The 110,413-nt window shown below is 37.0% G+C and overlaps 6 protein-coding genes across 12 annotated transcripts; 3 read left to right on the forward strand and 3 right to left on the reverse strand.

Moving 5' to 3' along the window:
• Positions 1 to 6,228: 6,228 nt before the first annotated feature.
• On the forward strand, positions 6,229 to 20,611 carry LOC102805855 (prostaglandin reductase 2-like). 5 transcript variants are annotated; one of them, XM_085497906.1, is made up of 8 exons: positions 6,229 to 6,399; positions 6,730 to 6,795; positions 9,653 to 9,783; positions 10,330 to 10,536; positions 11,810 to 11,980; positions 16,310 to 16,519; positions 17,340 to 17,549; positions 18,083 to 20,611. In XM_085497906.1, exons 1-8 carry the CDS (start codon positions 6,357 to 6,359, stop codon positions 18,188 to 18,190), a joined length of 1,146 nt encoding a protein of 381 aa, XP_085354032.1. In that variant the 5' UTR covers positions 6,229 to 6,356; the 3' UTR covers positions 18,191 to 20,611. The 5 variants fall into 5 exon arrangements, with proteins under 5 accessions (XP_085354032.1, XP_085354035.1, XP_085354031.1 ...); XM_085497909.1 differs by lacking the exon at positions 6,730 to 6,795 and having other exon boundaries at positions 9,668 to 9,783; XM_085497905.1 differs by having other exon boundaries at positions 17,340 to 18,197.
• A 2,008-nt stretch (positions 20,612 to 22,619) lies between these two features.
• On the forward strand, positions 22,620 to 30,525 carry LOC100370118 (replication factor C subunit 3-like). Its single transcript, XM_085497910.1, has 8 exons — positions 22,620 to 22,836; positions 24,950 to 25,087; positions 25,831 to 25,898; positions 26,454 to 26,551; positions 27,546 to 27,727; positions 28,240 to 28,376; positions 28,937 to 29,035; positions 30,101 to 30,525. The coding sequence occupies exons 1-8, from the start codon at positions 22,750 to 22,752 to the stop codon at positions 30,360 to 30,362; spliced, it is 1,071 nt and encodes a 356-aa protein (XP_085354036.1). The 5' UTR covers positions 22,620 to 22,749; the 3' UTR covers positions 30,363 to 30,525.
• Positions 30,526 to 31,099: 574 nt separating this feature from the next.
• Positions 31,100 to 41,203, reverse strand: LOC100370268 (uncharacterized). Its single transcript, XM_002737849.4, has 10 exons — positions 41,073 to 41,203; positions 40,298 to 40,433; positions 38,961 to 39,096; positions 37,084 to 37,287; positions 36,284 to 36,508; positions 35,190 to 35,345; positions 34,112 to 34,204; positions 33,409 to 33,568; positions 32,960 to 33,070; positions 31,100 to 32,375 (listed from the first exon to the last, which is right to left on the reverse strand). The coding sequence occupies exons 1-10, from the start codon at positions 41,101 to 41,103 to the stop codon at positions 31,969 to 31,971; spliced, it is 1,659 nt and encodes a 552-aa protein (XP_002737895.1). The 5' UTR covers positions 41,104 to 41,203; the 3' UTR covers positions 31,100 to 31,968.
• A 3,666-nt stretch (positions 41,204 to 44,869) lies between these two features.
• Positions 44,870 to 63,688, forward strand: LOC102806102 (uncharacterized). The gene is made up of 6 exons (XM_078011896.2): positions 44,870 to 45,026; positions 47,668 to 47,821; positions 52,876 to 53,044; positions 55,549 to 59,614; positions 60,955 to 61,044; positions 62,588 to 63,688. Exons 1-6 carry the CDS (start codon positions 44,879 to 44,881, stop codon positions 62,809 to 62,811), a joined length of 4,851 nt encoding a protein of 1,616 aa, XP_077868022.2. The 5' UTR covers positions 44,870 to 44,878; the 3' UTR covers positions 62,812 to 63,688.
• A 1,195-nt stretch (positions 63,689 to 64,883) lies between these two features.
• Positions 64,884 to 78,830, reverse strand: LOC144341608 (thyroxine 5-deiodinase-like). Of its 2 annotated transcripts, XM_085498530.1 has the most exons (4): positions 78,705 to 78,830; positions 76,647 to 76,938; positions 76,254 to 76,463; positions 73,493 to 73,640 (listed from the first exon to the last, which is right to left on the reverse strand). In XM_085498530.1, the coding sequence occupies exons 2-3, from the start codon at positions 76,914 to 76,916 to the stop codon at positions 76,266 to 76,268; spliced, it is 468 nt and encodes a 155-aa protein (XP_085354656.1). In that variant the 5' UTR covers positions 76,917 to 76,938; positions 78,705 to 78,830; the 3' UTR covers positions 73,493 to 73,640; positions 76,254 to 76,265. The 2 variants fall into 2 exon arrangements, with proteins under 2 accessions (XP_085354657.1, XP_085354656.1); XM_085498531.1 differs by lacking the exons at positions 76,254 to 76,463; positions 76,647 to 76,938; positions 78,705 to 78,830 and adding exons at positions 64,884 to 65,509; positions 74,768 to 74,822 and having other exon boundaries at positions 73,468 to 73,640.
• Positions 78,831 to 83,219: 4,389 nt separating this feature from the next.
• LOC100370421 (type I iodothyronine deiodinase-like) lies at positions 83,220 to 97,418 on the reverse strand. 2 transcript variants are annotated; one of them, XM_002737850.4, is made up of 4 exons: positions 97,339 to 97,418; positions 86,850 to 87,141; positions 86,177 to 86,386; positions 84,483 to 84,624 (listed from the first exon to the last, which is right to left on the reverse strand). In XM_002737850.4, exons 2-3 carry the CDS (start codon positions 87,117 to 87,119, stop codon positions 86,189 to 86,191), a joined length of 468 nt encoding a protein of 155 aa, XP_002737896.1. In that variant the 5' UTR covers positions 87,120 to 87,141; positions 97,339 to 97,418; the 3' UTR covers positions 84,483 to 84,624; positions 86,177 to 86,188. The 2 variants fall into 2 exon arrangements, with proteins under 2 accessions (XP_077868023.2, XP_002737896.1); XM_078011897.2 differs by lacking the exons at positions 86,850 to 87,141; positions 97,339 to 97,418 and adding an exon at positions 83,220 to 83,810 and having other exon boundaries at positions 84,452 to 84,624; positions 86,177 to 86,316.
• Between the last annotated feature and the right edge of the window lie 12,995 nt (positions 97,419 to 110,413).

A 110,413-nucleotide genomic window follows, 5' to 3' on the forward strand; every position in this document is an offset into this window, starting at 1 on the left:
AGTTGCAATCGGCTATGGCAATATTTGTTAGGTCTTTTTCTAGATTTTCATGGTTGGGTAAGCCAATTTGTTAATTAATTATATTTCAAATCGGATTGCATGGTCAGGTTGAAAATCCAAGATGGCCACCAAGGCGGTTCGGGCCACTAATGATTATTTTACAGTCGAGTAAGAGATTTTAGTTTATGTAGATGTATTTCTTCACTTGCTATTTTTTGTAGACATTGAAGTTGGAAAATGTCCATCTTTCATGAAGATTAACTGAGATTACTTGCTAATGCAATCCGTTCGTAATCGTGACGTGGCATGGTGACCGGCATTGACATACAATAGACTACTAGTACATAAAGCAGAGTCATACAATTGTAGCAACAAAACATATTGAGCCGGGGAATCTGTATTCTTTGCAACAAACACATTGAAGACAATGAAGACATTCTGTGCCATTTAGAATCTCTGCAGCAAAGACAGATTTTTCTGTTTTGTTTGCAATATGGTGAATCAAATGACAGAAATGCTTCTAAGGATAGCATATAATTGGCAGATGCTCAAATATATGTAGAACACAAATATTGTGCTGCAGCGTCCTTCTAGGGTTTTGCAGGTTTGTTACCACAATTTCATTTACATCTATGATAAAAAAATCCAGCTCCAGATGCTGAAGAAAATGAGAGATTGGGTGCAGATATCATGGATAGAATTTTTCACATTTTTTGAAAGATATAAAAGATGAAATGGTCCCACTGTCCAATCATTCTTCTTGAAAGTGACCAACCCCTTCAGTGTCTTTAGAATACTATATGCTGGTTAATAAATCTCGTGAGGCAAATTAATGCAAAAGGCTATGCATGCCTTAAACAAGTATGACGCAGTTGGGATAAGATGGTCACTGGTGAGCGATTGCTTTTAGGTCCCACAATTCACAGAATCACTGCAAAGTAGCTACTACACTGCTGAATAGATGTGGAGTTGGAATCACCTACACAGATGCTCGTGAGCTGAATCACAAATGTGCCAACTCTATAGAACACAAGAAGATGCTGCCCCAAGTTTCATTCATGGCTGTAGTGTTCACATTATGTTTTATGTTTAACTCAGATGTAAATAACAGACCCGTTCGCAAGAAAAATAGAACACACACTACCAATCACAGTCATCATAAAGATATCACAGCCAAAGCCAGAACACTACAGAATAACACTATATAACTTTCAAAATCTCCCCTAAAGCTTCCCTCCACCATATCTGGAATTCTGTAATGGCTACAGGGAATCCAAGCTGTCTCAGAAGTTACTAGACCAATGCTTTCCTGGAGCAGACAACGATCAGAGAGGGCCTATTGGTTCTTTGACTACATTTATCATGAATGTCACAAAGTGCATAACTACCAATTACAAGCTGAAGTACCTTCTTGTAGTTTCCTTGCCTCTATGGGACAAGGTAGTCCAATGGTATATGGATATGATAGAACAGACTGCAGATGTTTGAGGATTTCATGCCTTAACCAAGAAACGTATGTTATCATACCACACATATATTTATCACTGATTAAATCTAAAAAGACCCAAGTTCAAATGATGGTGAAATATCTTTAAAATATATGTATCAGTAATGATGCGCCTCATTGTAGCTATGGGGAAAAAGTGTTTGGCAGCAGAGTACAATCTTTTTTTGAAGCATTTGGGCAAATCAACTATGCCAGGTACCTGACATTTCAGAATGTCAGCCTTCGAAATCTAAAGGTACATGACAAAGATGCCTGGAATAATCTGTTGCGAAATTTATTTGAAGGCTCATTGTCTGGGAAGCCTTTCTCCACAATCTATGGGGATTTGATAATGGAGATGACAATCAACCACAAAGTGAAAGTCCATGGTGGACCAATGAAAGGTAGCTACTACACAGGTGAACTTTATTCATTAAAACCAGTCGTTTAATATCAAAACAACATGGAACATTAGATGCATTAAAGCTTTAGATAATACAGAGACCAGTGTTCATTCAATCAACACGAAAACGTCAATACTGCACTCGTCATTTAATTGGATAAATATTCCAATCTTTTCCTGGTAGGGGCTGTTCGTCCCATGAACACTGTTGTGGAAATAGAAAAAAAGTGTTATTGATGGAATATTGTCATCAACTAAAGCTAGTGTGAAACAGTGCCAAGACTTTGTATACCTCAGACTCGATGCTATAAGGCAGAATTAGTTTCTTTGACATAAACAATTTGAAGATGGGGACAGGGCTAGAGAGGGTCAAGAACATATTCTCATCCCGTCACATCTATTCCACTTGCTTTGGCCACCCAATAACGAGACTTGTGCCAGTTTTCAAAAGCAATACTAGGGAACTTCTTCCAGATGGAAGAATCATCCTATATAGGGTATGAACTACCAGACAGAGGCAACTGTCAATGTTACCCAAACGGACCTAGAGAAAATACAGATACCTTGCTCAAGTTCTGCTTGCCACCAAGTCAGTCAAAGCATATGCTTGTCGGAATAATATTTGATTCCCATAGCACAGCTACAACGAAGGAGTTGACATAACGTCATCAAGGAACACCAGGACAAAAATTCCATATCGCTTACTCCAAACAGAGTATGCCTACAGGCACAATGCTGAAAATAAGACTGTGTTGATCAGATTTTTGGTCAGTAACTTTGGACTCCCCTCAAATACATGGTTGACAAAAAGTACAAAGATTGAACAGCTTGAATCATACAACCACTATGAAGCTGACACAAGGTTTGTCCTACGTGATTTCTGGTTGAATGCTTATCAGAGTCTTGTGCTACACAGCTATGCTTACTCAGTGTGTAAATCAGAACAGGATTGGTTGATAAAAATTGATGATAGGTATGTCAGTGTGAACAAACTGTCCACTGACATTGGAGATGGAGTATGTATGTCAAAGATTCCCCCTATCACCTTTCATCTTCTTTCAAATCTTGGCAGATCCATCAGCTCTTTTAAAGACATGGTAGATGCCACTAATCGTGTCTTGCAAACTTGTATGTACCCAGGAACTGATGTGCATACTAGAATCTGAATGTACAACAAGCAAAAAGTAAAATCAAGTTCAAGCAGCTTTTCAGATAAAAGAAGCTCATATAAGCATCAAGCAACGTAACCTACAGGTTATATTATGGTACCAGTGTCTTCAGCCGAATATCGAGTATCCGTCAAAAACAGAGGTTGGGAAAAAAGTTTCAACATTCAACATAAACTTTTTTCTAATAAGATAAATATGACGCAGACCAAGAGATAGTGGATTAGTGGACCACGTTAAAACTCGAAAAGAACCAGCAAAGAAGCAGCAGTTTGTTTACTCCAGGAAAAGACATCAGCAGGGCATGCCTCATAATCCAGAGCTATGTAAGACATACATGTTTTTTTCATTCTTAGACACAAATAAGAAACAAATTAGACAAAAAGTTATGAATACATTTACATTGAGAAAGCTTAAAGCGGGGGAGTCGTAATCTGCGCATGCATCAGATGGCCATAGCGTGTCATTGTTTACAAACAAGCATCTGCCCATGAGCCTTTGCGATTTTAGCGTGTGTTGTTGTCGTCGCTTGGGACTCAATTCCTGTGCGTGCGCAGGTGACGGCCCTCCCGCTTTAATACGGACGTTTGTGAAATATCTTCAGATTCAGAAAGTGACAGTAATTACAGTAATCTGGATATTGGTGATCAAATAAAGTGATTAGGACCACCGCTTTGGCTGCTGAAATCAACATTAATTTCACCTCTATGGCCATATTCTATCAGTCGTTTAAACGGCCTTAGTAGAAATCTGGAATGTTCAGCATGACCAAATTGTCCGATTTGAAATATAATTGATGAAATGGTTTCCGTTTACTATGAAAACCTAGTGATAGACTCAATTAGATATATCCCAATCAAAACTTGATTTACGGCGTGCCATCTTGGAATTACGGGACAAAGATGTGTGATTGTGATTCCTTGGCAACTACATCTTATTCGTCTATAAATTACCAAATTAGGTGGAAAAAAATATTGTTATGCTAATTCATGGCAAATATTGTTCATTGGCGACCTTTTCTATTTTTGGTGGTTGTCTTAGAATCTGGTCAACATTCCAAGCAACCAACGGCATCAGATGTTTCTCCGTTGACATCTGACGCTGTGTCACATGTGGTCACGAGATTACGGTGGGAAAAAATGGATATTGAACAATTATACTGCCCAATTGTTATTGACAGTGAAACACGACATAATTGTATCCACTCATTGTAATAACGTTGCATGGATTGGCGCTCCATTAACATAGTTTAATAAAATGATATTCCAATTAGTATAATTAATATAATATAATTACAAAGGTAAAAATTAATTATCGTTATCATCATTGATGCGGAATTACTCAGGAGCATATCAGGTATTCAACGGTAACTCAATGCTTACTAGCTGTATTTTTATCAGAAAATAAAGGGAGATAAAAATGCATGTCAACAAACACATTCCATTCTGCAGCGACAATGAGCGGTGTCCCACGTCTCATCCAATTATCCGTCATATAGCCATCAAATGAAAGCGGGGTGGAAGAAAAGCGGCATCTTCTAACAAGTTAACTTCACAAAATGTATCACTCCTGCAAAACCTACCAGTCGTCTATCACGAGTTATCACATAATTTTACATTGCTTAACATTGTCCATTTATGGGAAAAAAACTGTTTACTTCCGCACCTCGACGCGATGGTAAGATATGCTGTCAAAAAGGCGCTAATAGCCCCGGGCACATCCAACATAAATTATAGGATATGCCATGCTTGGCTAGGTGAAGATATACGGGTGTTCTATTATAAGTCAGGTCGATGCAGACAGGCTGAATCATACAAATTTGAGTGATCAAACTGCATGGTGTTGTATCAGAGTTCGTCGGTGAGGGCGCTTTAACCGCACTGGAGAGTCTCAAATGGGTAAAGGATGAATTCTGTGATATGCGTAGTATTGATAATTCTGTCACATAGACCCTCTTCCCCTGTTGTGTGCATAATTTATGGACAAAGAACTTTATGTAACAGATAAAACTGATTATTTGCAATATCCCAATTCTGAACGATATTTCGTATCGTTTTACTGATATTCTAAACACTAGAAAGAATAAATTGCGGTTCTTATATAATAATATTTGTTTGTGGTTGTCCTTATATGCAACAAAACAGTACACAACAACAAAATAAGGAACATGTATTCTTAGACAACATCGGAAATAATATTGTCTCTTTATTTGAAACCATAGAATATATACTGTACGCCCGAAACTTCTCGATGCTCAATCCATGACTAGAAACACAACATCTGCATGGGGTACTTACGAAGAAAATCTTTATGAATGAAGCACAGCTATTTTTTGTAAAACCGGATTATTTTTATGGAGATGATAATTGTCAAGCTCGGAAAACGATTGCATGACCTTTGACCTTTGTTTCGCAGTTGAACAAATAAACAACAGCTTTTTTACATCACATGTCTAGAACCTGTAACCTTTGTTGGTCGTTTCAAATTGGTAATTACAACAAATTTTCTTTTAATAATACGAGGCAACCCAAAAGTTCGCATCGAAAATCTGCCAAGTTCGCCTGGTTATAGGTGTTATAATTAACATTTAAAATTGTATTAATGGCCATTTAAAACTATACACTGCATTGAAACGGTTCAAAATGAAAACACAAAATGTTTTCAAGTAAAATATGACGAATGCTTAAATAAATAATGGAAACAACAAATCTAGACGATAATAGGGAGTAATGTGATGCCTCTGTAAGGAGTTGATTTCGTCTAATGTATATGTCCGGTTCAAATATTGATACAATATTCTTCATAATTGACATTGATATTAGGTTTACTTAAAGCGGGGGGGGGGTGTCATTATAACAAGTGGATTTTTCATCATATTTAGAACAGATATAGCATAGTGCACCCGTTATACACTGACAAATGTGAATATTGGCACAGCATAACTTGTCAAACATATAAAAAAGCGTAGAAAGGTAAGAACTAAAACTGTTTCAGATGTATAGGTATATGTATTAATGGGATTATCCATACAGGGGATTATAACCCACGTTGCACACAGGAAACTGGATTTTCTTTTGTCTTAGACAGAAGTTGCATGTCCCTGTTTTCTAAGGTCTATGGTAAAAGTGAAAGCCGTAGTTACAGCGCCCTCTCTGCCATTCCTCACATACACTTCCGGAGCATTTGCGGAGTAAACATGATGGCGGCGAGGGGCAATCAAACGTAGATTTTACAATCTTATTTTAAATTTAGAGAAAGAGTAATGTCTTCCCGCGTTCTTTAGGATGTCTGGTCGTCTAAAATGACTGCTGCGAACCAAAAAATAATACTACGGTCAAGGCCAGGTAAGTATTAAATCCGAGTTTCAATCCGACAATGTTCATGCACTAAACTAAAAGTCAAGTCGAAAGTCGTTTTTCGTGTCAGATTTGAGTACCTACCCCGGTAACGTACCCGGACCGGCAGCTACGGTCAGCTTTTTAACTCACGCCCCAATTACGTTATCTTGATCTCACTTTGTTATTAATTTATTTATTTAATATATATTTTACTAGCTGACCCTCGGCTAACCGCAGAACAGCACTACTTTGAGTACACATTACACCGCTTGTTTGCATGTATGCTTGTTTTTTTTTTATGTTGCATGTTATCAACAATTGACTCTCCATACACAGATTGTGTTCGACTTAACCCTGATTTGACTGTGAATTTAACCGACAATCAAGAAAATGACCATCCCAGTAAGTTTTGTTTGTTTTGCTCGATTTTTGTTTTGCCTTTTTTTTGTCACTCGTGTGTTTACAATCAATTTCATAAAGGCGTGAACATTTTTTTTACATAAAACAAAATATTCGTAAAGCTTTTATAAAAATGAAACTAGAAAAACATCACAATGATTCAGGTAGGAATAGCATCATTAAAGTGGTCAGTTACCAATTTTGACAATCTTCCCAATCAGAAAATGAATCTGTTTTACAATTGAAATGTTCTGTGCCAACTTGCATTGACAATACTAATACTCTTGGTGCAACAAAAGTATTCCTTCGTCTTTATAAATATTTATAAAGTTCAGTTGAATCAAACTTGCCAATCAACGAGCACAATGAGGGTGATCGAAAACATTCCAATATTATTCAACCAATAGTACCCCCTGTGTCAATTTGAATTGCGAAATTTATAAATATTTTTAAGGGTGAAGGAAATACCTTTGTTGCGCTGAGAGTATTTACATCAAACATTGCATGCATCAATATATTATACCTTGTATATGCTTTGCCTTCTAACAGCGTGTACACAAGCATATTGGTTTCAGTTGTATTGTTATTTAACATATAAACATCAACATACAACATTAAAAATATATTAAGAAAATAATGTTAATTCAAAACTGTTACAACTTATGTACTACTCATTTAAAATAAATTACACCCATTGCTCAGTAAGTAAATAACGATTGATATGTAATGCAGGGTTTGCACTAGTGTCTCGGCAAGACGAGTCCCATTTACCAAATTTAAAAAAATTTAAATTTGACCCTGGATAACTTTACTAGAGATTGGACCCCAACTTGCCTGAAATACTGGGTCAATAATTGGAGCCCTGGAAGCAAAATATTGAGTTAACACAATTCCTGTGATGTGCTTAAAATAAAATATACCGATAATATAGCTACTTTGTTTCAAATTATTGTTGACTACCTGCAGATATTTGTCCACAGTCTAGATATATTTACATTATTTGTATGTGTGTGTAAATATGTCTAGGCTGTAGATAAAGTCTGTCGGTACTCAACAATGTTTTGAAGCAAAGTCGGTAATCAGTTGTCTAATCTTACAACAAGAAGAACATTTAAAACAAAATCTCAGTGGTTTTTCACTGTAACATATCTTGTAGTCTTCACTATATAATGTATAAGTCAAATGTAAGAGAAAGCACCAAATTACCTTTAACTGTATCTAACCAAATATTTGGTTGGGTTTTAAATTCATAGATCTTTCAGTGAATTTACATATTTTTTTTTTTTAAATGTTTTTTGTGCCAGGCGACAGGCCTGGACATTGAGTGTTCATGTTGTCTCTCCTGACTTTTTTGTATGTGCAAATTGCAAGTGCTTGTGCTGACACATTAGTCATATTCATGTTTGGGACTACATGACAAGGCTGTGTGGCCATCTCTCTATCAAATGGCAATTTTAATGCGCTATCCTGGCGTCAACCAGTCTCGGTTGAACGCAAGCACCTGCGGACCTTAACCAAGGTTTTCCCAAAGTTGCATTCATTAGTGAATGAATCTCGGCCAGTAGAATTGGTCTTCCCATTGATCTGTGGCACACTCACCCAGTGTAGGGGTCGACCCTTTTGATGTTCAGCCTAAGGTAGGAAATGAACTTGGGTCTATCGTTCATGAGCCTCATGCGACATCTACTATGCTACCAGCGACTAGCAAATTTACCGTACATATTTACCTAAGATTCAATTTAGTGGATTTTACAGTTGATGCAATTGATGTCATCGGTCTTTATGTTGCAGTGCAAGTGATGTCACCATTGTGATGCCATTATTTTAATTTCGGGTATGAATGATTGGGTCTTGCCGACCAGCCATTGCACATATGATTAAAACATAAACAAGTGTCATGATCTATATCATTCATCATAATAATTACCCACATTGAAGATGCCACATTGAACACGCAACGTAATCTGTTTCTGAATACTGAATGTTTTATTTCACAAATACATAAACTAGTTAATAGATACAATTCAAAATGACAGTATCATAGTTATCGGGAAATGATAAAATAGAAAAAGAAATAGTCCAGTAGTACTGAATAAGTCTGTGATCCTGTTACTCAAAATTGTTACTTTGGTCATATTCGTTGGGTTTTAAATTTATAGATAAGCATATGCTTGGACAAATATACTTGTAATATTTATTTAATAAGTAAATAAATTAAAAGATAATTCAAAATTAAGACTAAGTTTAAAGCGGGAGGGTCGTCACCTGTGCACAAGTCCCAAGCAACGATAACAACACACGCTAAAAACCCAAAGGCTCATGGGTAGGCGCTTGTTTGTAAACAATGACACGCTATGGCCATCTGACACATGCGCAGGTGACAACTCATCCGCTTTAATACATTAATATTTTAATTTACAAAGTGATTTTGTGTGGGATACAGGAAATTCAACTTGTTCAAGTTTTTTTTGACAAAACATGAGACAAAACTTGAAAGATAAAAGCACACTCAATTATCAATCCAGTGAAGTTGGACACGGGATATTTCCACAGTCATTCCTTATTTGGTTATATCGACTGTCTTCTATACTGTGAGAATCTTGGAGCTTGGTTAGAAACAAAGAAATTTACAAAACGCAACATTGTAATGCTCTTATGTAGTACTGCGCTTGACTACACGCTGTTGTAATCTGAGTTCACCTCTATTTTTCCTCTATGTGGTTTTTTTGTTTTTTATGATCTAGAATTTCTTAATGATCTACAGGACATATTAGCACATGGTTGTACGACAATGATGTTGATATGCATAGATCAATTGATTCTCTTATTTTAATTGCATTGTTTTATATTCCCATAAAAGTATCTTCTCATGCAGGTGAGAATAATGCACCATCTGAAGACAACTTTGCATTACGAGACTGTTCATATCCAGAACTAGAGGACGGTCAGATATTGGTAAAAACACTGTACTTGTCAGCTGATCCTTACATGGTATGTCTTAGTGTAAATGCACAAACAGTTCATGATAGTTATTGAATAAATAATTAATTGTACAAAATTATGTCTTTGTGTAAATTAAAAGTTTATCTTTAGATTTATATATAGGCGCTTTTCATAGGTCTGGTGAACTCAGAAAGAGGCTTCTGAAGGTCTCTGCCACTTAAAACTGTGAGGGCGCCAGACTTATAAAAAGGGTTTGTGAGTAAATTTTCAACTGAAAATAGTAATAATAATAAATAATCATGACTCAAATATTAATTATTATGAGACACATTCGTTTCTCATTTCTATTAGCATTAATGATGATTTTTGCGTATCAATTTAGAGTATGAACTTTTAATAAGCGGATACAATTTTTTAAGCCACAATAGCAAATCATGAATTAAAAAATAAATGCAAAATTTAAGGATTACAACGTAAATCAGTGTTTTAAGTATACATGTATGGTTATTTTGGATTCTTTGAAGCAAGATTGACCATCTACTATAATTGTTGCCATAAGCTGTATAGTACGCTGGTTATCTTTTCTCTCACCAGAGGTGTCAGATGAATGCGTATACCGGCACTGACTACCTGCATTCCTTTGAGATTGGTCAAACTATTGAAGGTAATGGAGTGGGCGTAGTACTTAAAAGTAACACAGAAGACTTCAATCGCGGCGATATTGTAGAGAGTTATCACTGGCCGTGGCAATTATACGCTACTCTCAATGTGGGAGGTCTCAATTGTCTCACAGCTAACAAGGTAAGAAACTATGTAGCTCCTCGAAATGGACAGTACCTGCCTTCATCCATTCAATATGCAGACATACAAAGACTTTAAACATGAGAACAGTGTTGTGGTATTCTATTCCTGCATGAATTTGCATTTTATTACACTTGTCTGTTGCATACAGAAATATACATACAGAAAATCTCCAAAAATTCCTATAAACTCATAAAAAACATGAAAATCTTAAGCGTCTACAAAGTTGAATTCATTTTCTATCATCAACAGACAGATAGATAACTGGCGATGCATCTCATTTAGAGGTCACCATCTACCCACTGACTATGTGCTGTAACACTTTAGTCTCATAATGCATAAAAGAATAGTGAATTATAAACTGACTGGTATTGTATTTGCATATTGTTTTGCAGTATTTTTAGCTCCGCTGTCCACTTTGTCGAGCGGAGCTTATCATATGAGTGATTGTCCGTGTCAATGTTTTACTTTTTCAACTTCTTCTTGAAAACTACAAGCCTCAATGCTTTGATACCTGATGTATATGTACCTTGGGTAGACCTCTCTAGATTTGTTCATTTCATGATGATATCTTCAATTCTCTAATTTTGATAATATTTTTGGTAAAAAGTGATATTTTCAACTTTTTGTTAGAAACCGCAAGTCCAATTGCTTTGATATTACATACATAGATACTACAAGTGGACCTCTCTCAAATTTGTTCATTTTGTAATGATATCTTTAATTCTCTAATTTTGGTGAATATTTTTGTAATTTTTGATAAAAAATTATATATGTCCCGTTGCTTTGGTACTTTGCATATTGTTCATTTTCTAATGATATCTTCTGTTCTTTAATTGAAATGTGCATTGCTAACAGCGGAGATATCTCAGCCGACAGGCTGCTTGTTATTGTTCAAAAAAGTAAAACAATAATCAAAATAGATGATTGATGATCAGGTTTCATGACTAGTCATTCAAATTTGGCAAATTTCAAACAAACAAATTTCAAACCCAAAATGTACAAATTTACAAAAGTATTTAGAGAGTGGGCACTTAATCAGACATTAAGTTAGGTTGAATACAATAGTGCATTGTACACAAAAACCATCTTCCATATCTTGGACTACATAACTAGACTATGTGACTGACTTCCTATCATAATGACACTGTAATTGGCAAGTTATTTCAACATCCAGCCATCAAGCGGCTTGGTAACAACCAACAATGCTTTCAGTGATTGTTTCGGTATGTCTGTGCTTATTTAGTAATATGTGTATACATGTTTTGTACAGGTTGACAGGAGACTAGTTGGCACTCATTACTCTCTAATGCTTGGTTTATATGGACCACCTGGATTAGCCGCACTTATTGGTATTAGGGAGAAAGGTCATCTCGTCCCGGATGCAAATCAGACGTTTGTTGTAAGCGCGGCCGCTGGTGCATGTGGATCGCTGGCTGGACAGGTAATATAATGGTTGATCCTTGGAATTTAATGAGCTTGTTATTTATAATGCGAATCAGACGTTTGTTGTTAGTACAGATGCTGTTACGTGTTGATTGATGACTGTGCAAATGGAAAATTCATAAATTTGTTATTTGTGATGCAAATCAGATGTTTGTATTTAGTGCCACTGCTAGTGCTTAATATTTTGTCATGGTCCAAAGTAGATGTATATGCTCTTTCAACTCATTGAAGGGAGACTCCGCTTTCCTATTGCACCAGTGCATCATGGAACATGTAATTTGAGTGACTCAACCATTATTTATTATGTATACAAATATAAATTATACATCTTAGTTAAAAATGTTGAAAAACAATAACAAGGTAAATTCAAAAAGTGCAGATTGCAGAGTAAATACATGTAGAAGGAAACAGAGTCTATTTTTTCGTGCGAATAATGTCTAAATTTGCTCACATTGTCGAGAATGGTATAGAAGTATCTTCGGAATAAATATTGAATGCATTGGTGTTTTGGGTGCTTACCATGAGCTAAGCGCTCGAACACACTTTGTTAGCCTGTGCTAAGAATCTAAACTAGTCAAATTTTTCATACTTATGCTGTACTAAACGTTTTCTTAGCACAGGCATTTTAATCTCTTAGCCCATGCATGGAGGTAATCTCTTTTTACCTCCATGGCCCATGTTAAGGAGCTGTGCACAAAGGCAACTATAGTCACTGACAGTTGGATTAATGCTTTGATTTAAACAAATCTGTCATTGAAAGATCAAAGTCATTTTAAAAATCCAATTTTCTTCAACTTATCGGTAAGAACTGTGCTTAAATCTTGTCTAACTAGTAAACTAACTAACATAATGGCCATGATTATATATGACAGAATATTTTATAAAAAGGTGCACTTTGACCAGATACATCCCTCTAGTGTGTGATTTGCATACTGAAATCAGGGTGCCATCTTTTTAGCTCTGCTGTCGACTTTGTCGAGCGGAGCTTATCATATGAGTGATTGTCCATCGTCCGTGTCAATGTTTTACTTTTTCGACTTCTTCTTGAAAACTACAAGCCTGAATGCTTTGATACTTGGGGTAGACCTCTTAGATTTGTTCATTTCATGATGATATCTTCAATTCTCTAATTTTGGTGAATATTTTTGTAATTTTTGGTAAAAAGTGATATTTTCGACTTCTTGTTAAAAACCGCAAATCCAATTGCTTTGATATTACATACATGTGGACCTTTCTCAGATTTGTTCTTTTCGTGATGATATCTTCAATTCTCTAATTTTGGTGAATATTTTTGTAATTTTTGGTAAAAAGTGATATTTTCAACTTCTTGTTAAAAACCGCAAATCCAATTGCTTTGATATTACATACATGTGGACCTTTCTCAGATTTGTTCATTTCGTGATGATATCTTCAATTCTCTAATTTTGGTGAATATTTTTGTCATTTTTGGTAAAAAGTGATATTTTCAACTTCTTGTTAAAAACCAAAAGGCCAATTGCTTTGATATTACATATATAGGTACTGCATGTGGACCACTCTCAAATTTGTTCATTTCATGATGATATCTTCAATTCTCTAATTTTGATGAATATTTTTGTCATTTTTGGTAAAAAGTGATATTTTCGACTTCTTGTTAAAAACCGCAAGTCCAATTGCTTTGATATTACAAATATAGGTACTACATGTTAACCTCTCCCAGATTTGTTCATTTCATGATGATATCTTTAATTCTCTAATTTTGATGAATATTTTTGTCATTTTTGGTAAAAAGTGATATTTTCGACTTCTTGTGAAAAATTCTGATTGTTTTAAGGTAGAGATGCAGTTTATTTGGCTTGCTTTTTAATTGAGTAATTAGACAATGAAGATGGTATTATATATCCAACATGTTATATATTTTCTAAAAGCTTATTATACAAACTTTGTAAAATTTGTTTTTATTTCAAATATCCAGAATGCGTTTTTGATTTTGGATCAAAAATGTGCTTTTTTGGACAAAAGTGGTTTAAAAAAAATTAGCTTAAAAACTTCAAGTCCGTTTGTGGGTAAAATTACATCACTGGATACCTTGGTATACTACTAATTCAAATGCGTCCATTCATCTCTCTAACGGCTTTCAAAGTCGCACAGCATGACCTCAAAGTTCACTCTTTTCTATTTTTGCATAATTTATATATCCATGTTAATTGCGGACTTGTTATTTTTGTTCCACTCGCCGTAATAAACTGTCCGGACGCATTTTGAAGGGGGAACACCTTGTCAATAATGTGTGAAAATTTCGAGGCAAATGGCCAAAGCGTCTATCAGCTATTTTAATTTAAAACCCAAGAATTCACCAAAAATAGAAGACGAGAAAAAGGCTAATTTGCATATTTGCGCGTTAAACCGGGAATTACTGCTTTGTCATACTTTCTAGACTATTGAAGTTGAAAGTTAACGTATAGACATAGACATTTTATGTAAAATCGTTGGACCAGAACAACTGCTTTTGAATATATAAATCAGAAACACGTCATTCATACCAGTGTTTTGATGGGGTCGGTAAAAACACATGTCAATGCCCAGTAAATATGACGTCATCTCATGAATTATTAAACAGGGGGCGATCCTAGGAAGGTGACCTTTTATCACGATCAAAACATCATGGCTTCTCTTTGATGTATTTTCAATAAAAAATGGTTTATCGTGAAGAGTACAAAGTGGGACGGTCGCCTGCAAGAAGAGAGCTCCAGCTCCTAACGTAAAAGTTTTAAAATTTCGACCGGTTTTAAATAATTAGTGTTGGAAATCTGACATGTTTTAAAAGTGCAAAATTAAGGTGCATTTTCGGGCGGTCGAATTTTTCTGAATAGAAATCAGAAAATGAAAAAAATAGGAGTGCTAAACAGTGTGTTAGTTAGTTTAAAAAAAATGGAATGTCCGTCAAATTGACGTAAACTTCCCCATTTTTCACGGGAAAAAGCAAAGGTCGTGGCCGAGTTGCAGGCTAAAAAACTCAAAAATCAAAACAAAATCATCAATCAGTAAGTATTATGACAAGGAAAACAAAACATCAGACGCGGAGAAGCGGTCAGCGCGTCAAAAGAGTTGTTAATGTATCAAGTTACCTCTCTCTGTGATTTATTTTTCATTGAAATTATTTGCTTGTTTTCAATTAATTTTAGCGTACCTCTGTAATTTATTTTAGCATTGTCAGTTGTTTGCTTCATTGAATTAAATTGAGTTCGTCCAGTTGCAAACAAAGCTGTCTCGCACCACCTAGCAAAACTTGCGAATGATCGAAGTACAGGTACCCATTGGACAAAAGATACACGAAAGTTTGTATCTCCCCGACCCAGTGCAATATATCCGGTTAGAATCAAAGCTCACGTGTCCCTTATTTGAGGGACCAGATTCTGCCGTAAATTCGGGATGGGATTTAGAAAAAAATAAAATAGGACTTTTAAGGTGTATTTTGTCGCCATTTTCGGACATTTCAATCATTCCTGAAGCCTAAAATAGAGTCTAAGTTTTACCGTAGTCATTGACGCCTATTCAAGAGTATGATGTTTATTGTGACTAGCGTGAATGGGTAAGCTTCGTTTCGACAATGAGCTGTTATCACTGTAAACAATGTTAATTATTCTTCACATGCTCAGTTTATTTTTTGAGAACAATTATTTAAAAATAAAATCTCTCAATCAGAAACTCGGGTTCACGCCTTCAGGGAAAGTCACGTTTGGACGCTCACATCGATTTTGTTTTTCGTTCGGCGGGCTGATGCCTTCAGTGTAGCTTTTGCCTTTTCCGACATAGAAATCATCTGAATCTTCTTTCTACCTCTCTTTCTTTTCACACCACGCATAATGTAATGATAAAAATTAGGAAAAATCGCTGAGGAAATATAATGTTTGATTCGCTAGCGAGCGATAACTGATTTGAGAATAATTGCATGTGAATTGAATGAACTATGACCCGTACAATCTCGATTTGCTCATTGTCAATCAAAAGTCCTGTTATTTGATTACTCATGCAAATTAGGCAATTGGACATAAACATTGCAACGTGTGAGTGTTTTTTATTTTTAACCAGAAAATAAACAGCAATTTTAACGGTGTTCCAATAAGAATTCGTTGGTCAAATTTTCACAGAATGTTCTTTAGATAAAAATCTATATAAAAAACGAAAAAAACTATTTTTGATTGAAATTTACAAATAAACTGCATCTCTATCTTAATACTATACATATTGCTCATTTTCTAATGATATCTTCAGTTCCTAATTGAAATGTGCATTGCTAACAGCGGAGCTATCTCAGCTGACAGGCTACTTGTTTGTTTTTTCACAGGTTGCCAGACTAGAAGGATGCAATAACGTTGTTGGTATCTGCGGCTCCGATGAGAAGTGTGACTACATTACTAACGAGTTAGGATTCAATCACGCCATTAACTATAAGACACAAGATGTACCCGAGAGGTTGCAGGAGACTTGTCCAGCTGGTATTGATATATACTTTGATAATGTTGGTGGAACAATTACAGATGAGGTTATCAAACAGGTGAGATATATGTATTAAAACCTTTTCAGCTGCATTGTTTTTCCGCCATAATATTGGTGCCATGTTGTTCCTATTTTTGCGTATTTTTTTTATCAATTCTTTTATAATGGCTTCAGGCCCTACAAAAATTTGATTTTTTTTTATTATTTTGTGAAATAAGACAAGAGTTAACTTTGGTGCTCAAAGGGTTAAACATTTACAGTGAGTCTTAGAAGTACTGGGGCTGCAATTTGGCAAACTAGTATGCCTTGGATTTGAATAAATATTTTGGTTATTCCAGACTTGACGTTGCAAATTGATTGTCCTTTGCTTTGCCATATCAATGATTATTAAGGGTGTAACAATTCATTATCATTAACTTTAAGTCACATTACCATGATAGTTATTTTCAACCTATCATTGTTAAATTTGCAGAATATATACAGACAACATTGTGATAAAAATTAAATATATTTACATGCATGTAAAGAAAAAACTAGTTTTGACTTTTGAAACTTAGCATTAAATACCTTTTGTTTTGAGGTGGGTCCAGTTATGAATGTCATTTCCTATGCACTACTTTTAATGATCGTAAACCCATTACAATATTTCATACATGCAAGTCCCTCAGAAAATACTAATCCACAGATGGCTGTCACAGGCAGTAAATGCATAATATCTTGTTTAGCATATTCTAGTCATTATCCCTATTTCTGTGGAAATGTATCCATTTAAGTGAATAATCAGCCATGACGATGTCATGAAACTCATTAGTATTCAGAATGCTGGAATCACCATAATACTGGTAGTCCTAACTTATTGAGTTTCTCTTTTCCTATAGATGAACTCTAATTCCCATATAATACTATGTGGAACAATAGCAACCTATAATACTGATCTTCCATATCCGCCACCGTTATCCGATGATATTCAAGACATCGTCGAAGACCAGAATATTACAAGAGATCGATTCCTTGTCATCAATTATATTAGTAGGTTTCCTAAAAGCATTAAGCAGCTTGCACAGTGGTATAAGCAAGGAAAACTCAAGGCAAGTATACTGACAAATGTTTGCAACAAGCAGGGTTTCAACTTGAACTTTGCAGTTAAGAGGGCACCAGATTTCAAGGTCAAATCTACCAATAATAAAAAATTGTCCTAGCATACAGGCATCAGGACAAATGCCTTGGGTATCAAGGCTATATTACCATTTATGTTTCAGTGAAGTTCATGCTGTGAACTAGAATATTACGTGAAGTTAAAATTTGATGTTGACTATGCAATTATTTTTTTTCGTCATTGTGTCGATCAGTTTGAAACCACCTCACTTTTTTGCAATTTTGCATACTAGTTAAGTGCGCCACCTATGGCAGAAGGGGAAATGTTTGTTTTCCATTTCAGCGGGATGTTTTGTTGATTAAAATCAACCTTTAATGCGTGTATATGGTAATTTTTAATAATTACTTCTGTATTTACAGGTAGATCCAATTTCCCAAATATACATCTACACCACTATTGTAGTTTCTTATGAGACATTCAGAAATTCTTGCATTTGACTCGCACCTGATATTGTCTCTCTTGCAGGTTCGTGAGACAATTTCCGGCGGAATTTCAAGTTCACCAAAAGCGTTCATATCCATGATGACTGGAGGCAACATAGGAAAACAAGTTGTACATATCGCTTATCTTTGATAATTCATACTGGACTTGAGAAAGGAGTATCCAGGCACCTGCTTGAAAAGTAACCTCATATGTGATTGGCTAAGAAGGAGATCATTGTTAGGAATTTCAATGTGGAAGCCAATAACACAAACTGTTGTCTGAAGTTTATACTGCTATCTAAAAATACTTGACATGTATGTTATCTTGTTCCTGATTGGTTGAATACCACATTTTGCTGAATTTGTAATCCTGAGGACCAATGATATCATTTCTCTAAAGATGATAAATCATCTGGGTTGCATGCTGCATTCTTAATGTTGGTAAATAGCTGTGACACTTATTAAGGTGGTTTTTAATGAAAGTGTGCTATTGTTACAAATCAAAGCATTTTTTTTAATGTGGCATGTGATAGGAGTAGAATTCATTTGTACTTGACAAGTGTATTGTGGGTATATTGATATAATTTTTGTCTTGAGGGCAGTTGGGTCTCATTTTATTATGATACGCACATTGGTGAAATGCGAATTAAATGTTAATAATGTAGCGAGCACTGCCATTTAAAGAATCAAGGTCATCGTAATGGATTGCATTTTTTTTTTACCCAATACCTGATGTTTTTGTTATCCATTTAGACTTTTAGCAGGTGAGGTGCTAAATAAACTAACACATCATATATGTTGCTACTGTGGGTATATTAAGTATGAGACCCATCCTGAATGCATGTGATTTAGACAACTACCAACTTTTATAGTAGCCTTGCTTTGTTTTGGCTTTTATACAGTTGGCAGATATTTGAATGTTATTATCAAGCCTGGCAGTGAATATATCACAGATCGTTGCTGTATTTGCTCAATTTGTGAATGCACTTACAAATGACAGATTTGTGTTAAAATCCTATTTAAAGTATTGTGTTTTGTTAGTTCACTTTTATCAGAGATGCACGTCAATGTTTTCTGTATGTGTATGCCCATGTGAGTTTGACTAATGACCAATAATTTCTAACTGAATGATGAAAAAAACATGACTGCATATTAAAAATACATTTTGTAATTGATACATTTCACTCATGTTCAACACATGTCCATTTTGAGTGTTGTTTGTCCAGTTGAGATGGGAGATCCACATTTTTGAGCTCTGGTGATTCACTGTTATATTCATCACTTTACCTCATAAGTTTTTCTATGCACCATTGTGGATTATGTTAAATCCGATTTACACTTAATATTTTTTTGCTGCATGATAGTTCCAGGTTGATAGCATCTTTGCCACCTTATACTAAATGTGAAGCCACAACAATTTTGTTTGTTTTTTACTCTATAAAATGTTTTCTAGAGGCTCCATTCCCTAGTCATTCGAAGTGCACCATGAATGCAATGCATTTTGAAATCTGTATTTGTATTTGAGACATTCCAACAGATCATGTTGTATGGCAATTGTCTGCTATTGCTTGTATGTTCTTCACCATTGAAGCTAACTGCATTAAATTCTGTATACTTCATTGTAACTATATTTATTTGTGTTCATTAAACTATGCACATTGAACAGTTCTCTTAGAAATTGTATTTCACATTGTGAAATAATGACTCAACTAACTGATCACTAAAGCAATGTTGTCATTGTTTGAAATAAAAGTAATGATATAATGTTCAAGAGGCATACAACTTCAACATCCATATAAACTGGAAAATAGCTTCTTCGTACACTAGTGCTTCCGAGTTTACACAAAAAATCAAATGACTTGGAATAATATTTTTAGTGTTGCAGTCATCATGCATCTTCAAATTTTGTGTAAACAAAGAATGTATTTAACTTGCGTTGTATATGCCACATGCGACCCATAGTGAACATGACATGGCGCGATGACTATGGCACTTTAAGAAGGAATTTCAAAACTGTGTTTTGCATGCAATGTTGTCAATGTTTTATAACCTTATTAAAATTAATACCATACTACTCAATTTAATAACCAAATCTCCGTTCTGACCTCAAGTATTGTATTAAACGTTTTTTTAGTTGTTGAGTTGGTGTTAAATTGTTTTTCAGTTTGTGTTATTCTATTCTCAATATGCTACTTCAGCCTAGATAGAATCTATGATATTTCACTCACTATATGCCCTGCAATCTAACATGCTCTATGGTGCTAATGGTACATCATTATTAATTCAGATAGGCATATAGCCAGTGGAACATTGCGTAGATTTTAGGCTGGAGTGGTGTATAGGGAATGGAATACCACATATGTTCTAGGCTAGCTACATATTTGCCCTCACGAATTTGTCTATAGGTTTCCCATGGATTCTTCTATAGCAATTTTTTCACGCCTCATAGCAGGGCTCATAAGTTATTATTTTTATGTAAATTTCAATTTTTTTTCACAAGTTATGATTTAAAGAAAAGAAATATAGATTGTTGAAGTAAATAGTTGGAAAATAAATTCAAATTAAAAATTAATTGTGTACTATTTTATGACTGCTGTATGTAATTTACACCCATGTGCGTTTCACTCTTCACATTTCCACTAGAATTTCCAGACAATTTATTTCAAATCAGGATTTTCAACTTTTCAGAATATCCAAACAATATTACTGACTTCCCATTCAACAATAATGATTTTCTAGGTCATGTGATCAACTTTATGTTAATTTTTTTTTAGGAACTTTTCTATCATTCCATGCTATTTTTCCCATGTAACTTTATCTACTTTCTATGCAACTTAGACTTTCCATGGAACTGCAGGCAACTTTATTCACTTTCCATGAACTTCACCTACTTTTGAAGCAACTTTTCGGACTGTTCATACTTTCCATGCAAATTTTCCTGCATTGGAGTTAATTTTATCGACTTCCTAATGCAACTCGAGTGACTTTTCAGGCAACATTACCAATTTTACATTCAATATTACTGACTATTTCAGGCACCTTTTCCAGATAACATAATCGATTATCAACTTTCCATGCAACTTTTCCTTCACCGACTTTTCAGTCAACTTTATGATTTTTTAGCTCCACTGTCGACTTTGTCGAGCGGAGCTTATCATATGAGTGATTGTCCATTGTCGTCAGTCGTTCGTAATCCTTGTCAATGTTTTACTTTTTTGACTTCTTCCTGTGAACTACATGTACATGCTTGAATGCTTTGATACTTGGTGTATATGTACTTTCGGTAGACCTCTCTCAGATTTGTTCATTTCATGATGATATCTTCAATTCTCTAATTTTGGTGAATATTTTTGGTAAAAAGTGATATTTTTGATTTCTTGTTAAAAACCGCAAGTCCAATTTCTTTGATATTACATATATAGGTACTACATGTGGACCTCTCCCAGATTTGTTCATTTTGTAGTGATATCTTCAATTCTCTAATTTTGGTGAATATTTTTGTCATTTTTGGTGAAAAGTGATATTTTTGACTTCTTGTTAAAAACCGCAAATCCAATTACTTTGATATTACATATATAGGTACTACATGTGGACCTCTCTCAGATTTGTTCATTTTTTAATGATATCTTCAATTCTCTAATTTTGGTGAATATTTTTGTCATTTTTGGTAAAATTGATATTTTTGACTTCTTGTTAAAAACCGTAAGTGCAATTGCTTTGATATTACATATATAGGTACTACATGTGGTCCTCTCTCGGATTTGTTCATTTTCTGATGATATCTTTTATTCTCTAATTTTAGTGAATATTTTTTCAATTTTTGGTAAAAAGTGATATTTTTGACTTCTTGTTGAAAACCGCAAGTCCAATTGCTTTGATACTATACATATAGGTACTACATGTGGACCTCTCTCAGATTTGTTCATTTTCTAATGATATCTTCTGTTCTTTAATTGTAATGTGCATTGCTAACAGCAGAGCTATCTCAGCCGACAGGCTGCTTGTTCAGAAATGTTAACGCTTTCCATGCAAAGTTTCTGACACTGTACTCAACTTTACCAACTTTCCACGAACTGTACCGACTTTGCTGGCAACTTTTCCGACTCTCCATAAAACTTTATTGATGTTCCATGCAAATTTTTCTGATGTTTCATGTAACTTTACTGACTTTTTATGCAACTACACAGACTTTCCGTGATTTTACCAACTTTGCAGGCAACTTTATCGACTTTGCACGAAAAGGTTCCGACTTTCCAAGATGTTTGGTTTTTTATTGTGCTCTCCCGAATTCAATTCATTCCAACTGTTCTGACGCTACATGCAAGATTTCTGACTTTTCAGTCAATTCTTCTGAACAGGTATCAACGATTTTTTTTACCCTTCCCCATATTTAGCAATATATAATCCACTATCATAAAATCCTTTGTTTGATGGCTGATATGGGTGCTATGGACATCAGCGTATTACGTTATTTCTCGAATAAACATAGCCCATCACCATATGTATAATCACAAGTAAGCCACGTTGAAATCTCGCGCCATTTCAAATTTATCAATGTGTGCATGCGCAGTGACACGGACAAATTTACATACCGTGCCTGACATGCGCAGAAAAGAACCGCGAAGTTTCATCGTTTGACCTCATCTCAACTTGTCAGTTGTTTTTGCGTGTCGTGTCTACAGAGTGAAGATCCAACTATTAATAGGTAATATGAGTCTGTGGGTTGATAAATACCGGCCAACATCGCTGGCAAAGCTGGATTACCACAAGGAGCAAGCAGCCAACATAAAACAATTGGTAAGTGACCCAGTGGCCACTGTTTGTAGTTGTCACTCTCCCATTCGTTTGACCATGGAGCTAAAAAAAGATTTTTTAGCTCCATGGTTTGACGAATGAAGCCGCTAAAACCGACTATTTACAAAAGTTGTTGAAAACGATGCATTGTACGGTTCAGTATACAGTGTTGTGGTGTCCGGAGACGCGGTTTATTCTGCCACATTTCGCCGAATCTGCGCAACACACAGTGATTGTTATCTAACTTGGGGTAACCATTTGTAATCGAGGGAGGGGGCTATTATTATTCACATCCGCAGTGCAAGATACAGTATGTATAAATATTATCCTTCACCTTGCGATGAAAAGTTTCCCACAGCGAAACCAAGACAGCTAGCTAGTCTTTTTCCGATCGCCTCCCAGTTACAGCCACAGATGGTTTTCTACAATCGACAGAAATATTACTATTCTTCTATTTTTTCAAAATAAACTTTCAGTCATTATTGTTATTGTCCTTGAACAATGCAAGTAATTGTTGTTATCCAGTCTGAACTTCTCATATAACTTAGATAAAAATTGTACTGAGTCATGATTTTTTATTCTCCACCAAATGTAGGTGATATTTCACACTAAATGTCATAACTGAGAATGTGAACCATGGTCATGTGATCAAATGTAATACTGTAAAATACTTTTGTTTTCGCTATTTTCGCTGAAGGAAGGATTCGGTTAAAATAAAATACAGTGAATATACCCGTTTTTCAATATTTTACATTCAACTTTTCAAAAATCAGTGAAAATAAATTTCATACAAAACACCCAAAGTCTTTTCAGCGAATATTAATTCCAGCTGAAATAAAGTATTTTACAGTACTGTTTTAATTATGCAAGACAAGGAAAATAAGTGTACAATGTAGCTATGTGTTTAGTTACTTCAACCACTTCCCCACCCCCACCCCCAATGTCTTATTTTCAATGGTACAAGATTTTTTTTCTGCCCCTAGGGCATTCATAGATTCTTTTGCATAATTTTGTCGATGGGAATGTTTGTGAATTACCAATCATGTAAAAATCCAGGGTTTTACATAATTTTTTAGATGTGGGGGTCATTGGGATCTCTTGTCTGAAAATGTGGGGGTCATAATTACAAATTTAAGGGTCATACACAAATCAAGAAATTGATATCTGTTAAATAGGGAAAACAATACAATAGAGAGATAATGAGATGATTTGAGTTCAATGGAGGAGTACCGGTATGAAAAAAACATCTTTATTCATACAACGAATTCTGAACATGCATGAAATCAGTAAAAGCATCGCAATAACATAAACAGTTCGCAGCTGAGCTGCGTATGATTTCAGATTGTCACTTGTACCTTGATATTTCCTCTCGTTTGCTACCTGACGAGCAGCCGTAAAGTCTGACTTTTTGGACAACACACGGACACTGATGTGACTTCTAGAGTTTCGAAAATTTGAACACTCGTCAGTAAAAGGGTTTTTGGCTTTCGCTCTCACCCAAACTTCACATTCCATAACGTATCGGTCTGATATGTAACGAAGCCATTTTATACGATTTAGTCACCCATCGTTGAAAGAACGATCCTTCTTTGGTAAAACGTGGGGCTTTTCACTGGACGTAGCTGGTGAAGCTTCAACAGGAGAATTAGTAGACTGGCTGGACAGCCTGCCGCAAAAGAAAGACGGAGGTTGGCCTGCCTTGGCACTGTTGCCATGTTTAAATGTTGAGGACCATTTGAAGTTTAGAGCCAATCAGAAACAAGCTAACACCTTGAAAAAGTATAAATACAAAGCGTCTACGTAGAACATTTTTTGTGATTGGTGTAAATAGCAACGCACATACGAATGACCATTTGGAGTGTTCCATTTGAAATCGAGGGACGTTCTAGTATTACAGAGCCCATTTAGCAACTTACTGCAGATCAAATGGAGGGGTGGATTACTGACGACTTGACGCCAAATTTCCTGCGTCCCGTAGGACGCACTGCTGATTTTTATAAGGGTCATACGGTCATAATTATGCGTCAATATATTGCGTCATGTAAAACCCTGAATATCTGGAACTCAAAATTGTACGTTTTACTGTAGATTATCTGTACTGACTTCTTGAATGCAGGTACACAGTGGTGATTTTCCACATCTACTTGTCTATGGGCCGTCAGGTGCTGGCAAAAAGACGCGTATAATGTGTCTGCTTAGAGAGCTCTATGGATCAGGAGTCGAAAAGTTACGACTTGAACATAATAATTTTACGGTGAGTGTAAATAAAATGTCAAAGTAATTTATGTTTTTTGAACTACAAATTAGTTCTTGCATGATAATTTTAGATGACTTTTTCCAGCATGTAAAAATCTTCTGTAATCTTGTGATTTCACATCAGTGCGAGTCCTAATAGTATCGTTTTTATAAGCAAAGCTTATATCTATATCAACAATCCTCAGATTGACGATCCACTGAGGGACACAAACAATCATTTTCCTGGCCATGGCAATGGTAGGACATGATTTAGATTTGATGCGCATGATTTGTGCGCACTGTGATATAAGTGTAAAACAGTAATTAACTGTGCATGTCTCATTGCCATGGTATGATTTTTTTGTCAAATTATTCACCTAACTAGTGTTCAGGTGTGACCGGCCTATCAAGTTTGAACGAAGTTTGTCACTTACTTTAATTGCATTCTTTTGTTTACATCGTACTGAATACAGCCTCACAAGTTTCATTTTTCACTAAAGAATATTTTTCACTGGGCTGTCTCTCTAAATTATTGCTATAAGCAGGAAAAAGAAGTATAATATTCAGTTTTATATCGTGAGAATACCGCAAAGTATGCATTCAGGCAGTAAGGGATTGCATCAGCCCTGAAAATGCTCAGTCAATACAAGCGCTGTATTGCCTTTGTGCCTACTTGGTGTGGTTCTCTTGATAACATCATTGAGTTCATGACATTACACTGTGTTTTATATTATCATTTATTTATTCTGTTTTGTTTTTTAGACACCGTCAAATCGTAAAATTGAGATAACTACTATAGCCAGTAATTATCATATTGAAGTAAACCCAAGGTGAGCAGAAATATTTAAATATTCCAATGTTTTTCTTTGTTTAAAGAAAACAATATTATTTTGGTATCCCTTACCTTACCAAAACTTTTGCTGAAATTTGTATTTATGCAAATTATCCATGTTTGAACCATTTATCCATATGCTCATTTGCTTGAACATTTTATGCAGTGGAAGGCCAGAATTTGACTACAAGGAATTAACATTAGTCCACTGAAGAAAATAAAAAGTAAAATAAAATGATCTATCCAGTACGTTTTTTGCCCATTATTTTGTATGGTCTTATTTTCGTCTATTCCTATGGTATAGTGTATGTGTATCCAAGTATAGGAGCCTGTGTGTTGCTCATACCTGAATTAGGAGTAGACAGATCGGTGTTCATCGACTCCTTGGCTCTAGTTTTCTGCTGTAAAATGAACACTACAATGTACTTCTTGTACATGCATGTAAAAATTTTTTTGTTATGATGCACAAGATTTTTAACATACTCCAAATTTACAACTGTCTTCCTGTATTGCTATAATTACTAGTACTCCTCTGTCCTTCTTCCATCAACAGTGATGCAGGCTTCCAGGACAGAGTTGTCATTCAAGAATTATTAAAAACAGTAGCACAGTCCAATCAGCTGGAGACTTCATCACAGAAGGAATTCAAAGGTATTTTTCACTTAGAGTAATATTGGTCCAGTGTTTGTGTACGTGTTTATAACAGTGTTCTTACGATCCTGGAATGTACTGAAAAGCCCTGGAATTTGAAAGGTGTCCTCTAAAATGAACAATCATGATATTTTATAACTTTCAGCATATAAAGCCACAATCAAATTTCAGGTCGCTATAATTCTCATTTTGAAAAAAAACACAGAGAAATTAGGATGACTTAGTCTTGAAAAACTAACACCTGTAAACTGATAAAAAATTGTTGAATTTTATTTAATTTCAGGTGCATGAATATTGTATTAGAGATGTTATTAAAATATTTATAAAATACCCAGAAAACATAGCCATGAAAAATCCAAAATGAGATTATATGTTGTGATTATTTATGTTGATTGGGAATGAGTAATGTTGTTACCGGTCTTAATCCAACTTTGTCTAATGCAAAATACAGTTGTTTTCCCACAATGCAAAATGAAGACATGTTGCAACTTGCCATTAACATTTATTTAATGTAAAGTACCGTAAAATCTGTATTAGAAGCAGCACAAATTTTTTCTGAACAATTGAACCAAAAATTTACCATTTCTCATGTGCGTTTATGCTCAAATAGAAGCCATATCCCCTCTGCTGCATTGTCCTTTTTTAATAGAAGCCATATCCCCTCTGTTGCATTGTCCTTTTTTAATAGAAGCCATATCCCCTCTGCTGCATTGTCCTGTTTTAATAGAAGCCATATCCCCTCTGTTGCATTGTCCTTTTTTAATAGAAGCCCCAGTTTCTAATACAGATTTTATAGTATTTTATTTTTGCTTGGAATTTATTTTCGCTGAAAGGATGATTCGGTAAAATACAATCCAGCAATTGTACCATTTTTCCTATATTTTACCTTCAACTCATCAAAAATAAGTGAAAATAAACTTCATTCAAACACCCTTTAAACGAAAAGTAGTTCCAGCTAAAATAAAGTATTTTACTTCTCATAATTTTACTTCAGTTGTAATACTCACAGAAGTAGATCACCTGACAAAAGATGCCCAGCATGCATTGCGTCGTACTATGGAAAAATACATGGCAACATGTCGTATTATATTATGCTGTAATTCCACCAGTAAAGTCATCCCCGCTATCCGGAGTCGTTGTCTCGGTATTAGAGTAGCGGCACCCTCGATTGAAGAGGTACAGTGTTTTTTTAAACAGTTTTACTAGTGTCATCTTTGTCAACTAAATTATCTACCTTCACAAGTCAGTACAGCTAGTGTTAAAAAACAGTACTCATATAGCAAATTGGAATGTGCTACTTATTTTATTAATAGCAAGATCTTTCTGTGGATGATTTTTCTTTCTATAGCAAATGAGAACTCCACTCATCTATCACTTGCCAAATCAAGGCCAAGTACATTGTATAACTAATTATCACTGTTCCAATTTATACCATTTTGAAGAGATTTCTATAGTGTTGCCTCATTAATCGCTCACTTCAGCTTGTTCTGTGATGCCATTTTAAGCCACTTTCAAACAGCAAAATTTTGAAATTTAAGTCTTATCCCTTGGTGCCTGAAATGACATAATTTATTGTAGCCACTCTCAATGTAATTTCACCATTGGTGACTAGTGAAGGATTAGTGTAAGTCCAGTTGTCTTGCACAAGATAATTTTAATAACAACATGTTGTATTATTTGCTCTCTAGATTTGTCAGATATTACACAATGTGTGCAGAAAAGAGGGGCTCAATCTGCCCAGTGAGCTGGCCAAGAGACTAGCTGAGAAATCTGAGCGCAATCTACGGAAAGCATTACTCATGTGTGAAGCCTGTAAAGTACAGCAGTAAGTTGTCAACATATAATAGCGCAACAAACTCATATTGTATATTTTAACCAGCGTATCGAATTTGCACTATCAGTGGTGTATGTGCTTACGTAAATGATGAATATTTGTCTGTGTTCAAAACAAGTTATATTTCAATGATTCAGCATACAATAAATTTACATTGACATACAAACCACATGCAAACTGTACTGAAAACCATGCCATTGGTAATGTGCACTAAAACTGATGAGTGAGTGGGTGGGTGGGTGGTTGGGTTTGTGTTTGGGGGTTGGTGGGAGGCTGGGTCGTTGGGTTGGGTTGGTTAGGTTTTTTGAGTGGGTGGGTGGGTGATCTTTGATCCTAGGGTCTTGTCGAGGTCTTTTGGATACCAGCCATTGATTCTAGATGTATACATAATAATAATGTTATCCTGAGAATACCGCAAAGTTATGCACTTTAATAGGCAGTATGGGATGGCATTGAACTCTGCTACTCGTCATTTTGTATGATCGGCATATGGTCTTCAAGGATAATTGGTGGTGTTCTTTTAAAACCTTAAAATATGATTCATACTCTAGATATCCATTCAGTCCAGACCAAGAAGTGGCAGAAGCCGACTGGGAAATATATCTAAGGGAGACTGCCAGTGCTATAGTACAGCAGCAGAGCCCTAAAAGGTGAATTCAACATTAACTACAAGTTTGATATTACAGCTAGATGAATCTACATGAGGGTATAAAGACTATCACTATATATTTCTACAGTAGCACCAATACTTGTGACAGATACACAGACAGAAAGTAGTAAACTTAAAGGAAAAAAAAAACGAAAATCATAATGAATTATGATCATTTTCCATTGTCAACGAACTAGGTTTGGGTAACTGGTGATCTCACAGTTTACCTTATTTAGAGACGTCCATCCACCATCTGTCCTTAGCCCTGTTACAGTAACGGTTTAGTACTTTATAGGGGAATAATGTATTCTTGGTTTATCTGTATCAAATGTGATAAAACAAATTAACCATGGAGCCTTTTTTAAATTTGGTTTTTTTTTGAAAAGGAATGGGTGCTTAAATGTATTTCACCCTAGGTAACGAAATCACGATGTGTGATTGGATATGGGCACTAAGTCGATCATAACTAAATCGGTGCACAGTGATTGGATTTATCCTGTCCCCTCCCAACCTCTCCAAAAAAACTACACTTGTCAAGGGTTTTTCTAGAAAAAAAATTGCAAGAGAGGGGGGGGGCACTGCAATCCAGCGGAGCCAGAAAGTGGGGGAGATACGGTTCTCCCTACCAGGGTATGGAGTTTTTGATAATTCCAAGTTAAAATCGAGCATTGTATGACTTCCTTGGGGCCAAAATGCTATCAGGCAGGTCACAGTTGAGGACTGTTGCTACATGTGATCCCTGGTCAATCAGAATTTTATAGTTGCCCGATAATCTACTCCCCAGGGTAAGGGAGTGCATGGCCATGGCATGAGGGCGCTGCGCCCCTTGTTTAAAAAAAATCCCTGCTTGTGATGCACATCTTGTAATTATCCACAGCGCATGTGTGAAATTTACTCATCTCATCTCGTGCAAATACCTGTACTGTACTGTAGCCATTGACTTGTCTCATAAATTAAAAAGATTAAATAATTAATAATTTGACAACAGCCCTAAGTACCTAGTATGATGCTATTGGCACCATGGCTGACGATGTGTTAACGTTAATTACATGTATTTTTTTATCAGATTGCTGGAAGTGAGAGGTCGACTGTATGAGTTGCTGACGCACTGCATTCCACCTGAGGTGATCATGAAAGGACTGTTAGCAGAGTTGGTCACCAATTGTGACGGTCAATTAAAGGCTGAAGTTACACAGATGGCCGCTTTTTATGAACATCGTTTACAATTGGGATCAAAGTCAATTTATCATCTAGAAGCGTTTGTTGCCAAGTTCATGAGTATTTATAAACGATTTCTTGAAGATGGAATGGCCGCCATGGATTTCTGAGAAATGTTTTGCTTTTTCATGTTTTGTCCCGTCATTGAAGAAAACCTAACAATGGATTCCTAACACTTCTGTTCTTATGTGACATTCTTTGTATTTATACATCATATTAATGTACTAAGGCTAGTTTGCTTATGGAAAATAAACCACTTAGTGTGAAAGCAAATGTGCATTTTATTTGTAAAATAGGATTTCACCTCGAACTAGATACACTTTTGCATCAATTGACCACTTTAGTAGAATGGATCTCCAGGGGAAAGTTTTTCTAAAAGTTGTCTAGAGGGCACATGCATGTGTTGTTTGTATGGAAGTTGGATTAACTTGAAAATGCCTTTCAAATTAATATCTGTAAATTTATATAGCAGACAATCATAAACTAGGAAATATGTCTGCTTAAATTAACTCCAATAAATTTTTTTTCCCATTCAGTTTTTCAGTCACTCTTGAGTCAATGTTAATTACCCTTCTTGATACACCCATGGATCTAATCAGATCTTGTATACCCACTCAATTCTTAGATTGGTAAAAGGTAGACGTGTCAATGTATTACCTGACTGATGCGCTTTATACGTCAATTTGTGTTGCAAGTTTTCGAAAATTACTATTTAAGTTAAATTTTATTGGGGGGTAAACAGTAAATTTTATTAGGTGTACACAACACATGACAATATCCATATTTTCACGACTGCTGTTCATTTCAATTCAAGCACGCATGAAATAATCAACTCGTACTAAGAAAAGAAGTTTATGCAAAGTGCAGTTTAATACAAAATTGACAAAAGTTGTACAAAAGTTTAGCACACCCACTGGTGTAAGGCATGCATACATACATGTATATTATTTATACCCATTAATAAGTTAAAATAATCTCCATTTTGTATCCTGCATTCGGTGAGCAAACCTGGATAATATCCAGTGACCCTGTATTGAACATTATTGGCCAGTTGCAAATTACGCGACACTATTCTAATGTTTGTGTTGTAGGAAGAACAAAAGATAATTTGTACATGTTAAGATTATATCACTAAGGCATTTGACTACTGAAATTAGAGTAGTCAGTTACCATTAAAACTTGTCTCCATATTTCCTAGACTTTTACCATACGGTATGGATAACCAACTACTTTTCAGACAAAAAAAAAAAGTGTTAAACACCAATGAAAATGGTGATTTTTGAACCACTTACCGGTACTATTGGTTCTTATGGCAAAATAGTTTCCTTATATCTTAAAAATTTGTGCAGTTATCAGATATGATGGATGTCCTGAATTGTTAGAAAATTCAGATAAGTTTTAGGTGTACAACAACTGGAGAGATCTTTAAATGAAGTAACATAATCACTATCTATCCGGCTTCAGTGTATTTCACTGAATATGATAAGGAGTCAAACTCGTCCTATACAAAACATACAAAAATGGTGGTCATCATTATTCCCAATTGTTCAAAAACATTAATTGACAAAGTCAAGCATACCCTTGCATATAAATGCCAACGTGTCTTTGTAGCTTATTAATAAAAGACATGGTTGTCAATCTGCATTCTCTTTATATACATATATATACTTCATATAGCACCAATTACAAACGGATTGTAGCAATATCCGCAATTATTCAAGACCCACTCTGTATGATACTGCTGAAACCGAAATGCCCTGTATGTAAATTATTGTTGGTGTTTGATATTCCAAGTCCAAATTGTGATAGCCAATCGTTGCCATCAAAGTCAATGCTTATCCCGTACATGTCATCCTGGCTTCCCTTTATATCGGCTTCACACACCGGGTAGTCTTCAAACTGGAACAGGCTTGGTAAACACAAGTTGAGAACCGATTGAGATTGTTTACGCATTCCTAAAATCTCTTGTTTGTTGTTATTTGGAGTCTCTGCTAGACTTGTCAATGCAGGTGACGATACAGACGCATGTAACGATTTGGGCTTTGAGATTGGTTTCGTGTTTTCAAAATTTGGCACACTGTGTTGCGATGGCAATGGTTTATTCACTGCTGACTCCAGTAAAGCTGAGGAAATGTAATTAAAAAAAAAAAGAGCAAATTGAAATTCCAGACACAACTGTCATCGATGAGAAAGTACGGTAGGTATAACATCAACATAAACATTGCTGATGGCCAGGGCTCCTGGTCATAGCAATACTTTATAATCACAGTATATCGTAAGTGAATTGTTTGAAGATACAACTGTGTTTCAAGCAATGTTGCTTTCAGGGAGCCAGTAGATTGTTATCAGTTTTATGGGAAACATAGCTTGCAACACAATCGCTGATGATATTGGTGGTAAGGTGCACCAAACTAATTCATGATCACAGTTAAGTATGACAATTTTTTGAATTTACGAGCTTGCCTGTTATGGGTTTTATCAATGCATATGCATATCAGTATAGATACATTCATCGTTTTATATGTACCTCCACTACATGCATGCACAGTTCTGACAACATTGAAACCTGTTAGACTTCTTTTTATGATATTATCTGTTACGATATACTACATGTACGTAGTAACATTACAACAAATTACTGTACAAAAATGGTTTTAAATCAACTGAACTGAATTATGTCAACTGCAACATAAGAAATGGTACTAACCTATTTTCTCATCCTTTTCTATTCTTGCAATACCTTGAGCTGCCAGCTGTGAGCCTGACTCACTGGCTAATTTATACAGGTCCTTTGCATATGATTTGTCTATGGGAAGACCTGGTAATACAATAAATAATAGATGTCGAGTTTGCTTTATTAAGGATTAGACATGTGAAGATAACTGTAAAATAGTTAATAGTTAATAGCCATATCAACCAGCAGAGGTCAAAGGTCGTGCTCATAACATGAAGCATTTCCTGCAACAATGTCAAACACACAAAATACAAATGACGACTCCACTGATGATTGAAAAATAATGTGATGAACAAACATTTCTAGAAATAGTAAAGCAAGTGGCATAAGAAACATTTTTTTCTAGTGTCTCCAACATACAATGTTTATGTAAGTTGCCCGTCCTTATTTATTATTGTACCCTTGGTCTGATCAACACTTACCGCCTAGCCCCATTTCATAGAAGACAGCCAAGTTATACTGTGCACCAGCATGGCCTTGGTGAGCTGCCTTGGCGTAGAGATCAGCGGCTTTTGCTGTATTTTTACCATTACCCCAGCCTTGTTCGTAGCATATACCAAGGTAATACTGACTTTCAGCATCCTAGAGAATTAGAGATGATTTTATGAACTGTCAAGCATTTTTAAAATAGTGATCTTTAAAACACCAAAGCCATTGACGAATTTCATTTAAAGAAATCAATATATTTAAATATGCATTGAACAAGTCACATGGGAACCGTCTTGAACATGATGCGATATTGAGGACTATTGCGCTTTAATATTAACAACTGACTTCATTGTAGCGCCATAGTGAATATTATAATACACTACATCCAGCTTATGTAATGTAATGGGGCAATCTATGTTCAAATTAAGTTACACATTTTATGCTATTACATGAGCAAGAAAACCAGCCAGAAGTTTTTTTGAAAATGTATTCTCTGGCCTTTTTCAGACAACAGCATACAGCTATAAGTATGTACATGACCACTATACCACCAGGCATCTAATCCACTATTACAGTATCTCTGTCTATTAATATTACACCATGCTGGCCATGGCTAATGAAATTTCATGTGAAAAAAACGATAATTACAGGGATCCTGCAGGGTTTTCAAAACATTACATTTTGTGAAATCCTTACCTCACTGGCAGCGGCACCTTGAAATAGTTCAAAGGCTTTCTCCAGATTCCTATGTGGTGCTTCAGTGTAATACACACCAAGGTAGGACTGCGCCTGTATTTAAAAACAGGTTATGTGAAACTATTGGTGATAATGATATGTTTAATGTTAATTAAATCATGTCATGTGATGATTATGGCATATAAACCATTAGTGTGATGTGGGAGTGGTTTATGTGCTGTAATCATCAAATGATTCAACTAATACAGTTGTATGTATGACATCTACCGCAAATTCGTACAATTTCAACAAATCGAGTTGCTTATAGTCAATTTGTTGCATATTTTAAACCGTTCAATTTTCACTCTAGTAATTCACACTATTTGGGCATTTTATGGCATGAAATGAAGATACAGTCTCTGCAATTTTCAATGACTCTTCAATTTGTCTCTTGCGAAAGTTAAAAAGTTTAAAGTACAGGTAATCAGTGTTGACATTAGTTTGATCTCATTGCCATGCCATAGCAAGGTTACAAAATATAACCGCAGAAATTCTAGAACACTCATTGACCAATTCAAGACAGCCATGGTACAAGTACTAATCGGGTCACCATACTAAGACATGAATCTGGACTGACAATAATAAATTATGTGGAAACACACTGATTTCCTGAGCAGAAACTTTTGTTACATTTTAAAAGATAGTTATAATGTTTTTAAAGCAAAACGCTTACCACTTACATTGCCTAGAACTCCTAACCCAACCTTTTTCAAGGATCTGGGTACTAGTGAACTAAACCCGGAATTATTCGATGACTAATTACACCACCAATAATTACACTGTGGTGTGAGTAAGAATTTTGCAGTAGAGTCAAAGCATATATACAAGGCAGAATTTGATACATCGAGAAAAACCTGACAACAAACAAGCTGCTCCCTGATTGGACCGACTGTTAGGTGTTACGGTTGGATAGCCAATCAGGCACAATCTTGTAAGGATCATTGCTTGTATTTCCATTACAGGGAGAGTTCAATATCATCAAGGGAGGGTGTAGCTGCCATAAAACAGTGTGTAACTTACTGCGGTATTTCAGTCTTACCTGTAATAGTCCTTGTTCAGCTGCATTTTCCATCAGGTCTATTGCTTTCTGGGTGTCCTTCTTCAAACCAGCTAGACCCATCAAGTGAAAGACAGCTAGATTGTAAAGTGCCATAGGATGTCCCTTATCAGCTGCCTGCTTATAGTATTCAGCAGCCTGCAAGGCATGGATGTATTGTAACTTAAGATGTCCATATCAAAGATGTGGAACCCACATGCACCCTCAGCAAAGCAGTATAAGACAATATTCATGGGAATTAATTCCTTTTAATTATCTTGTGAATAATTAATTCACAATATTAATTATGAATTGATCTCCTAACTTTGACAAATGCTATACTGAGCAAAAATGAACTTTGCAGTACCAAATAAACCCACATGAGTTCAAATGTTAAAATATTCATACAACTGACGGCGTAGAAAGTCTGTGTAGTTGGATACAATGAAAATTTCCCCCCAAAATATTTGATAATTATTTTTTTAAATTTTGAACCCCAAATAAGCGCCCATCACCCGTGAAATCCCCAGGGCGAATTTACGACAGAATCCGGTATTATATAAAGAAAGTATTGTTATGGACATCTCGCGCAGATTGTCGATGTTTTATACTGTTTGTAGTTTGCATATGAAAGTGGTTGTTGATGCCCCTCCTATTATTCGACGTCGTTGACAATGTGATAACAATGCCACTCGCACTGTGCACATTTTAGCACTAGATCTAGTGCCATTTTAGCGCTAGATCTAGTGCCATTTTAGCGCTAGATCTAGTGCCATTTTAGCACTAGATCTAGTGGCATTTTAGCACTAGATCTAGTGCCATTTTAGCACTAGATCTAGTGCCATTTTAGCGCTAGATCTAGTGCCATTTTAGCGCTAGATCTAGTGCCATTTTAGCGCTAGATCTAGTGCCATTTTAGCACTAGATCTAGTGGCATTTTAGCACTAGATCTAGTGCCATTTTAGCACTAGATCTAGTACTTTTTCGGATTAGTGCTACTAGCACTAGCCACTCGCACTACGCCCATTTCGACACATTTACATACATGTGACCAGAGGTAAATTTCAACACAGTAAAAGTACATTTCATTTTATTACCTTTGCAAGACTTTGACTAACACCCATTCCCTGTTCATAACATATACCAAGATTATACATTGCTTTACCATGTCCCATATCACTGGCTTGTCGGAATTCTTCAGCGGCTTTAACAAAATTTCTTTTCTCCACGTAATTTAAACCCACTGCATTCAGGACAGTTCCTGTACTCTCATCGGCTAACGATTCAAACTTACTTCTAACTTCCAATAAAAGTTGTTCTGGCTGGAAAAAACAACGGAAATGTCTAGTTAGACAAGATCATCAATCTCCTGATGCCTCTAAAAATAGTCATAAATATTCTTGACAATTTCAATCAGCCCAAAGCAATTAAAGTTTTTAGCGTTTTCAGAATATCAAAGTTCAAGCCTTGGATTGTTCAAAGATAATAATTTTAGAATCTAAATAATTAATTATTAATATTCATAGGAATATCAGAATTACAAAACTTAAAAAACTTCTTTTATAAACATATTTATAGTAATTAATAATGTTCACCAATTCTGCAATTAGTCAATTCAACATTGGTGTCAACTGTTAGCTGAATTTTTAACTTATTTTGGTCGGTGCATTGTCCCAGAGCATCTATGTACCAAGTTTCATCAAAATCCAATGAGTGATTCTTTAGGTATCTGTGGAACAGGAGGACACACACACACATACATATTGCCATATGTGTTGCGTGACTCCATTGAATTAACTTTCAAAAATCAGGATAAAAAGCTTCTAGTTTAGAAAAAAGGTTGGTAACAGTACTGGCTTATCATTATGAAATGCATCATACCACAGGATGTACTTACTGTCTGCTCGGTTGAATCTTGTTGTTTTGTACCTTCAGTTACGACTGACATCCGAGTTGTAGCGAGGCGATCTTTGAATGTTCTTGGCATTGCCAGCGCAAACCTACCCAGCGCACGCTGAAATCTTGTTTTGTCATCATCCGTAACCCAGTCGATTCTGCCGATATTCCTACATAGATGCAAACCCACAGCGATTGCAGTGCCCTGGAATTAAGTCAAAATACATGTACAGGATAATGAAATAGTCAGTTCATAAAGGCCACTTTCATGATTATGCCCATTAATAACACTGTAACAGGGCAAATATTTTTAAGTGTGCTGTTCAAAAATTATCTATTTTTCATTGCCATTTTGGGTTGTTATCATTCATTGTATTATTTTAACAAGCAGGCTATCTCAAGGACACACTGAAAATGATTCACGCAGGCATAAACCTCCACTACACATGTTGGCTGATACGATCAAAATATGCGTACTGTACTCATTACATGCATACCCTGTGATATTCTCTAATATACCTTATACCGTACTTATCTGGGTAAGAGCCCATGCCTGGACAAACGCCCACCCCCTACTTTTGACACAATAAAGAAGTTGAGGTCATATCCGTGCACACGCCCAGGGGGGTCTTTTACTACACAAAACAAAAAAACTATTTTCCATTCGTTGACTGTGGTTGTATTAACAGTTAGTTGACTTTTTTGAAGTCTGTCGTGATACTTCTCTTTTTGAAATATGCCGTGGCCCTAAAAAGGGCCGGCCGTTTTGTTCGTGCTTCCTTAGAAACGATTCAAGCAAATCGTATAAGGAGAGCCGCTAAGCAAGTGTCGTACTCGTTCGGCTTTAGCATCGTCGACAATGAAAACAATGTTGCAATATTGTAGCAACCCGTACCTGGGAGAATGGTTGAAATCACGTTATTTTGGCTTTATAAATATTTTGTAGCAGCTTGCGAATCCATAACTTGGGCCAGCAATTTTGCAATGTCACGCCGAAGACTGCCAACTTTTTTACCATCTTTTATCACCGCTATTGCATTTCTGTCATGAAAACTATTCTTCTGTCTTTGGATAAAAAAAACACTTTGTATTTCAAGTCCCCTGCGATATCCATATAGTGAGACATTCCTACCGACGGAACTTGCTGAATGATAACTTTCACCGTGATTAATAAGCGTCGAGTCTGATAAGAAAGCAATGTCACGATTTGACCTTTATGATGAAATACTAGTAGTGATGTTATTCTTAGCCAATCAGTAAAGCAGATGCATAAAGGTCAAAGATGATTGCTAGACTGTAAACAAAAGCATCGTGTGCCATCGCAGCAGAGCGACCCCATTTTTCTTGTCTCTTTATTATGATTAGACATGAATGAAAAATGCCAAGCTGACAGACTGCAAATTCCGTGGATTAAAAGTGCTAAGTCCAAATTGTGTTGGACGATATCGACGAACTTCAGGAATAAGTTGTAGGGATTTTGTTCGACGGCTACAGTCGACTTGGACATTTGTTGCATATTGTTCATTTATTTCCGTTGCACGTTTTCATTTGCCGTTCTATTCCCTGCCGCAGTTCAATCTGCGTGTTGTCAATTTTCGTGTTTTTTTGCCGGGGATCTCCTGGCAAACGCCCACCCCTTCTTTTTGGCAATTTTCCATGTTCAGGACCCTGGTCTTATACCTGGATAAATACGGTACTATGCCTATCAGGACCACACCTAGTTTGAGCCAAACAATTACTGTACTTGCTCTATTATTAGCGCATACACTTAGGTAAACCATAGAGGTGTGTCTATGGTCAAAATAAGTGAATTTTTGGTTTGAGTGTGCTTTGATATTTATTTATAAGAATATCAGGTTATGCAGTGATGGCACTTACCCAGCCCATAGCTTCACACACCGTGGACGATCCATGACACGTGGACCAGGAAAACCTCTGCTTAAAACTGTTCCAATCCTCTCTCTGTCTGTTGCCATCTCCACCGCCATGGTCAGAACTCACACCGCAATGTATTCTAGAATTTGTAATAAGAAAACACTTCAGTTCATCGTGAGTTAATAATAACAAGCCATGCATGGCACAGTCCCTGTTAGTTATCAAATTTAAGATATATAGTTTTGTTTATAGTTATATAGTTGGAACATAAACATGTAAGAAGTATGGATCCAGAAGATGATGCTTGATTGTGATGATTTTTTAACATTAAAATGACTGACATCTTGTATCTGATCGTCAAACGAGTACTTGTCTATATTGAGGAATATTGCTCTGAAACAGCATTAATTAAAACAAAATGGCAACCAGTCGGCCATTTTGAATACATCTATATATCTATAACATGATGTAAAACGAATATATAAAATTTGAATATAATCAGTCAAAGCATATCAGAGATATGGCACTAGAACTGCATTCATTAAAACAAAATGGTCGCCAATCAGCCATTTTAAATTGGATCTGAAAAATAAAATGATATGCATCAGGGTTCCATAATGTATGTACCAAGTTTAAACAAAATCCATCTATAAATGCTTGATTTTGATGATTTTTTAGCACAAAGATGGCCACCATTCGGCCATCTTGAATCAGATAGTGAAACAGATGTGCAGATGTATAATATTATGTAGGGTGTATGTGTGAAGTTTGATTGTGATTGGTCCAGGCATGTCTAAGATACAGGTCCACATGCACGGGAGCATGCATGCACGCACAAAGGTCAAAACATAAGTCCTTGTTTTCGGACTGCGTCAAAGTAGTAATTTAATGTCAAAATTAGATTCTAAAAATATTTATGATTTTATTATAGAAAGGAGCGATTCATAAAATTAGTCCCATTTATAGTCTGCACTTTTCTTCAAAAGAGACAAAAATAACCAAATTGACTCAAATTTTGTCTGTTGGCTCCAAGTAGAAATATTGAAGAATATAAGAAAAAAGTGAAAACAATTTTGGCGAGAAAGTCTGGTGGTGAAAAAGTTAAGGCCCCCTCATCCTGAACCTTAACCCTAACAATCCAGCCCCTAATGTTATTCAATGTGCCCTTTCGAAATAACTATAATTGACTTGAATATACTATTGAAATAGGGAAGAAGCACTGGAGGGGCATGGTTAGGTTTAGAGTTATGAGTGAGGAGGCCTATTAAGGAACTCTTGCCGTATACAGTAGTGACAGATGTATAAAGATAACTGATATAAAACTACTAAAGATTGTTTACCTTGCTACCTGTCTGTCTGGTGGCACTAACCCATTGTGATAGTGGTAAGAACTTGTCTTATCCTCGTCTTGGTTTTTATTTTGTTGGGATAGGTTAGTTGTCCGCAATGGTTGATTGTAAGTGAACTGCCTGAAACCTGTTTTACAGTACAAAAATTAAACAGTATATTATTAAAGGTCACCTTGAGACACTGACCTATTTATCAGTTGTTGTACTCGTATGACCTTTTGTACACAATCATGAAGGTGACGTCACGGAAATGGGGTCATCAGGGCCGCTGAAACCCAAAACAAGTACCGTAATACTATGACATTGGAAGTCATAATAAAGTAATTTTAAATGTATGTTACGTGTTTCACTATTTGGGGGGGGGGGGTGAAAGATGTATGATACGATGTGCGATCGTCACGGGGCGAGTAGGAGTGTCTTGTTTGGATTTCTGGTTTGATTTATGCCGGGGATTTATGTATGCATGCCGCGGCGCCGGCCGGTGTACCTTGCCGACGACGTATGTGGGTTGAATCAAAACTTTACTGTAGCTCTTGGGTTCACTAAACGCTCAGGGGTTGAGTTTATTGTCATCGGTTGTGGTTTACGTTGCATTACGAATCTCCATGGCGGGCGAAACACATCCCCGATCAAAAAAACAACAACTGGCTACTACAACGATACGAAACCAGGAGATGCGATAAAACAGCCGAAACTAGTGCGGCACTACGCCGCGTCAATTCTGAAAAAACCGAGGCCGAGGACTGTGACTGAAAATATAACTCACCTCTCTGGACATTATGGACTATCCTCCACATAGTTAAATGTCTACATCGAGCAAAACAGCGAATTTTCAGGGGTTTTCAGAACAACTCACTGCAAAACAACACGCTGAAGGTACGGTACAAAGTCGGTAGTTGATGAGGCAATCCTTCGTCATGTGATTGTGCTATTTTTAACACGCTGTACGTCAACGACCAGCGCCCTCTATGCGGATTTATAATTAATAACACACTGAAAATAAAAATAAAAGCGATACTTTTTAAATAATAATAAGTAGGGTGGCTCAATACAGTTTCACGAAAGTCTTCGATTTTTTATATTTTGCCAATAGATTGCTTATCGCCATACAATGTTATATGTGAAAAAAGGGGTACGGATTTGTTTAGATAAACGTGATATTAATGTGGAAAGTTAATGATATATGGGACTCATTAGAAAGAAAGGTAAAAAACGAGTTTAGAAACATCCTACTATACTGTCTATGATTACAACTAGTAAAGAATAAAGGATATCAAAAAAAAATGCATTATACACTGATTCGAAGGCTAAACCAACTGAATGAGGGAGATAAGCTGATAATAAAATAATATCGGGGGGGGGTATTTCAAGCTGATTGAAAGTTTCAGTTTTTGGCAACCACCACAATAAAAAAACAACGGCAACAACAACTTGAATTAACTTCTTTTATTTATTATACTAGCCTGATAATGCAACCACGGCTTTGATTGACGGTGTTACCATAACCACCAAAATAAATACTCTTTGAAACACGTTGCAAGGAGGCGTGAACTTTGAGAAATTCGCAGTATTGATCTTGCCGACGAGACAATATTCCGTCGGGCGTTAGTGGAGTCTGATGCCATTCAGCCGACGATGGCGCCACTCACGCCTACATGTCAGGCTAATATGATACCTTCCCTGTCATTTCTTGAAGGCAAGGAAAATACAGTATTTAAACAAGGGTTCCGTAATTAATTATATCACATATCTGTTCCACATTTGTGAGAAGAAAATCGTGTGAAAAAATCAAAATGAAAGAAAATTAGATAACAGTTCAGGCTAAAATTCTCTAGTAATCCCTACTGCGTTTATGTGAGGTTTGGGTGACATTTAACGTTCAACATTTCTGAGAAAATGCTTGTAATAAGGTAACTTGTTCCCTTCCATGTGTTTTCACTTCAAGTTCACATTCCTATATAACGCCATTTTCTACTTTATTTGGGCACAGTGGGTGTAACTAGATCGCATTATTTATCATTTCACAGTAAGATAGTGATAACCCAATTTTAGCAGTGTACTATGCGTTGGGATGTTGACAGAAAGTTAAATAAAATGACATTTCACTTTGCTTTCAAACAAAAAATTACAACCATGCTGAATACAATATTGTAATCATTGAACGATGACATTTAGAAAATGGTTTGTTTTTATTTGACGCGCTGTTATAATATAAGTGTCTGGTTTTTTTTTATAATACCAGAGTCGAATTGCAGAATTGAATGTCGTTTTCCTATTTTATTACAACAAGATGCTTTGATGATACACCGAGAAGAAGTTGACACAGTTTCTGGTACGTTAGATTACATAATGGTATATTGAAAATAACTAACACAACCATAAATTATTGAACGAAAATCGCATAGAAAAAATACAAATTTACATTCCGTTCCACGTGTGAGCTGACTATGCAGCTGTAGTAGGACGCATCAAAAACAGTTCAATAATACCCATAATGCTACTGATACCGATTAAGCTATAGAAATAAGAGATACTTTTTGACTATTTGGGGTTGTTAGTATTTGTATACCATTATATATTTCTCATCTAAAATAAACAGTTGGCGGACGAAAAATACATGATTCTCCCTTTTGCGTTCCAAGTAGGCCCACCACCAATCACTAGTGAATATTTGAATTTGAATGAAAGCTGATGATCGTTTTTTTACAAATTTATCATCATCATCAGTCGGGCGCACCCGCTTCCATGATCATCTTTCTCCACAATTACCTGTCCCTCATCGGAACTTTTAGTTCTTCAGTGCTTAGGCCAGTATCCTTTGAAGCACAGGTACATAGTCATCAAAAGGCCTGCCAGGTCTTATCTGTCCATGGGTTGGTTTCTACAGTAGCACCAAGGACGCTGGTTCGTTGTGTCTGAAGCAGTGTCCCACTAGTCTGAGTCTACGTTTTCTGATTGTTTTAGATACTTTTGGTAGATTACCATAGCGGTCTTTATTTGTGACATTTTGTCTCCAGCTGATGTTTTGAGCATGACGCAAGAGATATGTGTATGTTCCATCAAGGTCTTTTTCCATTGCTTTTGTGAGTGTCCAAGTCTCAGCTCCGTAAAGCAGTATGCTTTCAGCTGTAGCTCGAAAGAACTGAGTCTTGAAACTTCTCGACATATTTGACCTCCAGATGTTATCCATCTTTCTCATGGCTGACCATGCCTTGGCTTTCCTGATATTTATATGAATACGTATATAAGCAAAACCCTAACTGTGTACATTTCACTGTACTTGGATGCTCCTTATAAGTATACAGGTTCTATAAAGGTACTAGTGATACAACAAGGTATTCAATAAAGATACTTTGGGTGGTCACTATACACAGGTTTGGCTGTATCTTGGTGGTCACTATACACAGGTTTGGCTGTATCTTGAATGGTTACTATACACAGGTTTGGCTGAACCTTTGTTAGTCTTAATGCACAGGTTGACTCACGTTCAGTGGTCGCTATAAACAGGTTTGTGCCTTTTGTGGTCGTTTTATACAGGTTTGTCACGTTTTAATTCTATCCCATTGGGCCTCTTGCTCTTAAACCAGTAACTAAATCTCCTTGTCAACTGTTTAATTCATGTTTATGGTATGGATTATAATTAGCTCTATTTCAATAGAGGTCATTCACTCACCATGTGTAAGTCAGCGACTAGATTTGCTGATACTTGTAAACCTTTAGAACCTAGAAAACTGAAGAGGTCTCTGTTCTGTATAAGGAAAAGAGAAATATGTTTTTTTTGGTTAAAATTTCACTCAAGTTATTCCAATTTTCTGGGTCTCTATTAAACTATTTTGATTGGATAACGTTTTTTTTCTTTTTAATTGCATGCACAATTTAGTCGTTATTACTGATTCAGACTTTGAAGTCAAAATTCCTCCCCACCTATTAGTCAAATTAGTAAGATGCAACCTGTACATTACGCCAATTCCAGCATATTTTGTCTGCCTTATAGAACGTTTTACCATACCCAAACTTCACTATTTCAAAATGTTAGCCATTGATTGAAGTCGAAAAAAAATACTACAAAATTATGCACGATGAAATCTTTTGTCGTTGTGGGTTATGTAAACCACTGATAAATTGCCATTTCATGCATATTATTTAACAGATTGCATGCTTTCTATGTAAGATTTTGAGTGTACTTGATTTCAGCCTAACCAGTTGACAGTCCCCTCCCCCAAATATATTGCCAGTGAGCACAAAAAGGCCGCACATTTTTCGCTAATACTAAAACGATTGCGAAATGAGTGTTTCCTGCGAAAGTACAATAGGTGGCGTTATTACACACATAGCAGCTTGAACCAAGATGAGTGTAATAACTCAAATGCCTTTATAACCGAGTACCGGGGGATGTACTCAATACTTTTCAAACTTGTTCTACTCCCTGGGATCGGTTTAAACGGTTTAAATCTTTGTGGCAAATGAATTTGTGTTCGTTTACAACTCTGTCCGTAACCGCGCCATTCCTTTCAACGAACCTGGCGTCAGCTGAACATAGCGTCAAATAAACCTGTGGCACCCCCGGACAAAATGGCGGATGGCAAACATTTGAGCTTGCGTTCGTCTGAGCGGCTGTGTGATAAACGTGTCTGTGTGAGCCAACATCGGATTGCACAGCATTACATACAAACACAGTCTGACCAAGAAGGGTTTTATGTGCACATCATTTTTCGGAAAGGTAACGTACATTTTTTCAATCGTCGCGCATTCTCTATGTTTCAGTTTTGATTATTCAATATATTATTGGCAACATGATATCACTGTTTATGGCGCTGTGTCCTCTGTGTGTCTGATACATATGGGCTCGATTAAACTGGCTACAGTCGTGGAGTTCAAATTTGTCTTGTCTCAAGTGATTTAAATACATATTTCCGCAGATGATTTCGCGTGGGGCTCGAGTATCTAGCAGACAAATATATAATATACATGGTAATTGCTGTATAACCTGTATACATGTGTGTGTCAAAAATACAACACAACAACAACATGATGATTGTCATTTATAATCGTGAGACTATTATAGAGAAATACATAGGATTTGTTGCATATATTCTCATTTTACCCAAAATGAAAGACTGTTACAATTTGATTTATATCAATATAGATGATTTAAATGGATGTCAGAATGTTTGTGAACATTTTAAAACATATATGGATATATCCCTTTAGATTTCAAATGTCCATATTGGTGATTTAAATTCACATTAGGCTGACCACGAATATTTTCATTTTTTTTTATATATTTGATTTAAATCATTAATATTGACTAGTTAAATTCTAAATCACATATATGAGACATATATTTTCTACATACATGAATTTCTTTAAAATGTTCATGGACAGATCAACATTGATTTAAATTGCCAATCTTTAAATTCATCTTTTCTAATGAATATGACACATTACCCAAAAATTAATATTAATTTTGACTCTTATACTGCTTGTGTCAAAATACTAGTTTACCATGAAATAATAGAAAATCTTCCTAAATTCATTTTCGATTTAAATCATCAATAACGACAATCTAAATTTAGTTAAAATTTAATACATCCATGTATTTTAAAGAAAAAAAAATCATGGTTACCTTGATGTTGAAATTGTCACTAGTGATGATTTTAATCACTGTCAAAATATCAGTGTAAATTTCTAAAAATCATGGATATATCTGATTAAAATCTACTTGAATTTCAATCATCAATATTGATGATTTAAATCTGGAATGGAATATAAATAAATTTTAATGATTTATTGAATTAAACACCTTCCGCACCATAGTGGATTTCGCATATCGCATTTACCGATTGTCAAAATGTGACTCTGGTGCTGCAAAACCATGGCTACCAATTAGTGATGACACAGAATTTTGTGCTGAAGACATGTACGTAGTTATAGTTATTCAATGAAATGGTTTTCAACATTGTGCTGTTCATGCGCCACAGACACTTGCAAAAGGCCTCTAGGGTTGTGTTACACAGTATAAGCCATGGAAAATATCAATAGGTATGCAACTTCCATATGGTGGATCGCTTTACACCTAACAAATAAGGCTGTTTTTTTTAATAAAATCACACAATACACTCACTTAAAATAGCAACCCATTTAATTGTTAGACTCTTATTTATCCAATTATGTGAAGTTTTTGTGATAGAAAATTGAACGTCTCCATTGAGCAACTCAGCTTGAAAAACACAGTTTCTCCCTGACAAGTTTCGAATATTGATAGAAAGCGCTCTAGACAAAATATCATGCTAAATATAAAAACCAGAGTATAGTTATAACTACCAATAAATACTGTAAAACACTTCTTTTTAGCTAGCATGTCATTTTAGCTAATTTAGCTAACCTGTAATTTTGCTAATTCAAGATGTCGCTAATTTATATTTTCGCAATGAGATTATTGGCATTTTAGCTAAAATAACATTTTGTTAATTCATGTATTGTGTCAGATTAGCTAAAATGGCATGTAGCTATTTCAATGTGTTTTACAGTACCGGTATGTCATCTTGCAGTCTGCAAATGACTTCTTGTTGTGTCTGGCTCTCGTTACTGTGATCCGAAACTACTGTGAAATCAATTTCCATTAACCAATCACCATCAATATCATAAAACTTGGTACATAAGTGCCTTACATTGCTAAAGACCTTATTAGTTTTAGATTTAGTTTTAAATTTAAGCATACATTACCATTTACCTAATTTGCATAATATGCATATTCTTCACATTTCAATGAAACTTGGTACATACATGATTAGTGTAATGTTGAAAACCATTCTTCCGTTTGCAAAACTGTGTTATAAACAAAAAACTATATAATAAGCATGTAATTCGTTCTTTCCCCATTCAGAACAGTCCAACACAGACATCTTCGCTAGCCAATTGGTTCTTACTGCTTAAGATATGCAATTACCTATGCGATCTCGCACAGTATCGTGTAGAGGCCTATTGGTCAAAGACACAGGTCGTGCGATTCGAACGATGAACACAGACTACTTTCTTGTTTTCTACTTGTACATGTAAATGGCAAATGGTTAATCGCGGGTGTTGAGATCAAAGCAAAAATTGCGACTTATTAAGGGTCATGACTTATCGAGGGTTGTGACTCACCGAGTGGTCCTGTGAAAGGGGGGTGGGGGTGGGTTATTGATTGATAAATTGATAAAAGCCCCGTACACACATGAGAATTGTCCATAAAACAACATCAAGGCACATGACAAAATGGATGTGAACTGGAACTAAACTGTCCTTGTTACAAGACTTGTTTTATTATAGCATTAACGAAATAGTGACACATGTCCACATGTTTGTTTTATTCTTTGCAGGAAAAGGTGTATTTGCTGGAAAGAATTTTTTCAAGGGAGACTTTCTTGTACAGTATGATGGGGAACTCTGTGATGCCAGAGAGGGTTATATACGTGAATATACAATGCCAAGTGTATTTAGATATTTCTTTCACTACAAGAAGAAGGAATATTGGTAAGTGCTGTAACATTTAATAAATTTGATAATATTAGGCCTTAAAAAACTATATATCTGGTCAGATTGTGAACTACCCAAAAAAATACACGTTATTTTATTTCTCCCTTATTTCACCACTGGACAGCACCCTCTGTTGATTAAATTGATTACACCTACAATAGCATGTGTTATTTTTGTTTTTTGTTTGCCACGTCCTGGAATGCCATTGGTTGAAAAATGCATTTGATTGACCCGACATGCAACTCATCTCAAAGTTGCATATCCCATATTTTATAAATCTTTGATAATATGATATTATTACAAGTATATTTATGAGGTTATTACAAGTATTCATAACGAAGGTGAAGCTGTGACCAATGAGTTACAAAGGGCATTGTGACTGCATAATGTCTTGAGAGCATAGTTTGCGGTATCCTTGTGCACTGTGACCTTGTTGATATGTTTACTATTATAATAATGAAGCACATAATACACAGGATTTGTTTTGATTGGGAGACATTCATTCATTATAAAAGTGTTCATATTAAGGAGGTACAGTGTATATTATTAATAATTGTTTTGTTATGTGTCCGTCATGTATCAGAAATCATTCCTTATTTAGAATTGGCATTCCCTAATAAGGTAGGATCAAATATGGCATGTGATACTGGTCATAAAATAATGGAATGCTGTAATTTATATAAATATGATGACAGATGTACTACCGGTATATTGACAGCATCATGCAAGACCACTATTGTGACCACATTTCAACAATAAGCCGTGTTATGGTAATGTGGTGTATAAAAAGATTCTTCCACTCTCGACAGTTAAATAAATAGGTGATTTTCCGAACAATTGCGAGATCTTGCGAGATGCATGAAAGACGCGCGTCGAACGTCTGCCGCAAAAATCGAACGATTTGATTTTGAACTAGAATTTCTTTATTTCGCAGCTTACATTGACCGGCCGATCTTCAACAGAGGAATATTGCTTCCGAATACCCTCACTTAATCGAAATTGCCTATCATCAAATGTGAACAGCACATTATTAAGCATAGAAATGTCCCCGAAATACTTTCGCATTTGTCGAATCCCACGCGATGTTTGACGCGACTACGACGCTATGACCTTTGTTTGTCCTGCTTTTACGTTCGATTTCACGCGTAACGCGTGATTCTCGCAGTGTACGAAAAATGGTCTATTAAATATATTGTTTTTGTCCTGATTGTACTTTGAACATTGCTATAATACTTTTGCATTGCTTTCATCATTTAGGAATGCCAATGAACTATGCCCACAAAACAATTAACATTTGTTAACAAAAAACAAGAAATAAATAAGAAAACTGTGTTTTCTGTTTCATTTTCTTTATCCAAAAACCAGCGATAAGCAGCATTGTTCTAAGCAATTGTTATTGTGTAATCCTTCAATCTGCTTTTCCGGCCGACAAATGTATTGATTTTCAAAAGTAGAAAAAAAAAATGCTAACAATAATTTTCATGAACAGCTATATTTAAAACTTTTTTTTTTATGTCAAGTATCAGCCGTGTAAACCCTGCAATGAAATCAATGTCAATGATCTGATGTCAATTTTGAGCCCTATTGAACAGCTATTGCTTCAAACCAAAGATACAACTTTTTTTATAGCATCATTATCACAGTTATTGGCCTAGACTGAGGCTGACATAAGAAACTATGAGGCTAATAAGACCCTTGGTGGACAATAACTGATCGGCTGAAGTGAAAGCCAATATCTTTTTAGCTCCGCTGTCGACTTTGTCGAGCGGAGCTTATCATAAGAGTGATTGTCCGTTGTCGTCCGTGTCAATGTTTTACTTTTTCGACTTCTTCTTGAAAACAACAAGCCTGAATGCTTTGATACTTGGTGTATATGTACCTTGGGTAGACCTCTCTCAGATTTGATATCTTCAATTCTCTAATTTTGGTGAATATTTTTCTCATTTTTGGTAAAAAGTGATATTTTCAACTTCTTGTTAAAAAACGCAAGTCCAATTGCTTTGATATTCCATATATAGGTACTACATGTGGACCACTCTCAGATTTGTTCATTTTGTAATGATAGCTTCAATTTTCTAATTTTGGTGAATATTTTTGGTAAAAAGTGATTTTTTTGACTTCTTGTTAAAAACCTCAAGTCCAATTGCTTTAATATTACATATATAGGTACTAAATGTGGAGCTCTCTCAGATTTGTTCATTTTGTAATGATATTTTTAATTTTCTAATTTTGGTGAATATTTTTGTCATTTTTGGTAAAAAGTGATATTTTCGACTTCTTGTTGAAAACCGCAAGTCCAATTGCTTTGATATTCCATATATAGGTACTACATGTGGACCTCTCTCAGATTTGTTCATTTTGTAATGATAGCTTCAATTTTCTAATTTTGGTGAATATTTTTGGTAAAAAGTGATTTTTTCGACTTCTTGTTAAAAACCTCAAGTCCAATTGCTTTAATATTACATATATAGGTACTACATGTAGACCTCTCTCAGATTTGTTCATTTCATGATGATATCTTTAATTCTCTAATTTTGATGAATATTTTTGTAATTTTTGGTAAAAGGTGATATTTTCGACTTCTTGTTGAAAACCGCAAGTCTAATTGCTTTGATATATTATACATATAGGTACTACCGGATTCGGCTGATACCCCGCCCATTCTAAACTCCGCCCATGGGCGATGTTTCAAATAGTGGGCGATGTTTTGGTCCACACATTGCCTGACTGAACCAACAAACATTTTTACAGACCCCAATTTTCCCGTCCGACATCTTGTATCGAGCGCGCTATTTCAAATATGACGCTAAAATAATTCACTGTGAAGCCGAAAAGCATTAAAAACTTCAATAAAACCAAAGCTGTCAACGAATTGTTGTTGCGTATTATTACACTCGAACAAAGTCTACGCTTGAAAAGAATGTTATTTACGAAGTTTAAAATACTCAAGCCTTCCTGGTTCGAGCCTCTTGGTTGTTATCAGTAATGTTTAATCTTTGTCTGTATCGCATTCCAGACAAAATGTCGGTAAACAAGAAATGGGCGAACTAAAATGTCTCCTGCGTTTCACATGCGACATGATTATTAAAAAACACAGAGTTAAGCGATCATGTACGTTCTATAAAGCTAACCTTGTACACATAATCTTGTACTGACGTGTTTTTTCTCCAAAAAAGACGTTCTCTTTCAGTTAACCCCCAGTTAATAGCTCTTCCTGTTCATGGTATTTGTGAGAGTTGAAAGATTTTTTGAACACATGACAAGTAACTATATTGATTTACGCATGTTACGTCATGTACGTTCTATAAAGCTAACCTTGTACACATAATCTTGTACTGACGTGTTCTTTCTCCAAAAAAGACGTTCTCTTTCAGTTAACCCCCAGTTAGCTCTTCGCGTTCATGATATTAGTGAAAGTTGAAGGATTTTTTGAACACATGACAAGTAACTATATTGATTTACGTACGTTACGTCATGTACGTTCTATAAAGCTAACCTTGTACACATAATCTTGTACTGACGTGTTTTTTCTCCAAAACAGACGTTCTCTTTCAGTTAACCCCCAGTTAGCTCTTTGCGTTCATGGTATTTGTGAGAGTTGAAATATTTTTTGAACACATGACAAGTAACTATATTGATTTGCGTCAAGCTGGGTGGCTCGAATTTAAATATCAGTGCGTGAACTCAAACGCGTGGTTATTAGAGTTCAGTCGAAATGTACGTGAATATTTCGATCGAAGTGCGCTGTCCAGAGTTTATTATATTATAGTAAAATTTAACTTGACGCATGGTATGGTTTATATTCACTTCATTTCGAATAAAAAAAATCACCATTGGAACATTGGTGAATCACAAGTATTTAAAATATGTTCTCGACTTTCCGTAGATACCCGACTATTTTTAATGATTTAAATGCGCCAATGTTTATGTTTGCGTAATTATTACGAATGCAACGCATTATCAAGTCGGTAATATTGAAATATTCACAGACGCAATACCCCGGGTCAGTGCCCTAACAATAGTAAAAATTAACTTGAGTTTGCGTAATTATCATGAAAGCAATACATTTAATACAAAGTTGAAATATTCAGAGCTGGTACAATATTGTAAACAAATTTGCGTAATTAGAAAAGCAGTGCACTAAGTAAACGACGTTGATATATTCAAAGCCAGTACAGAGTTGCATACAAGTTGCGTAATTACAGTACCGTCGGATATAATAAAAATTTTACTAGATCGACGCGCGGACCGCAAAAGAAAAAGGTTGCTAAGATAACGCGCACTTGATGCCAGCATCGCCGCGCAGCAAGTTTCGCAAAGAAGTACTTCAAAATTATGTCGCTAATCACTCGGTTGTCGCATCGTGTGTTGTGTCATGTCCATGATGCACCCCGTTTCGACTTTGAATTGCTTTTCCTTCTTAGTGCATGTTCTTGTTCACGTAAAATTCGACCTCTCACCAATGTATTAAAACACTTTGAATTTATACTTTGCATGATTATATTTGGTCAACGCGAAACATTATTTTTTCTAGACCATTTCTATCAACGCAGGGTTATTTTTTTTAGACAAGATGGGCCTCGTAATATCTGCCAAAAGATCGCCTTTTGGTCCACATTTTTCTAAAAAAAAATCGAATCCTCCATAAGATCGCCCAGGGCGGGGTATCGGCCGAATCCGGTACATGTGGACCTCTCTCAGATTTGTTCATTTTCTAATGATATCTTCTGTTCTTTAATTGCCATGTGCATTGCTAACAGCGGAGCTATCTCAGCCGACAGGCTGCTTGTTTAATTCATTAATATACTAAAATAGAACAAGAAGACAACTTTTAAAGATTAGTTAAAACCAATATGTTGCCGTATACTTTGTATCATCAGCAACAATTGTCATAGATAGACGTTATGACATAAGAGGCCAGGAACACACACCATAGTCTGGGATAGGCCAATATCACTATTTATCATGTGACTGCTTTTGACCAATTACATTGTCTGTGTCATACTTGAGGGGTAATAAAGTCCAATAATTGTGTTTGTCTTATCTTGCAGCATTGATGCTACTTCAGAACCCATGGATGGCCCAAAGTATGGGAGGCTCATCAACCACAGTCAAAAACCCAATTCTAAAATGAAGGTTTTGGAACTAAAGGGACGTCCTTATCTCGTTCTGTTTGCCTTGAGGAATATTTCTTGTGGTGAGGAAATAGTATACAGAAAGGTAGGCAAATTATTAAGGTCACTTGCAACCATTCAACCTATTGAATAAAACCAACAAATTTATATTTTGTTTTGGTGTGTTTTAAAATTGTAACGTATCGTAAAAATCATAATTGAGGCCGCAGCTTTAATAGAAGCCACACCCCTAACTTGAGACAATGTTTCTTAATTGTTGAAGTTTTGATCACAGAGAAACCCTGCAATGTAAGCCGCACTCTAAACTTTCACAAACCTGTGTGCCACACAAACCAAATGGGGACCAAATATTTCAGAAAAAGATATACCCTGTATAATCTCTAATTTAGGCATCATTTTGAAACATTTCAATCTTTCTTGACATCTAGATTAGAGTCTAATTCAGGTTTTCTGTAGTCATTGACACCTATTCAAGAGTATGATGTTTATTGTGGCTAAGTGTGAATGGGTAAACTTTGTTTCGGCAATGAGCTGTCAACACCAAAAAAAGTGTTAAATTCTTCTTCGATGCTCAGTTTATGTTTCAAAAACAATTAATTTCTTGATTAAAAAAAAACATGACGTTTTCCCATCAAAATCAAAGCCAAACGATCGCACAACAACATCGGAGAATCTCTTTCGTGTTGCGTTGACCCTGAAGTCACTGTCATTAACATATTTAAATGAGCTATGGTAATTTGAACATGTTGGCACCATCCTGCATTTTGATTTGTTAATCGGCGACTTGATCAATTAGGTCAAAGAAAGTTTCAGGTCAACTATTTTATGAAAAAACCTGGTGAATATCATATCTCATCGAACATTTACATGTGACAGAAATCATTCACTTACTATGAAACTAAGTTGAATTTTACTTGCATTTCATAACAATTCAACGAGTTTACTTTTGTACGTTATTATAATCACTACTGACTGAGTACTTCTCAACAGTTGCAACACAAGGAAGTTAGTCACTTGTGAAACACAGCATGACCGGATTGCGCTACAATACAGTGATCATTTGCTACTAAGCAATGCATTCATGTTTATTTTTATTTGAAACTTCTTTTAAAATATATTTTTCATTACCACAAAATTAAAAAAATAAATGTATATTACATTAAAAATGCTTTTTAATGTTCATATGAACAGATTTTTGATTGACTGTAATTTTTCAACATTTCGTGATGCCTATTTTAGAAGCAAATTAAAGCCTTTCATTCTTGACGTCTACATTACACTGATGATATACGTTACCATAACCTGCAAAAATATTATATTATTTTTTGTTCATTGTGCTGTATGTTATACAGTGTGAATTTACTCTGTGTACAAGTTTGTGTGTGAAAATCCATAAAAGCATTTAGAATTGCAACAAAGTTTCTTTTAAGTTGCAACTGAATGTTGTGCATATCATTAGCATATCATTATCCTTTCAGGCCTTTGTTTTCTGAAAAATTGTCCCACTGTTACTCAAGTGAAGTGAATGCCCCAATTAAAGCAGCCCAGACTTCATGCATCTGAATTCAGCCATTAAAAAAATTGAATTTTAATTAAAACTGCGGCCTCAATTATGATTTTTATGGTAATTTACACAGTCTTTGGGTCTGAAAACATGCAACTATCAGAATTCATGTTGAAGAATTATTTCACTTTCTCTATATTGGAACTGAATCTCAGTTATGTGTGGTAGGATTTGATTTAAACTTGGTACATACATTACACAATAGTACCTTTATTTTTCAGACATGCCTGGACCAATCAAATTTAAAATTTAAAGTTTACACATACATATTAGACATCATATCAAACAAACAAGCATTTTTGTCACCATCCAATCCAACGAAAGCATGCTGGTCGACATTATGAATGTCAAATCCGAAGTCATGTGATATGTCGCTCCTATGAAACAAACAGGTACTACAAAACAATGTATGCCATTGGCAATGACTTGTATATTTCTTGGACTTGGTAACTCATTGGAACTATGTAATACAATTACCTGTTTAAATCTGGTCTAAATTGTGGAAATTTGGTGTAATATTGAATTAATCAAGATATAACCCTTCTCACTAACCTCACTATCCCATAAGTTCCCAGGGACTTCTTCTTTTATTGAATTTGATTTTATACTTTGCACAATATCCTGATGAAAATACATGGTCACCTGACTACTTATCGCACACAAAATGTGTGTCATATATCCTATCAATTAGAATGGTGAGTTTTGAGCTTTCTTAACATTGGTTTCCAAAGTAGAATCATAATATTATGCAGTTATGAACAATTATTAGGAAATTCTGATAAATACTTTTTAATTTCTGTTAAAAAGTTTAAAAACTATTTCTCATACTAAGGGAATTTAAAAGTTCATGCTATTTGTTTTTATCAGTACACTACAGTCCGGGCGTAACTCCAAAGCTGGCTACATGTATCAGCTTTATTTTCATAAAAAACTTTTTTAAATGAGTGCCACTGATTTCAATAAGTTCAACTTATTTTTTGTAGAATTAACATTGACTGACAAACACGTTTATGTCTTTTTTCCAGGAACAAATAGAGAAATCTGCTTGCGGAAAAATTGAATTGCATACAGGAATACATGAAGATCCATTGAATGTGTCTGATCAATCAATGACTGGGGAGAATGATTTGCATCCAAGCAGACGTGCTGACCAGCTGCAAGCCAGTAACATGAGTCAGGAATCTAGTGAGAGTATTTTGTTACAAAGTAGTTACAGTGACCAGAATTCTGCCTGTGACAAGACTACAGAATTATCACTTGGTGTGAATAACTATATGGCGAGATACACATGTGATGATAAGTTTACTGAAGGTAATACATCTGAACAATCCACATCAAGGGAAAACATATTAGTCACTGCAAGAGTTAATGACAAGCTGGCTGCCAAATACTCGTTTACTTTAAGAAATACAGACTTCCTGTATGCTTCTGACACAACTGAGGAATCAGTATCGAAAGAAAAAAATGATTCATTTCCAGAAAGATGTGTTGATCACTTGAATGTCTGTGATGCAACTGAGGGATTAACCACTTGGAAGATGGAACTTCTGCCAAAGAATTGTGCTGACAATCTACCCAAAGAAACTGTTGAGGAAGACACATCTTATGACAATTATTTGCAACCTAAGACAGGTCAAAGTGTTTGCAAAAGTAATATTAAAATTGAACCTATAACACAAAACTGTGATGTGAATGAAAAATCAGTATCTAGGGGAAATGTCTTGTTCCTACAAAGAGGTGTTGATCAGTTGACTGTCAATGATGAGATTGAGGGAACAACTATTCAAAGGACTGAATTGTTGTCAATGAATTGTAATGACCAGCTTCCTGTAAATGACACAGTTGAAGAAACCATTTCTGGCGAAAATAGATTGCAGCCACGAATATGTAGTATTGTCAAATTTTCACGAAAGGACATTAAAAGTGAACCTATAACACAGGGCTCTGGCATTGAATCAGTATCTGGGGAAAATGACCAGTTTCCAGGAGAGTGTAATGATCAGTTGACTTTCTGTGATGCAGATGATGAAGCTGCCACTCAGAATACTGAATTTCTTCTGCCAAAGAATTGTACTGACCAGCTGCCTGTTAGTGACACAGCTGAGGGGGACATTTCTCATGACAAAAGACTTCTACCAAAGAAATGGAGATGTGTTTCACAAAGTGACATTAAAGTTGATTCTACATGTACACCACAGAATTGTAAATTTGTTCAACCAGTATTAGGCAGCCGGTTGACATTATCACCAAGTACAGTCAATATGACAGTTAGCCATCAAAGAGATAGCTATGCCTACAAAACTGGTATACATCAATCGGAATATGGTCCCCAGTCTGCAGCCTCATCTTTTGCATGTTTTGATGACAATTTGGACTGCTGCCATCAAGATATTGAACACAGTTTGTCACAAAGTCAGTGCATTGATCGCCTTTCTGTCAGTGACACAAAGACAGAATCATCATTTAGTAAGGATAAATTCATGTATGTGGTGAGATGTACGTGTGATAATCATTGTACCACTAGTGACACTATGGAACAATCTACATCTGGGAAAAGCATATTACTTGCAGAAAGATTTAGTGACCGGCTGTCTGCCACTGTGGATTCATCATCTATTGAAAATGTATTTCCTGCAAGAAGAAGTGACTACATACTGTATGTTTCTGGCACGACTGGAGAATTAGTATCTGGAGAAAATGACCAATCAGAATCAGTATCTGGGGAGAATGTCTTTTTGTCACAAAGTGGTGTTGATCAGTTGACTGTCTGTGATGCAACTGAGGAATCAGTCACACTGAAGACTGAACCTTTATCATTAAATTGTGCTGACAAACTACCTGTCAAAGACACAGTTGAAGAAGCCATTTCTCATGAGAATGGATTGCAACCAACAAGATATAGAGGTAACATTAAAGTTGAACCTATAACACAGAACTGTGATGTGAATAACGAATCAGTAAGTGGTGTGGATCAGTTAACTGTTCGTGATGAGTCAAAGGGATTACCCACTCAGAAGACTGAATTGCTATCAAATGATTGTGTTGACCGGGTTTCTGTTGATGACACAGTTGAAGAAACAAGCAAATCTGATAGGCAACAATCTGCATATACTACCTCCTCTACACATCTTGATAATCGTTTGAACAGCTGCCAGCAAGAAAGTTGGATATCTGATTTAAAGGATGAATCACATACTTCTATGCTTCTGAAAGAATCTGCTATGAGTGTGCATCCACCAACTCAACTACAAATAAGAAAAGATCAACAAGTTGACAGTTTTGGTAATAATGGAGAAAGCTATGATGTTGACAGTGACTGTGTTGATTCCGTGGAGGATCCTGATTTTATACCCAGCAGTTTTGAGGTTGTTAATGCCGTGTCACGGTTAAGTTGGTCAAATGAGACAAATGGTATAGAGACAAAAGTATGTGGTCTCCCAAAGAAAACGGATGATCCAGACATCCAAACACATTTTTGCAGCAAAGATACCCTCCCGAATTCACAGAATCAAAACCCAGAAGACATGCAACAAGTTGTGGTGTCTGCAATACAATCACATGATTCCCTGTTCAAGAAGGCTTCACACACGGATATGCATCATTTTAAGAAAAAATCAAAGAAATTAAAGTCACAATCATCTTCAGTTCCGAATGGTGTTGTTGTTCTTACATCAAATAATACCAATGTTAAAAAAGTGTGGGATAAACCTCTTTACTGTCCTTATTGTAGGCGGAAGCTAGCTGGAAAGTTATCGAGACATTTGGCACTAAAACACAGAGATGAACCCGAAGTCTGTTGTGCTTTGAGCCTTTCAAAAGGAAGTAAAAAAAGGAAATTGTGTTGGCAAAAGCTGATAAACAAAGGAAACCATTTGCATAATGTTGAAGTGCTAGAGAAAGGAAGGGGATACATCATTCCTTACAAGAGACCACCATTTCGTATTGCTGCCAGGGAATACATTCCATGTCCAGCTTGTATTGGCTACTTCATTAGAAAGAATCTTTGGAGGCATCACAAAGAATGTTCTGTCCGACTTGCGGAACAGGAGACATGTGACACAAGTGCTAACAAAGAAGTGCTAACAAAGAAGTTGAAGTCAAAATCTGGGTCGTCATCATCTTCAACTCAAAATGGTGTGGTTGTTTTAACATCAAATAATGACAGTGCAAGAAGAGTGTGGGATAAACCTCAATACTGTGTCTATTGTAAGCAGAAGCTAGCTGGAAAGCTACCAAGACATTTAGAAGTAAAACACAGTGACGAGCCTGAAGTACACTTTGCTTTAAGCTTTCCAAAAGGAAGCAAAAAAAGAAAATTGTCTTGGCTAAAGCTCTCAAACAAAGGAAACCATATACATAATGTTGAAGTGCTGGAGAAAGGAAGTGGATATCTCATTCCTTGCAAGAGACCACAATTTCATGTTGCAGCCAGTAAATACATTCCTTGTCCAGCATGTTTTGGCTACTTCATTAAAGGAGATCTTTGGAAGCATTACAAAGAATGTCCTATTAAACTATCAGAATGTAAAACAACTAATACAAACGGCCGTAGGATACAAGCGAAAGGTGCAATGCTACTGCCTCAGAGTGGAAATGTAAGTAAGAGCTTTAAGGAACAAGTACTTGCTGCAATGAATCAGGATGAAGTCACCATTGCATTAAGAAATGATGACTTAATAGTAAAGTATGGAACACTTGAATACAAGAAAGTTGATCCTCTCTCAGAAAGGCTCCTATTTGTTAAACAAAAACTTAGGTACCTTGGAAGACTTCTGTTGAGCATTAGAAATATAGTAAATGCCCCAATATCTTTAAGGGAATGCATCCATCCGTCAAAATTCCAGATGATACAAACAGCTGTACAAGATATAAGTGGCAATGATGCAAGCAAGCCGGGTACCAAACAGTCTATAGTCGTTAAAATAGGATATGGTCTGAAGAAATGTGCTACCATTTGCGAGGTTGATGCAATTAAGAGTGGAAATAGTGAAAATGAAAGAGCTGCCAATGAGTTTCTGAAACTCTGTGATATGGAATGGTTGCATAAAAACAGCATGCATGCATTACGACCAGCAGCAGATTCTAAGCTCAGTAAGTACATCTACTGCTTGTATTGTTTGCTAATATTTAACTATTCTAGACTATTTTTTTTAAGTAATTGTTTTAATTACTTTTTTGGCGTAGTCCAAAACGTAAATTTGACTCAAGATGGCCAACTGATGGCCATTGTGTCAGTTCCCATTCAGATGTAGTCCAAAACAGAAGCTTTGTAGCCTATGCGACTCTTTTCATATGCATGTGCATTGATTTGGTAATCCGATCAAGAATGGCTGACTGCTGGCCCCCTTTTTTTATCTAAAAATACACTGAAATAGATTTTCTTTTCCTAGACACTCCTGTCATGAATTTGTTTTTGCGTATCTGTTGACCGACTTAATTAGCTGATTATTAGCTGAATTGCTGTGTTATGTCTGTCATCGTTTAGGTCTATTTGAAGTTTTGGACGGAACTTGGCTCAGAGTCTTTTTACTGCTTTGTAATTGGTTAGAGTTTTGAAAATGAATAAAGAGAGTTTGAGTTGGTCTTGGCGAATACTCCACGATAGACGCAGTAGAGAGAGAGTGCAGTCCTGGGCAGTCGAGAGTCCAGTCCTGGGCGAGTCTTGGTTCAGCCTTGTGAGAGTCTTGGGGACTTTTCCCCAGGGTGCTGTGTCTTATAGAGTGCTCCAAAAGATCGACTAAGACGAGAGCTGAAACGTATTTCGTTGTGTGTGCCTTATTTGACTGTAAAGTTAAAGTGACTTTCCCGATCCCGTACCTCAAGGGGACGAGATAGAGAGACGAGACGAGTTTCCCCCCTGACAATGTGGAGAACCCCGAGGAAGAGAATTTCCCCCTGATACTCCCATTCCAATTTGTTTAAGATTTGTTAGTCACTGTTTTAACTTGTAACTGTCTGTCCATCAATTGTCAATTTTTTGTTCAAATTTGGTAAATATATTATGCATGTTTTGGGAATGAATCAAATATTCAAATGTCCGTCTTTGTCATTTTTGTCCCACGGTTACTTGTTTGAACATATATTGAGCAAATTTTTAGAGACGTTTGATGGTTGAACATGCTTTTTGCATTTAGATTTGCTAACTTGTGTATTTGAAGAATGCACATAATATTTCAGACTACCACTTTTAACCTTTGTATCATGGCATACATATGCACATGCAGTCAGTTTGTCGTCCAATCCTGCTGGCACTATTTAGAAATTGCACATGTGTAATATAAATTTTAAACGCATTAAATGTCTGCAATGTTGGCCATGGGGACTGTGCTATGCACGGGTTGTTATATATCTAAAGTTTGTAATAGTTCTGCTATGTTTCAAGGTGATCATAATATCTTGTCGTTTACAATGACTTGTTGACTTTATTGTAGGTTTGAAAGATCAAGATAAAATTCGAATGAAACAAAATTCATGCAAGCAGTTATCCAAAAAGAAAGCAACAGATCAGAAAAAACGGAAAGGTACTTATTGCTTTTTTTATATGTCACTAAATCTTGACCAGTGCGGGGCTCTCCATGCTTTCTATTTCTAGTTCGTGCACCTGTTCTAGAGATAGTCCTCGAAAATGGTAAATGTAATTCCTAGTGCAAGTTAATCTTCTTGGCCTCTGTTTCCAAATACCTTTTGCATTGTTGTTGCCTTTGCATTTCATATACTTTGCATCAAAGTCGCATCACTGTAGTAGGAAATAGTCGCATAATAACTGCCTGAATTAGGTTGCATAGCAATACATATTTATAATTGATTCATTGCAAATTTGTAACGTGAAAAAGATTGAGAGTGTACATCAATAGTTATTTATTGTAAACTTCATTTTATCAAAAATTTGATCAGGACAAACCAAATGAACGATCATAATGTCGCACAAATCCACAATTTAGATGGTCTTGTATAGTTTATCTGTGGATGTGTGAATTTCGATTTAACTTGTGAATCAGTGTCGACCACCAGTGTAGCTTGCATGTTTTATTTTGTTTCATGAATATTGTGCAAGTCTATACAGTCTATGCTAATTCCCAATATATTTAGAACACAAAATACATAGCTTGATTTAATCGTTTAATGGAAATGTTGAAGACAAACGCAGTACATAAAAAGGACAATAAATAATTTTATCCGAATGGTACCTTCTCCAATGTAATATTATTGAAACAAGCTCAAGATTATTTGTATACTGAATTTTATTTGTATTGCCCCAAGCAAGCTAAAGCTGATATGGATCTTTGAAACTCTGGTTTTATGTCCATTGATAAAAAATGAAAGCCGTGAGCTATTATCATTGCCAGCAAACAGTGAAAAACAATTGTTACAATATTTGGAGAACACCACCTGCTGAATTGCTGGCAATAACTGGAGCCACGTTCAGCATGAAATTAGTGACAATACATGGAGATATGAATTCAGTGCTTATTGATCTCTCACGATGCTAGATGAAGCTTTCAAGCTGTTTTTTCCCCATGATATCAATATTGATCGAAGGAGCCTGGCAATACCTGACACACCACCCTGTAGTATGCAAGCAGAGCTGCATGCTTTTGCTTGACTACACAGGATTTACAATATGTTTCCCTATATGTTGCATTTACATCGTTGGTCAATTGATGCATGCCTTCCTTTTTGTGGCACATTCCACACTCTGCTATTTGTGGGAAGAGTTTCACAATTATGCAACCTCATTTTTACACATTGATTGAGATGCAATTTTATTCTGAACTTTATTTTTGAAATTCCGTCTCTCTCGAGAATATACATTGGCATTTCTCAAGCGAATGAACCCATGTTCACAGGTAGTCCATGATCAAATTTACTTGTACACTGTATGTTGTCCAAAGTGACGTCACACAGTGATGCGTTAATATAAAGCTCACCTAAATATATCACTGACCATAACAATTAGAGTCATTTCTGCAGTATGTTTTGTATTTCCCCTGGTTTTGTATATTTTTCACCATTGAATTCATGAATCAGGATTTTATATGCATGCTCGTTTCTGGTTTGTTTCAGTACTGGGTGTTCGGGTACCTTGGAGTGCTAAGGAGAAGGCCGCTGTACAGAAATATTTCAAAACTCATATCTTATCGGATAAAATTCCCAGAGCGCACGAATGTGAAGATGCTAGGAAGCAATACCCAATTCTTTGTGATAGATCATGGAGATGTATAAAGTATTGTGTATATAACATGCTATCTTGCATAAAAAACAATAGAAGAAAACAAAAAACTCAATGATTAGAAGATAAATCCCTTCTAAGAAGACTTTTCTGATAGAGGACTTTATAGTCAGGGGAGTATGGGGTTTTTATTTGACTAAAAGAATTTTATTTTATAATACAGTATAGCCTAAAAGTTTATCAAAAGTGTATTATGCATTTGTTTTTGACAAAATTCAGTACACATGTACGCAAGTTGTTTGGAATTCTTAACTATTATTTGCATGACCTTTATGAGCTGTTTAATTACCAGCTTATCAATATTCATAATTTTACTCAAAACGTCATATAGCTCAAAAGCCAATGACGAACAACTCCTTCCAGATAGCTTAATGGAAAGCGTGTCTATCACTTCGCCCGTTGTGTGAGCTCTGATTTCAAACCCAGTCTCTTAAGCACAATTTATAATAGGCTTGAGGACATGTGTATATAAAGTCCTGCAAAGTTGCCTTCCGATCGCTCAAAAAGCACTAGGTAGGGTTTAAGATTAGTTTAAGCTGCATTAAATATTGATATGAATATTTTAGCTTGTAATTAATATTCGTAGAGTGCGAGCAACACAATATATTGTACACTGTATTTAATTGTGGTTTATAGTATATCAAGTCATTATAAACTCTTCAAATGAACATCACTTTTTTGTTATACGATTTTTGTTATTCTCCCTATTGTTTCATTAACATTATCTGGTGCATGGATAAGTCTCCATGGTACTGATTTTAATTTATTTGTTTGTGTGCTTTTCTCACCAAATCTAGGTGTATGTATATCGTTACTCTACTATTATATGGGAACGCGATATGTGTAAAATTGTAAGGTAGATTAAGTTGTTAATTGACATTGTACCACGTTTACTCGAATTTTGTTTCAAAATAAATAAAATCCATGTTCCAACACGTTTATATGCATATTATTCTGACATTTTACATGACCCATTATTGCTCGACTAAAATACAATGTACACAGTAGACAGAAGTACGACTCACACGCAATGGCCGTTATATTTACATCGCTTGTAAGAATTGCTCATGTGAACGCAAGATTACGGGACCCCTGCCTTTCAATTACGGGGCAAAACTTATGCCGACTTAACTTAAGAGATTACCTTTCAAGTGACCGAGATGTGTAGGTTACACGTTTCTCCAGTTAGCAAATGACATCTCATCAGTAAATGTATGGTGTTACGTTTACGTAGGGTATATTTCGCACAATTAACATAATACATTAATACGACTTCGTCTGTTCTATGGGTTTGGGGTGTTTACATTATTACAACATCATTCTGACTAGGAATGCATTTCTGTTAAACGACTGAGGTCTGACATCTGAGAAGTTTATCGTTTCAACTATAAACACCAGACATAAGACTATTGAATTGAAAGATTGGTAAAACATCGCTATTTATACGTAGTAGGCATATTTATAATTTCTCGTCAACTGAGAAGATGCCATTCAGTATGAAACTATGATGTATTCTCAGCACGTTTTGAATAAATTAAAACACTAAAACACATTATTTTGTAGCTAAAATTCAGAAATAAATTCATTTTATTGTTGAAACATCCAATTTTAACAATTCAATATATAATCCATATATCAAAGTCCAGGACCTATACACGTCCACAGTAGTTTAACATATCTTTCAAAGACGTGTCCCTCAAAGTATTAGATTCGTTATCGGATTACAAGAAGTCAATGCCTTTTTTCTTAATAATCGTCATTATTCCAACATCAATGAATATACTGCATAGACGTATGTAGGTACAAATTAGTGGCATGTATGGTTGTACACAATAGTGTTATTAGTATTGTGTTACTGACGTACATTACCACGTGACACAGTATTCAAATATCACGTTAATTTACTGTTGGTCGACATATTGATTATATAATGATATATGAATTAAACACTCGATATATTATAATGATTATTAAGTGTTTACATTATATTTCTACGAATATGTAATATAAACTCATAGTATGGAAAGCGTTTTTAGTGTTTATACTAGCGACAATCGCTGATTGGTTAGATTAATTACACGACATATCGTATCTACACATTTTTAATAAGTCGTGCCCTCCGTCGAAGCGTTTCTTATTGGCGGGGCTGAATTGCGTAGTTGATTAGTGTAATCGCAGTGCCGTTCAAGTACTGTAAAATATTTTATTATAGCCTGAATTAATTTTCACCGAAAGAATTGTTTTGGTGTCATGTATGTTTAGTTTTCACTGATTCGTGATGGGTTGAACTTAACAGAAGAAAAAAGCTATATGTTCAAAAATAAAGTAGTTTACAATACTTAAGTTGCGTCATCGCTCGACTTACAGTAAATCTCTAAACAAACTTATTGACGAAGTATCACAGATCAAAACAATATCGACGTTTTTAATGGCATCCCTTATACACACGGACGTCATACACGCGCTTTTGGCACTAGAGGGCGCGACTTGAAGGAATGGTGTATTATGTTTATTTGTTTTGTGATTCCATATATTCACGAAGATCGTGTGTCAGTAGTTTATCAGGTGACCTCACTTGTTGGATAATATTACGCCCAGCGAAGACATAGCGATCGTCGTGAATTACTAAAGATCTATCTGGCCAACACCAGAACGCATCATCAAATTTGTTGTCCATGTCGTCAACAACAACACGAACTTTACTTGCATCGTAGGGGTCAGAGGTCACTGTGTCAGGGATAATATCCAACAATTGTCTACAAAATAGAGAGAGAAAAAAACATTTTTTAATTACAACACGTAGTATCTTGTAAAACAGGATTGGTTACTTTCATATATATTTAATTGTAAACCAGTCTCTCTTTCTCTTTCTCTTTCAGTGTACTTTGTTTTGTAAATTATATTAAAAAAAAATTCTCAATATCTAAAAAAAAAAAAAAAAAATTCAAAACCTACATCAAAAAACAAACTTAGCGAAATTGGCAAATTATTATGGCACAAGAAACAGGTAAATTCATCTAGTCTAAATGTGATGCATATAAAGTTGATATATTTGTACATATATTTGTACGCTTTTTCGGGATCAATATAAATCTATGTTGACCCACGTTTATTTTGTATTTTGTCAAAACTCTGATGCATAATATTACATAATTATAAGATTACGTATATGTTAACATTAAATGCATAATGTTAAATTAGCCAGAGAGTTCTCCGAACCCGCAGATTCACATAGTTCATACCCACCATAGACTCCGGTCAGTCAAAATGACTATTTTTTTGAACTGTAGGCATTAATCAGCGATTCTGCCAATGAGGGAGAGATATAATCTAGGTCAGGGGAAGCCCCATGACCCCAAGATTCTTTTCCCTTACATCACGAACCACGTGACCGAGGCCATATGCCAGCGCCATTACTGCTGGCTAATCACCCTGGTTCCTTTCTCTCCGCATCAAGGACTTAGACCAACGCTACGGAAAGAGTGGGCTGGTTGGGGGGACCCAGAGTCTATGGTGGGTATAAAATATGTGAATAGGCGGGTTTGTGGAAACCTTTGCCTAAATTCTCTACGTTCAATTACCCACCATAGACTCCGGTTAGTCATAATGACTATTTTTGAACTGTAGGCAGAGTCAGACGTCAACAGGTGGCGGGTTGTCCGAGCAAACAGAAAAATGATCTCTTCCCAGTTCGGGATGATACAACAATCACCCAACACCTTAGTCAAGACCCCAAGAGGGTGGTGTCTTACCTTGCCTGTGCTGTCCCCAGAGCAAGAAGCCAAAAATACTGCTACGGTGACAGGGTTCGGTGTGCCTGAGAAAGCTAGACCCAAACCCAATTTGGGAGGTAGTATGCTTTTGAAGTAAGACCGAACCAACCGAAACAGTTCTGCATGAGGGCATAGGTCGAAAAGCGGGACCTGAGTGCTTTCAGTTCTGATGGTAGAGAAATATGTCCGCAAAAATGTCGAGACTGACTTATCGCCTATGTGTAGGGACCCTTGTGGTCGTTGGAGCTGGGCCAGCAATCCAAGTCTGACCTGCTACGACAGGACCCAACCTGATTGGATATCTCTGAGGTAGTAGTTGATTTTGACGTTCTGCGTACTCCAGAAGCCTGCCCTTGGAATGTGTTCAATGGGGGCGCCTGACGCTAGCGCTAGTGAGTTAGCAATTGTATGGACCTCACACACTCATACTTGGTGGCTCTGCAAGTTCTGTGTTGAGGAGGATAACCTATTATAGATCTCCAATACAGTCGCAGTAATCCAACTGGCGAAAGAAGTCTAGGAGGCCGGCTTATCCTGCCTGCCAGGGCCATAACACAAAAAACATATGTTTGGTTCCCCATTTCAGAATCCTAGTACGGTTCTTGAAGCAACTCAACGCTCAAACCAGGCAGAGAAGCAATTCCTCCTGATCCTCCGGGCCGACATTATTTGATAGCTGGAGAATGTCGATCAGCTGTGGATTGTGTCCTGGGATTTGTTTCTTGGTGAGAAACCTGATTCGTGTCTTTAGCACAACTTGATCATCCATAAAAGGTGGCACACCTGTCTATAAAGGACAGTGCGCCTAGCTCTGACCGGCACCTTCCTGAGGTGAGGGCCAGTAGGAAGACTGATTTGCACATCAAAAACTTGAGTGGTGCTGATCGGAGGGGATCAAAGGACAGTCTTCGTAGAGCAGACAGATCCCAATTGGGCTGTTCCCTTGTATGGGTTCTCGGCCTCTGATTATGGAAAGCAGTAATCAGTCTCCTAATAATCGTCTTGACCCCAAAGTGTTCTCTATGGTTGGGACAAGGCTGACCTGTAGCCAACGATTGCTGTGCAAGACAAACCTACTTCGTCAAACAGGAGGACAAAGAAGTCTGCTACCTGGCCAATAGAGGGATGGCATAGATCAATCTCCATTCCACTAAACCAACTAGCGTATGCTCGCCACTTTGAGTTGTGCAAGTGGTACACCGCTGGGCTAGTTGGTAGTGCGCCGTCTGGTTGGAACAGCAAGTCCGGTAGGTACGGAAGCACTACTGGTGTTTTGACTAGCATTTCCAGCAGAAGCTAAAACCAGGCCTTGGTTGGCCAATTGGGCGTCACTAGAGTCAATATGCAGGTGGGCTCCCGTAGAAGTTACCCCAAGAGCCGGTGAATTAGGGGGAAGGGAAGAAAGGCGTACGTATCCATGTTGGTCCATGGGATCAATAAGGCGTCCATGTCCAGGCAGGAGTGTTACGCAAGTCAGGAGCTGGCGTTCTGAGGTGCAACAAATAGGTCTATTATTGGATCGTCCCACAGTCGAAACAACCTGGAGGCTACCCACTGGGGTATCTGCCACTCCAAGTTCTGGAGACGGAGCCGCCTCAAAAGGGCGTCTGTCAGACTGTTCTTCACCCCTGGAAGGTGGTGTGCGGTTAGCTCCACATTGTATTCCAGGCACCAAAGGAGAATTTGTTCTGCTAGGACTGACAACGATGGGGAGACTACCGCTGTGTTGTCTGTGTGGAGCAGGACTTTGGTCTCAAACTTCAGGTAGAAAGCGTAGTAGTGCTAGGTGCACCGCTTTCAGCTTGAGCCAGTTGATATGGTGGTCCCGAACCCAATGCGGGGGCCATATTCCTTGGGCTTGTTTGTCCAATAGATGCGCTCCCCACCCTTGGAGGGAGGTGACTGTTACCAGAGTCATAGTTGTGACGAGTGGGTCCACGGGGACCCCCTGTCCGAGGTTGAGGACCCATAGGTGAGCTTGGTGTTCCAATAACAAGCGTTGGACCAGGCAGCTGAGTAACGCAGCTTTGGGAACTACCAGTGTTCTCCACGATCCAAATTAGCTGGTGGGCGGCCTAATTAGCATGAATTTGCATATGAATTTGCATATCATTTACATACAACATTCTCGCATTTATGACATGAACTACAATACACACTAAGTTATTTACTATTCTCTTTTTAATTTAATTTAATTGGAACATGTTACAATTTTTTGAAATACAAACAGATTGGTCACTATCAATATTTGCGAAATGCAAAAAGTTTGAAATCGGTGATTTATGCGTTTGCAAATTATTCTGCGTTCATGAAATGCAATTCGAGTAACCAAGAGCAAGTACAAAACATAATTGAGTTATAATGTAGAAAATATACGAGATGATTTGCCCACAAAGCCAAAACGGACAATTTGTTAAAACAAAATTCATAACATTTTTATTTGTGGCATCAGTACTCACCCGTGCCGACGGACGGTAAGATGCATTTACGCATGTACGGCCACGATACGTTGCGTTTTCACACATTGTTTTGGAATTAAAGAAAAAAATGCTAGCAATCGGCAAAATAAAAGAATCTGATATGTTCTCGAAAGATTAGACATAAAAAATAGATAAATTGAAAAAAGTATGTGGAAAAGATAACTAAAATATTATTCAATTACAAATACTCGCGGTAAACTAATCCAGCAGCCATGTTTGATGTTTATTACCGCTTTCCGAATTCAGTACACGAACACCCAGAATGCGCTGTTCCCCTATGCAACTTAGATACTAAATCGTTACAGCGCCAACAGCGATGGGTAGCAGACGGTCGTTGAATGGGGTAGGCCAAAAGGTCATCAGTTTGCCTTCTCCATGCTGTTTTCACAATGAAAATCGAGCGAACGTTGTAAATACAGCTAGAATTTAAATTTTTGTTCGAGTTTACATGCAATCTGCTAATATATTTGTTTATTTTCTGTGCATATACATTTCGTTCGTATTTACTTCTTTCTTTCGTGATCGGAAGACGTTTATTAAAAATACAGCTGTAAATTGAAACCACTGTAGTTGCGTATCGTGAGCAATAAGTGGCAACAATGTCGGGCGACAATGAATTCAAGCGATTGACACATTGCCATGAATACACTTGATAACTGCTTGTAGACTTGCAATGGACATTGTTTATGTTTGGACTGTTGAAACAATAGCAAAATAAAGGGTTGGGCAACTACTCTTTTGTTTAGGCTTGGGAAGAACAATGCAAGCTTTTTACAAATAATTTCAGCTGGAAGTACGTTGGTGGGCGAGTGTTGAGAGTTACTGGGCGGCCGTAAAACTTGATGGGCGGGCCGCCCGCCTAAAACCCCTTGTGGAGAACACTGACTACCCTTCAAACCGAGGTCATCATTCCGATAAACCACATTAGTTCTCGGAGGGACACGAAGGGAAAGCTGACTAGGTGTTCTGATAGTTTGCTTAGTGCTAGGCAATGCACTTAAAATAGCTATACTAAGTCTAACTCTGTGTCAAACTCCATGCCTAAGAACACCAACTGTTGCGTTGGGTCTAGTTGAGATTTACTAAAGAGCCCAACTGGTGAAGTAAATCCTGTGTTTGGCTAATAACCCCTTTTCTGGGTTGTGTAGTAACCAGTCGTCTAGGTATGGATTGAGGTGTACTGACATTTAGTGAAGCAGCAGCACTACCTGTTTCATCACTCTGGTGAACATTTAGGGCGCTGTGCATAACCCGAAGGAGAGTACCATAAATTCAAACACTGGGCGATTCGAAGAAGATAGCAAACTCGTCGGGTGCATCGGTATGTTCAGGTAAGCCCGCTGAAGTCTAGAGGGGCTCACCAGTCGAAACGGTGGGTGGAGAGAAGAACCCTGAATAGCATCTCCATGCGGAATCGATCGAGGAGCACGTACTGATTCAGTCTGCCTAGGTCCAGAACTGGACATCCGCCACCTGTAGATTCGGTACTACGAACACATTTGGGTAGAAGCCTGGACTTAATGCCAGCTGATCTACCCTGTGTATGGCGCTCTTTTGCAGCAAACTGCTACTTCCTGTCTGATTGCTTCCACCTTGTGGGGGGTCTCCTGGCAGTCCCCAATAGGGGATGGGGGGATGGAGCAGTATCCCATAACCATAAGTCACCACCTGGAAAGTCCAGGGATCCTTCACCCACTGCCTCCAAATTGTACTACACTGGCACAATCTGTGTATAACAGGGATATGTGGCCATGTGACCTGGCCACTCGCCGAACACATGCCTGCCCCCCCCCCCCACCGGTCACAGAGGTAAGCGTCAAATATGCTTCCACCACTACTGGGCTGAACGAGCACCCAAGGTTGCTTTGGATCCCGACGCCCGTGATCCCATAAGCATTGAAGCAACTGTAAGTGATTGCCTTAGGATCAAGGGTGGGGGTATTTACATCGCATCACTAGAATCTATGATACTCTGCATCATCCGAATGGCGTCGCTCACCGAGTTGTTACGGATGGAAGCATCTTAGGGACCGCCCGAGGTACTGGCTGTATCCAATGCGAGCGAACTGTCTCCTTTCCACTTAAATATGGGAGATAGAGCTTGTTTGACTGTGCATCTCATGACATGGTCGGTTCCCTCTGGGGACACCTGTGGGTCGGTAAGGAGGGAGTCAAAACCCACAGTGGAGTGGGTAAATTCCTTACCGTTGTACCATTATCGCTAGACGAACCCTGGCTGGCTGAAATTAGGGCGGAGGTGCGTTATGTGCCCTGATCCGAAATCGGAGGCTTGGCTGCCAGCATCCCAGTTGGCATTCAGTGCCCGAGGCCCCAGATGAGACCTGGTGTGACTAGCCTGAGTCAGCAGGAGACCCGAGGCTGGGAACGGGGGTTCCATGGAAGAGACATGTTGAATGCAAGCGATGCTTTCATGTTTCTTCCTGCTTGCCCACTGAGGAGCCACAGTGGAGACAACTCACTCCGACTGCATCTGATCTACCCAGCCTGCCAGGGATGCAGCAATTTGCTCCGACAGTCCTTCGACCAAAGCCCTCACCTCAGAGGCAAACCCGGCGCCGTGCGAGGAAGGATTCACAAAGAGACCACAACGAGCCCCATTGGAGGAAAAACCTCCAGGAGCATGGCCTCGCTGTAGCAGGTAAAATCGGGTAAACCACCGTCTGAAAACACAGACTTTGATGATGTCCTATCGGCGGGGGGATAGCGAAAAATTATTGGTACCTCCACCATCGGGCCTCCTACTTGACGTCTCAGTACAAAAAGTACCTGTAGCTGAGTGTGAGGACATTCCACTCATGCGAAACACGCAATTCACTTTAACCAATTTTTTTCTGGACGCGCGACCTTGCTGTGAAAATACGAGTGACGCTGTCAGTTTTTGATGATATCTCAGGCTTCAGAACTCTAGTGAAAAACACACGCATTCAAGGCAAAAAATCCGAAACCCGAACCCCGCATGCAGCCACGGCAAAAGCATTTCAGATGCAGGTTCTATGCTGGTAAATTCTGAATATAACCACTGCACAGTCGTCTCGAAAAAATGGCAGCGAGCTTCTGGTGCTGTCATTACATCTATTCATTTCTAAATGCATAGATCAAGCATAAAAAGCGGACGACACGCATGAGGGAAGCGAATTACAGTTGGAAAAGGAGACGCAACAAAATCAATGAGTGATTAAGCTACGACACCCAGGTTTTATTAGTTCCCGTTCGGACGTAATCCGAAAACGGGGACTTGTGTTTTGCCCTGTGTGCGGCCCGTGTGTCCGTGCGTCTGTGATCACCTGTATCTCGAACATGCACGGACCGATTAAGTTCAAACTTCACTCATACATCACACATTATATGTGACATATGCACATGCATTTTGTTCATGATCAGATTAACGATAGCCGAATAGCGGCTATTTTAATGCCGAAAATGCATCAAAATTGCACATTTTCACCATTCCGGACCTGGATCTCAGTTATGCATGGACGGATTTTGTTCAAATTTGGTACATACATTAAACATAATAGGACCTTGATGCACGTCATTTTTTTCGGATCTAGTTCGAAATGGCCGACTGGCGGCCATTTTGTTTTAAAGAATTCAGTTCTGAATCCGTATCCGAGACATGTCTGGATTGATCAAGTTCAAACTTCACACACACATGGTACATCATGTCACAAATAGATATGTGCATTTGTTTCATGATCCGCTTAACAATAGCTGAATGATGGCCATTTTAATGCCGAAAATGCATCAAAATCACGTATTTTCACAATTCCGGAACCGGATCTCAGTCATGCATGGATGGATTTTGTTCAGATTTAGTACAATGTGTTGTACATATGCAGGTGCATTTCGGATCAGACCACTGAAAGTGGTCTGAGATTTCGGTCATGATCTGCTTTGGACGTGTCATTGACAATGACTTGTTTCTTTTATTTCTGTGAAAAATTATACACACAAAGGGGGTAAAAACTTATTCTACCAGCTACAATGTCGGATGCCGTGGCAACAACCCAAGCTAGAAACCCGAACAGGAAAAAGCAAGCTATCCAGCAAAGCTAAGCTTCATCCCTGCTCGATGCGGAGAAAAAGAAGAGTGATTAGCCAGCTGTAATGGCGCCGCCATATGGCCTCGGTCACGCTGTTCGTGACGTAAGGAAAAAGAATCTTGTGGTCATGGGCTTCCCCTGACCTAGATTCTATCTCTCCGTCATTGGCATAATTGCTGATTAATGCCTACAGTTCAAAATAGTCATTTTGACTGACCGGAGTCTATGGTGGGTAATTGAATGTAGTGAATTTTACATTGACAACATATACGCAAGGTGATGTAATTGTTGAAATATAAATTATATATATATATATATACACACACACTGGAAATAATCATTTAAATGTTCTTAACAATCACGATGTGCACATGATGTGTACTCGATAAGTCCTTACCTGGCCCCGTCTATTCTTTCTTCAATTGTGGTTGGTTGTTTCGACTTACTAAATCTTGGTCCCATCTTCCAGCCCTCAGTTGAGTGTGCTTCCAAGATATAAACCAAAATAATCTCCGCTTTATCTTTATAATCCATGTAGAGGGCGTGTAGTGCACCACCATGTACAATGCCCTGGTACAAAAAGAAGGGGAAAGTTAATTATGAGTTAATTTGGTAGTATGTGATTTTTTGTTGGACCTCGTTTAAGTAAAACTACTGTGGGTCTGGGCGGAGTTGGCATGTTGTTGCGTGGACTACTAAAAAGTGTACTGCTACTAGTAAATTAATGCTTTGCGAAACTACTACGCTTTCTAAAACGTATCAATACTGATTAAGGTATAGATGCAGGTTCGTGGGCACTTGAGAGTGAATTTTCTTTTTTTTTTTGCTTTTTATTATCCAAACAGTTTTGGCTATAGACTGTTAAAATTTCACAGCATTGTGAATAGTGGAACATACTCAAAAGTCGATTTTAAAATATAGAAAACTGGTACAAACATTCTTACTTTTGAATGCTTAGCAAGATTTAGCAAGGCTGTACATAAATAATCAAAAATAAACATGGTGAAAAAAAAGTAATGACGGGATCTCCATATTATGCACTATATTTAACTTTTTACAAAAAGATAATAGGTTTAAATTTGGAACTGTTACAGCCATTTTAATTATGAGCATTAGCAAACTTCTTACTGAGTGAATGATTATGCAAATTAGCCATTATCTCCACTTGTGTTTTTCAGTTTACCATGGAAGTTCAAATCTAAATAGCTCCCACAATTCTTGTTTATTTTGAGTGAAACTTTCACACAACGTTTATCTGTTGTTTATTAACAAATGGGCGTCCAGGCGTATAGTTAGTATGTTTTGTTTTCATATTACAAAGTTGTCAAGCAGGATGTGTGCCATATAGTCAATCCTGGTCAGTATTTCACACTTCGAATGTCATTGTCCGAGAATGCGAAGCTTTAAAAATAAGCCCAGACGTCCTTTTGTTCGTAGAGACGTTGTCAAAATAGTGTGAAAATGTCAAGACAAACTGACAAAAACTGTGGGAGCTAATTAATTTTCTATCTCTCTGACCAACCAGAAAACACGAACGGAGATAATGGCCGTTTTATGAAAGTGACGTTAATCTTCCACAAAAATGGCTATTGCATCACGACGACATGCCAAAATCCATCATACACCGACGCTTGCCGATGTTCAATGGTCAGATAAAAAAATAAAATAAAAATATTTAGAATACTAGGGAAACTGACGTAAAATCGTCCGCCGAGTCAAAACCTTGCGTGAAAACTGTCATGGCGTCGTCTTATCTTTTCCACTTAGGGAGGGGCACAATGGATTACGTAAAGCCGATGAGATATTCATACAGTTATACAAACATAGCGATCCCCATTGGGTGGGTTGAGTCTAAATTTACCTATCCTCAAACCTTTAACAAATATATGTATGACGCAGTTTTTCACGATCTCCAGTGAAATGGATCATGCGAAGTTAGACGGCCAGGTTGAAATGGGCCGTAATATTTTGCTACACAACGGCTATTCACAGTTTTTGTACTCAATCGCCGGTGAGAAAAAGTCGAAATGAAAGACAACTATTGTAAATCGAAACAGGTTTCATTCAACTACGAGCAGACGCGATGGGTCGATAAAAATTAAAACGAACCCTGACCTCTGGAAATACCTCATTCATAGAGTGCCATAGTACCAGAGGTCGCCGGGCACGGCCGTACAACGTACTTTGCGACATCGCTACAGATGCATGCTAGCTGACAAGGAGGTGTCCGATTAAGGTAACCAAGGTGGCATCGCAGAGTGCGTGATTTTTCCGCGGTGTTTAAAAACAGCATCTCGTTGCCGATGTTTCTGTAATTTTCGGGGTATTTTTTTATTTTTAAGTAACCGAGCATTTCACGTTTGTGTATTTTGCCACTAAAAAGTTAGTTATCGATGACAGCACATCAATGGTCTGAATGGTGTTTATCCACTACTACATCGCAATGCTATCAGCACGGTGATCGGTGATCGTTACAGCGAAACGACAAATGTAAAATTAGTCAGTTTTATAATGCCTTCGGAGAAAAAAATGCGTGAAAAAAAATATTTAACAGTACTCCACTGGAAGCTGCCAGGCTAGAAGTTGTCGACATGTTGCGAGATAAGGGTGAAAAAGCTTACTTATCATTTACAACTGTATGTTTTTTGTATTCCGCTTGCATGCTGGAAGCGTCTACGTATTGTCTTTTTTTTTGTAGTTTGCAAGACTAGTTGGTAGCGCTTGAGTTAAGTTAAACAGGGTCGCGGACAGGAAGTTACACATCGCCGCACCATAACTGAGGCCAGCAACTCATTTGCATATAACATCAAAAGTGACTTGTCAATCAAAGAGCAACGTAAACAAACTTTCGGGACTTTTAATCACATACGCGTGCCTCGATTCCCTATATTTTAAAATCCATTTTTGGGCATGTTCCAGCATTGACAATGCTCCGAAATTTCAACACTATCTAGCCAAGACTGTCTGGGTAACAAAAGCAAAAAAAAAAATTCACTCCTAGTGCCCACGAACATGCATCTATACCTTAAAGGCAATACCTCAAGTGATCTCTGGCATTAAGCGCGAATAATCTCTAGCAATAAATCATCATTTGGTCAAATGTCACACCGGAGATTTTGCAATCCCTTTGTATACCTGGGTCGAGCGAGTTTAATTTTTTTTTTAAACAAAAAAATATTTTACCGATAAGGGGGGTCAGCTCAGTGATGACGCAATAATTAAAAGTGGTCGCTCTTTGTTAATACGTAGTTCAAGTAGCGGGATACGTTTGCCTGTTTCTATGGAAACTACCTCCACATCTTCGGGTACTTTATCCCCGAGTGCGACTCTGGGTTTGAGATGTGGCATCAATCTTTCAGGGGCTTCGATCATACCATTAAGCTTGCCAATAACCTACAAATAAATTCAACAGAGATTAGACGATTGTGTGGTGTTGATGTCATCGGTTGGTTCCCGCCTCAGATGTCATGGCGCACTACTTATTGTTGGCAATGGACGCTCGGAACCAGTGAATTTGCATACTAATTGTATAATTTTTATCACAATACGATCCATCGCGCTGATATTATTACGTACCTCTGGGTCATTTGCGAAATTCATGACTGCAATATGATCTACCATCGCATCATCGGGAATTTGACTCAACTCCACCCCAACATCCTCTAGTGCCTTCTTAGTGAAATGAATATGAATATCCGCCATTGCCTTGACGACATCCGGTTTGGTAGGGTCAGCTTTCTCATGGAACATCTGTTGATACGCGTCCGATTTACTGAGCTCCTTGTATCTATCTACAGCCTTTATAATCAATGATTTGTTCTTGGTAAAGTGTACTGCGTCACCCATGACGTCAGAAGATGTAGGTTTGCTGAAGATATTAGAATATAGTGAGTGCGAGTCTATATAAATATATATATAATGCCTTGTGACGTATAGGTCTAACCATGTAGGTATAAACAGAGGTTTATACCCCCCTGGTCTGACTGACGCGCATGCGTGGCGCGACGACCACCGCCCTTTAATACCGAAACTGATGAAAAACAGAGTTGGTGTCACTTCCTGGCAAAACGTCTATTATCACCTTACGGTCACTGCGTCCGTCCGACGGGGACCTGGGTTGATTTCAAGTGTTGATTGATTACGTAATGATTGTTGGGTGACGTAATACTGCCTTTTTTTTTTTAAAGGGGATACACCGTGTATAGTCCATGCAAAATATCGAATGATATTATTCTTAGTAAGAAAGACCCTCCTCACTTAATATTAACTATAGTGCACATGTGGGGTGAAGTGTGTCTGTGGTACAATGTTAAATGATCTCGAAGTGGTTTTGGTATGAAGTTACCCGAATGATAAAATACCGAATTGGCAAATAGGGCGCATTTTAAAATAAAACACGGGTGTCATGTTTGCATCATGCTGGCATTTTAACACCACACTGCGAAAACGGAAGCAGGCGCGGGAACCCACGCCGACTCAAATTTCTTTGTTCCTGCATTTCTATTTGTCCACGTAGTGTGAATTCATGTGCCAGCAGGTGTGAACTGACTTCTCGCCAACGCTTAAATGGGGAGGGGGAAATTGAATGGGGTGGACGTTGGAACGTCCAGCTCTGTGAATTCACACTACGTGGACAAATAGTAATGCAGGAACAAAGAAATTTGAGTCGGCGTGGGTTCCCACGCCTGCTTCCGTTTTCGCAGTGTGGTGTTCAAATGCCAGCATGATGCAAACATGACACGGGGTTTCAACAAAGGCCAATAAAATTTGAGCACGATTTTGCGTGACTCGGCAATATTTTGTTTTTTGAACACGTTTGGTTTTAACAAAAAACGCACCCGATTCTCTCGATGTCGAAGTATAAAAAAATGTACGTTCTTTCTTAGACCAAATTTGAACACGCACTCGGCTGGAAGGTTCTACGCGTTACCGAAATAACGTTTACGACGCGTTTGCAAGACTGTTGATTATTTTCTTCTTTTAAAGCTACCAGTGCACGTGTATAAATATTTTTTTCTATTTTTTTTTACATTATTGAGGGAATAAAGGATGGCACATCGCACATTTCTGTGTGATAACAGTGCAAAGACGTTGACGTATGCAATATTGGGCGAGACATACATAGGTAATAAACGATAATGACCAGACTTGAACGAATAGTGGCGGGTTTGTTCAGTTTTCTGGGTTCCGAGATGAACGCAACTGCTGTAATCTCTTCGCAAACACAAAGGATTAAACATTTTGCACGTGCCGAGATCCCATAAAATGGAGGTAATTTGACCCCGTGCGTTATGATATGACATCACGTAATCTAATTTAGATAGTAGTGATTTATAAAACGCAATATTGACCAGCGGTTTGCCCTTTGCTCCCAGCTATAATGAACGCACGAGGGCAGTTATGGCATAAACCCCAGACTACTAAAGAATAATAGCTTGATCCTAACTCAACTTCAAGCCGACTCTGATAACCCCGAACTACACCGCAGTTCATGTGTCGACGTCAGGTGTATACCGAGAAGGCAGTGATTTATAACCTGACAAAGTTCTTAAAGAAATCAAAGTCAATGTCACCAGCGTCGAAAACGATGAACGTGTGTGCTTGGGTTTGAATTACGTTTAAATTCTCACATACCTAGTCTAAGATTTTACCAACTGTTTTCGTGATAAGTTCCAACGTCGAGGTTGACCTTTCAAGTGATTGCGATATAAATGCCACGCCGGTGAGTTTAAGTACGCAAAAAAAAAAAAATGGCACGACAATACATATGCAAATGTTCACCCTTCGAGCCTCCTATCACGTGTTGTGCTACGAATATTTCTTTTCAAATTCTATTGATAACTCTTTTCATTGGCACAAGTTGAAACATTGGCAAGGGCGGGATTCGAACCCCAGCCACCTAGATTCCAGGGCAGTGCGTTGTCTTTCGTATAACAAAGATCGTGATACAAAAAATGCTTGTATTCAAGTTCTATTTGTAGGTTAACTCTCTCGTTAGCAAAAAATACGAGATAAAGATGTACTTTCAACCGCTCGCCTAAATGCCAAAAGCATGTTCATAGACGTGAATCACCATCAAAATAAATAATTCGTCGTGTGACTTACCTTAATTCCATATCAGTATCCATATCAGGGCACAGATTAGAACACTAGTGACTCCTATAATCAATGAAAAGCAGACTTCTCAAAAAGACTAAGAAAGACCCAATACAAGTTCCTTTATGAGCTCAATTGCCCAGTTTCGTTTTATATCTAGCGTGATTCAAGTTATCTAAATTTGTATTGAGCAGTTTTTCGTTTACCGTGTGTGCCGCGCCGCAACCCATGGTCGCTTGTCCCTTCTTTGCTATCATTGTGACGTTGCGGTTGTTGAATGATGTCTTGTTAGCGCGTCACGCCATGATCCAGTTTCAACAACACGACCATGTTGATTCAACGAAGTGAGCCAACGATTCATTCTCCGGTATAGTATGCTCAAAATTATTGCCGATTTTGTCTTTCAAAAATACAATATGAACGAACAAATATTTTCAATGTTGTTGTTCGATACTCCACACTGTACACAGCTATGAACCATACATGTTGCGTTTGTAGAACATTATTCGTCAGATGAAGAATCAAAACGCATGTGCAGTGATTATTACTGTACGTACCAAAATAACCAGTGTACATGCGTACTAGAGAATTGCATTGTTATGTTGAGCGAGAACTCAGATGTGTACGAGAAAGGCGTTTTTCAGACTCAGATAATCAGATAAATCAAAGCTCAATGAATCTGTCAATATATACAGACCGAAGCGAATTATACCATGATGACAACTTTGCGAGATCCTTGTCTTTACTGTAGAGAAGAGGAGTAATAAAATGAGGCACAGAATAGAAATCACCTTGGCGTGTTTCATAGTAGCCAAAAAAAAAAAAAAATCTCCCGATTTGGAAATATTTTGATTTCCAGTGACCTTAATTTATCAATTTCCTGTCTTTTTTTGTTCCCGTTAGCGCACTAGTAAGAGTTATATATTTACCAAAAAATTGCCAAATGTACTAATATGACGTGGTGAAAATATGAATGATGGTAGATTTAGTTACCCGCTCCATCGAGTGAAATAAAGTGAACACCTTCACATAGATCAGAATTGATCACTTGAACATAATATAACAATATACATAAGTAAACACCCCCAAACCCGTTACATTTGACAACACATTACATGTTTTACATTACAAAACGTATTAAACTTTACCAAAGTTAAAATCAACATGTAGTGCTTCTCGACAAATCAGACGTGTATCGTCAATACAATCAAACGTTGAAAACATCACGCATTTCTTACAAACAAATTAACATCTCTGAAAAACGCCACCACAAAGCATCCTCCGGGGCCCAGGCTAGCCACATTTGTATCTGAGCTGTACACATTCCCGTCGAAGAGGGCGTCCTCGCATGCACCTAATGAACTTGAAAAATAGCGACGTAACAATACCAACCACTGAAATTGTTGTTACGATTTAATTAAGACGTTGAATTTTGAAAACAATAAACAACACTGACACAAGGGCAAAACACTACTCATTCACTTATACTAATTAGTCATTTTCATGTTGATACATCAAATGATACCTTTACTCTGATTATGACCATCCTACTTTCAAATTTACTGACTAATTTGTCAACACAGCATCATATGCGAAAAATTGGGTATTGACATCTATAAATACATCACAACACCATAACCGTTGCTTTACGTAGATTTTCTACAATTCCGAGATGCACTCCATTTCCGGCAACATATCAACGGACCTCAATGCGTAATTGATACACCTTCCAGTACACAACAAACTTTTTCTTCTAAGAACATTTTACTGAAGCAGGTGTCGAAACGACATGTGACCTGAGTACAACACGGACAGAAATTGTTTTTTGAAAAACCTACAAAATATGTATAGGCGAAATCTACGCGTCTATTTTCCTTCATGTTGGATCTGAAAAATTGTTTTATCCGCCATTTGCATAAACTACAAACGAATGATTCCACCGTAGCTCTGACTGAATAGCTACCTATAAAAATACAGGTGGTAAGAACTTAGTCTATGGTCAATTCAACATAATAACGAAATGTATATCTATTCTGACTTAGCCAATGGTGTGCATTATGTATAATGCCATCCCATTACGTAATCGTCTGTTGTCTGTGCATAAGAAGGTGTTTGTGATGAAAATATAGTTTCTCAATATCTGTGCACGTTACTGAAACGTATGACGGCCGGGTCAAATCTGTAGCATACTTAGATGGGTGGAAGTTCACAAGTTATTGTTAATTGTAATTACATAATTCCATACATATATCATGTACACAAATCTACAGTGCACCGGATCACGTGGATGGCAGTGGTGATACACGGAATTAATGGGATCAACGAGGATAACTAGGGCAATGACCTATATGATTCAACTCCCGATTTTCCTTAATCTTGTCCCTATCTAAGAAGTAATATAACATATCGCAATAATGAGTTCATACGTTAGACCATTCAGCAAAACAACACGTCCGTCAATATCAATTCATTAATAGGACGGACATATCTTAACTACCGGTACTGAAAGCCAGTGGGCATTTAATAGTACCAATATTTGTGTATTTCATAAAAGTGGTACTGGCCATAATATGCAGCTTAGTTTGTTTTTATGGAAAAAATACTTTTTTTTAATCGTTGTCGTGTTGGTGTTGGTTATTTGTGTCTGTGGCGTGGTAGGTGAGCAGACAATCATAACATACTTTATGTCGTTTTAGTTGTTTATTGGATAATAAAAATATAGAAAAATATAGATGAATCAGGTGTTAGATTGCACCACGTTTTGCTCAATTTGGTCATAGTAGTTTTGTAATTTTTCCACATTAATAGTTTATGTTCATAAATGTTTATCCTTGTGTTAAAATAATTACGAATTATGATTTACGATCGCGTAAATTGTTATTACGAAATATAAGTGGCGATGTACTTTGCTGAGGGAACTGATTATTTGATATTTTATTTTGAAACGTTTCAGGTCTGTAGTAGAATAATTATGCACAGAAATTAACAATTTAAACATTATTTCAACTATTAAATTCACAATTCATATTGATAATTGTGACCCCTCTGTATAATGGATAATCCACTTATTTGACATAGACACTTTCTTTGACAAATACAGTTTAGTGCCAAGTGGCATGTAGGGCCACTCATGTCTGTTTTCTAGACACCTCCCCAGATGGAGTTCAAATTCATGCCTTTCTAAAAAAAAATACCGTGTATGACTAGACTTGTTGTTGTCAACACACAGTCGCTGGCGCCCGGAGTAACTATTCAACAAAAACGTCAGCACATAACAAAAATATGCATATTGATATGAAAGAATGGTCAAACTTAGCAGCTTATACGAAACATTCTTGGAGCGTATCCAGATCGGTGTAAAACTACAATATACAGACATAGGGGGACATTTCGAATAAAAACAACAACTTACATGAAACATTGTTCACTTTGAATTATTTGTTTTACTCAAATTCAGAAGCAAATACATTTTATTGTTAATCACATCTTAGTCGTAGACCTATACACGTCCACAATAGTTGAACATTATATTTGTAAACATAAATGTCTTTCAAATTAATAGATTCGTTATCGGATTACAAGAAGTCAATATTTTTTCTTAATAATCGTCATTATTCCATTATCAATGAATATACTGCATAGACGTGTGTAGGTGTAGAATTAATCATGAAATACACTCTATTTTTGTTAATTACATCTAATTTCATCAATTCAATGTGTACCACTAATTCATATATCAAAGTCCAGGACCTATACACGTCCACAGTAGTTTGACATATCTTTCAGAGACATGTCCCTCAAAGTATTAGATTCGTTATCGGATTACAAGAAGTCAATGCTTTTTCTTAATAATCGTCATTATTCCAAGATCAATGACTATACTGCATAGACGTATGTAGGTACAAATTCCTTGCATATATGGTTGTACACACTAGTGTTAAAACTGTCTTTATAGTGATTGTCTTGCTGATGTACATAAAAATTCAAATATTACATTTTTTCACTGGTGCTCGGCATTTTGATAAAGTAATGATATACACCAACAACTACTGATTGGTTATATTAAATCAAAGTTGCATTTTGCTTAAGTTGTCTTTTGCTGTAAAAAAAATGTCATGCGTACAATTTTATCTTAATCTCATCTTGGACCAACTTAAATCATGGAATTACACAGATTCGGAATGATACAATGCATGCACACGATGACAAATATGTGAGTACTCTGAATAATTGTTTTAAGAAACAAAAAATGAAACGTTTTCAACACAATTTTACCAAAAGCGGGCAGATCAATGATAACCAGTTTAGTGACAATATGAATTCAAAATGGCACCAGCGAACTTACTAGACCTACAAAAACGGTGTCTTACTATGTATAGATTTACACCAGATTAATTTTATTCGTTCTGTGCTTCCATCCACTCACGAAGATCAGTTGTCAGGAGTTTATCAGGTGTTTTCATCTGTTGAACAATGTTGCGACCAGTGAAGGCAAGCTGACCATCTTTAATTGCCAGAGATCTATCTGGCCAACACCAGAACGTCTCGTCAAATTTGTTGTCCATGTCGTCAACAACAACACGAACTTTGCTTGTATCGTAGGGGTCAGAGGTCACTGTATCAGGAATGATGTACAGCAAATCTCTACAGAATAAATAAACATTTTTGAATTAACACACATATTGTATTATGACGTATGTCACTTTTAGTCATCATATTGGAAATATGCAAACACTGTTCCCCTTAAATTTTCAGCCAATCGCAACCTGACGTTTGTACTGAAATATTTGAATGTATAATGTATTATCTATTTAAACCTATAGTAGAACATTTTAATCAAATTATAAATAACCATTTTTTTTTGAAAACCCATTTCTCCTTTTTCATTTTCCCATAATATGTGTTGGGCCAGTCAATGTCCCGTTTAGTAAGAACACATGTTCATCACAGGAATTTTCACTAATACTTCGGTGGTGAAGTGAAGACGGTGGGGTTGTGTATGCGTGAACTTGTGGTCGCGTGAGCCATTATCCAGCCATTGTTCAGAACACTTCATCATTTGTGTGATACCACGTGTTGCACCGTCCTTACGGTGAGGGAATGCAACGAGTGGTCGCGATGGTACATGTATTGTATAAATGAGGTGTGCATTGTACATCTAGGTCGACATTCCATCTTTGATCATCGGAGCAAAATCTCAAAAGTCTGGCTTGTAACATGATGTAAACATTGGTAAAACAATACAGATGCTGTTAGCAGCAATGATGTACTCGATAAGTCCTTACCTGGCCCTGTCTATTCTTTCCTCAATCGTGATTGGTTGTTTAGCGTCACTGAACGTAGTGCCCATCTTCCAGCCCTCAGTTGAGTGTGCTTCCAAGATATAAACCAAAATGATATCCGCCTTATCTTTATAGTCCATGTAGAGGGCGTGTAGTGCACCACCGTGTACAATGCCCTGGTACAAACAGAAATAAGTAGAAAGTTGATCAACTGCCATCCAATATGGCCTCGTTTATGTTCCCTGCAGTGAAGTATTGTGATGAAGTCGATGGGCATATAATTATAATATTATCACGTGATCGAAAACATGTCCAGTATTAGCTGCAAATGCCTTCTAATTGATATCCCCCTGGTTATTAATACTTTGAAGTTATTCGCAGCAAACTACAAAAAATACCTCGCTTTATTTTACGCACAATTTCCAAATAACAAGAGGTCATTCGGCCGCTTCAGTAATACCACACGTGATAGAGGGACTGTGGTAAAACCTTCAAAATCGTTTTAAGAACTGATAGATAACTCAGTTTTAGACGTATAATAATGCATGTAAAATGAAATGTTCACCCTAACAATGGTTGACATGATATAGTTTCAGCGAACCGAAGACCTCATTTGTCAACCGAAGCGAAGTCGTGGATAATATTAGTCTACGACGTCACTCGAACAAGTGATATCAGGTGATAAACTTTGTATCACAAGACCAAATCTAAGTGTCAAATCGATAGAGAAATTGTTATTTTACGGAACTACGCTTACGAATCATGACGTCACGTCTAAGACCGTTGGTAGCCGACGCTTTCCCGAGTGTTATCAAGAATTTTTTACGCTACTGCCGCGTGATTTGATTTCCCAAACTGTTTGAGCACACTCAGACTGATGACGTTTGTCGTGCATATCGCCACATAAAAATTAAATATCAGGTCACTACTGTGAATGATATGCATCATGGCCAAGTAATTATACATAATCCCCGCCATCCCGAATCTGTGTGACGTCATCGTTGTATCTCCACATTGTGACGTCCCACCTCGGTGATGGCGAATCTGCATGTATATTAAAGAACTATGTTTACCTATTAAGCACGAATCAGATTTGTACATTGCGATATGTGTCAATGTCTACCTCCATCCGGCTTTTACGGAAATAACTTTTCAAGGAGGCACGATGCGAGGCAATATTTTTAAAAACAAGCAAACTTGCCTTTACTATGTGACTATATTATTTGAGAGAAAATGTTGTTGCTTGTTCTTTCAGTCGAGCTTGTCTCATTAACTTGTCGGAGAAAGCGCAAGAGAGAAAAAAAGAAAAAAAAGGGAAACAGTCTGGAGCGTCGGAGCCACAACTGGGCGGATTTGTGAAAGTAGTTGAACCGCCTGAATTTATAGTAGTTCATTGAGGGAAACAAATATTCAAGGAAAGACCTAATAAAAGTAAATCACTGCTCTAAAACTTGTTTTACTCATAGTTCTGTGCTCATATATTGCATTTGTTATCCTCTGGGAGATTGCCTTCTACGACTGAGTGTCACAATGTTTGTCGGTGTCATAACATACATGTAATTATTATCTCCAACAACGGTCGACAGATATAAAGTGTTGTGACCCCAGCGCTCATCACACGTGTTCACGCTTCCTTTGATAGCCGCCGACACACTGCTGATAGTCACGTGATGCAATAAACTACACACATACTAATAGTAAAGAACATGGCCCAGATAACTCTCTTACCGATAGCGGGGGTCAGCTCAATGATGAGGCAATAATTAAAAGTGGTCGATCTTTGTTGATAATTAAATCAACCACGGGGATACGTTTTCCCGTTTCCATGGAAACTAACTCCACATCTTCCGGTACTTTATCTCCGAGTGCGACCCTGGGTTTGCGATTTGGTAGCATTCTTTCCGGCACTTCGAGTATACCCTTGAGCTTGCCAACAACCTGTGAATAAATATAAATCGTCAATAGTAAAATCTAAAATTCATTGAAGATACAATGTAACTGCAAGTATTACTGTTTGATACTGTATAATGACAGAAACCTTTGACTAGGATTTATCACTGAAACTGAAAATGCTGTGTGTGTTTTTTTTTTGCAGCGCCTACCTGGGTATTCGTACGATAAAACCATAACATTCTCTAATGCGCATGTGCACTGGTACATCCAATAACAATGCGCTAGAGTATAAGTTTTGATTTGTCGTCCAACAAATAATGTTATGTCTTATCTTCAAACGCAACATTACAGTTGATGATAAATCATAATCCAATTTCGTCTACAGGATGACGTAACCAACAACAATTGTCCATCTTACATCTGTTGAGTCACTAATTACATCTGCACCCTCTATTTCCAAATAAATAAATAAAACAATACGACCCACCGCGCGATTCCCAATACATACCTCAGGGTCATCTGCGAAATTGATGACTGCGACACTTTCTATCATCGCATCGTCTGGAATTTGACTCGTCTCGACCCCGGCATCCTTCAGTGCCTGTTTCGTAAAATGAACATGAATATCTGACATTGCCCTGACAACATCGGGTTTGGTAGGGTCAGCCTTCTCATTGAACATCTTCTGATACGCGTCTGATTTGCTGAGTTCCTTGTATCTATCGATGGCCTTTATAATCAATGATTTGTTTTTGGTGAAGTGATCTGCTTCAGCCATGACGTCAGATACTGTGGGTGTGCTGATGATATCAGAAAAGATAGAGTGTATATAGATTAAAACCTGGACACGGTATTATTTAAAGCGTTATAACAAGCTTCAAGGCATTAGAAAATCGCCTACAGTAACGAAGCGTGAGTCGGCGTTTAAAGGGCGATAGTCGTCGTGCCACGCATGCGCGAGATTTGAGTCTCATAAAAACAAAGACGGCGACTTTGACTGTTGCGCAGATCAACGAGTACAAACTGGGACGTTACCAAGCTTTAATTAGACATTTTTCAGGTGATTGGAAGGTATCGTAAGAATCAACGGCGGTAATTAATGCAAGTCGCACTCAGGTCAAATCTCATTCATGTGATTAGAAGAGCGCATGGTTTGCGGGAAAATCAATGATGTTCATCAACAACACAAATGTCGCACATGCGCAGCGCGACGACCACCGTCCTTGTACAAGAGCAGAGTATAAAGTGGGTGGGGGAGGGGGGTGATTCCAACCATAACTCATAACCTCAATCACAACCACCGCCACTACAATATCGGTTCTGGAATCCACTTTTGGCTCCCGAGGTTGAGGGGGTGATATAAAGTTCATTTCTAGCATTCGTTAGGTTATCAAATGGATATTGATAATAATAATGACCAAATTCACCCCAAACAAGTTATCCATGCTGCAGTCGTCATCTCTGGTCCCTTTGCCCACGTAATCAATTGTTCACTGAGCCAAGGAAAATGTCCTGACCCCCTCAAGGTTGCAAAAATTACCCCAATCTTCAAAAAAGTTTCAGTAACAAATGTCAGTAATTATCGTCCAATTTCCATTTTACCAATTTTTAGCAAAATTTATTGACTATTTAGAAAAAAAAAATATACACCCAATTTGGTTTTCGTAAAAACACAGTCCTAAGCTGGCTCTTGCAGACTAACACAGACATAGCTGCAAAACTTGACTAAGGATTCATCACTTTTGGCATTATTTTGATCTCAAAAAGGACTTCGACACTATTAATCATGACATCCTTATTTCCAAATTAGAGCATTATGGCATTAGGGGGCTCCCCTTTCATGGTTTAGAAACTATCTTTACAATCGCCACCAATCAGTTACTTTAAATAACGTTTCATCGTCATACACTCTAATTAAATGTGGCGTCCCTCGAGGTACAGGGTCCTATTTTATTTCTAGTCTATATTAATGATATTGCAAATTTAACTAACGCATCATATTAATTGGAAACCCCACATTGACAAAGTCAGGAAAGTAGTTGCCCCCAAAGTTGGAATCATTTCTCAAATTCGTCACTATGTTCCTAAATATATATTTCTCCATCGTCCGAATCGTACGGTTTCGCTAAAGCCGGCCATTCATAACCGACCCACGAATCCGTGCGTGATCGCGTTAGGAACAAACTGTATTTCACTGCAGTTAAATTGAGTCATTTGATTGGGCGCGCAAAAGAGCTGGCGCCACCAATCAGCGTGTATGCATGCGTGAATGCATGTGTTACATTTACATAATTTATGTTGAGACAGTTGATGTGCAATGTGTATTCGATTTTTTTGTTTTTTATGTATCTAAAGACTTCAAATTTGTTATTGCTATTATAGTACTCATTACATGCTTTAACTATGTCTTGGGCATCTTAGCTTAATACTACTTTATTATATATTGTAAAATGGTTAATTATTCACTGGGTTTTAACTTAGCTTATTTCGCTGGCTGGAAAATGCGCCAAATTAAAACCCAGTGAATATGTAAAATTTAGCATAGAACAAATAATATAAATGATAAAACTGTGAATTTAAAACCCACTGAATATGCCAGAAATGGTAAATCAGTTAAAATTTAAACCCAGTGAAAATTAGTCATTTTACAGTATCTTGGATCATTGATCACAGACTAGATTATTTTGAATAAACTAGTTCTGTGACCCCACTAGAAACAACAATATATACTATATTACTATTACTATCATTGTAATTACTACTATTATTTATTTATTTATTTATTTATTTATTTATTTATAAAATTAGCATAAGTATCGCCAAATAATGTGACTTATGCATTCAGTTTATTAGGTTTTGACCTGCGCTAATTTTAGTAACTGAGAGAATGCGATCGACACAATTTGTAGTAACGCACGGCATATTTTGTAATAAATAAACTTCGTTGTTTTATAATAAGTTGCTACGCAACATGTGTATATTTGCAAAGCACAGTAATATAGTTGTCCAATAAGCCAATGCAAGAATTAGTATGTAAACGTAAAAAGGAGAATGAGTGTAGACGACGGATGCGGGTAACAATCTGTGATGACATCGGCAATAAGTCCATTTCCAATTCCATACTCTATCGTTTCCCATGATGCTTAGAGAGAGGTCACGCTACGTCTAGTACATATATAAACATTTGGTACAGAAAGCAGCACTGAAACAAGTACTATACACAGCAAGCTCTGTTTTTTTCCAGAAACCAGCCATTTAGGGTGAGTTTTCTCAATATTGTCCAATATGATTAACTTAAAGAGCGGCAGTCGTCGCGCCGCGTCTTGTTCGATATGGGATTCATAGCGACGTATACAACACGTGTAAAATACATAGTTTATTTACATGAAATTCGAACATGCGCTGCGCGACGACCACCGCGCTTTAAACCTTTGTTAGATTGGTTCATAATGTGTTTTAATTACAAAGGAAGTCTTTATTTTTTTTAAATGACTTAAACTGTTCTTTCATTAGATTGGCTAAATTAGCAAAACAAGTTGTTGGAATGATAATAATAATAAACTAACCATGGGTAAAACAATTATTGGATTACAACAGTGATTCCAAAAAATATTTATAATAAAACAAAATACCACGCAGCACTGGCCTATATCGAAAGTGCTGTCCCGTCCACTCATTCAAGTAGTTGTAGGATGAGAGGACACCATTTAACTAAATGGAATATTTTGAGAGTGTGTAAATGGCGAAATCCATTAAATACTACCATTAGACTGACAGTGGCTAATACCGACATTTGCTTTACACGGACGTGCTCTCATCACAATATGGTGTATACGCGCATTATTGTAATAACGGTAGAATATTTAATGGTTGCGCCATCTGGCACATTACGGTAATTAAACCTGGCACGTGCTGTAATGATGACGAACTCTGTAAAATCATTTGGATTTTGTACTGGGCATTAAACATCCATTAACAAGGTAGAAATCAACGTAAAAATAGACGAGTAAAACAAATGTTTGAGGAAGTAGTTTGTGACGTAAACGCTATTCATTTGCATATTATATCGATTACTCTTTTCAGTACCTCGAATAGAAAACGCGCGCGTCTTTGGAACGTTTTCTCGGGTTTCGCGCATTGCATCAATAGAAAAGGTCGACATAGCATATTTTATGGTCGTTCTGCCAAGGTCTGTGACCCCACCAGAAACAACAATATATACTATATTACTATTACTATCATTGTAATTACTACTATTATTAATTTTAGTATTTATTTATAATTGTTTACTCCATGTATACACTGTTTCTGGTGAAATACATTTCATTGGATCATGTTAAAAATAATTAGCATAAGTATCGCCAAATAATGTGACGTATGCATTCAGTTTATTAGGTTTTGACGTGCGCTAATTTTAGTAACTAAGAGAATGCGATCGACACAATTTGTAGTAACGCACGGCATATTTTGTAATAAATAAACTTCGTTATTTTATGATAAGTTGCTACGCAACATGTGTATATTTGCAAAGCACAGTAATATAGTTGTCCAATAAAAACAAGCCAATGCAAGAATTAGTATGTAAACGTAAAAACGGGAATGAGTGTAAACGACGGATGCGGGTAACAATCTGTGATGACATCGGCAATAAGTCCATTTCCAATTCCATACTCTATCGTTTCCCATGATGCTTAGAGAGAGGTCACGCTACGTATAGTACATATATAAATAAACATTTGGTACAGAAAGCAGCACTGAAACAAGTACTATACACAGCAAGCTCTGTTGTTTTTTTTCAGAAACCAGCCATTTAAGGTGAGTTTTCTCAATATTTTCCAATGTGATTAACTTAAAGAGCGGCAGTCGTCGCGCCGCGTCTTGTTCGATATGGAATTCATAGCGACGTATACAACACGTGTAAAATACACGTAAAAATTATTTACATGAAATTCGAACATGCGCTGCGCGACGACCACCGCGCTTTAAACCTTTGTTAGATTGGTTCATAATGTGTTTTAATTACAAAGGAAGTCTTTATTTTTTTTAAATGACTTAAATTGTTCATTCATTAGATTGGCTAAATTAGCAAAACAAGTTGTTGGAATGATAATAATCATAAACTAACCATGAGTAAAACAATTATTGGATTACAACAGTGATTCCAAAAAATATTTATAATAAAACAAAATACCACGCAGCACTGGCCTATATCGAAAGTGCTGTACTGTCCACTCATTCAAGTAGTTGTAGAATGAGAGGACACCATTTAACTAAATGAAATATTTTGAGTGTGTAAATGGCGAAATCCATTAAATACTACCATTAGACTGACAGTGGCTAATATCGACATTTGCTTTACACGGACGTGCTCTCATCACAATATGGTGTATACGCGCACATTGTAATAACGATAGAATAATTAGCGGTTGTGCCATATGGCACATTACGGTAACTAAACCTGGCACGTGCTGTAATGATGACGAACTTTGTAAAATCATTTGGATTTTGTACTGGGCATTAAACATCAATTAACAAGGTAGAAATCAACGTAAAAATAGACGAGTAAAACAAATTTTTGAGGAAGTATTTTGTGGCGTAAACGCTATTCATTTGCATATTATCAGTACCTCGAATAGAAAACGCGCGCGTCTTTGGAACGTTTTCTCGCATTACATCAATAGAAAAGGTCGACATAGTCGGCATTTGCACAACTGGTCGACGTTTTTCCCGAGTTTGTTTTATCACGTATTAATTTGTAAGAAGTTGTCCAAAGTATGTTGAAATATTTGAGTAAGTGCAAATGTTAATCTTATTATATCTTAGATAGAGTTCCACTCAGTTTATTTTTTTTTATTTTTATTTTTTGGTAGACCAAAATAGTTGCAATGCAAAAATGGGACCCTTTCAGTTTGTATTCGATGTAGGATGGCTGTCAAATCACGCGACTCATCGCAATCATCTCTTTTTATATTCAATACAATTAGTATATATATGTTACACAAATTTTTGACCTAAATTTTATGTCGCTTGAGCGAACGAAAATGACTTTGGCGTTTCACATGGGTATTTTTTGGGAAAAATCCAACATAGCGACAAAAGTAACACAATTGCTAGAGATTGTAAAAGTACGTGATATACAAATTTCAGATTTATATAATCCCTTTTACTAGCGGATCGCTTATGTTACCCGAAGGCAAACCCCGCGTTTATACCAACAAAAAAAAACAAAAAAAACAACCGTAGTGTCATGGTCCGAATCGCACGGTCCCGTGTCTTCGACCTAGAGGCCTCTAATTGCGTATCATAAGCAGTGAGATCTGATTGGACGCGCCTCGAAACAAGGCGCCCAATCAGCTTGGACGTACCAAATTATAGAACAAAATTCCACTTCCTGTTTTTGTCGCTATGAAAACATCCTTCCCACACAAAACTGCGTCGATTGCCTGTACCTGATGAGGCTTGAAGGCAAAAACACCGCAATTTTATTAGCACAAATATCACGATTCATGGCCGCCGCCACTTTGTTTAAAATGAAACACCAAAGAGAGATTTGTAACACGCAAACTGATTGAACAATGATTAGCCGCAACTGACTAATGGGGGCGCTGTTAGAATACGCATACTTATTTGATGGTCGTTTTGCCAAGGTCTGTTTAGAGGCTTGGCCGAATAAACTTAGACCATGGCTAGCGAAGATGCCGTAGTGTCTAATCGATATTTTTTCTAGCTCACAGGGGATTCCACAAACCAATCTCCACACACAAGTCCTACAGCTGACGTAATATGTGTGAGCCCTCATAGCCGCGTTTCAAGTCTCACTGTGGCAAATAACATCCGATCGAAACATATGCGGATTGCTAGAAATAAATGCAGAAATGTAATAGATATACGACATCGGTTAGAATTACTATTGCCACACTAGAAAATTGCACGTCAATTTCAAACTCAAAGAAAGCTACATTACCCTGTTGGGGGGGGGGGGGGCGGTGTTGTGCTATGATAACAATTATTTTTCAACACCTCATAAACGAGGGCGCTCTTCACTAACAAAAGCTATATACGTTATTACACAGGCGCAAAAACCTGACCATATATGGGAAAAAAGACACATTCCAATCTCTAATTTCTACGATTGTATTTTATGAGCACTATTACACAATATAGCTGCATGACATACCGTCTTAACCTTCTGCCGTCTATTGTGTGGTATGTAAAAAAAGGTCGACATAGTCGGCATTTGCACAACTCAACCAAAGTGCTTGTAAATATGCAAATTACGTCATTGAAAAATGAATTTTTGCCACGGCCATTCTTTTGAAAAAAAAAACACTGCTTATTCAAACGTATTTTCACTTCGATATCAACAAATAAATAAATATGTTTTTTTGACACCAAGACTCAGAACGTGTCATTTCAGGGAGAATCTTCATTCTTTTTTTCTCAGTTGTTTGTAGTTGCAACAAAGTTGTTTTTAATATATTGCACACAAAAGCCACTGGTTTGATTTGCTCTCTTAGGCCAAAACAATTTTCTGTTTGAAGCCTGCGGCATTTTACGCATTTTATTTTCCAATTTGCATACCGGTAAAGTACGCCACATATGGCAGGGTGGGGAAATGTTTTGTTTCCTTTTTGTTTCATTTCAGAAAATGATTTGTTGCTCTTTTAATGCATGTACTCGAAAACATTTAAAAGACGGTGGCCTTCGCGCCGCGCAAGTGCGACATGTGTGTTGATAAACATCGTTAAATGCGCTTTTCTAATCACGAAATCACGGGTACGAGTTTTGACCTGGGCGCGACGTGCACTGTCGGTGACTTTTTTGATACCTTCTAGTCACCAACGTGTCTTCACTCGTACAAACGCAGCTGCAGGACACACCGCATAACATATGAATAAAACTTACATACAGCACAAAAGGAGGTAAATGCCGTGTCATATAGCTATTGTATAACAGTCCCCATAGAGTCTACCAGAGTATTTTCGTAAGTTAAGGGCCTGGTGCATATCTGTTCTCAAATGTGCCATGACGCAATAAAAACAAAATTTATGCAGAGCTTTATTCAATAGTAAATTGTCTAACAATTCTCTCCTGAGAAATTGTTGTTGCAAAGGTCCAACAACTTGCATCACTACAAAATATCAGAGTCACGGGTGATGATTTTTCGAGAAATTAATTAAATGGAATATTTAACTTCGTTAGATATTTTGTTTGTTTTTTATTCAAAAAAGTAACACGGATTTTACAGCTTAGATTTTTCTTCAACAATTACTTTTTCAATGAACTGACAAATCGGTAATACTAGCTGTATTTTAAAGCTAACCTAGTAATCTTTCTACTTCAAGTTAGGGAAACTCAGCACGTTCTTTACTAGGGTCAATTCAAAACAGAAGCAGCTCAGTTTTAATAACAAGAAAAAGGAGGCTTATTCACGAGGCCGTGGACAAATATGTGACACCCCAAGGTAACTGTGGCAAAATACGGTTGACCCTCTGAATTAGAGTAATTTGAGGAGTACCGCCTCAATCGAGAGTAGTCCAGAACACGTCACGGCTTTGACGTTAAAACACTTAGTGTTTATCGACCAATCTTAACGGTCAACTGCAGGACTCTTTGTATATTACATGGTCTGTTTGCGAGTCTGACAAGTCTTCTCAAGTCAAATTCTAAATTTATTTGTCTAGGTCTTGTTTACACATAGGTTCCCATAAATTATCTATGATCTTCATACAGATCACGTGACACCAAAGGTGAAACACTGACGGAAATTTACAGCGCTAAAAATAAACAATGGCTGGGGTGGAAATCTGAGTTCACACACTGGACGATATGACAGACACGCTGACACGAGGGCTTTATCTTATATTCTGAAAAACTAGACCTCTGCAGCTGACCCCTTTTAAAACCATTCAAAGCCTTTTCAATTGAAAACTTCTCCCCAATGATGTTCTTATAGATAATGTTAACAATGGGTGGCTGTGAATATGCATAGATATAGAAAAAAATGATTGTTAATAGTTTAAGAACGTTTATTTCTTGATTTCCAATAGTTTATTTTAATCAGTGGACCACTCCTAATACAGACTATTGGAATCGTTGACCCCGGTACTGAACCCCTGTACAAAAAATAAATAAAAAGCGAACCCATTTTGGCGACATACTTTTGTATACCTTTTCAGACGAGGTGCTAACCGTGCTAACAAAAGAGTGATTTGCGGTTGTGACATGTGTTTTGTCTCCCCTGAAACGCTTTGCAACCCACGGTATTACTATTATGTAAACTCGTCATACACCTCTGCACATTTTGTCAAAAACTTGACTCTCGGAGACTTACTAGAAACTGGGAATAAGTTGACGCAATGTTATGCAAAAACGAAAATCATATCACGACAAGTGTTATTTTATTTTATTTTATTTCCATGAAATATTGAATAAATTATTTTCAGTATAATAATATTGTACAGGCTACTACAACTTCTTTTTATCACGTGTCTGTTTTTTTTTTGGCAAAAATTGATGTGTATACGAGTCAGCGACTTGTTTTTTTTGTTTGAGCCCCAAATTGCGTTGTCAAGTCGAAACCAGCATATTCTTACAATTTGCATCAAAACAGACGATTTTCTTCAACGCATAAATCATCCTCTTGTATTATATTTAGCACTGTTCACGTAGCGAAGCAAATTCACTATAGAGTAGGGATTGCTAGCACAATAATTTAATCAACGTAGTGATTTGATGCTAGTGTCACAGAATCATTCAGGAGACAGGGTATAGTTGTAGTTATAACATACGCCATTAATTGTGAAGGATTCAGCCGCCCCTCGAAAAAAATGTTGGGGGGCTTTGCCCCCTAAAATCCGTAAAAGCTGTAACCCTTTGTGTCAGCAAAATTTGCCCCCTCAAAATGCAAGGGACTAGATTTCAATTTTTTAAGGGGAAACAGGTCCTCGGACCTCCTAGTAAGGCCGCGCCTTCGGCGCGAGGGATGGCGAGCAGATCTCGCCCCCTGCAACATTTCGAAACCTTACAATACTGAAAACGGAATACGGAAAAAGGGTGTAGCAATTACATACGCGTCGGCTAACTGAAAATGTTATTAACGTATGAATGTGAATATAAACTGGGGATTTTACATATGAACAGATGACTATTACTAATAGATTTATAGTCCCCTCGCCCAGGATAGTTGTCAATCCCCACATGGACCCACCCAGTTGGATCCAGGCATCCAACCAAGACCGATATCGCGTTTATTTTTTAGCACTAGTCGACCCCGTCCCAACTCTGTATCGTGATATCTAACGTAATCGCGCCTAATGATTCGTAGTATGTTATTGTCTATTGTATGTATCAATTAAAATTTGATTATACATTAATCATAACCTAAAAAAAACTTTTTTGCAGATTGAAGGGGTTAATTTAGAACACTTTTCATCACTTGACTACGACCATGACTAATAATACGTATTTCACACCAATGATATCACCGATGTCATCACAGAATATGCCGAGTTACAAGCATTCTTCGTCCGTACTCAATACATATATTTACACGTGCATTGATCGGCTTACTTATTTGCGAAAAAAAAGGTTTTTATTTGCAACGAATTTAAATATGAATAATATTTACGAAATGTACGTAACATATGGTACAGACAGTTCCATTACTATGTATGACAAGTTTATACAAACTATTGATTTCATTAAAAATGCATCCGATCGCATTCTCCCAGTTATTACACAGTTGCGCAACCGTTGTTTCGTCATATTAATAATGTCTGTGGCCCTAATCGGATTTGTGAGTTCCATTCCCAGGGTTGGCAGTGCGTAAACAATACAAAACCCTCGTCGCAACGTCCACCGTTTTGCCGGAGCTTAATACAACTAATTAGGCCACTAATTGGTATATAATAAATTGACAATCCTTGTGGAATATGGTCAGATAAGAACTAATACCAATTACCATGCATGCTATTAAAAGTTTGAATATAACATACCTCTCTGTTTCAGGGTATAGATGTTTTAATGCAGGCCGGCGCTGTCTGTTCAAGTGAATGTGATATGATGCGGACACGCTGGTCATATACGCAATGCAACTATTGAACCCCATAATATATATGCAAATTTTCACACCACGAGGCTGCTCTGATGTTACCCCACCAACGGCAAAATGTTGAGTATTGATTCGCACAGCTTATGGTGTGTTTATGATGGTGAATATTACAGTCGTAGCCAGCGTTGTGTATTTTGAAACATTGCTTTTGATTTTTTGTGGGGATTGATTGTTATCTTTTTTTTGAGCTTCATGTAACACGTCAGGCAAAATTAGGTAGTTCTGAAAGCGTGCATATTTGGCATTTCCCTACCCAGCAGCGGTGGAGGAGGTGGTGTATTGAGTATAGGTTTCATTTTGTAATGTTAAAAAAAAATCTTTCGACAAGGGCTAAAAGAATTACAGGTGATAAACGACAAACAAGGGTATTTGGTCGCTGATACAATACTTCTCCGGGTAAACTTAGCATCTATGGCGGAAGATACAAACCGAGCGTAAGCGCCATGTTGCAATGAACGCGCACGTTCCTCATGGGGGAGTTTTCTCGCAAAATGCGCAAAATAATACAATTTTAGGCGATAATAAATCGTATTAGTACTTGTAACAGATTCCCAGCCTCGATCAGCCCTTGTAGAATTTGCATATATATTGTGGGGTTTAATAGCCCACTTTCATAATAAATGGCCGCTGGTGGCGCCATCCTATCACGTGACCAAACATTTCCTCACGGTGGGGCTATATTGAAGTCAGCCTCGTCTGTGTATAAACTTAATTTACGACCTCGTCAATCTATCAACGTACCGTACTCATTTCGCCCAACCTCCCGCCCGCTTCCGCTTTTTTTGCTCGCTTTCACGACCGCTTGTTGAATTCGACCGGACAATTTCCGCTTTTTTTTTCGACCGCGCAAACCCAGAAATATCACCGTCCGCTCGCTCGCTTGCATTTAAAATTCCGAGGTTCACATTGTCTTATAATTGTCGTTCTGGTTTTCATAGGTGTTGAACAGCCGATAGAACTTCAAATACTTTTTGTTTTAACTAACTAACTAACTAACTAACTAACTAACTATCTATAATTATATGCACGCAATCTGACCCTTTGACCTCGATTTGGCTGGAATTGAATATTTTATTTTAAACAATATATATTCTGACGTGAAATACAAAATTTATTTCAACACAAGTACGACGTGGTTGTATGCGTTTTGTACCTGATTGTTGAGTCTTCGCAATGTGTTTAGGATTTGTATAATTATTGTTGTTTTACCCAAGACAAGCTAAAGGACCATGAAGCTAAATGGCAGTTCCATGCAAGGACTGAGTGAAAGAAAATATTTCTAAGCCTAAAATAAAATAAAATTAATTTTACATATGTTTGTCATGACAGTATGTTTGTGAATATCTAAAAATATCTCGTCTTTCGTTGATAATTTCGATTGTTTGGAATATCGATCCCCGTTGATTTCTTCTTTCTAGCTCCATAGTTTCTCCATATTGAGTTTAGGACGGGCGTCGGTCTCGACGTCCAGCATTCAACGCAATCAGCCGAGACAGTATTATTATTATTTATATCACATCTCACTTCTGTTACGCCTGCTATGATTGGTTGAAACTCGGTCACATGAGATTGAATGAAAATAGTATATTGCCCGCCAAATGGATATTACATGGGTATTTCACATGGATGACGTCACTGAAACTACTGCACAACGATACTGTGCATAACAAATTGTCGGTCGCTGCACTGGTGCTTCCCCGGCCGTGGTTGCTTTCGGGCACAGTCCCTTCAGTGTTTCGGGGTTGCTTTCAAGATTTTAAAGGAGCTTTAGCCATCCAAAATAGACAGCGAACGTGCCAAAATGAATATTAAGTAAGATACTCTGTTTTGATGTTTAGGGTATTCTTTATATGAAACAAATATATACGGCAAAGCAGCCACTGAAACGTCGCAGCCGGGATCGCTGCGGCGCGTTCCACGCTATGAGCATTTCTACGCATTCAAGTTCCACGCCGATGCTTACCGAAAACGCTCTAAAACTGTGTGACTTGTGAATATAAGGTGTAGTACGCTCGTGAGAAAGTAATTTCAATCACTTCTACGACATTTTATCAAGCAAGTCTAGGTTAAATGTTACTGGTATATAATATTCGCATGTTCAGGGCAGGGGGCTGTTCTACAGTTTCATTATCAAATTTAGGTCAACGTCATTGTGGTTTGTCAGATGTACACATCTTTTTAAATATTTTCTCCAGTTTAAGAGGCTAGGTGAGGCAACCTCAGGCTAGTGACTGGTGGAGTAAGTAAGATGATAAATCTTTACTAATGTTACTGGTATCAGGTTTCACCTATTTAGGAAGATGCCCTACAGATGTAATTATTCAGAAGCAAGTGATTAAATATTTCAATCGCGCAATGCACTCGAAAAACACCCTACTAAAAAAGCATTTACAGTCAACAAAAACCTTGAAAAGAAAATGGTTTAAAAATATGGAATCAAATTTAAAAGATATAGACAACTTATCGTTAATGAACAAGGGTGAAATAATAACACTACACAAATTACAAAACATCAATGATGAAATGAAAAAAATCATTTCACTTTTTTGGAAAAAGGAAATTCATAAAGACTCCAGACCAAATTCTCACTCAAAAAATAAACTTAGAACATATAGAATATTTAAAACAGAGTTTAAATTAAATAGCTACCTAACTCAAAAATATTGAACTGCGACAAATTTTGACAAAATTCAGATTGGGGAACCATTGCCTCAAAATAGAAACAGGCAGACATACTCACACTGCAGTGGAAAAGAGACCAAAAAACAGATTGAAATTGAATATCATTTCATAATAACATGTTCAAGATTCAAGACACAAAGGAAAAGCATATTTGAAACAGCAGAGAAAAAAGTACCACACTGTACACAATTTGAAAATGAAAACAAATTCAAATATTATTAAACAACATCAAAATGTCTATCCCTTTGGCACAATATATTAAATTATGTATGGAAATAAGGCAGCGACACCTCCCCTAAATTTAACGCAACAACATTATATTTAACTTTATATATATATATATATATATATATATATATATCAGTTCTTTTTATTTAGATCATGGCAATTTTTTGGTCAGAGCGCCCTCTAGTTTTGTGGAGAATCATGTTCATTTGGAATGCTCTGATTGGATGGAAGTTCAAGCCTAGCAAGGTGTGATAGAATTGGCCTGTTATGTTCAGATTCAAATAAGCATGAACCACTAATTTGACAGGGAAGTGATACTTATAATGCAGCAAGCTGTTCTAATTGCTGTTGTGGTAGAGTTTTTCTATTTTCCTGTCAAATGCATTTATTGGTCCACTGAAAAATGAAAATAATGTTCCCTGTAACTTAGACTCTTATTGATCAAGGCATTTTAAAAATCATGGGTGTTAACTCCCCTCAAGTTATGACCCGTTGTCCCCTACAGAATAATGGTTGCATCTAATATTAAAATAAAGATGGCGGAGTATAGCGTTGATTCATCTCGTTCTACTCTGGATTACTTGGAGTCAATAAAGATCCTAGAAAGTTAGTATTTATATGCCTGTGTGTTTTTTTTTTGTTTGTTTTTTCACTGTCTTTGACTTTCCCAGTATGTTTGTTGCTGTTGACAACAATTCAGTCCTCTGCCAGGCTTCAGTCAATGTTTTTCTTCACTACCTACCCAACTCCTCGTCGGGCACTATGTAGCTGGTGTGGTATATTTATCACAGACAGTAGGGCAATTGTCACATTTAGTGCTCCAAGAAAATATTCTCTGTCCATGTGTATTTATATAAATAGATGCAGTTTCTTTGGCTTGAATAACGATCACTGGCTTCGTACATACAGGTATACTGGTTTACCTGTTTCTAGTTGAAATATAGCCAATCTTATTAACCAAGACAGTTGGACATTTGCCACATGTCACAACACTCATTTCCAAGTGCCATAGCTTGAAACAAGTAGTCAAATCTGATATTGGCTGGAGCTTTAGTTTATATGGACATGGTAAATGGCAAACTAGATGGTCAGAAAGTAATAAAAATAATCACAGCTTTACTCCACCCACCCCACTATGAAGTAAAAGCCTGTTTATAAGGCCATGTATGATGGTTTCATTTTTCTTATGGAAAACAATTTTAATTAAAAACTTCTATGCTCCTGTACCCAACCGTGGGGGTTCATCACACTAAACAACAGGTGTCACTATTACTAAGATAAATGTACTTTTTTTTCATTAAAATTACTGAATGCTTATACATATGTACTAAAACGTTAGTTAACATTTAATATCAGGCAATGCATTGGTTCATTACCCTGGCTACGTGTTAAAATGGTTATGAATTCACTCTAGATAAGTACGTACGTAACCGACCAATCTTGGACTTTATTTCAATGTGTTGGTCAGGGTTCTGACCCTGTGTATTTTTCGGTGGGTACCGTTTAATTTCATTACCCTGGCTACGTGTTAAAATGGTTATGAATTCATTTTGGATAAGTACGTACATAACCGACCAATCTTGGACTTTATTTCAATATGTTGGTCAGGGTTCTGACCCTGTGTATTTTTCGGTGGGTACCGTTTAATTTCATTACCCTGGCTACGTGTTAAAATGGGTCTGAAGTCACTCTGGATAAGTACGTACGTAACCGACCAATCTTGGACTTTAATTCAATGTGTTGGTCAGGGTTCTGACCCTGTGTATTTTTCGGTGGGTACCGTTTAATTTCATTACCCTGGCTACGTGTTAAAATGGGTATGAATTCATTTTGGATAAGTACGTACATAACCGACCAATCTTGGACTTTATTTCAATGTGTTGGTCAGGGTTCTGACCCTGTGTATTTTTCGGTGGGTACCGTTTAATTTCACTACCCTGGCTACGTGTTAAAATGGTTATGAATTCATTTTGGATAAGTACGTACATAACCGACCAATCTTGGACTTTATTTTGCATGCAGGTAAGGTACACCTACAGACATAACTGTGGACATTCAGTTCTTTTTATTTAGATCATGGCAATTTTTTGGTCAGAGCGCCCTCTAGTTTTGTGGAGAATCATGTTCATTTGGAATGCTCTGATTGGATGGAAGTTCAAGCCTAGCAAGGTGTGATAGAATTGGCCTGTTATGTTCAGATTCAAATAAGCATGAACCACTAATTTGACAGGGAAGTGATACTTATAATGCAGCAAGCTGTTCTAATTGCTGTTGTGGTAGAGTTTTTCTATTTTCCTGTCAAATGCATTTATTGGTCCACTGAAAAATGAAAATAATGTTCCCTGTAACTTAGACTCTTATTGATCAAGGCATTTTAAAAATCATGGGTGTTAACTCCCCTCAAGTTATGACCCGTTGTCCCCTACAGAATAATGGTTGCATCTAATATTAAAATAAAGATGGCGGAGTATAGCGTTGATTCATCTCGTTCTACTCTGGATTACTTGGAGTCAATAAAGATCCTAGAAAGTTAGTATTTATATGCCTGTGTGTTTTTTTTTTGTTTGTTTTTTCACTGTCTTTGACTTTCCCAGTATGTTTGTTGCTGTTGACAACAATTCAGTCCTCTGCCAGGCTTCAGTCAATGTTTTTCTTCACTACCTACCCAACTCCTCGTCGGGCACTATGTAGCTGGTGTGGTATATTTATCACAGACAGTAGGGCAATTGTCACATTTAGTGCTCCAAGAAAATATTCTCTGTCCATGTGTATTTATATAAATAGATGCAGTTTCTTTGGCTTGAATAACGATCACTGGCTTCGTACATACAGGTATACTGGTTTACCTGTTTCTAGTTGAAATATAGCCAATCTTATTAACCAAGACAGTTGGACATTTGCCACATGTCACAACACTCATTTCCAAGTGCCATAGCTTGAAACAAGTAGTCAAATCTGATATTGGCTGGAGCTTTAGTTTATATGGACATGGTAAATGGCAAACTAGATGGTCAGAAAGTAATAAAAATAATCACAGCTTTACTCCACCCACCCCACTATGAAGTAAAAGCCTGTTTATAAGGCCATGTATGATGGTTTCATTTTTCTTATGGAAAACAATTTTAATTAAAAACTTCTATGCTCCTGTACCCAACCGTGGGGGTTCATCACACTAAACAACAGGTGTCACTATTACTAAGATAAATGTACTTTTTTTTCATTAAAATTACTGAATGCTTATACATATGTACTAAAACGTTAGTTAACATTTAATATCAGGCAATGCATTGGTTCATTACCCTGGCTACGTGTTAAAATGGTTATGAATTCACTCTAGATAAGTACGTACGTAACCGACCAATCTTGGACTTTATTTCAATGTGTTGGTCAGGGTTCTGACCCTGTGTATTTTTCGGTGGGTACCGTTTAATTTCATTACCCTGGCTACGTGTTAAAATGGTTATGAATTCATTTTGGATAAGTACGTACATAACCGACCAATCTTGGACTTTATTTCAATATGTTGGTCAGGGTTCTGACCCTGTGTATTTTTCGGTGGGTACCGTTTAATTTCATTACCCTGGCTACGTGTTAAAATGGGTCTGAAGTCACTCTGGATAAGTACGTACGTAACCGACCAATCTTGGACTTTAATTCAATGTGTTGGTCAGGGTTCTGACCCTGTGTATTTTTCGGTGGGTACCGTTTAATTTCATTACCCTGGCTACGTGTTAAAATGGGTATGAATTCATTTTGGATAAGTACGTACATAACCGACCAATCTTGGACTTTATTTCAATGTGTTGGTCAGGGTTCTGACCCTGTGTATTTTTCGGTGGGTACCGTTTAATTTCACTACCCTGGCTACGTGTTAAAATGGTTATGAATTCATTTTGGATAAGTACGTACATAACCGACCAATCTTGGACTTTATTTTGCATGCAGGTAAGGTACACCTACAGACATAACTGTGGACATTCAGTTCTTTTTATTTAGATCATGGCAATTTTTTGGTCAGAGCGCCCTCTAGTTTTGTGGAGAATCATGTTCATTTGGAATGCTCTGATTGGATGGAAGTTCAAGCCTAGCAAGGTGTGATAGAATTGGCCTGTTATGTTCAGATTCAAATAAGCATGAACCACTAATTTGACAGGGAAGTGATACTTATAATGCAGCAAGCTGTTCTAATTGCTGTTGTGGTAGAGTTTTTCTATTTTCCTGTCAAATGCATTTATTGGTCCACTGAAAAATGAAAATAATGTTCCCTGTAACTTAGACTCTTATTGATCAAGGCATTTTAAAAATCATGGGTGTTAACTCCCCTCAAGTTATGACCCGTTGTCCCCTACAGAATAATGGTTGCATCTAATATTAAAATAAAGATGGCGGAGTATAGCGTTGATTCATCTCGTTCTACTCTGGATTACTTGGAGTCAATAAAGATCCTAGAAAGTTAGTATTTATATGCCTGTGTGTTTTTTTTTTGTTTGTTTTTTCACTGTCTTTGACTTTCCCAGTATGTTTGTTGCTGTTGACAACAATTCAGTCCTCTGCCAGGCTTCAGTCAATGTTTTTCTTCACTACCTACCCAACTCCTCGTCGGGCACTATGTAGCTGGTGTGGTATATTTATCACAGACAGTAGGGCAATTGTCACATTTAGTGCTCCAAGAAAATATTCTCTGTCCATGTGTATTTATATAAATAGATGCAGTTTCTTTGGCTTGAATAACGATCACTGGCTTCGTACATACAGGTATACTGGTTTACCTGTTTCTAGTTGAAATATAGCCAATCTTATTAACCAAGACAGTTGGACATTTGCCACATGTCACAACACTCATTTCCAAGTGCCATAGCTTGAAACAAGTAGTCAAATCTGATATTGGCTGGAGCTTTAGTTTATATGGACATGGTAAATGGCAAACTAGATGGTCAGAAAGTAATAAAAATAATCACAGCTTTACTCCACCCACCCCACTATGAAGTAAAAGCCTGTTTATAAGGCCATGTATGATGGTTTCATTTTTCTTATGGAAAACAATTTTAATTAAAAACTTCTATGCTCCTGTACCCAACCGTGGGGGTTCATCACACTAAACAACAGGTGTCACTATTACTAAGATAAATGTACTTTTTTTTCATTAAAATTACTGAATGCTTATACATATGTACTAAAACGTTAGTTAACATTTAATATCAGGCAATGCATTGGTTCATTACCCTGGCTACGTGTTAAAATGGTTATGAATTCACTCTAGATAAGTACGTACGTAACCGACCAATCTTGGACTTTATTTCAATGTGTTGGTCAGGGTTCTGACCCTGTGTATTTTTCGGTGGGTACCGTTTAATTTCATTACCCTGGCTACGTGTTAAAATGGTTATGAATTCATTTTGGATAAGTACGTACATAACCGACCAATCTTGGACTTTATTTCAATATGTTGGTCAGGGTTCTGACCCTGTGTATTTTTCGGTGGGTACCGTTTAATTTCATTACCCTGGCTACGTGTTAAAATGGGTCTGAAGTCACTCTGGATAAGTACGTACGTAACCGACCAATCTTGGACTTTAATTCAATGTGTTGGTCAGGGTTCTGACCCTGTGTATTTTTCGGTGGGTACCGTTTAATTTCATTACCCTGGCTACGTGTTAAAATGGGTATGAATTCATTTTGGATAAGTACGTACATAACCGACCAATCTTGGACTTTATTTCAATGTGTTGGTCAGGGTTCTGACCCTGTGTATTTTTCGGTGGGTACCGTTTAATTTCACTACCCTGGCTACGTGTTAAAATGGTTATGAATTCATTTTGGATAAGTACGTACATAACCGACCAATCTTGGACTTTATTTTGCATGCAGGTAAGGTACACCTACAGACATAACTGTGGACATTCAGTTCTTTTTATTTAGATCATGGCAATTTTTTGGTCAGAGCGCCCTCTAGTTTTGTGGAGAATCATGTTCATTTGGAATGCTCTGATTGGATGGAAGTTCAAGCCTAGCAAGGTGTGATAGAATTGGCCTGTTATGTTCAGATTCAAATAAGCATGAACCACTAATTTGACAGGGAAGTGATACTTATAATGCAGCAAGCTGTTCTAATTGCTGTTGTGGTAGAGTTTTTCTATTTTCCTGTCAAATGCATTTATTGGTCCACTGAAAAATGAAAATAATGTTCCCTGTAACTTAGACTCTTATTGATCAAGGCATTTTAAAAATCATGGGTGTTAACTCCCCTCAAGTTATGACCCGTTGTCCCCTACAGAATAATGGTTGCATCTAATATTAAAATAAAGATGGCGGAGTATAGCGTTGATTCATCTCGTTCTACTCTGGATTACTTGGAGTCAATAAAGATCCTAGAAAGTTAGTATTTATATGCCTGTGTGTTTTTTTTTTGTTTGTTTTTTCACTGTCTTTGACTTTCCCAGTATGTTTGTTGCTGTTGACAACAATTCAGTCCTCTGCCAGGCTTCAGTCAATGTTTTTCTTCACTACCTACCCAACTCCTCGTCGGGCACTATGTAGCTGGTGTGGTATATTTATCACAGACAGTAGGGCAATTGTCACATTTAGTGCTCCAAGAAAATATTCTCTGTCCATGTGTATTTATATAAATAGATGCAGTTTCTTTGGCTTGAATAACGATCACTGGCTTCGTACATACAGGTATACTGGTTTACCTGTTTCTAGTTGAAATATAGCCAATCTTATTAACCAAGACAGTTGGACATTTGCCACATGTCACAACACTCATTTCCAAGTGCCATAGCTTGAAACAAGTAGTCAAATCTGATATTGGCTGGAGCTTTAGTTTATATGGACATGGTAAATGGCAAACTAGATGGTCAGAAAGTAATAAAAATAATCACAGCTTTACTCCACCCACCCCACTATGAAGTAAAAGCCTGTTTATAAGGCCATGTATGATGGTTTCATTTTTCTTATGGAAAACAATTTTAATTAAAAACTTCTATGCTCCTGTACCCAACCGTGGGGGTTCATCACACTAAACAACAGGTGTCACTATTACTAAGATAAATGTACTTTTTTTTCATTAAAATTACTGAATGCTTATACATATGTACTAAAACGTTAGTTAACATTTAATATCAGGCAATGCATTGGTTCATTACCCTGGCTACGTGTTAAAATGGTTATGAATTCACTCTAGATAAGTACGTACGTAACCGACCAATCTTGGACTTTATTTCAATGTGTTGGTCAGGGTTCTGACCCTGTGTATTTTTCGGTGGGTACCGTTTAATTTCATTACCCTGGCTACGTGTTAAAATGGTTATGAATTCATTTTGGATAAGTACGTACATAACCGACCAATCTTGGACTTTATTTCAATATGTTGGTCAGGGTTCTGACCCTGTGTATTTTTCGGTGGGTACCGTTTAATTTCATTACCCTGGCTACGTGTTAAAATGGGTCTGAAGTCACTCTGGATAAGTACGTACGTAACCGACCAATCTTGGACTTTAATTCAATGTGTTGGTCAGGGTTCTGACCCTGTGTATTTTTCGGTGGGTACCGTTTAATTTCATTACCCTGGCTACGTGTTAAAATGGGTATGAATTCATTTTGGATAAGTACGTACATAACCGACCAATCTTGGACTTTATTTCAATGTGTTGGTCAGGGTTCTGACCCTGTGTATTTTTCGGTGGGTACCGTTTAATTTCACTACCCTGGCTACGTGTTAAAATGGTTATGAATTCATTTTGGATAAGTACGTACATAACCGACCAATCTTGGACTTTATTTTGCATGCAGGTAAGGTACACCTACAGACATAACTGTGGACATTCAGTTCTTTTTATTTAGATCATGGCAATTTTTTGGTCAGAGCGCCCTCTAGTTTTGTGGAGAATCATGTTCATTTGGAATGCTCTGATTGGATGGAAGTTCAAGCCTAGCAAGGTGTGATAGAATTGGCCTGTTATGTTCAGATTCAAATAAGCATGAACCACTAATTTGACAGGGAAGTGATACTTATAATGCAGCAAGCTGTTCTAATTGCTGTTGTGGTAGAGTTTTTCTATTTTCCTGTCAAATGCATTTATTGGTCCACTGAAAAATGAAAATAATGTTCCCTGTAACTTAGACTCTTATTGATCAAGGCATTTTAAAAATCATGGGTGTTAACTCCCCTCAAGTTATGACCCGTTGTCCCCTACAGAATAATGGTTGCATCTAATATTAAAATAAAGATGGCGGAGTATAGCGTTGATTCATCTCGTTCTACTCTGGATTACTTGGAGTCAATAAAGATCCTAGAAAGTTAGTATTTATATGCCTGTGTGTTTTTTTTTTGTTTGTTTTTTCACTGTCTTTGACTTTCCCAGTATGTTTGTTGCTGTTGACAACAATTCAGTCCTCTGCCAGGCTTCAGTCAATGTTTTTCTTCACTACCTACCCAACTCCTCGTCGGGCACTATGTAGCTGGTGTGGTATATTTATCACAGACAGTAGGGCAATTGTCACATTTAGTGCTCCAAGAAAATATTCTCTGTCCATGTGTATTTATATAAATAGATGCAGTTTCTTTGGCTTGAATAACGATCACTGGCTTCGTACATACAGGTATACTGGTTTACCTGTTTCTAGTTGAAATATAGCCAATCTTATTAACCAAGACAGTTGGACATTTGCCACATGTCACAACACTCATTTCCAAGTGCCATAGCTTGAAACAAGTAGTCAAATCTGATATTGGCTGGAGCTTTAGTTTATATGGACATGGTAAATGGCAAACTAGATGGTCAGAAAGTAATAAAAATAATCACAGCTTTACTCCACCCACCCCACTATGAAGTAAAAGCCTGTTTATAAGGCCATGTATGATGGTTTCATTTTTCTTATGGAAAACAATTTTAATTAAAAACTTCTATGCTCCTGTACCCAACCGTGGGGGTTCATCACACTAAACAACAGGTGTCACTATTACTAAGATAAATGTACTTTTTTTTCATTAAAATTACTGAATGCTTATACATATGTACTAAAACGTTAGTTAACATTTAATATCAGGCAATGCATTGGTTCATTACCCTGGCTACGTGTTAAAATGGTTATGAATTCACTCTAGATAAGTACGTACGTAACCGACCAATCTTGGACTTTATTTCAATGTGTTGGTCAGGGTTCTGACCCTGTGTATTTTTCGGTGGGTACCGTTTAATTTCATTACCCTGGCTACGTGTTAAAATGGTTATGAATTCATTTTGGATAAGTACGTACATAACCGACCAATCTTGGACTTTATTTCAATATGTTGGTCAGGGTTCTGACCCTGTGTATTTTTCGGTGGGTACCGTTTAATTTCATTACCCTGGCTACGTGTTAAAATGGGTCTGAAGTCACTCTGGATAAGTACGTACGTAACCGACCAATCTTGGACTTTAATTCAATGTGTTGGTCAGGGTTCTGACCCTGTGTATTTTTCGGTGGGTACCGTTTAATTTCATTACCCTGGCTACGTGTTAAAATGGGTATGAATTCATTTTGGATAAGTACGTACATAACCGACCAATCTTGGACTTTATTTCAATGTGTTGGTCAGGGTTCTGACCCTGTGTATTTTTCGGTGGGTACCGTTTAATTTCACTACCCTGGCTACGTGTTAAAATGGTTATGAATTCATTTTGGATAAGTACGTACATAACCGACCAATCTTGGACTTTATTTTGCATGCAGGTAAGGTACACCTACAGACATAACTGTGGACATTCAGTTCTTTTTATTTAGATCATGGCAATTTTTTGGTCAGAGCGCCCTCTAGTTTTGTGGAGAATCATGTTCATTTGGAATGCTCTGATTGGATGGAAGTTCAAGCCTAGCAAGGTGTGATAGAATTGGCCTGTTATGTTCAGATTCAAATAAGCATGAACCACTAATTTGACAGGGAAGTGATACTTATAATGCAGCAAGCTGTTCTAATTGCTGTTGTGGTAGAGTTTTTCTATTTTCCTGTCAAATGCATTTATTGGTCCACTGAAAAATGAAAATAATGTTCCCTGTAACTTAGACTC

The sequence above is a fragment of the Saccoglossus kowalevskii genome, chromosome 4, assembly GCF_978046115.1.
Source record: "Saccoglossus kowalevskii chromosome 4, keSacKowa6.1, whole genome shotgun sequence".
In the NCBI taxonomy this organism is placed as follows: domain Eukaryota; kingdom Metazoa; phylum Hemichordata; class Enteropneusta; family Harrimaniidae; genus Saccoglossus; species Saccoglossus kowalevskii.

Excerpts from the sequence above, each read along its gene's own strand:
- LOC102805855 (XM_085497905.1), top strand. The coding sequence starts at position 6,357 with ATGACTGCTGCGAACCAAAAAATAATACTACGGTCAAGGCCAG. Across the intron at positions 6,400-6,729 it reads AATACTACGGTCAAGGCCAG|ATTGTGTTCGACTTAACCCT; the intron begins GTAAGTATTAAA and ends CTCCATACACAG. Across the intron at positions 10,537-11,809 it reads ATTGTCTCACAGCTAACAAG|GTTGACAGGAGACTAGTTGG; the intron begins GTAAGAAACTAT and ends TGTTTTGTACAG.
- LOC144341608 (XM_085498530.1), bottom strand. The coding sequence starts at position 76,916 with ATGGGTGACGCAGTACACTTTACCAAGAACAAATCATTGATTATAAAG. Across the intron at positions 76,464-76,646 it reads ATTTCGCAAATGACCCAGAG|GTTATTGGCAAGCTTAATGG; the intron begins GTACGTAATAAT and ends ATTTATTTGTAG.
- LOC100370118 (XM_085497910.1), top strand. The coding sequence starts at position 22,750 with ATGAGTCTGTGGGTTGATAAATACCGGCCAACATCGCTGGCAAAGCTG. Across the intron at positions 25,899-26,453 it reads CATATTGAAGTAAACCCAAG|TGATGCAGGCTTCCAGGACA; the intron begins GTGAGCAGAAAT and ends TTCCATCAACAG. Across the intron at positions 28,377-28,936 it reads GAAGCCTGTAAAGTACAGCA|ATATCCATTCAGTCCAGACC; the intron begins GTAAGTTGTCAA and ends TTCATACTCTAG.
- LOC102806102 (XM_078011896.2), top strand. The coding sequence starts at position 44,879 with ATGGCGGATGGCAAACATTTGAGCTTGCGTTCGTCTGAGCGGCTGTGT. Across the intron at positions 45,027-47,667 it reads GCACATCATTTTTCGGAAAG|GAAAAGGTGTATTTGCTGGA; the intron begins GTAACGTACATT and ends TATTCTTTGCAG. Across the intron at positions 61,045-62,587 it reads AGATCAGAAAAAACGGAAAG|TACTGGGTGTTCGGGTACCT; the intron begins GTACTTATTGCT and ends GGTTTGTTTCAG.
- LOC100370268 (XM_002737849.4), bottom strand. The coding sequence starts at position 41,103 with ATGTGGAGGATAGTCCATAATGTCCAGAGAG. Across the intron at positions 39,097-40,297 it reads CCAGACAGACAGGTAGCAAG|AATACATTGCGGTGTGAGTT; the intron begins GTAAACAATCTT and ends TACAAATTCTAG. Across the intron at positions 33,071-33,408 it reads CTATGAAATGGGGCTAGGCG|GTCTTCCCATAGACAAATCA; the intron begins GTAAGTGTTGAT and ends TTGTATTACCAG.
- LOC100370421 (XM_002737850.4), bottom strand. The coding sequence starts at position 87,119 with ATGGCTGAAGCAGATCACTTCACCAAAAACAAATCATTGATTATAAAG. Across the intron at positions 86,387-86,849 it reads ATTTCGCAGATGACCCTGAG|GTTGTTGGCAAGCTCAAGGG; the intron begins GTATGTATTGGG and ends ATTTATTCACAG.